The sequence below is a fragment of the Stegostoma tigrinum genome, chromosome 7 (genome assembly GCF_030684315.1).
Source record: "Stegostoma tigrinum isolate sSteTig4 chromosome 7, sSteTig4.hap1, whole genome shotgun sequence".
NCBI lineage: Eukaryota > Metazoa > Chordata > Chondrichthyes > Orectolobiformes > Stegostomatidae > Stegostoma > Stegostoma tigrinum.
In genome coordinates this window covers 100456504-100600682 of record NC_081360.1, presented here as the reverse complement: position 1 = coordinate 100600682, position 144179 = coordinate 100456504, and the positions used below count along the sequence as shown (strand labels likewise).

At 44.1% G+C, this 144179-nt stretch overlaps 1 protein-coding gene across 1 annotated transcript; it reads left to right on the top strand.

Annotated features, from left to right (window-relative positions):
- The first annotated feature begins 52925 nt into the window (after positions 1–52925).
- On the top strand, positions 52926–104101 carry mnx2b (motor neuron and pancreas homeobox 2b). Its single transcript, XM_048535059.2, has 3 exons — positions 52926–53513; positions 99633–99793; positions 102786–104101. The coding sequence occupies exons 1-3, from the start codon at positions 53051–53053 to the stop codon at positions 103056–103058; spliced, it is 897 nt and encodes a 298-aa protein (XP_048391016.1). The 5' UTR covers positions 52926–53050; the 3' UTR covers positions 103059–104101.
- The last annotated feature ends 40078 nt before the right edge of the window (positions 104102–144179 follow it).

The following is a 144179-nucleotide window of genomic DNA, read 5'->3' as shown; positions in this document are numbered from 1 at the left end:
GCCATCAGGGAAGGAATTCCAGGATTTTGACCCAGTGACAGTGAAGGAACAGCAAGTCAGAGTGGTGAGAGGCTTGGAGGGGAATTTGATACATGTGGTGCTGCCATATATATGCTGCCCGTGTCCTTCCAGATGGAAGTGATCTTGTGTTTATATGAGCTCCTGGCTGGAATAAGAATGTTGGAAAATTTATTCAGTAATCAGGAACAGTATGATTCAGTAGAGTACATCAGTACAGTCCCTTCGGCCCACGATGTTTTGCCCAATGTTTACCCTAAACCTAAGGTCTATCTAACCTCTACTGCTGCTTTATACTATCATCCATATCTCTATCTAACAGCCGTTTAAATGCCCCTAATGAGGCTGACTCCACTACCTTCTCCAGCAATGCATTCCATGCCCCGACCACTCTCTGAGTAAAGAACCTACCTCTTCTATATCTACCTCCACTCACTTTAAAACTATGCCCACTCATAATAGTTGCCTCCACCCGAGGAAAAGGTCTCTGGCTGACCACTCTATTTATACCTCTGATCATTTTGTACACCTCTATCAAGCCACCTCTCATCCTTCGTCATTTTAAAGAGAAAAGCCGGAAGCTTTTTCAACCTTTCCTTGTAAGGCCTTGCCTCTGTGCCAGACAACATCCTGCTAAATCTCCTCTGCACCTTGTCCCATGCTTCCACATCTTCCCTGTGCCTATTTCTTAAATGTATCTGTTGCTTGATTCTTCCTCCTCTGTCCTCTGAGTCAGTGAGTCCCACAGATTCACAACTCTCCGCGAGAAGTAGTTTCTCCTCATCTCACTTTTGAACCTAACTCCTCTTACTCTCCGTCTATGACTTCTTGTTCGAGACTGTCCCACAAGGGGGAGCATCTGTTCAACATCCGCCTTATCATTTAGCATTTTATATATTCCAATCAGATCCCTGTCCATTCTTCCGAACTCCAGTGAGTACAAGCCCAAGCAATTCAGCCACTGCTCGTACCTTTAATGAAGGTTTTTGTTGAGAAAATTGTGAGACGCTGTTTCCAGAAGGCAAGGTGGTTAATAACTACAGAGCACTGAAAAAAGGAGAAAAGTACTCAGGGAGAGGAGAAGGAATAGTTTGAATGCCATTGTCATGGTCTAGACCACACTGCCTGAAGAGGTGGTGCAAAATCATGGAATGCTTATAACAATGAAAGAAGCCATTCAGCCCCTTGTTTCCAGGCCATCCCTTTGTGGGAGTAACTCCCTGAGTCCTCATGGCCCTAACCAGATTCAACCATGAACAAATACTGAAAACTGGGAAAACAAAAGTGCAGGGTTGTTCAAGGATGATCTATGGAGAGAAACAAGTCAGATAATTCTTCCAGGGCGCCAGTATAGCCACAATGGGCTGAATGGCCTCATTTTAAGCGTGAGAACACTTGGAAAATGCAGGTGGTGTCCCCATTTCCCAGCCCGATGTGGAGCTGGATGAGCACAGCAGGCCAAGCAGCATCTTAGGACCAGGAGAGCTGACGTTTCGGGCCTAGACCCTTCATCAGGTTTTTGGACCCGAAACGTCAGCTTTCCTGTTTCTAAGATGCTGTTTGGCTTGCTGTGTTCATCCAGCTCCACACCTTGCTATCTCGGATCCTGCAGCATCTGCAGTTCCTATTATCTCCAGGCCTGATGGCCTACTTTTCCACATGATTGTTTTTTTTCTCTTTAAGGCAGGAAGATAAATCAAACTTTTGCAGAATGACCTTGCCATGCTAATTAATGTCAACTCTGTAATGTGATGCGGTTAAGTTATTGTCTCCGCTCTTCTCCCCCAACAACAACGTCACCCCTCCTCCCTCCAGACCCATTGCCTCTCCACTGTCAGTTTACTGACTGATGGTGTAATATTTAAACCCAAGTTGATAAAGTATGGCCTTCCCTTGGTCATGAGTGGTGGGGGATGTTCTTGGGAAAGAGGATCAGGAACACTGATGTCAAGTATGTACACAGACTGCAGAACCACTTCATAACCATTTCTAAAAACTATAGGGCGGCACAGTGTCTCAGTGGTTAGCCGTGCTGTCTCACAGTGCCAGGGACCCGGGTTCAATTCCACCCTTGGACAACTGTCCATGTGGAATTTGCACATTCTTCCCGTGTCTGCGTGGGTTTCCTCCAGGTGCTCCGGTTACCTCCCACAACCCGAGGATGTGCAGTCTAGGTGGATTAGCCAGGGGAAATGCAAGGTTATTGGGGGTCGGTCCGAATAGGATGTTCTTTGGAGGGTCAGTGTGGACTTGATGGGCTGAGTAGCCTATTCCTATACTGTAAAGGGAGTAGGACCCAGTTCACAGGAACCATTAACAGTTCCTTCTGCAAAATCCCCACTAACTCATCATGTTCTCCAGCTCCTTCCCTCAGTTACATTTATCAAAGCCCTTTAAACTGATTTATGACTTGCATGCAATCATTTCATCATTTGTCAATTTCTGTAATTATACATCATGCTTTTCCTCCCCATTCTCTTAAACCTTTTTAACTTCTCTATTTCTCTTTTGTTTTTATTATTATTGGTCCTATCTACCTTCTGATTTAATTTCATTCATTAAATGCCCAGCACATTGTGAAACTGGAAGTCGCTCCCTTTTCCTTGAAACAGAAAGAAGCTATTTGGCCTTCTGAGTCAGCTTCTCCCCCATTCAGAGGGAATGTAGCTGATCTTTGTTTTAACTCCATCTGCTGTATTTCCTTGACTCTTAATAGTCGTACCTAACAAGCTATCAGTTTTGACGTTTTCAATTGACCCCAAGTCCACCTCTTCCACTTCCAGCCTCAAAGGTTATTTTTGGGGCAAGGAAGTTTCAGATCCCCATCCTGAGAGGAAGTCATTCCTGATATGACCGTTGAATGGCCGGATCAAATTTTAATGTCTGTTGTTCAGGAACGTACCCCCACACCCCACAACCCCCACTCTCCTACCATGCAAAATCCTTTAAACATCTTAGGCACAACAAATAGATCATCACTTCATCTCCACATGTCAAAACCAGTTTATGAAGTACTAAACCTGGCCTCATTAAGCCCTGTGTCTTATGGGGCCTGATGTTCGCTGAGGCTAGTGGTTGGAAAGTCAGGACATAGGGGAGCCCTGTCATTGCTCTGGGGGGAAGGAGAGAAGGCAGGAGTACGGGAAATGGTCGGACATGGCTGAGGGCCCCTATGAGTGGCGGGGCAATTAGGAAGAGATTGTGAAGACACTTTCCTCATCAGAGGGTGGTGAACCTCTGGAATTCTCTTCTCCCGTGGGCAGTGGCAGCTCAGTCTTGGTTCAGCATGGCAGACTCCCAGCCTGGTATGGCAATCTCTCGGTCCAGTGTGGCGATTTCTTGGCATGGCATGGCGGTCTCTCGGCCTGGCATGGTGGTCTACCAGTGGTCCAGTGCAGTGGTCTCTCTGTGACCCTGGGTGGCAGTCTCTCGGCCCTGCGTGGGCTTCTGGTCTTGAGGTGGCTCCTTAAAGTGCAGCCCCACCATGGCTAAGCACTTAAGAAAGACTGTACGAGGTGGCACTTAGATACAGTTACCTAGGTGTAGAACCGTAAGAACAAGGGAGAAAGAACATTCAGCTTTATTTCTCTATTTTCTATTTAACGCTCAGAAGCTCTGCAATTTGGAACTTATAACCTTGTTTCCTACATTTTACAGTATGCTACAATCATTACAATGTTTAACTTTTAACTTTGTTTTTTCTTTCTCACTTGTTCTTACGGTTCTACACCTCGGTAATTGTATCTAAGTGCCACCTCGCGTGGCAATTTTATACACTTTTCACTGTGCTCCTGTACTTTTGTAAAATCAAAATCAAAATCAAAATAGAGGCTGATAAGTATTTGATTATCAATGGTGTAAGGGGTGATGGGGATCCATTTATGTAAAAGAGATTAAATTGTTTGATCTGCCATGATCATATTAAATACTGAAGGTAGGAGCTGAATGGCCCACTCCTGTTTCTACATTCTCATGTTGCTAAATGCTTGGTTCAGGAGAAAAAAGGACAGTTTCAGTATCACTGTGGCATCACTGGAGCTGATGTGACTGAGACAGGAGAAACTAGTTCAATGGAATGTAGCCTTGCATGAAGCAGGGTTTAGATTAGATTCTCTACAGTGTGGAAACAGGCCCTTGGGCCCAAAAAGTCCACACCGCCCCTTGCAGCTTCCCACCCAGACCCATCCCCCTCTAACCCACATACCACTGAACACCACGGGCAATTCATCATGGCCGATCCACCTATTCTGCATATCTGCATGTCTAATGTTTTGCCTCTGGTGACCCTTCCTCAGAAGAATCGTCAGAACTGTGTCTTCTGAGGAAGGGTCACCGGACCCGAAACGTTAATTCTGTTTTCTCCTTCACAGATGCTGCCAGACCTGCTGAGCTTTTCTACCAACTTACTTTTTGTTCCTGATTTAAAGCATCCGCAGTTCTTTTGGTTTCTATTAAGAATCTAACAATCATCCCTTGACAATCAATAGCATTGCCATCACTGAAAACCCCACTATAGCATGTTGGACGTTACTATTGACATGAAACTGAACTGGACTCACCATATGAACACTGTGACTACAAAAGCACATCAGAGGCTGGGAGACCCACAGCAATAAGAGACACTGAGTCATACAGCATAGAAATAGCTTCGATCCACCCATTAACACACAACTACACTAATCCCATTTACCCGCACTTGGTCGATAGCCTAGTATGCCCTGACATTTTAAATGCTCCCCTCATGACTCCCCGAAGCCTGTTCACTATCTTCAAGCCAGGAATATGATGGAATACTCCCTACTTACCTGAAGGGGTACAGTTCCAACTACACTCAAGAAGCCTGACACCATCCAGGACAAAGCAGCTCGCTTGATTGGCACCACATCCACATGCAAACGCTCCCTACACCACCGACGCTCAGTAGCAGCAGTGTGTACCATCTACAAGATGCACTGCAGAAATTCACCAAAGATCCTCAGGCAGCACCTTCCAAACACACAACCACTTCCATCTAGAAGGGCAAGAGCAGCAGATAGATAGGAACACCACCGCCTGCAAGTTCCCCTCCAAGCCTCTCACCATCCTGACTTGGAAATATGTTACTGTTCTTTCAGTGCTGCTGGGATAAAATCCTGGCAATCCCATCCTGAGGACATTGTGGGTTTAATTAAAATGACATGGACTGCAGCAGTTCAGGAAGCCAGCTCACCACCACCTTCTCAAGGGCAAGTAGGGGTGGGCAATACATTCTGACCCAGTCCATCTGGTGCAGGTACATGCATAAGTCAATTAAAAATGTTGTTAACTAGGTCAAAATGAATGAGCCAGGAATTTTACAACTGACTAACCCTGAAATAAAGTAATAAAAATGCAACATCAAACACATAATAAATTTAAAAAGAAAAAGTAGAGGCAGAAGGAATAAAGGCTACGGTGTTAGATTTTTAATCTGAGACCACAGTTGTTTAATTGTTGACATGTATATGCAGAAGTTGCAGAATCTGTAGATATCTTTGACTTCGATACAAATCGTTGTTTTCCCAATTCGCCTTTTCATTGACCATTTTCTTTGGAGGTGATGAGGAAGAACCAAGAGAGAGAGAGATTTTTTTCAGCCCATGCTCTTAACAATCTGTATGATTTCTCTGTATTCTGCAGCTCAAAAGCAGTTATTGAAATACAGTTCCGCGCATGTTCTGGAGCCCGGTTTCAAAGTCTGTCAAAGTTAGATGACTGGCAGGCAACCCTTCCATCTCCTAACATGTGAAATTAACATGCATGTAAATTAAATAGGAGATATAATTTTTTTTGACACTGACTCAGTTGCCTAGTTTTGATATCTCTAGGTAAATATGGTAATTTGAGTGCAGAGAGTTTTGTTAATTCCTCATGAAGTTAGCATTAGTTGGTGGTGAGGTAACCAGAGCAGCCATTTTGTGCCTGTGGTTTTTCCTTTCTAAAAATGTTTTAGTCCATGAAAGGTCTCAGACATATGGCTCAAAGATAGAAGTTAAAATGTGAAAGGCTTTAGTTACCACTATCGGAACAATAGCAACAAGAATTTAACACAGTCTTCATGTGTGGTCTAACAAAAAGTGCCTCTTTTTCTCATCTTGCAAGGGAGTGGAATCTCTTCTCCCTGCTAACCCTGTCAAACTTCTTTGTAAAGACCTCCATCAGGAGCCCCAGCCTACCAACAACTGCACAGCTTCCGAATATGTTCGACATTTCACACCTCCAATAAAACAGGATGGAATTTTTAAAAATCAATTTTTGGGATTAATCCCAGAAAGGGCTGCATTTATTGGTCATGTCCCTGTTGCTCCATGAACAGGTTAAGAATTGAGTGACCCCAGTAGAGTCCAAAGTGGAATGTCAGTGACCAGGTCTTTGCTAGCAAGTGCCACTCGACAGACCTGTCAATGTCACCTTCAACCATCTTAAGAATAGATTGATTTTTGGAAATTGGCTGGGTTGGATTTGTTCTGCTTTTTGTGTACGGTACATACCCGGGAAAATTTCCGCACGGTCGGGTAGATGCCAGGGTTGTAGCTGTACTTAAACAGTTTGACTAAGGGTATGGCTAGTTCTTGAAGAAATGTCTGCAGTGTCATTGCCAGAATGTTGATAGGGACCACAGCCTTTATGTATGAGTGCCTTAAGTCAAATCAATGCATTGAATTAAATTGACTGAGGACTATAGTGATGCTGGGGATGCCTGGTGTAGGCTGAGGTGGATATCCACTCGGCACATTAGACTGGATTGTTACAAAACGTTTCGCATCACCTTTTTGCACTGATGCTCTGGGCTCTTCCATCATTGAAAATGGGGATATTTGTGGAGCGTCCACTTCCAGTATATTGTTTAATTGTCCAATAGACAGTAGACAATAGGTGCTGGAGTGGGTCACCTCCATACACAACTGATGGGCAGGACTGCATAGCTTAGATATTTTTCAAAATTCTTTCATGGGATATGGGTGCCACTGGCGAGGCCAACATTTGTTGTTCATCCCTAATTGCCCTTGAACTACATGGGCTTGTTCGGTTCTATCTGTGGGCAGTTAAGAATCAACCACATTGCTGTGAAGTCAAATGTAAGCCACACCAGGAAAGGATAGCAGATTTCCATCTCTGAAGATAATTAGTGAACCGGATGGGTGTTTAGTTGTTTTCCAAATCAATCTGTTCAGAGATGTTATTATGTGCCTCGAGAGGAGATGGGAGATGAACCTAGGACTCCTAGGCTCAATGGTTGGAATACTACCACTACACCATAAGTACCTTCCGATGGGTTTTCACTATTATTGAGGCTATCTTTCGATTTGAGATTTCTATTACTTAGTTGAATTTAAATTCTAATAGCTCTGAGCTGCTTGATCACTGATCAAGTGATATCACCTCTACCCCTCCAGCTCTCCCTGGATAAAGTCTTTCTTCTAACAACAGTTTTATGCTGAATTTCAGCATTGGAATCTTATGGTAGTGTCCCTACCTCTGAGCCAGGATGCCTGGTTTCAACTCTCACCTGCTCTAGAGGTATTAGACATATATAACAAATATCTATGAACAGGTTGATTAGAAATACCCATTAGTTAAAATTCAGCATTGGGGGGTCTTATAGTGTGTGATAATGTTCCCACCTCTGACTTAGAAGGCCCAAGGACAAGTGATAGATTTAAGACAGATGTCAGAGGCAGGTTCTTTACTCAGACAGTGGTAAGGGCGAGGAACGCCCTGCCTGCCAATGTAGTTAACTCAGCCACTTTAGGGGCATTTAAACAGTCCTTGGATAAGCATATGGATGATGATGGGATTGTGTAGGGGGATGGGCTTAGATTAGTTCACAGGTCGGCACAACATCGAGGGCAGAAGGGCCTGTTCTGTGCTGAATTGTTCTATATTCTAAGTCTTACCAGGTCCACTTGTATCTCCTAACAGGGTACATTAGAAGTATCTGAGTTAAAATTTGTTGTTAATGATCAATATTGTAATCAAAAGAATAAACAATGATTTTTATGCATTTATTACCTACATTATAGGTTGTTAATATCTTCTGAATTACTCATAAGAGGTGACTCACTAACATTACTGTGACCTGCCCTAATGAAGTGCACCATACCTGATACTGTGTGCTGTTGCTAAGATTCATGGTTTACTTAAACAGTTTCAACCTTTGGCCATAAGCGTTTCATTTTGACTTTCTGTGATTGAGCATGGAGGGACAATATGGGGATAAGGCATCTTGGACATAACTACCTGATGTTTCCTCTTTATCAGGGGAAGTATCTAAGCACAGAAGATTAAGGAGCAGAAGTATTAATCACAATTAATAAAAAAAGTTTGCATTCATACAGAACCTCCCTGCGGCTCAAAATCCTTCAGAGTCAATTAAATACATTTTTGCAGTGTTGTCACTGCTGTAATCACAGATTCACAGAATTATTACGGTGGACCCCACCATCCCTTTGCCAGCTCTCTGAACGTTTTGGCTCAGTGGCATTCTCTTGTCTTTTCTCCTTCATCCTGCACATTGTTTTTATTTAAATGATCATTCAATGCCCCTCTTGAACATTTCATTTGAACTTACCTGCATCACACTTCCAGGCAGTGCATTCCTGGCCAGAAAACTCATTGTGTTGAAATGTTTTTCCTTATCTCTCATTTGTTTATTTGTGCAAAACATTTTAAATCTGTGGTCTCTGGTTTTCAATTAGTTTCTATTCACTCTGTAACAATGTCCTGTGATCTTGAAAACTCCTATAAAACTCCTCTCAGTCATTTCCTCTCCAGAGGAACTTCTCCAATCTGTGAACTGTCAACTTCTCCAATCTATCACAAGTAAAATGTCCCATTCCTGGAACCGTTCTTGCAAACCCCTTCTGCAGGCTCTCCAATTCATTCACGTCTTTTCCAAATGTGGTACTCAGAACTGAGCACAAAACTCCATCTGAGGTCTAGTGTCCTTTATAAATTCAAAATAACTTGTACTTGTAATCAATGACCCTATTAATGAAGCTGAGAATATTGTCTGGTTTCTAACAGCTCTCTCATGATTTGGGGTCTGTTCCATTAGATTGAAAGATAGCAACTATGGCCCTTTTATTCAAACCTGGAGGGAGACAGAAAGCAAGAAATTACACACTAGTTAGCTTAATATGTCATCAGGAAAATATTAGAAGTTATTATTTAAAAAGCTATAACAGGACACCTGGAAAAGGTCACAGAAATCAAGGAGAATCAACATGAGTTTGTGAAAGAGAAATCAATTTTGATAACACTTGCTGTGGATAAGGGGGAACCAGAAGGTGTATAGTACTTAGGTTTCCAGAAGGATTTTGATAAGGTGATGCATCTAATGAAAAATGAAAGCTTGTGGCATAGAGGACAGCATATTGGCATGATAGAAGATTGGTGCCGAACAAGAAGAAAGGGAGAAGTGCAAATGGGTCTTTTACAGTGTAGTGGCTAACTTTATTAATGACATAAAGATAGTAAGCTGTGAAGAAAACACAGAAAGGTGTCAAAAAGATGTTAATAAGTTGAGTGAGTGGCAATGATGTGGCAAATTCAAAATAACCAAGGGTAGTGTGAAATTACTGGTTTTGGCAGAAGGAATGAAAAAGAATCATATTATCCAAATGGTGAAAGACCTTGGAGATCTGAGAAGGAGAGGCATCTAGGTATCCTCATGAATGAATTGATTTGATTTGATTTATTATTGTCACGTGTACCGCAATACAGTATAAAATAAGGGCTGATTAGGGATAATCAGCATGGCTTTGTGCATGGGAAATCACTTCTGACAAACTTGATTGAGTTTTTTGAGGACACAACCAAAACAATTGATGAAGGCAATGTGGTAGATATTGTTACATGGGCTTTAGTAAAGCCTTTGACAAGGCTTTACATAGTAGGCTAATTAGCAAGGATAGATCGCATGGCATTCATGGAGAGCTGAGATAATGGGTACATTGATGACTGTATCGGTGCCGCCTCTTGCTCCCCTGAGGAGCTCGAACAGTTCATCCACTTCACCAACACCTTCCACCCCAACCTTCAGTTCACCTGGGCCATCTCCAGCACATCCCTCACCTTCCTGGACCTCTCAGTCTCCATCTCAGGCAACCAGCTTGTAACTGATGTCCATTTCAAGCCCACCGACTCCCACAGCTACCTAGAATACACCTCCTCCCACCCACCCTCCTGCAAAAATTCCATCCCCTATTCCCAATTCCTCCGCCTCCGCCGCATCTGCTCCCACGATAAGACATTCCACTCCCGCACATCCCAGATATCCAAGTTCTTCAAGGACCGCAACTTTCCCCCCACAGTGATCGAGAACGCCCTTGACCGCGTCTCCCGTATTTCCCGCAACACATCCCTCACACCCCGCCCCCGCCACAACCGCCCAAAGAGGATCCCCCTCGTTCTCACACCCTACCAACCTCCGGATACAACACATCATCCTCCAACACTTCCGCCATTTACAATCCGACCCCACCACCCAAGACATTTTTCCATCCCCACCGCTGTCTGCTTTCCGGAGAGACCACTCTCTCCGTGACTCCCTTGTTCGCTCCACACTGCCCTCCAACCACACCACACCCGGCACCTTCCCCTGCAACCGCAGGAAATGCTACACTTGCCCCCACACCTCCTCCCTCACCCCCATCCCAGGCCCCAAGATGACATTCCACATTAAGCAGAGGTTCACCTGCACATCTGCCGATGTGGTATACTGCATCCACTGTACCCGGTGTGGCTTCCTCTACATTGGGGAAACCACTCGGAGGCTTGGAGACCGCTTTGCAGAACACCTCCGCTCAGTTCGCAACAAACAACTGCACATCCCAGTCGCAAACCATTTCCACTCCCCCTCCCATTCTCTAGATGACATGTCCATCATGGGCCTCCTGCAGTGCCACAATGATGCCACCCGAAGGTTGCAGGAACAGCAACTCATATTCCGCCTGGGAACCCTGCAGCCTAATGGTATCAATGTGGACTTCACCAGTTTCAAAATCTTCCCTTCCCCAACTGCATCCCAAAACCAGCCCAGCTCGTCCCCCACCCACTGCAGCACACAACCAGCCCAGCTCTTCCCCCCCACCCACTGCATCCCAAAACCAGTCCAACCTGTCTCTGCCTCCCTAACCTGTTCTTCCTCTCACCCATCCCTTCCTCCCACCCCAAGCCGCACCCCCATCTACCTACTAACCTCACCCCACCTCCTTGACCTGTCCGTCTTCCCTGGACTGACCTATCCCCTCCCTACCTCCCCACCTATACGCTCTCCACCTATCTTCTTTACTCTCCATCTTCGGTCCGCCTCCCCCTCTCTCCCTATTTATTCCAGTTCCCTCTCCCCAACCCCCTCTCTGATGAAGGGTCTAGGCTCGAAACGTCAGCTTTTGTGCTCCTGAGATGCTGCTTGGCCTGCTGTGTTCATCCAGCCTCACATTTTATTATCTTGGAATTCTCCAGCATCTGCAGTTCCCATTATCTCAAATAGCAGATGAAGTTTAATTTGAATAAATGTAAGGTATAGCATTTTGGTTAAAGAAACAATGACAGGAATTACACAGTTAATGGTAGGGCCCTGTGCAGTGTTGTTGAACTGAGAGACCGAGGAGTTCAGGTACATAGTTCTTTGAAAGTTGCATCACAGGTAAATAGGGTTGTTAAAAAGATATTTAGCATACTTGCGTTCATTGCTTAGACCATTGAGTACGGGTGATGGGCTGTCTTATTGAGATTGGGGACATTTGTGTTGATGCTTATGGAGTATTGTATCAAGTGCTCATTGCCCTACTATAGAAAGAATATGATTAATTTGGAGTATGTCAAATTTTGCAGATGATGCTAAGATAAGTGGTGCAGCAAAGTGTGCAGAGGAAACTGAAAGTTCTCAGAGGGATATAGACAGGTTAAGTGAGTGACCAAGGTCTGGCAGATGGAGTACAATGTTGGTAAATGTGATGTCATCCATTTTGGTAGGAATAGCAGCAAAATGGACTGTTACTTAAATATGAAAGATTGCAGCAAGTTGTTGTGCAGAGGGATCTGGGTGTCCTTGTGCATGAATCACAAAAAGTTGGTTTGCATGTATAGAAGGTAATTAAGAAAGCAAATGGAATATTGCCCTTCCTTGCTGAAGGGATGGAGTTTAAAAGCAGAGTACATTGTGTTACAGCTGTATCGAGTGCTAATGAGGCCACGTCTGGAGTACTATGTACAGTTTCAGTCTCCTTACTTGAGAAAGGATGTACCAGCGCTGGAGGGGGTGCAGAGGAGGTTCATGAGGTTGATTCTGGAGATGAGGGGGTTGCCTGCTTAGATTCCCTACAGTGTGGAAACAGGCCCTTTGGCCCAACAAGTCTCACTGCCCCTTGAAGCATCCCAACCAGACTCATCCCCTTATAACACACACACCCCTGAACACTACAGGCAATTTAGCATGGCTGATCCACGTAGCCTGCACATCTTTGGGCTGTGGGAGGAAACCAGAGCGCCCGGAGGAAACCCGCACAGACATGGGGAAAGTGTGCAAACTCTGCACAGACAGTTGCCTAAGGCTGGAATTGAACCCAGGTCCCTGGTGCTGTGAGGCTGCAGTGCTAATCACTGAGCCACCGTGCTGCCTTATGAGGAGAGATTGAGTAGACTGGGACTATGCTCATTGGAATTTTGAAGAATGTGGGGAGATCTTATAGAAACATTTAAAAATAACAAGGAAATAAATAAGAATGGAGCAGGATGATTGTTTCCACTGGAGGATGAAACCAGAACTAGGGGACATGGCCTCAAAATAAGGGGAAGCAGATTTAATACTGAGTTGAGGAGGAACATCTTCACCCAAAGGATTGTGAATCTATGAAGCAGTGAAGGAGTTGAAGCTACCTCATTAAATGTTTTTAAGGCAAAGATAAATAGAGATTTGAATGGTAAAGGAATTAAAGGTTACAATGAGTGGGAAGGTAAGTGGAGATGAGTTGTACATGATAGATCAGCCATGGTCTTTTCGAAAGGCAGAGCAGGCTCAATAGGCCAGATAAACCATTCCTGCTCCTATTTCTTATGTTCTCTGACTTTGACTAATTTGTATAAACTAAATATTTCAAACTTTCTCGCCCATTTGATGTGTCCACTCAACAACTCCAGACCTTAGGGTTAGACAACTGAAGGTATAAGCCTTCAGTATTCAGTATTCTAACAGCCTTGGTAATTACTGTTCCATATTGACTGAACAATGTCATTGATGACCTGGTCATTATCACATTGATGTCAGTGGGAGCTTGCTATGTAATTGTGAAAGATGCCACACAAGGCGCTGTACAAATGCAAACCTTTATTTCAGGTGCTAAAAATGTGCTATTATCTTCTTAAAATTCATCTAAACATGAATTCAACCTGGTTGCTGAACGTTGAGAACTCTAAGAGGTTAAAATATCTCATATCCTTTGGTCAAATTCCGCTGACTAATAAACAGAGCCCTTATCAGTGTTACAGTCTGGGAATATCCAGCTGGCAGGTGGTAGAATAAATAAGCAAGTGACATTGAAAATGATTAGTGACAAATTAAAGTGCTTAAAAGTGACTAATTATTGAAAAAAATCTAATTAATAAGATCGGCACTGCGTCTATTATGTCTTTAATGGGCAATCATTTTTTATGTTTTCTATCTGATTCAGTTAAAAGAACACTGCACGCTTTATTAGTCCTGGATTAAGTGATAACGCGTTCTGAGTGGGGGAACTTAATGCAAGTGACGCAAGCTCGGCTTGTAAAAGAGAATGTGTGGGAAGGTTCACCATGTAATGCATTTTGCAACAGATGCCAAGGCAGAGGTGGGGGGGGATGGAACACAACTCAATATCTAATGAGTGAGGGGAGAATAGTCAGTGCAGGGTCCTTGAGGCACAGTGGTAATGTCCCTACCTCCTGGCCAGAAGGTCTGGGTTCAAGTCCCAAATCAGGAAGTGATAGCCATGGAGGCATTTTGTAAGAAATACAATCAGGTTGATTTAAAGGAAAAATAACTGGCAATGCCAATCCTCCCATCACTGGTCTGTCCCACCTCCCACAAACCGCAGCTCCTTCAGAACTCTACATAATAAAATGTGAGGCTGGATGAACACAGCAGGCCAAGCAGCATCTCAGGAGCACAAAAGCTGACGTTTCGGGCCTAGACCCTTCATCAGAGAGGGGGATGGGGGGAGGGAACTGGAATAAATAGGGAGAGAGGGGGAGGCGGACCGAAGATGGAGAGTCAATGGGAGAGAGATTCCCTGAGGTTGGTCCGGAGGGAGGAGGGTAACTTCTTCAGGTTAGGCATCCCTGGAAGAGGCTTCGCAGTGAGGTTAAAATAGTATCAGAGATAATGGGAACTGCAGATGCTGGAGATTCCAAGATAATAAAATGTGGGGCTGGATGAACACAGCAGGCCAAGCAGCATCTCAGGAGCACAAAAGCTGACGTTTCGGGCCTAGACCCTTCATCAGAAAACATTCAGAACTCTGCTATTTCGATTCTAGCACAGCCTTGATTACGCCTTGCTCCGCTCTTGCCAACTTACCCTGGCTCCTGATTTGCCAACGCCTTGATTTTAAAACGTTTTCCCACACCCGCTCTGGAAGCCCCCCCCCCCGTTACCTCTGCAACCTCCTCAGGTCCCCTTAATCCTGGCCTCCTGACTCTAACCATTCACTCATTGGTGGTTGTGGCCCGTTGGAAATTTCTCTCTAAATCCATCCACCTTTGTGTTTCGTGCAAACAAAAGTTAAAAGAAAACGTGGATGCTAAAAATCTGAAATAAGAATGGAAAGTGCTGGAGAAACTCAGGTCAGACAGCATCTGTGGGAGAAAACAGAGTTAACATTTTCAATTCTGATGGCTCTTCATCAGAATGGTAAAGGGCTGTAAAGTGGTGAGTTTTTGTGCTGTTGGTGGAGGAAAAGGAGAATGAGTGGAACAGACAGTGAGGGTGACCCGAGCAAAAGACAAAGGGAGAGCAAATGATGGTAAATGAGTGACAGAGATGCAAAATGGGTGTAATTGTTAGCTGTGGAAAGGAGAAAATTGTTGAGTTCTGCTGAGAGCAAAGCCAACAAGACACAAACAAGTCAGACAAACAGGAATCTTGAAGAACACAGCAGGCCAGGCAGCATCTGGAGGAAAGGAGGGGTCAATGTTTCCTTCTTCAGGACTCACTCTGGCCTGTTCTGTTCTTCCAGCCTCCTGCTTGTCTACCTTAGATTCTAGAATCTGCAGATTCCTTTTTGTCTCTAGCCAAGACACAAAGAAGACATGGTTGGGTGTTGTTTGTTGTAATGTAAATGGAGCACGGAGGCAGTAATCTCAAGCTGTGGAACTCAATACTAAGTCCCAGAGGTTGTTAAGTTCTGAAATGAAAAAGAAGGTGTAGTGCCTCCAGCTTGTTTTGAGTTTCATTGGAACACTATAGTAGGCCCAGAAAGTACCACTTCCCTCCCTTCCGCTGTACTCCACCACATGATGCCATGACCCAAGCTGTGTCTTGCTGACTGCGCTCTCAGTATTTTCACCCCATTTTCTCCTCCCTGCATTCACACCTGTTTTGTACCTCTATCTCCGCTTTACTTCCATTAGCATTTGCTTTTGTCATTTGCTCTGGTTACCTTCAGCATCTAATCTACTCACACCTCTATTCCTCTAACGAAAGATTTAAAAGCATCATTTTCCAGCTTCTTTCAGTTCTAAATATTGGACTCGAAACATTAACTCTGTTTTCTCTCGTCTGCTGCCAGACCTGCTGAGCTTCTCCAACATTTTCCATTTTAACTTCAAGTTCCCCACTATTCCTTTAAGATGCCCTTTAAAAGCTGTCTTGCTGAAAAAGTTTTTACACATCTTAATATCTGACACTCTGGGACATTTCATGCGTTAATGTGTGATGTAAATACAAGATGTTGGCATAGGAGGGCACCCCATGAATAATTCAGAGGGTTACCTTTGCTACCTGTTGAAGGCGGTGCCTAAATGTGAGTCTTAAGTCTATTGATTCGTTCATAGGCTGTAAACTGATTAGGGGTTTTTCTGAGGTCTTGAAAAACTTAGTGTGGGTTCAGAATAATGCCACAACTCAAATGATCAATCAGACTCAGCTTGCATTCTGAGAACATCAAAGGATGATTGAAGCAGATAGGACAAAATGATAAGACGAGTTGTGTGGGTCAATGCAGTGAAACGATTTCTTCTGGTGGGTCAGCGGATCCCAACCAGGGGACAACGGCAGGAAACGCATTTTCACGCAAAAGGGTAATGGACATCTGGAACACTGTCCTCCAATGTGCCTTGCATCATTTAAGGGCTGTAGGACACTGAAGCAGCCTTGCCATGATGTCAGGGAACTGCAGCTCACTGGGCATAAATAGCACAGTGTGGACAGATTTAAAGAAAAAAAGAGAGAAACACACTGAGAGCTAGGCATGAGCCTGAAGTCTATGTTAGTAAAGTGCAGAGAACACAAGGAGTACATCAACTAACAATATGTAATCATGTAATCCCTACAGTATGGAAACAGACTATTCAACCCAATCAAGTCCATACCAACCTTCCAAATAGCATCCTATCCTTACATTATCCTATCCTTGTAATTCTTTGACCAGCAGAAACACATGCAGACACAGGGAGAAGGTGCAAACTCCACACAGTCAGACGACATGTCCATCATAGGCCTCCTGCAGTGCCACAATGATGCCACCCGAAGGTTGCAGGAACAGCAACTCATATTCCTCTTGGGAACCCTGCAGCCCAATGGTATCAATGTGGATTGCATGGGTTATTACTTTAAATATTCTAAGAATAATGCAGGAGATAGAACCAAAGTGAATAGTGTTGATGTACATGTCAGTTATGATCTAATTGAATGGTTGCAGCAGGTTTGAGAGTATGAATGGCCTCCTCTTGTCAATTCTCTGCTCCTAACAGCCCTAAAATATTGGACATTTCTCAGGCACATTCCAGCATCAAGGCACATATATATCACCCTGATATCACAGCAGTCAATTGACATTTTGTTGATTCTGACGAACATGTATGTTGTACATTTAAAAGGCTATTTTTCCAGAAGATAGGCTTTGTCATCAGACATCTGACTGTGTTCTGTCACAGGAAAGTAAATTATTATTTTTGAGTCACGGTAGGACAATGGTTTCTGTTGAGTTAAACTATGTGCCGTGTCCTTGGCTGGTCCTGCGTCATTTTTCAATGTCTAACTGCAGGTCGATTATTTTCTTTGTGTATCCCTTGTACCTTGGGAATCAGCTGTTTAAATCTTCCCAGTTTCCCACTGGAACACTCAACTGCAAGAGAATTCAGGTACCTGTCCCCTTCAGTTACCGCTATTGGTGTTTCAAATGATTGAATCCAAGGAACAAAAGGACAAGTCCACCAGGGACTTGCAGAATAAACAAGTTAAGAAGGCATACAGTGTTTTAGCTTTTATTAATAGAGGGATCGAGTTCCGGAACCAAGAGGTTATGCTGCAGCTGTACAAAACTCTGGTGCGGCCGCAGTTGGAGTATTGCGTACAGTTCTGGTCACCGCATTATAAGAAGGATGTGGAAGCTTTGGAAAGGGTGCAAAGGAGATTTACTAGGATGTTGCCTGGTATGGAGGGAAGGTCTTACGAGGAAAGGCTGAGGGACTTGAGGCTGTTTTCATTAGAGAGAAGAAGGTTGAGAGGTGACTTAATTGAAACATATAAAATAATGAGAGGGTTAGATAGGGTGGATTGGGAGAGCCTTTTTCCAAGGATGGTGACGGCGAGCACGAGGGGGCATAGCTTTAAATTGAGGGGTGAAAGATATAGGACAGATGTCAGAGGTAGTTTCTTTACTCAGAGAGTAGTAAGGGAGTGGAACGCTTTTCCTGCAACAGTAGTAGATTTGCCAACTTTAGGTACATTTAAGTTATCATTGGACAAGCATATGGACGTACATGGAATAGTGTAGGTTAGACGGGCTTGAGATCGGTATGACAGGTCGGCACAACTTCGACGGCCGAAGGGCCTGTACTGTGCTGTAATGTTCTATGTTCTATGTTCTAAGTTATGAGTTTATTAGGTTATTAAGGGAGGAAATGACCTAGCAGTACTGTTGCTGGACTGTTAATCAGGAAACCCAGGGATTGTTCTGGCACCTGGGTTCAAATCCTGCCACAGCATATAATTTGAATTCAAGAAGGAAACATCTGGAATTAAGAGTCTAATGATGACCATAAATCCATTGCTGATTGTTTGAAAAACCCATCTGGTTCACTAATGCCCCTTAGGGAAGGAAACTACCATCCCTACCTGGTCTGGCCTACATGTGTGACTCTGGACCAACAGTAATGTGGTTGACTCTTAAGTGTCCTCAAGGCGTTTAAGGGTGGGCAATAAATGCTGGCCTAGTCAGTGATGCTGTCATCCTGCGGCTGAACAAAGGATGAGCTACCCTCAAGTCACTCGAAGCTAAGAACAAAATACATCTTTTCCTCGATATGACCTTGACTTGAGCGTGCAGCTTAATGCAATGGGTAGACAAGTAACAGATAAAATTTAATAGAGAGAAGCGTAGAGTGGCTCACTTTGGTAGGAGGAGTGAGGAGAAGCATCATAAAATAGAAGGTCTACTTTAAAGAGGATGCAGAAGCGGAGGGTCAGGAATGCCTACGTACCTAAGTCTTTGAAGATTGCAGAACAGGGTGAGAATGTTACGAACATAAAAAATAGGAGCAGATGTGGACCCTGCTAGATACTGAACATGCTGGAAATTTGAAATAAACACAGAGAACGCTGCAGAAACTCAACAGGTCTGGCAGAATCTGTGGAGAGAGAAACAGACTTAACATTTCAACCGAAGTCCTGGAGGAGAGCAACTTTGAGTTTAAATTTACGGAATGAATTTCAGTTCTAGGATAAGAAGCCACAATAATGCAACACCAACAGTATCAGCAGCACTAAATTTACTCCCCCCCAATAAACCAGGTTTTATTGAGGGAGATCATTTTTTACGAGGGTGGGGGTTTATTGAAGAGGGTTAGTTATTGAGGTAGAATATTGTTGTTGGGTAATACTGAGGAAGTGAGTGTATATTGAGGGTGATTAGTGAGATGACGCTGGGCTATGCAGACTGCTGCAGGGGGGTTGGGGGAGTGAAGGTTTGGTGTTGGGGGTGGAGGAAACTTGGGTGAAGTAAGTGGGGTGGCTGACTGAACCTTCTGGGCGTTGAAATTGAACACTGCTAGCTTTCAGTTGGCATCGCATTTCTGCAGACACTGCTGGTTGATTTTAACAACTTTGAGAGTTCAAGTCCGAGTGAGTAAATCCAACACAAAATGTAGACTGGGAGTCCCTCTGGATGATTGGTGTTTCTTTCAAGCTAGAACCACATAGCAATTCTTGCAAATGATAAGGTTTCAGACCTACAGGTTGTGGTCTTTCAGTCTAAGGCTGGGGCTGTAGGGATGACTTCAGATATTAGGTAAGCCTGCACCTCCTAAAACATCACTGCTAGGCTACACCATCTCAGGTATTAATCGACAATTGGCCTATTGTAAAGCGTGAAAGACCCCAATGTACACACATTGACGGTGATAAGCGATAAACATTGCTGTCCCAGGTGTGTGCAGGACATCTATATAATGTGCCTTATCTCTCCCACATAATCCCAGGCTCTCATTGATCTCTGACTTTTAACAGCAAGGAACCTTGACTGGTTGACCTGACTATTCACACCTGAGGGTATTTCCCAACAAAGTCACACCTTTTAAGATATGCGGTTTTCAGAGCTGGAAGTGGTCAGCTTGCCAAAGTTCGCATTATTGTCAGGGAATAAATATCAAATCAATCTGACCTTTGTGGGCTCTGATCTGGTCAGTTGACTCTATGATCTGCATTGTCGTTCTTCCATATTCTCAGGCTCATTGCAGCCTGCACACCAACACATAGCGGTCAGCCATTGTTCAATGCCAACATACTGATCTCTCAGTCGGATGGCTCTGGGAGTGTGGTCCTGCTTAGCATGGTCCTAAGTAAAGCTATGAGGAAGTGTTACCCTGTCAAGGATGCTGGTAGCAGAAGCAGGGACAGAAACCTTGGAGCTGGGTCCTGCACTCGGCCCACGACGCCAGACAAAGACTGGAGCACAGTGGTTGCACCCTCCTGGCTCATGTGCATTGGGCCTCTTGGAGCCTCCCCAGCTTAAGGACTCTGATGTCCCAGGCCCTGGCTTGCTCCCATCTCCTAGTGTTATCTCAGCATGTGGCTAATATTCATCTCCCAAAGCAATATAACATTTAATCTTGCTGGGGGATCTTGCTGTGCATGATTAGGTTGTCACTTCTCCTACATGACAACAAAGCTTCAAAATCACTTCACCATTTGAAAGGGCCTTGTGCTGTGATCATGAAGGGCACTACAGAAATGCAAGCCTTATTATAATCAGGAGAAACATTGATGGGTGACTGATTCAATTACACCTGTTTCATTTCATCGGCCTGTAGAGTTAAAATTTGATTTCAACAGAAACAGAATCCTTCACGGTGTGAAGCAGTCACCAAAAATCCAGTTTCATGTGACTGGTGAAGGCTATTTCATTCTCTATAACCTGTCCATCCACAGCCAGGAGCACAAAGCTGCCATCACATTGTGTGAATACAACTAAGCTCATTGGTGAATGGAGTGCATGGCAGGATTTGTGCAATATTTTAAACATTTGTTTCTTAAACCAGGAAACTGTAGTGTCGCAATAAAACCACTAGCAGGGCGACCCAGAAGCCCCAAACTGTTTGCTTGCAGTCGGGGGTCCAGTACCCCAGTGAAAACTAACAAAAATTCAATCCGTATGCTTGGCATTAAATCAAGTGGTCTAGCTGTTTGCCACAAAAGCTGCTCTGTGAGTGCCCTTTCAGGAAGGGAAATCTGCTGTCTTCACCTGATCTGGCTTGTCACTCCAGAGTACTCTTAACCAGGTCAGGCAAGTATTATTTGTGCTGCACAAATGCCAGGCAAGACGGAATCCAACCATCGCTGCTTGCCATTCAATAGCATTTACATTGCTGAATTCCCCACAATTGACATCCTGGGGGTAAACATGGACCGGAAACTGTATCGGACTAGTCATGTAAATATTATCGCTACAAGTGCACGTCAGGGGCTAGGAATCCTGCAATGAGTAACTCACCTCCTGACTCCCCCAATTCTGTCCACAATCTACAAGGCACGTGCCAGGAGCGTGATAGAAAAATCCCCACTTGCCTGGATGGGTGCAGCTCCAACAACACTCAAGAAGCTCAACACCATCCAGGACAAAGTAACCCCTTAATTTTCATTTCATACAGCCCCTTCAACATTCATCCCCTTCCACAATGGGCAGCAGTATGTAGCATCTGTTAGATGCATGGCTCAACTCATCAAGGCTCCTTAGAAAGCACCTTCATAATACACACTGTGCCATTTAGAAGGACAAGGACAGCAGGTACTTAGGGACACCAGCCCCTGCAAGCTCCCCTCCCTCGGGGGGAGGCAATGGCCTAGTGGATATTATTGCTGAACTGTTAATCCAGAGACCCAGAAAACATTCTGGGGACCTGGGTTTGAATCCTGCCACAGTAGATGGTGGAATTTGAATTCAATAAAATATCTGGAATTAAGAATCTAGTGATGACCATGAACCCATTGTGGATTTTCAGAAAAACACTTCTGGTTCACTCATGTCCTTTAGGGAAGGGAACTGCCACTCTTACCTGGTCTGGGCCTACATATGACTCCAGACGCACAGCAATGTGGTTGACTCTGAACTGCCCTCCAGACAATTAGAGATGGGCATTAAATGCTGCCTGGTCAGTGCTGCCCTCATCCCGTGACTCCATCCTGACTTGGAAATATATTACTGTTCCTTCAGAGTCGCTGGGTCAAAAATCCCGAAACCCTCTCCCTATCATTGTGGGTCTATCTGCAACATATGGACTCCGGTAGTTCAAGAAGGTAGCTCACCACCACCATCTTGGGGGCAATTAAGGAGGGGCAATAAATGCTGGCCCAGCCAGTAATGCCCAAATTCCATGAACAAATCATTAAAAAAACTCCATTTCCCAGGCTAGTCCAGGGCAGTATGCTGTGGTTACATTTTGATCCCTGCCCTGGATTACCTTCTGGATGAGGCTGTCTGACTGTCAACAGTCATGAAGAGTGAAGAGTGATTTCTCATGAGAGAAGAAGATGAAGCTAATCAGCTCGGAGACACCTGAACTCCTCATGCAGCTGATTAATGACCCACTGCAGTTGGAATTCATCTGCGGGCCAACATATATCATCGACTCATCCCTTACTCTCCATCTCCTTCCAATCTCCCTGTGGCTGGAGAACTTTCAGCCCCAGTTTAATCTAATCCTCCAGCTCAATCAGCCTCCTCACACTGATTAACAAGCTTGTTTCTGTCAGCACACATCCATCACGGGTGCAAAGAATCAAAGCAGATTGTGAAAATTAATATAAAATTAGTCCTCCTTTTTCAGTGACATACAAACCTGCAGAGCTGTGCACCTGAAAATGGGGCAGGGGCCATGCTCCAATCTCATTTCCAAAGCAAACGCCCAATTATTGGCAGTGTTTATTCAAATAGATTCAGATTTAGGTTTTATTGTCATGTGTGCTCAAGTACGGGCTACAAGAGCACGTGAAAAGTCTTCTCCCCCACCCATCTGCTCCTCCCACCTCACTGACCAATCTCCACCACTGCCTCCCTGCACACACCAATCACAATCTCACCCACCTTCCCCAGCCCCACACCTCCCTTCTCTATTTATTTCAGAGCTCCCTTACACCCCCACCCCCAATTCCATTTCTGAAAAAAAGGCCCCGACCCAAAATGTCAACTTTCCTGCTCCTCTGATGCTGCCTAGCCTGCTGTGTTCCTCCAGCTCCAAACTGTGTTGTCCTGTAGAATTGAGTATGTTTCAATAAGACCATGCCTCATCTATCCAAACTCTCATGGATAAAGGTTTAACCTATTCCCCTGTTCTCGATAAATCAACCCCTTCATCGCAGGAATCAGCTTCCACCCTTTTTCACTGACTTTGAAGAATAACTAGGTAGATACTGTTGCACATGAAAAACATACTTTCTATAATCTAACCAGCTAAATCATACTGGTATATCCTGGGAAATGCTCTTGGATGAACTCAAATGGCAGTACAATCTTTCTTAAGAACAAAAATGAGTAGAAAGTTCTCCAGGTACTACCTCACCAACACCCTGTGTATAGTTGTGATAGGCTTCTGTCTTTTTAAACTCCAACCCCTGAGCAAGATCACCCAAAATTCCATTCGCATTTTTTGCTGCAACAACATGCCAATGTTTTGTGTTTCGTGCACAAAAACATCCAGTTTTTTATTATTTATTCATTTGTCGGATGTGGGCGTTGCTGGCTGGGCCTGCATTTATCGCATGTCCCTAGTTGCCCTTTGAGAAGGTGGAGGTGAGCTGCCTTCTTGACCCGCTGCAGCCTGTGTGCTATAGATAGACCCACAATGCCCTTAGGGAGGGAATTCCAACATTTTGACCCAGCAACAGTGAAGGAATGGTGATATATTTTCAAGTCAGAGTGGTGTTTGACTTGGAGGAGAGCTTGCGGATAGTGGTGTTCGCAGGTACCTGCTGTCCTTGTCCTTCTAGATGGAAGTGGTCATGGGTTTGGAAGGTACTATCTGAGGATTATTGGTAAGTTCCTGCAGTGCATCTTGTAGATAGCACACACTGCTACTACTGAGTGTCGGTGGAGGAGGGAGTGGGATGTTTGTGGATGTGGTGCCAATCAAGTGGCGGCTTTGTCCTGGATTGTGTCAATCTTCTTGAGCATTGTTGGAGCTGCACCCATCCAGGCAAGTGGGGAGTATTCCATCACACTCCTGCCTTGTGAATTGTGGATGGTGGGTTGATTTTGGGTAGTCAGGAGGTGATTACTTGCTGCCTCTGAGCTGCTCTTGTTAGACCAAGACTGGATCTGCCTGCTATGAGGGATGTAACAGATCCCCATTGAAAGAAGAGCAGGGGATTTTTCATGAGATAACAAGCGTAGAGCTGGATGAACACAGCAGGCCAAGCAGCATCATAGGAGCAGGAAAGCTGACGTTTCGGGCCTAGACCCTTCTTCAGAAAATGGACCCTTCTTCAGGGTCTAAGCCCGAAACGCCAGCTTTCCTGCTCCTAAGATGCTGCTTGTCCTGCTGTGTTCATCCAGCTTCACACTTTGTTATCTCGGATTCTCCAGCATCTGCAGTTCCTATTATCTCGGAGTTTTTTCATGATGTCTTGATATGTACATATATTGACAGATACCGAGAGGAGCTACACTTGACAATTACCATTTTGGTTGGCTCGCCGAGCTGGTTCATTGTTGTTCTGCAGACGTTTCATTTCATTGTTCTTTTGTCTGTGTTATCTTGATATACTTTTGAAAGTTTGGATAACTAGAAAGTACACTCAATACCCACGAAATGACTGACATCCACACTGTGTTATCAGTCTTGCATTCACATCCTTACACACACCTGCTGATTGTATACTTCTAAACAAAATTGTAAATTGATGCAAGACACATAAAACATTTGAATTTATTGTCCAACTTTCTCCACTGATTTTGAGGGGCAATCAGTTAGATTTTGGTGTATGTGAGAAGAAAATAGTTACTATAATGTTCTCTTCTATTCAATCATAGAACATAGAACATAGAACATTACAGCACAGTACAGGCCCTTCGGCCCTCGATGTTGTGCCGACCTGTCATACCGATCTCAAGCCCATCTAACCTACACCATTCCATGTACGTCCATATGCTAATCCTTCTGTTTCCATTCCTGACATGTGCATCTCATCACCCACTTCTGTCCGGGCTGAGTCACAGGCTTGGAGATCACTGGAGCAAAGAGTCATAGAGTCATAAAGGTTTAGATCATATAAAACAGACCCTTCACTCCAACTTGTCTACACCACCCAGTTTTCAAAATTCGTCTAGTCCCATTTACCTGCATTTGGTCCATACCCGTTTCTCAGAAGGTCTTGTTTATAATTCGTTCATGGGATATGGGCATCTCTGGCTAGGGTCAGCATTTATTGCCCATCCCTAATTGCCCAGAGGGCAGTTAAGAGTCAAGTACATTGCGGTGGGTCTGGACTCACATGTAGGCCAGACCAGGTAAGGATAGCGGTTTCCTTCCCTACAGGACATTGGTGAACCAGATGGGTTTTTACAGCCATTAGTAGGTTTTGTTTCCCACTGATTTGACCACTGGACATGGTGGGATTTATACTCATGACCCCAGAACAATATGCCGCCACTTTTAAGTCCTAGTAGTAGTGACATAACCATTACACCAGCCCCATCTTCCAAATGGCTTGAAGTGGGAATCTCCTTAAATCCAGTCAATGGCCTGCCTACTGCCTACTCATCTGCCCATGCCGTCACTATAACTACACCAGGGGTGGTACCCATCAGAGGATGAATTGAGCCCCCTGGTGGTCAATGAATGCCCACTTATGGACCACATCACGTTACTGTGAGGATTTAAGTGGTAGTGGAAGAGGTCCAGGTGAAACGCCTACCCTGCAGGTTTCCCTCAGGGGACATGGGTATTGATAAGGTCATTGGGACGGGTGATTAATTAAGCCCCTTGGAGGTCACACCCCATTATGCCACTCCATCCTCCTCATGGCAGCCCATCCACCATGGCTTCTCAAGAGCCCCAGGCCCATTTCCCTCTTACCTAGGCATGCCAGCGAGATGCCCAGATACAGACGCAGTTGATTAAATTTCCTGATCCAGGAGGGCTGAGCGGAACTCCTGGCTCCTGTCTATGAGTGGCCAACTGGGGAGCCGTCGGTATTCCTGTTGAAAACCTGTCAACCAATCATTTAGCTTGAAAAAAAAGCAGAAATTGCTGGAAAAGCTCAGCAGGTCTGGCAGTTCACAAATTTCTCTCCAAAGATGCTGCAGACCTGCTGAGCTTTTCCAGCAATTTCTGGCCTTGTTTCGTTTCATCTTTTCTTTTGTTTTTTTTTGCTTTTAGTCCGTGAATTTGAAGCCATGTATAATTCAGCCCTTAGTTTCTCTGAATCTCCATCTGTTACAGTTACCATTTCAGGCAGCTCAGTCACAAAATCAGCAATTAAGACTCCAAAGGGTTCACAGCATGATAGAAGAATGACTTTCATTTATATAGCACCTTTCATGAATTCGATGTGTCCCAAAGCACTTTACAGCTTTCCTTTGAGAGGAGGTGATGGCCTAATGGTTTTGGTACCAGATTGTGGATCCAGAGACCATTTTGAATTCAGAGATAATGGGAACTGCAGATGCTGGAGATTCCAAGATAATAAAATGTGAGGCTGGACGAACACAGCAGGCCAAGCAGCATCTCAGGAGCACAAAAGCTGACGTTTCGGGCCTAGACCCTTCATCAGAGAGGCCCGAAATGTCAGCTTTTGTGCTCCTGAGATGCTGCTTGGCCTGCTGTGTTCGTCCAGCCTCACATTTTATTACCATTTTGAATTCAAAGCCTTTCCATGGCAGAGGATGAAATGTGAAGTTAACTTTTTTTTTGAAAAGCCTGGAGTTCATGATTGTCAGGGAAAAGCCCATCCGATTCACTACTGCCCTTGAGATTGTACAGGACATTGCTGAGGCCTCTTCTGGAGTACTGTGTCCAGCTCTGGTCGCTCTGTTATAGGAAGGATATTGTCAAGCTGGAGAAGGCTCAGAAGAAATTTTCCAGGATGCTGCCGGATATAGAAGGCTTGAGTATAAGGAAAAGCTGGACAGGGTGGGATTTCCTTCACTGGAGTGTCGGAGGTGACCTTATAAAAGTTTCTGAAATCATCAGGGGCTAAGGTAAGGTGAATGGCATGTGTCTTTTTCCCAGGGCAGGGATATACTAGGGGGCATATTTTTAAAGTCAGAGGAGAAAGATTTTAAAAAAGACATGAGGGGCAATACAGAGAGCGGGGAATGAACTGCTTGAGAAGGTGGTGAATGCAGATACAGTTGCAATATTTAAAAGACATTTGGATAAGTTCATGAATAGGAAAAGTTTAGTGGGATATGGGCCAAGTGTAGGCAGGTTGGACTAATTTTGTTTGGGATTATGGTCACATGGACTGGTTGAAATGAAGAGCTAATGGGAACTGCAGATGCTGGAGAATCCAAGATAACAAGGTGTGGAGCTGGATGAACACAGCAGGCCAAGCAGCATTTCAGGCCTAAACCCTTCTTCAGAAGACATTTCCAAAGAAGGGTGTAGGCCTGAAGCGTCCTAAGATGCTGCTTGATCTGCTGTGTTCATCCAGCTTCACACTTTGTTATCTTGGACTCACCAGCATCTGCAGTTCCCATTATAACTGCCAACCTTCTTTGTTCTGGTCTACATGTGACTCCAGACCCACATCAATGTGGTTGACATTATGGTTGAAAACTGCCACTGGGCAATTAGGAATGGACAATAAATGTTGGCCTACCCAGTGGTGATCAGATCCCATGAATTAATTAAAATAATACCTTTGGAAGTGTAGCCACTGTGTTTTCTGAATTGCAGCAGCTAATTTGCATACAGCCTGCTCCCACAAACGAATGTGAAAATAACCAAATAGTCTGCTTTAACAGGATTGATTGAGGTTAATTATTGGCCAGAACTTCACAAAGAACAGCTCTATTCTTCCTAAAATCGTGCCATGTGATCTTTTACAATCACCCAGAGGGTAGATGCAGCTTTAGTTTAACACCTCATCTAAACATCAGTCTATTTTTATTTATTCATTTGCAGGATGTGAGCTTCGCTGGCTAGACTAACACTTATTGCCCTTCCCTAATTGTCCTGAGGTCGGTTCAGGGTCAGCCACATTGCTGGGGTGCCATTTAGGATGGCAACTTCCTTCCCTGAAGGGCATTAGCGAACCAAACAGCTTCATTGTCATCATCAGACTCTTATATTTTTTAATTAAATTCAAATGATGCCAAATACCATGGCAGGGTTTGAACCTAGGCCTCCAAAGGATTACCTGGTGGTGGAGACCTCTGGGTTAATAATCAAACAACAACACCATGAGGCCATCACATCTTATTGGCTATGCTACATGTGAAAATGTCATATGAGCATAGAATTTAGGAGCAGGAATAGGCCACTCAGCCCCTCCAGCCTGCTCTACCATTCGGTAAAGTCATGGCTGATCCAATAAATCCTGGTCCCTGCCTGCCCTTGATAACCTTTCACCCCTTACTTATCAAGAATATATCCATCACTGCCTGAAAAATTGTCATAGAGTCACACAGCAGGAAACAGTATCTTCGGCCCAACTCATCCATACCGACCAGATGTCCTAAACTGAACACAAGTCCTGCTTGCCTGCATTTGGCCTATGTCCTCCTAAACCTTTCCTATCCATAGACCTTTTAAATGTTGTACCCACCTCTACCACTTCTTCTGGCAGCTTGTTCCATGCATGCACCACCCTCTGTGTGAAAATGTTGCCCCTCCAGGACCCTTCTAAATCTTTCCCTCTCACCTATTCAAGTGACTCTGCTTTCACACCCAATGTAAGAAAAAATATGCTCCTCATCTCCGCTTAAATGACTGAGTCCTAATTTCTTCCAGTCTATATGTCATCCTTATTTACATTTTCCAATTCTTCGTCAAATTCATAAAGTTTTCAGACTTGAAGATACCAGAGAACTAGCAACTGGGCCAAATTCATGTGGATCTAAATCCATCCACTTCAAATGATTTCAGTCTCTTACTAGAGATAATGGGAACAGCAGATGCTGGAGAATCCGAGATAACAAGGTGTGGGGCTGGATGGACACAGCAGGCCAAGCAGCATCTCAGGAGCACAAAAGCTGACGTTTCGGGCCTAGACCCCTCATCAGAAAAGGGGGATGGGGAGAGGGTTCTGAAATAAATAGGGAGAGAAGGGGAGGCAGATCGAAGGTGTATAGAAGAAAAGATAGGTGGAGAGGACACAGACAAGTTAAAGAGGTGGGGATGGAGCCTGTAGAGGTGAGTATAGGTGGGGAGGTAGGGAGGGGATAGGTTAGTTTGGGGAGGATGGATGGTCAAGGGGGCGGGATGAGGTTAGCAGGTAGGAAATGGAGGTGCGGCTTGAGGTGGGAGGAAGGGATAGGTGAGAGAAAGAGTAAGTTAGGGAGGCGGGGACGAGCTGGGCTGATTTTGGGATGCATTGGGAGGAAGGGAGATTTTGAATCTTGTAAAGTCCACATTGATACCATTGGGCTGCAGCGTTCTCAAGTAGAATATGTGTTGCTGTTCCTGCAACCTTCGGGTGGCATCATTATGGCACTGCAAGAGGCCCAAGATGGACATGTCATCTATGGAATGGGAGGGGGTGTTGAAATGGTTTGCGACTGGGAGGTGCAGTTGTTTATTGCGAACTGAGCATAGGTGTTCAGCAAAGCGGCCCCCAAGCCTCCGCTTGGTTTCCCCAATGTAGAGGAAGCCACACCGCGTACAGCGGATGCAGTATACCACATTGGCAGATGTGCAGGTGAACATCTGCTTGATGTGGAAAGTCATCTTGGGGCCTGGGATGGGGGTGAGGGAGGAGGTGTGGGGGCAAGTGTAGCACTTCCTGCAGTTGCAGGGGAAGGTGCTGGGTGTGGTGGGATTGGAGGGGAGTGTGGAGCGGACAAGGGAGCCACAGAGAGAGTCGTCCTTCCAGAAAGGCAGATACCAGTAGGGATGGGCCTATCTTCTCCTCTATCCATCTTTGATCCGCCTCCCCCTCTCTCCCCATTTATTTCAGAACCCTCTCCCCATCCCCCTTTTCTGATGAAGAGCCTAGGCCCGAAATGTCAGCTTCCCTGCTCCTCTGATGCTGCTTGGCCTGCTGTGTTCATCCAGCTTCACACCTTGTTATCTCAGCCTCTTACTATATTTTATTTAGTCATTTGGTGGTACAGAATTGGTATTGCTGAAAAAATAACTGCTGTCAATGCTTTTCATCTCGTACTCATCAGGACACAGATGCAAGAATACCAAATGTCAATCAACATCCTTTTCTCATGCAGTATCAGTTGCTGTTCCCTTGAGGTTTGCTACTCCTATGATTATGTCTCTTTGAGAGTACCAAGTCTCAAAGGAAGCAAAATTTACACTGCACAAGAATAGTATGTTGATTGTGATTCGGTATTCTTGCACTTCTGTCCTGATGATTGTGTGGTGAAAAGATCCAACAACAAACCTCTTCTCAAGCATATATTTTAATTATGTTGCAATTATACAAATGTCTACTTAGATTGCATATGGAGTTGTAGAGTCATACAATATGGAAACTAACCCTTCAGTCCATAACGCCAAACTAAACTTGTTCTACCTGCCTGGTCCTGGCCCATATCCCTCCAAACCTTTCCAATTCATACATACATCCAAATGCCTTCTAAACATTGTAATTGCACCCACATCCACCACTTCATCAGGAAGTTCATTCCACATGTGAACCACCCTTTGTGTAAAAAATTTGCATCTTACGTCTTTTTTAAACCTTTCTCCTCTCACCTTAAAAATGTGGCCCCTGGTCTTCAGTTCAGTTCTGGGTGCCACATTACAGGCAGAATTAGTTGTTTCAAAGCAGTTGAAGAGCTAAAAGAATTAAGTTATGAGATCCAGGTGCCTAGGCCTCTATTCCCATCAGAGTAGAAGATTAATGAGTAATAAATTCATGAGCTTAAGATGATCAAAGGAGTTACTAGTTTATATAAACTTAGCTCCTTTGGTTGGGGAGAGTAGAACATGGGGAATAATCTCAAAAAATAAGAGGTAAGCTATTAACATTGTAATAATAGGGGTACTCCTTCAGATAAACAACTCCCTCACCCCGAAACACATGGAGAGACTGTTTGTGGGTGTTTGGTGTAAAATCTAACTGAGATTGATTGTTTCTTCATTGGGAAGGATGTTAAGGATGTGGCAAACAGATGGAGTTCAGATGCGGATGCACCATTATCCCCTTGAGTAGCAGAATAGACTCAAAGTGTTGAATGGCACCCTGCCATCCCTAATTTGCTACCCTTTAGAGTTGGCAGTGCTTCTGAAATGAGACATCAAGGTGAGGTACAGCCTACCCTTTCATATCAATGTCAAATGTCCTACTTTAAGAAAAGCGGGGCATTCCACGAGTGAAGTAGTCAATTTTTTATCCCATTACCAACTTCACAACAACAATTCGTCCAATAATTGAGATAACAAGGTGTAGAGCTGGATGAACACAGCAGGCCGAGTAGCATCAGAGGAGCAGGAAGGGTGATGTTTCTGAAGAGGTGTCTAGGCCTGAAACGTCGGCTTTCCTGCTCCCCTGATGTTGCTCGGCCTGCTGCGTTCATCCAGCTCTACACCTTGTTATCTCAGATCCTCCAGCATCTGTAGTTCACACTATCCCTGGTCCAATAATTGAGTCCATTTTTTTAATCTCAGAGGTTGCTTAGTGCAAATTGGCTGCCAGAGATCAAGCAGTGTCTATACATTTAAGACATTCGATTGGCTATTAAGCGGTTTGGGGCATCCTTAGGTGGTTATATAAATGTGAGTCCTTTCTTATGTGTGTCATGTGAAAACAAAATAACTGTTAATTCTTCATTTATTTAAACCAAATCTTCATTTACTCTAATTTCCAATAAACCCTACTTTGCTAGTCACCTTTAAGGAGTATTGTAGCTTGTCCCTGAGCTAGTCACAGATTGATAGCCCACTTAATAATGTTTTGACAGCAATTCATTCCCGACATGAAAAATACTTCAATGCATTGGAATGAAATGAAATTGAAGTTCTCAACCAGCGGGTCTCGGCTATTTGAATAACAGAGACTGACATGTGGGTAAGTGGTTCTTTTGATTAAATTTAATTTGTGCATTTCTGTCACACTCAATGACGGATTTACCAGCGAGGCTACTTAAATTACTTTTAAATCATAAAAGCTGGAGGTAAAATTGTAAAAGCACTTGCCTTCTCCTCTCTGATTTCCCATGAGCAAATTAGCGCTATATCATACTGAGAATGGAGGCAGTTCAGGAGATGGGACAAGATCTAATCTACTTTATTGGGAGCTCCACCGTGTAACAGTCCATATCAGTCCAGGGTTGGGCTTTCTCAAAGTGCCAATTCCTCATCCTCTTCCTCGTCTACACTGTCTTCCCTTCACCCTGCAAGTTTCTCCACACACCTTCCAGTCTGATTCTCACTGGGGGACAGTTTAAAGGCTGTGGTCACTCTCTGGCTCCTGAACCTGCTGACAGTTCCTGTGTGTTTAAGCAGAGACAGAGGGGAAGCAAAGAACTGAGCCCAACCACTTCGCACCAAACATTCAAGGGCACACTCATGCTTGTATGTATATGCACCCATGCAATTTGTTTTTAATTCATTCATGAATGTGGTCATCGCTGTCTGGGTCAGCGTTAATTGTGTTCCCCTAGGTACCTTTGAGAAAATAGTGGCGAGCTGTCTTCCTGAATGCTGCAGTTTGTTTTGTGTAGGCCACCCAGAATGCTTTTTAGAGAGTGCATTCCTACCCAGCAACAATGAAGGAACAGCAAAGCATTTCCAAGTCAAGATGGTGAGTGGCTTAGAGGGGAACTTGCAGCTGGTGATACTTCCTATCCTTCTACATGGAGTGGTCACAAGTTTGGAAGGTGCTGTCTAAGGTCCCTTGGCAAATTTCTGCAGTGAATCTTTTTTGATGGTATGCTTTGCTGCTCCTGACTGTCGGCAGTAGTGGGAGTGGATGCTTGTGGTTGTGGGGTCAATCATGTGGTCTGCGTTGTCCTGTATTGTGTCAAGTTTCTTGAGTGTTGTTGGGGCTGCACTCATCCAGACAAGTGGGGAATATTCCATCACACTCTTGACGTGTTCCTTGTAGATGGTGGACAGGCTTTGGGGAGTCAGGAGGAGAGTTAATCACTGCAGTATTCCTAGACCCTGACCTACTTTTGTAACCACTGTGCTTATGTAATAAGTCCAGTTGAATTTCTGGTGAATGGTAAAGCCCAGAATATTGATATTAGGGGATTCGGGGTGGTAACGCCACTCAATGTCAAAGGGCAGTGGTTATTGAACAGGGTCAAAGCCTGGCATTTGTGTGGCATGAATGTTACTTGCCACTTGTCAGTCCAAGCCTGGGTATCATCTAGCTCTTGTTGCATTTAAAGATGGACTGCTACAGTAAATGAGGAATTATGAAAGGTCAGGAGCTTAGTGGCCCTGGTGGAACCCAAACTGGGCATCACTGAGCAGGTGCTGCTTGTTAGCAATATTGTTGACGCCTTCCATCACTTTACTGATGATCAAGAGAAGAGTGAAGGGTTGGAATTGTCCAGCTTTTGTCGGATATAATTGGGATTTTTTTTTCCCCTTTATTCATCCACAGGATGGGGGGGGGGGTCATTGGCCAGGCAACGTTTACTGCCTACCCCTAATTACCCAGAAGGCAGTTAAGAGTCAGCCATATTGCTGTGGGTCTGGGTTGACGTGTAGGCCAGATCGGACAAGGATGGCAGTTTCCTTTCCTAAAGGACAACCAGATGGATTCTTCATTCCTCCTTCCCACAATCAACAATAGATTCGTGATTATCGTTAGACTCCTTTATCCTGATATGTATTGAATTCAAGTTCCACTATTTGCAATGGTGGACTTTGAACCCAGGCCCCCAGAACATTATCTGGGTCTGGGTTAACAGTCTAGCAATAATACCCCTAGGCCATCATCTCCCACACTGGTGCCAGTGATGCAACTGTTTACTAACTACAAGATGCACTGCAGAAATTCACCAACGATCCTTAGACAGCACCTTCCAAATGCATGACCACTTACATTTCGAATGACAAGGGCAGCAAATATGTAGTAGCACCATTACCTGCAAGTTCCCCTCCAAACCATTCACCATCCTGAATGGGAAATATATCATCGCTCCTTCATTGTCACTGGGTCAAAATCCTGGAGTATCTTCCCGAAGGACATTGTGAGTTGACCTATAGCACATGGACTGATGTGGTTCAAGAAGTTAGCTCATCACCACTTTCTCAAGGAAACCAACAGACAGGCAAGTCCATGTTAGTAGATTCATGGGAACACAGTGAAATTGACAACACATAAGGAGACCACTCAGCCCATCGTGCCAATGCTAGAATTGTTGGTTTGTTTCATGTAGCTTGGTCGCCTCAGATGTGTAATGCCAAGCTATTTAAACAGAGCCTTTCAAAACCGCAGGGTGCCAAAGACACTTTATTGCAACTAAGAGGGCATCTCAAGTGTGTTAACTACTGGACATCGAAGAGACAGCACTCCACAGTGAGCTCTCATTCACAGCGATGTGGCAGCTGATACGTATCCAGGGAATGTCAGCTTGGATTTCTCTGCTCAACTCTTGGGAGTGGGATTAGAATTGGCAAGTGTCCACTATGTCTGTTGCATTATCCTAGATCATTATCATCAATGCAAAACAAAATTATCACTGATTAATCGTAATTTTTTTAATCCTTAGAGTGGAGGAGGTGATCTTGCAGACTTCTTTTATAACCGTTTTCTGCACCATTCTCAGCTGCCCACTTACTGCCAATAACAGGGTGAAGTCTTGTTCCAGGTAATTGGTTCCAATTATTTGGATGGGTCGCTGTTTCCATTCATTTACAGTGGGTTACTATTGCCTTAAGTAGACTAATTCATGTACTCCCACAAACATAGCGAGTCTGGAGAGATCAGAAATTGCTAACTGATCATAAAACTCCTCGGTGAATGTAGTCCAGCAATTGTTAATGATTTACAGTGGTCGCATAAATCAAAGCACCTGAATATGCAGCAGGAGCTGTGTGAAAGATTTGTGCACAAGCATTTATCTTTCAGGTGGGTGGCATTGAACCCTTGTCCAAATGACCTTAATACAGGTGCTGCCTGTGTCAAGCACTCAAAAGAAATGAAACATAATAATATGTAATGTAACACCATTACATTAAATTAAATAGAACTTAAGGCACAAAACAGGCCATTCGGCCCAACTGGCCCATGTTTACTTTCCTATTACCCTTGTCATCTAAGTCTATCAGCATAACCTTCCAACCCTTTCTTCCCCAAAGTCACCAAATCCTGCATTCTCACCACTCCCTGATGTTCTACTTGATTTTCTCAGTGAATTTGTCAAAAGCATAATTGGTGACTTCTTCTAAAAAAAACAGAGGCACTGTTACAAAAGACTGGAAAACTTACATGGCTAAATAAACGTGTCATTTTGGAGCAGTGGGTAGGGGAGAGGTCATTGTCTATCTTATATTTATGGTCTGTACCTTTGGGCTCCTCCTGAAATGGGCGCATTTATCTATGTCCCCTCTGTGTCCAAGGCAATTAAGAATTATTTTTAAAGACCACAACTAGTTGATCCCATCAGACTTTTCTTTTTGAAACAAAATAGCTCCTACCTGTTTAGTCTTTCCCAGTGGAGCCATTGAAAGGTTACAGACAGAAGGAGGTTATTCAGCCCATTATGTCTGTGCTGGCTGAATAAATTAGCTGCCCATGTTAATCCTGGCTGCCAGTGAGCTCAGTTGGCTAGTTTGTGATATAGGGAGATATTAACAGCATGGGTTCAATTCCTGTACTGGCTGAGGTCCCTTGACTTCTCAACCTCCCTAGTAGCCTGAGGTGTGCTGACCCTCAGGTTAGGCCACCATCAGTCCTGTATGTGCCTCTCTCTAATGAGGGAGCAGGGTCTGGTAAGAATATGACAACTTGCTTACTTATTCTAATCCCACTTAAGAGCACTTTGATGGATACACCGCTTCAAGTCAAGATTCTAGTCCCTTGAAATGAGGTAAGGGTGTCTGATTGAACCTTTAAACTTGGTACCCATCACTTTCTGGGATGAAAAAGATTTAAAATGTTCACATCTTTCAACCTTTCTCCCTCACCATAATGACATTCCACCTAATTGTGTTGTGATCACTCTTTCCAAAATGGTGGTATACAGCTACTTCTTCCACCTGCCCACCTCAATTTCCTACAAATAACCAGGCAGTTCTGGCAATACTCCTTGAGGTAGCCCATAGTGCAGAGCTTCTCAAAGTTGGGGGTTGTGACCCTAAGTTAGGTTGTGATCTGAAATGTTGGAATCGCGATTCATGAGGCAGAAATGACTGTTGTAGCCTTCTAATGTCCCCTCATCCCACATTAACAGGCCTTCACTCCTTTACCACTGCTATCATAGATCCTCTCTTTCAGCACCACCACCAGCACCCCAAAACCTCTCAGTTCTCACCAAAGAATTGTAACAATTTACAAGTGTTGAAATGTAGTTAACATGGGAAAATGTTTAGGAAGCACTGTCTTAATGATTAGGTGAAATGGGGAGATGTTATCATGGTTGTATTGTTGCTGACCAGTAATTTAGAGATTATCAAACTTGCTGATAAAGGAGGTACTGTTTTCCTCTGGCCTGCCAACTTCTAGCTTGCAGGAACTGTACACCGACTCTCAGACCCTTCCTCCTATCTCCCCCAGATCATGTCCCCACCAATGAACTGCAAGCTACTATTTCCAGGACTGCCTCTGGCCATTGATCTCAGCCCCCACAGCTTCTCACATTATTGGCCCCTATCCCACACAGCCTGCTCCAACACTTTCCCAAAATCCATAAATACGACACATCCATTGTTTCAATCTGTCCCGTCAAACTGAACCTCTTCCCTCCTATCTTGATTCTAATTTTCGCCCTTTCTTTAGTCACTTCTCATTTATATTTCCGGTTCTTCTAAAGCTTGACATAGATTCCACAACTTCCACTTTTTTGGACCTAATTACCTCATCCTCACCACAAATGTACGATCCCCCCACACGTCCATCCCCCATAAGCATGGTCTAAAGGCTCTCTGTTTCTTGGAGACAGTTATGACTGCAGATGCTAGAAGCTAGAACCAATAGATGTGGAGCTTGAAAAGCACAGCAGGTCAGACAGCATCGAAGGAGCAGGAAAGCCAATGTTTCAGTCCGAAACCCTTCAACGGGGCTGGCTTAGTAATAAATAGAGGGACCTTCCAGTTGCCAAGCACTTTAACTCACCCCCCTCCACTCCCCTGGTGATATGTACGTCTATGGCCTCCTCTAATGTCAGAGTGAGGCCAAACATAAACTGGGGGATCAACACCTGGCATTTTGCCTGAGGAGCTTACAGCCCAATGGCCTCAATATTAACTTCACCAACTTCAAAATCTCTCCACCCCCAACCTGTCCATCTTCCGACTCACCCAACCGCTCCACCCTTCTCACTGACCAACCACAATAACCCCTCCTCAGTCCTGATGAAGGGTTTCAACCTGGAATATTGACCTCCCTGCTCCTCGATGCTGTCTGGCTGTCTTGGATCACAGAGTATACCCAAAGGTTCTTTTCAGATTCAGTTAAACGTAGTTAAGAGAAGGCTCAACAACAGCAATTTGCTTAAATATGAATGTTTGGTAAGTAATAATAAAAGCCAAAAAGGAAGGGAGCATTTATTAAGTAAATAAAAGGAATGACAAAAAGAGGAATAAGGAATAAGCCTCACGCCCTTCTGCTTGTCATTACACTGATATGGTGAGATTAGTTCAGTTTCTGGTCAATGATAACCCCAAGAATATTAATAGTGGAGTTTTAGTAATGAAATATGAAGGGTGATGGAGATGGTCATTGCCTGGCATTTGTATGGCATAAATGTTACTTGCTTCTTGCTAGCCCAAGCCCGGATATTGTTAATATTTTGTTGCATTTGAACATGGACTGCTTCAGTAACTGAGGAGTTGCGAATGGTGCCGAACATTGTGTAATCATCAACAAACATCCTCACTTCTGACCTTATGATGGAGGGAATGTCATTGATGAAGCAGCTGAAGGTGGTTGGACCTAGGGCACTACCCTGAGGAATTCCTGCAGAGATATTCTGGAGCTGAGATGATGGGCCTCATAGGAGCGACCCTAAATTTATTATAATGTGTCAGGTCAGGGTCACTCCTATGGACAGAGCAGAGGTGATCTACAAAGTGATTACCTTGACATCTGTGTAAAGTAGACCTCATTGTGAGTAGTGAATATAGTAAACTAAGTGAGTGAAGTATAAGTGAAAAGTTGCGTCACCTGGAAGGTGTGTTTGGGGACGTACACAGTGAGGAGGTGAATGGGCAAGTGTTAGGAGTGAGGGAGGAATGTTTTAGGGTGTCACGGAGGCAATGGCTCATGTGGAATACTGATAGGGAGGGGAGGGGAAGCTGTGTTTTGTGGTGGTATCCTGCTGGAGGTGGCAGACATTGACGAGGATGATCCTTTGAATGTAACAACTTGTGCAATGAAAAGTAAGGACAAGGGAAACCCTATCGTTATTCTGGGATGGATGGGACAGGATGAGGGCAGAAGTGTGGGAGATGGATCAGACACAGGTGAGGGCCTGCTCCACCACAATGTGGTGAATGTTTCAGTTGAGGAAAAAGAAGACTATGTTAGAATCACCCTATGGAACGTGGCATCAGAGGAAGAGATGTGATGGAGATGGAGAAACTGGGAGAATGCAGATGAGTCCTTACAGGAAGTAGGGTGTGAAGTTGTACAGATAAGGTCACTATAGGAGTCAGTATGTTAGTAATGGATATTGGTGGACAGCCTATCCCCAAAAATGGAAACAGAGAAGTCAACAACGGGAAGAGAAGAGCCAGAGATAGAACAGTTGAAGGTGAGAGATGAATGGACATTGGAAGCAAAACTGATTAATTTTTCTCACTCTGCACAAGAGCATGAAGCTGTACTGAAGATGTCATCAATCTACTAGAGAAAGAGTTGTAGGTGGGGACAGAGTAGGAACAAACAACGATTTGCATACCCCAGCCAAGGTTGGAGAAAGTGAGACAAGTTAAAGGACACATTCTTCAAAGTGAGAAATGAGCTCAGCCTGGCAGTGAAGGTGGTGAATGGGGAAGAATGAGGAAAAAACAGAGAGCCAATAAATGTGGAATGCTGGAGAAGAACAGCAGGTCAGTGTATAGGAGGGGCTGAAGGGCTAAAAGGTAGCAATGATACTTGACAGCTGCATGAGAAAATAGATCGGGAAAGTTTACAATGATACTCAACAAGCTGCATGACCTTGGTCGAGTTGTGGGCAGTGTGGAGGGCTGTTCTAGTTTACTAAGGGACATTGACAGGATGCAGAGCTGGGCTGAGAAGTGGCAGATGGAGTTTAACCCTGAAAAGGTGAATCATTTTGGAAGGACAAACCTCAAAGCACCATACAAGTTTAACGGAAAAATTCTTGGCAGTGTGAAGGAACAGAGGGATCTTGGGGTTCATGTCCACAGCTCCCTGAAAGCTGCCACCCAGCTGGATACAGTTGTTAAGAAGGAGCTAAGTTGTTCAGAAGTTAATGTTAGCTTTCATTAACAGAGGGATTAAGTTCAAGAGCTGTGAAGTTATGGTCCAGCTATATAAAAGCCTGGTTCGGCCACATCTGGAGTATTGTGTCCAGTTCTGGTCACATCATTACAGGAAATATGTGGAAGCATTGGAAAAGGTGCAGAGGAGATTTACCAGGATTTTGCATGGAACGGAGGGAAGGTCTTACGAGGAAAGGTTGAGAGAGCTAGGGCTTTTCTCTTTAGAACAATGAAGGATAAGGGGTGACTTGATAGAGTTGTACAAAATGATCAGAAGTATAGGTAGAGTGGATAGCCAGAGACTTTTTCCTAGGGTGGAGGTAGCTATTATGAGGGGGCACAGTTTTAAAGTGAGTGGAGGTAGATACAGGGGAGACATCAGAGACAGGTTCTTTACTCAGAGAGTGGTCAGGGCGTGTGATGCATTGCCGGAGAGGGTAGTGGAGTCAGCCTCCTTTTCTGAGTAAAAAACGTCAGCTTTTGTGCTCCTGAGATGGTGCTTGGCCTGCTGTGTTCATCCAGCTCTACACTTTGTTATCTTACATTATAATAAACCACCCTGTTCTCATACTAATATTTCTGTCCTGGGCTTGCAGCAATATTCTAACCAAGTTCAGCACAAGCTGGAGGACTATTTTGTTTTCACTCAGATACTTTACAGTGTCTAAGAATCAACACTTCAGAACATGACCTCTGTCCTGCTGTCTTCCTTATTTCTTCTAACATTCCCACCACCCACAACCATTGAGCACAGCTGTATCTTGGTTGTATCCAGTTGGCTATGTTGTCAGCAGGGACATCATTTTCTCCTTTGCACACCTTCATTTACACACATTTTACATCTCTACCACTGTTTTATCAGTATTAGCACTGCCTTTGTCTTTTGTTCTGGTCACCGGCTTCTACTTGCTCCTCCTCCCCCTCTGTCAACGGCGTAAAGACCATTACTTTTCAGCCTCTTTTGTTTCTGGAGAAGTCACATCAGACTGAAAATGTTAACTCTCTTGCTCTCTCCATAGATGCTGCCAGATCTATTGAGTCTCTCCAGCACTTTAAGTGTTATCAGTAAGCCAGTGACACAGACAATGTTCTAGGTAACGAAGTGTGGAGCTGGATGAACACAGCAGGCCAAGCAGCATCTCATGAGCACAAAAGCTGACGCTTTGGGCCTAGAGCCTTCATCAGAAAAGGGGGAGGGGGAGAGGATTCTTAAATAAATAGGGAGAAAAGGGGAGGCGGACCGAAGATGGATAGAGGAGAAGATAGATGGAGAGGAGAGTATAGGTGGGGAGGTGGGGAGGGGATAGATCAGTCTAGGGAGGACGGACAGATCAAGGGGGCGGGATGAGGTTGGTAGGTAGGAAATGGAGGTGTTGCTTGAGGTGGGAGGAGGGGATAGGTTAGAGGAAGAACAGGTTGGGGAGGCGGGGACGAACTGGGCCTCCCCAGCCATGCTCTCCTCCCCGCCTATCTTCTCTTCTATCCATCTTCGGTCCACCTCCCCCTCTCCCCCCCATTTATTTCAGAATCCTCTCCCCATCCCCCTTTTCTGATGAAGGGTCTAGGCCCGAAACATCAGCTTTTGTGCTCCTAAGATGCTGCTTGGCCTGCTGTGTTCATCCAGATCCACACTTTGTTATCAATGTTCTGGGGCTGGGGTTTGAATCCCAACACTGCAGATGATGAAATTTAAATTGGATAAAAACCTGTATGAGGACCACATCAAGCTGACCATTGTCATGACCATTATCAAATATATAAAAACCCATTTGGTTCACCAATGGCCTTGAGAGAAGGAATTCTGCCATCCTTACCTAGCTGATGTTGTTGGAGGCCCATCATCTCAGCTCCAGAACATCTCTGCAGGAATTCCTCGGGGTAGTGCCCTAGGTCCAACCACCTTCAGTCCTGCTTCATCAATGACATTCCCTCCATCATAAGGTCAGAAGTGAGGATGTTTGTTGATGATTACACAATGTTCGGCACCATTCGCAACTCCTCAGTTACTGAAGCAGTCCATGTCCAAATGCAACAAAATATTAACAATATCCGGGCTTGGGCTAGCAAGAAGCAAGTAACATTTATGCCATACAAATGCCAGGCAATGACCATCTCCATCACCCTTCATATTTCATTACTAAAACTCCACTATTAATATCCTTGGGGTTATCATTGATGAGAAACTGAACTAATCTCACCATATCAATATAATGGCTACAAGACCAGGTCAGAGTTAGGAATACTGTAATGTATAACTCATCTTCTGACTCCCCAGATATGTTCACCATCCACAAGGCACAAGTCAGGATTGTGATAGAATACTCCCCAATTGCCTGAGTGAAAGCAGCTCCAACAACACTTGAAGATTGACATTATCCAGGACCAAGCAGCCTGGTTGATTGATACCATATCCACAAGCAACCATTCCCTCCAGTCCTGAAACTTAGAGCAGCAGTGTATACTATCTGTAAGATGAACTGCAGAAATTCACTATGGCTCCTCAGATATTACCTTCCAAATGCATAACAGCTACCATCCAGAAAGACAAAGGCAGTAGAAGCATAGGAACACCACCACCTTCAAGTTCCCCTCCAAGCCACTCACCATCCTGAATTGGAAATATATTGCTGTTCCTTCACTGCCGCTGGGTAAAATTCCTGGAACTCCCTCCATTCATTATGGGTTACCTGATAGCACATGGATTGCAGTGGTTCAAGAAGGCAGTTCACCACCATCTTCTCAAGGGGCGACTAGACGTGGGTAAGAGTGAGTGAAGGAAGGTGGTGCAATCAACAATGAGAAGGGTAGAACTTAGTCCTTGGTGAGGGATGGATGTAGTAACAGAGAGATAGTGACTGCCAGGTAGCAGAATGAAACAAAGACCGAAGAAGTGTGAGTTGGCGTAGAGATCAGAACCCCAGCTGTACAAGTAAGAGAAGTGAAGTGCTCTGTAAGGGAGAGCTCTGGTGCAGACTGTGCATTTGGTAAGTGAGGGGAGTTTGGTGAAAAAAGGAGGGAGCGTTCCTTTCCCTCGCCCTCTTCCTGTAATCACAAGGATACTCAAAGCTAAGACACCGCAGGAGAGAGGTGAGTTTTATGTAGAAGTGAGGCATCACAAGGAGAGCATAGGTTAATCAAATGGGGGGCCAGAGCTATCTTTCAGCCAAGTGACATAAGACCAAGTGTGGGATCTCTGTGTAGAAACACAAAAGGGGAGTGTGCAGGTGCAGCAAGTAATTAAGAACAGAAATGGAGCTTTGGCCTTTATTGATGGGATGTTAGAGTTTAAAAATAGGGAAATCTTTGTTTCAACGGGGCAGTTCTGGAGAACTGTTGACAGTATTGATCCCTGCATTTAAGAAAGGATTTACTGATACTGAAGTTATCTCAAAAGAGATTCACCAGCTAATTCCTGGGATGGAGTTAAATTATTAAGCATGGCTAAACAGATCAGGGCTTTATTCATTAGAATTTAGAAGAACGAGGGATGATTATATTGAAGCATACAAGATTCTGAAGGGGCTTGACTGGGTAGGTGTTGAGAAGATGTTTCCACTAGCTGGTGGAATATTTGCGGACACAGTTACAGAATTAGGGGACACTCATTTAAACAAATGTGAAGGAATTTTTTCGTTCAAAGGGTAGTGAATATATGGAATTGTCTGCCACAGAGAGGTTGGAGGCTAGATCACCGAAAGGAAAGGAGGTAGATAGATATTTGAAATATTGCAGTTGAGGGCTAAGAGGAGATGGCACAAAATTAAGGCCTGGAATCAAGTAAACAAGATCTTATTGAACGCAGGGCAGATTTGAGGGGCTGAATGGCCTACTCCTGCTCCTATTTCTTAAGTTCTTATATTAGTCCCATTTTCCAGTCTACAAAATATAAATTGCTCTCCAGTTTAGGTTAAATGTGTTTAAGGTATAAGGAATAAGTTTAGATCCCTGGTATATATTTAATATTCTTTAAACTAGAGGTAGTAAATGGAAAGAGTAATTTGAGGTTAAGTTATGGCAGGCAGCTTGGTCAGGGGGAATGATCCTCCGACACAATGTGGGAAGTCAGGAGCATTTCCAGTATCCAGGTTGGCCAGTTGTGTAGGATGTGTGTCTATCTGTAGAAATCAGCTTTCGTATCCGGAGAAACACCACGGAGTATCCAAAAAGATGAGATCTTCATGAAGAACAGGTACAGGTTCTGAAGAAGGGTCACTGGACCTGAAACTGCTTTCTCTCCACAGATGCTGCTAGACCTGCTGAGTTTTTCCAGCAATTTCTGATTTCCAGCAGCCTCAGTTCTTTGGTGTTTTTTGTTTTGGTTACAATGCAGGTAAAGAGTGTGCAGGTACAAAGGGGGACCACCAGACGGAGTTAAAGTACCAGGCAGATAGTGCAAGACTATCCAGGGTCATCTGTGTGTCTCTGTTTAACAAACTTTCTGTTTTGGACACTGCTGAAAGAGTTGATAAGGTGTTCTATTGTAAGGGGAATACACGGGCATTTCTGCAGCTACAGATATGATACCAGGATTGGAAGTTCCCCACAACACACTCCATCCCCTCAGCTATTATTTAGGGAGGCAATGGCCTAGTGGTGTTTTTGCTGGACTGTTAATCCGGAGACCCAGGCAATGTTCTGGGGAGCCAGATTCAAATCTTTCTCCGGCAAACGGTGGAATTTGAATTCAATAAAGAATCTGGGCTTAAAGATCTAATGATGACCATCATGAAACTATTGTTGGAAAAGCCCATCTAGTTCACTAATGTCCTTTAGGAAAGGAAACTGCCTTCCTTACCTGGCCTGGCCTATGCGTGACTCCAGACCCACAGCAATGCGGTTGACTCCTAATGGTCCTCTGGACTATTAGGTTTGGTCAATAAATGTTGGCCCAGACAGCAATGACTATAAGCTGTGAGTGAATAAAAACAATGGTCAAGGGTGGGGTCTAGTGGTATTATCTCTGGACCATTAATTGTAACCACCTCCACCACTTCCTCTGGTAGCCCATTCCATACATGCACCAACATCTGCATGAAAAAGTTACTCTTCAGGTCATTTTAAAATCTTTCCCTCTCACCTTCTATCTGTGTCCTCTAGCTTTGGACTCTCCTGTCCCATGGCTATTCACCCTATTCACTCCCTGGATGATTTCATAAGCCTCTGTAACATCACCTCTTAACCTCCGACACTCCAGGGAGAAAAATCCCAGCCTATCCAGCCTCTCCCTCTAACACAAACTCTCCAGTTCCGGCAACATCCTTGTAGATCTTTTCTGCACCTTCTCAAGTTTAACAATATCCTTCTTATGGAAGGGAAACCAGAATTGTACACTGTGTTCTAAAAATGGTCTCAACAAAGCCCTGTACAGCCGCAACATGATGTCCCAACTCTTATACTCCATGCACTGACCAATGAAGGCAATTAACTCCTTCTGCCATCCCCTTGACCCCTTGGCCCATCATAGTACTTTGTGGTAATCTTTTCTATTTTTCACTATCGCCACCTATTTTGGTCTCATCTGCAAATTTACTAACCATACCTCCCATATTGATATCCGAATCATTTATATAAATGCCAAAAACCAGTGGAACGAGCACCAATCCTTGTGGCACACGACTGGTCACAGGCCTCCAGTCCAAAAAACAACACTCTACTTCCACCCTCTATCGCCTACCTTCAAGCCAATTTTGTATCCAATTGGCTGGCTCCCCCTGGATCCCATGTCATCTAAGCTTCCTAACCAGTCTACCATGTGGAAACTTGTTGAATGCTTTGCTGAAGCCCATACGGACAATATCTGCCACTGTGCCTTCATCAATCTTCTTTGTCACTTTTTCAAAAAAAAATTCATCTGGATGGGTATATGGATGGGAAGGGTTTAGACGGATGTGGGCCAAATACTGGCAAATGGCACTAGATCAGGTTGAAATGACTGTCAGTGTGGGCAAGTTGGACGAAGGGTCTGCTTCTGTGCCGTGTGACTCAATGCCTCTAAATGTGTAGAATTACCAACAGTCCAATGCCCCTCTCTGTTTCTGATCAATTGATATTTTCTCCCAGAGTCAGCTCATCAGAATATCTTGCTGGGGTGCAAATGAAGGGTCTAATCAACTGAGAAAGGCAGACTTCATTCCCAGCCCTCTGGAGCAGGTGAGGTACTGGGGGGATTGTAGAGGGAGGGGAGAGCATAAAATCAGGAGGAAAGGGAGTGAGTAGCTACCTACTGCTTCCCAGACTCCTGCTAATTCATTCAAGTGTGGACGATGTTGATGATGAACTTCTTACCAGAGATTAATTGAAGCTCTTATATGACCAATTTTGCCACAAGCTGCGGTGAGCGTGGGGGGAATAATGCCATGTTGGGAGGCTGCCCAGTTGAAGTTCTTGGCTTCCATTAGACTTTAAGACAACCCAGAAAGGCAGTTGTAGAGCCATCACCTTGGCTATTAAATGCAGTGATCAGGGCAGCCTGCAGTGAAAAAAAAACTACCTCAGCCTCCCAAACAAACTTACAGCACATACTGACAGGTCCTCCACCAGCACTGACTGTCTCTTGCAGTACCAACAGTGGCCACTGTTGTAGAGGTGCAAATGGAAACAGAAACATAGTAACACAGAAAATAGGAGCAGGAGTAGGCCATTCGGCCTTTTGAGCCTGCACCACCATTCAGTACGATCATGGCTGATCATGCAATCTCAGTGCCCTATTTCCGCCCTGCCCCTGTACCCCTTGAAACCTTTAGCCAAAAGGGCCACATCCAGCTCCCTCTTGAATACCTCTTTAATGAACTGGCCCCAACAGCTTCCTGTGGGAGAGAATTCCACAGGTTCACATCTCTCTTAGTGAAGAAATTCTTCTTCATCTCTGTCCTGAATGGCTTACTCCTTATTCTTAGACTATGACCCCAAGTTCTGGACTTCCCCAACATCTGTAACATTCTTCCTGCATCTAGCCTGTGCAGTCCCATCAAGATTTTATATGCATTTATGAGATCTAGCCCCCTCAATCTTCTAAATTCCAACAAATACAAGCCCAGTTGATCCAATCTTCCCTCATATGTCAGTCCTGCCATCCAAGGAATCAGTCTGGTGAGCCTCTGCTGGACTCCCTCAATAGCAAGAATGTCCTTCCTCAGACTACGAGATCAAAACTGCACACAATAACTCAGGATGTGGCCTCACCAAGGCCCAGTATAACTGCAGCAAGGCATCCTTACTCTGTTACTCAAATCATTGCTATGAAGGCCAGCATGCCATTGGCTTTCCTCACCATCTGCTGCATCTGTTCATGTGATTGTTTCACCATGACCCCCAGGTCCTGATGCACCTCACCTTTTCCTAAACTGCCACCATTCAAATAATAATCTGCCTTCCTGTTATTTTGTGACCAAAGTGGAATGAAGTGCTGTTTGCTCTTGGAGGTGAAGCCTCTGCTCTGAAAGGGGTGAAAGCCCTATCAGCACGCAGATCCTGCCAGGTTGCCATTGAATTCTACTGACAATCCAAAAACCTGTTGTGGAATCATTGCCTTGGCCATTGAAATCAGTTTATGTAGTGCTTTGCAAGTTCAGACGCAAAATATTGCATTTCACTTGCGTTCAGTAACTATTTAGTCCACGCACAAATCATCCCTCATGCACCTTAGCTTGGTAACCTTGACTTTACGCTTCTCTAACCAATCCCACCTTTCACTGAAATCTATACTAAGTTTGTTTCAAAATGTTCCAACTGTCTTCTTAACTCACCTCTGTCCTGGGCTATATACTAACATTATTCACAGTTCACTTTCCATTTCCCACCCAGCACCAGAGCTTCCATCTACTGCAACCATTGAAGATCTAATCTCTTCTCCAATCTCGTTAATATTTTCCCTCTTTCAGGGGGCATCTTAAGAAAGCAATGGATTTCCATGCAAATCCTTCACTTTCTTTTTCAATATTTTTATTTGGTTTTTCTCACTTTCTGTTCTGACCATCAACGTCAAGAGTGGAAAATAATACTTACTGACCTCTTTCAAATACAACATGGGTTGCGGAAAATATTTTAAACTTGCAGATCTGAAATTTGCTGAGGGTACAAATGTCAAGGCAACATGATGTCAGGGTCTGTGTTCATAGGGGTGGTTGGGAAAAGGTGTAACAGTTTGTGTTTGTGGGGATATATTGGGGTAGCCACTGAATTCCTCTGAGACAGTAGGAACTGCCGATGCTGGAGAATCTGAGATAACAAGTTATAGAGCTGGATGAACACTGTGGGCCAGGCAACATCAGAGGAGCAGGAATGCTGACGTTTCGGGTCTGGACCCTTGAAGGGATCTGGTTTCTTTGCGTGTCAACAAAAGCCTATACATTCCAGAAAGATATTGTTTCATTCTAAGCTGCAGATATCAGCCACATCCAAAACACAGTACAAAGATGTCCATTCTACCAGGCAACTATTTGTTTTGTTTTTAAATTTTGGAATACATTCAAGGTTTTGTAAAGAAATATAGAAGAGAAAGAATTATGGGTGTTATAATTGCAGGGACCTTTCTTATTTCAAAGTTACTTCTTTTTAAATGTCTGAAAATTCATCGTCCTACCAGTTTCTGACATTGGTTGAAGTCAATTTATAGTAAGGGTTAAAAACCTCTGTCAGCGCTCAGTGTGAATTAAAAAAACTTTTTGGAGATCAATAGATTACTGGTTATTACAGAGGAATGGGGACCACACAATTAATGTCATATAAATCATTGACTTTCAATAGTATTTCCATCACTGAAGCCACTACTAATACCAGTCTGGGGGCTACCATTGGCTAGGACCTGAACTGGACTGTTTGTATAAGCACAAAGGCTACAACTGTAATTCGCCATGAATTCTGCGGTAAGTAACTCACCTCCTGATTCCTGATGTTCTGTCCACCATTTACAGTTTTGATCTAGATCATAAAGGGAAGGAGGTCATGTTGGAACTGTGTGAAACTGTGGTTAGGCCGCAGCTGGAGTCCTGCTCACCATGCTGTAGGAGGAATGTGATTGCACCGGAGTGGGTGCAGAGGAGATTCACCAGGGTGCTTCCTGGAGTGGAACAGTTCAGTGATGAAGATGGGTTAGATAAGCTCGGGTTGTTTACTGTGGAGCAGAGAGGGCTGACAGAGGTATTTGAGATTATGAGGGACATGGACAGGGTGTACAGGAAACAAGGGTCAGTAACAAGGCGGCATTATTTTAAAGGGAGAGGCAGAGGTTCGGAGGGGATTTGAAGAAAACATTTTTTACCTAGAGGGTGGTGGGAGACTGAAATGCACTGCCCGGGAGGGTAGTTGAGGCAGGAAACTTCACAAGCTTTAAAAAGTACTTAGATAAGTGCTTTAAGTGTCATATTCAAGGCTATGGGCCTAATGCAGGCAAGTGGCATGAGTGTCGGTAGTAGCATGTGTTAGGCCGTACAGATTCAATGTGCTGAAGGGCCTGTTTTGCACTGTATGATTCTGTAAGATAAGGCTCTATCCTATTGTTTACTCCCAACCCCACCCACCTCCCTATTTTCTGCATATAAGCTAACCTTCCCCAGCCACCACCAGTTCTGAGGAAGGGTGATTGGACCCAAAACGTTAACACTGTTATCTCCTTCACAGATGCTGCCAGACCTGCTGAGCTTTTCCAGCAACTTTGTTTTTGTTCTAGGTCAGATTGAGTTGTGTGGTTGACGTGGACAAGTTGGACCGAAGGGTCTGTTTCTGTGACGTGGGTGACTCTATGACCCTATAACAGCTAGACCTAAGCAATAGGTAGCGGCACCGCCAATGAAACCCACATCCTGTGAGTGAATAAAATTAAAGTAGCCGATCAGTCATGATCTAGAATAGCAGAGCAGGCTGGAACGGCTGAACGGCCTCTTCCTATTCCAATATTCCTGGATTTCGATGCAGTTAGCCCCAATCAGACTTGTGAGTTTCTTGATGTTGCTGAGTGAGAGTGAATGGTAGTTTTAAAATTACACAGATGTCTTGATATTAGGTGGGAAAGGGTTGCGAGACTGTTTGGAACAAAACTGATTCCATGGGGAATTTGTTGCCCTATACACACTGCACACGGCGGGACGGAGGGTGGGATGTGAAACGGGGTGGAGGGGGATCAGACCTCTCTTAACTAGATGGAGAGGAGAGAGCGAAGGCTGTACTGAGTCCAGCTCGCACACAAACATTGCTAAACCTACAGGCAAAACTCAGAATAAACCGAACCCTCCGATCAGAAGAGATTAAAAGAGAGGTAAACTGAACGAGTTAGTGAGCGAGCTTGGTGTTTGTTTGTTTTTTCAAGGAAAATGATTTAGATTCCACGAAATGAGGATGGAATGAAACGAGACGATCTTTCTATTCGTTAGAGATAGCAAGATCTGCAGATGCTGGAGTCAGAGATAACGCAGTGTGGAGCTGCAGGAACACAGCAGGAAGATGGGTCCCGACCCGAAAAGTCTACTTTCCTGTTCCTCTGATGCTTTCTGTTCGTTGAACTGACTGGTATTAGGCTATAGGCTGTTCCAAGATTCGTTACAATATTTTCGACAACGAAAAAAACCCGAAGTTGCTGCAAAAGCTCAGCAGATTTGGCAGAGAAATCAGAGTTTACGTTTCACGCCTGGTGGCCCTTCCTCAGAACTCAGAATATATTTTCGTCTCGTTTCAACCTGCATACCCTCTCTATTTTTCCCCCCTCAGGTTGCTTTGTGATGTGAGTTTTGTTCATGGGTTTAGTTACTTCAGTCAGTTGACCAGCAGGTTTGTGATACAGTGATGCTGATAACATGGGTTCCATTTCCACATTGGCTGAGGTGTGGCGGCCCTTAAGCCGACATCAGCCACCTCGCTCTAAACGAAATAAAAAGGCCCGCGGATACTAAAACAAAACTAGAAACTACCAGAGATAATGGGAACTGCAGATGCTGGAGAATCCAAGATAATAAAATGTGAGGCTGGATGAACATAGCAGGCCATGCAGCATCTCAGGAGAACGTCAGCTTTTGTGCTCCTGAGATGCTGCTTGGCCTGCTGTGTTCATCCAGCCTCACATTTTGTTGTCTTAGAAACTGCCAGGCCTGCTGAGCCTTTCCAGCAATTTCTGTCGTTGTTTCTAGAAATCAGAAATTGCTTCGAAAACTCTGCTTTCTCGCCACAGATGCTGCCAGACCTGCAGGGTTTTCCCCAGCAGCTTCTGTTTCTGCCTCTCTTTAATGGTCTGCTTGGCGACTTCTGTACGTTGGTTTCCTGTCTGAGTGAGGTAGGGGGTTAGCTCAGCGGGTGGACATTTCCAGATGTGACACCGATGACTGTCTCATCTTCGTTCAGTCTGTTCGCCCAGAAGTCATTGATATTTCAGCTCAAAATTAACTGCAGATTTCGTTCAAATGCAAAGCATGGTGGTGAATACATAATGTAGCCCCTGGTTTGGTGGCGTTGTTTTAATGTGAATCTCGCATGGCTGCGTTTCAAATGTTTTCAGACTAACTTTCAGTCTGGAGTGTGAGAACTCCTGAGATCGGAGGGGCCTTAAACTCTGTCACTTGTGAGCTATACTTTCGGACTACCCTTTTCTTCTCCTTTCCAATAGACGCCATTCTACCCATCGTGTTGGCGCCGGCCTTTTGCAAATTCAGTCTGTATTTCGGAAGATAAACTGCCCCCCCTTCAAATATTTATATCAATCCGCTTTTAGGAAATATCCTTCCACCATCCTTTCTAGCAAACCGTCTTGAGTACAGATCAGTAGGTTCAAAATTGATCTTTTTTTTCCTCCTTGGTCACTGGTCAATTTCCTGAGATCTGTGGAGGTCTGTCTGCTGTTGGTCCCCCTTTTTTTATAAATGGAATCCATTTCCCAGCATTTATGCGATCCACCCCTGAGAAAGATGTTCACATCTCCGGAGAATGTACAGTCGAGCCCAATGATTCTTCCTTTGAGAAGGGTCTGTCTCGTCTCATTCGGATTTCCAGAAACGCCCTGCTCCCTGTGCCCCTCACCAGTCTTGGGTGTGTGTCTGATTCTCTGAGTTGACGGAAAATTCGCAGCTGGGAAACCAAACAAGAGCCAGGGATTTTAAAAGTGATCTAATCTAATGCACTCTCCGACGCCTAAACACTAGAATATTTTTTCCTGATGTTCGATTGATTTTAATACTATAAAACATAAATAAACGAAAAATATGACCTCTGTATGGAGCAAGGCAGGAAATATTCTCAAACTTGGAAATGTCATTTTAATCTAACTCATTTTAAACATCTGTAAGAGAATCGCTTAGAAGCAAGTTCAAAAACACAAGTTACTGGAAATGTTCTGAGGAAGGGTCACCGGACCCGAAACATTAACTGATTTTTTCCTTCACAGATGCTGCCAGACCTGCTGAGCTTTTCCAGCAACTTCTGTTTTTGTTCCTGATTTACAGCATCCGCGGTTCTTTCGGTTTTCATATAGAAGCAACTTCAGTTTAATTGATACCTCGCGGGTCTGGAGCAGGTGCGGCTAAATATTTCAGTCTTTCCCCGTTTCAGAGAACATGAGGGGTTTTGGGGGGTTTGGAGGATGATCATGTAATACCCCTGGGGGCTGAAGAGTGGCTAACATTTTCACAGAGACTCTCAAAGGGAACGCGTAGATTCACTGCCACACCTAGAAAGACCGGAGACAGGACAGCGAGAGACAGCGAAGTGAGAGAATCCACAATTTAGGGAAGTCCCGGAAAAAGCTATTTTCCCTTGTTCAGTCAAAAAAGGGGATGATTTTTATAAAAAGCAAAATAAAAGCCCTACAAACTCTCAGAAGTAAAAATAAGGAATTTGGGGGTGAAAGATTTTAAAGAGCGAGAGGGGCACTTAAAAGAGGGAGAGAGAGACAGAAGAGAGATGCACACTAACAGAGAGGAGCACATAGATAGGGACACAGAAGAGACACAGACTGAGTGAGAGGGTAAGGCGCGCACACACACACACACACACACACACACACACACATATACCGAAAGTGAGGGAGAGTGAGGGATAGACAGACACACAGACCGAAGGTGAAGGAGAGAGACATACAGAGACACACATTCAGAAAGTGAGCGAGAGACAGACACACACACACAGGCAGAGACAATCAGAAGCAGGGAGACACAGGAAAGTGGGCGACAGTGAAGGGAGAATGACACACTGGGAGGCAGAGAAACGGGGACAGATTGCCAGAGAGCGAAAGAGACAAAGTGACACCCAGAGCGGCTGTGCACACAGACAAGCTGGCAATATAAGAGAGACTGGAAGACACAAGGTGCCATCCGATGAGAAACCAACTGTAGAACAAACAGCCCAATTTTAGACTGGCCCCGTGAGGTTTATCAGCAGCTGGGAGAGAGAGAGAGAGGCTCATGTTTAGAGAGTACCAGTGGGTGGGATAGAGAGAGAGAGAGAGGGCCAGTCCCTGCTGACAGTGAGAGAGATCCAGGTAGCTGTGGTTAAGAGAGGGTCACAGGTTGTTAGTGTGTGTGTGAGAGAGAGAGAGGCTCCAACTTCACGTTACTACCCACATTCCCCCCAGAATCTCCCTCCTGCTTGCTTTCACGACATGGAAAAGTCGAAAAACTTCCGGATCGACGCTTTGCTCGCTGAGGAGCCTCCCCGGGCCATGCCGAGCTCCTCTCCCCCGGTGCTGAGCCCCAGCTCGGTGCCTGAGAGTTCAGCGGGGAGCCCTGGCTCCTGTATCCGCACCGAGACGCCTTCTCCCCGGGAAAAGGGGACCGGCTTACCGCTGGCCAGTAGCAGCAGTATCATTCCCAAACCGGGTTTGCTAAACCTGCAACCGCCGGGCCTTGGCTCCCTGTCCCACCCAGCTATGTACGGCCACCCGGTGTACACTTATCCGGGATTGGGAGCCCAGCACCCGGCGCTGACCTACAGCGCCTTCCCTCAGTTTCCACAGCCGCACCCCGAGCAACTGAAAGCGGCGGCGGCGGCATCGTTTCAGTTAGACCATTGGCTCCGGGCTCAAGCTGCTGGGATGATGATACCGAGACTGCCTGACTATAGCAGTGAGTACCAAGTCAGATAAAGCCACCGACTCTGTGCAAAAGTTAACAAGCCCCATCAATATGTATTCTCAACTGCAGCGCGTCTCCTAACATTTATAAAGGGTCCGACTCCTGTGAGGTTCGATCGAGCGGCCGAGGGCCCGATTTTAACTCAATGTAGATTTTACACCGAGTTAAAATCACGCAGCTTAAAGACAAATGAACCAACGGAGATTCAAAACAAGGATTTGTAACATGAGATGCTGAGAAGTAGCATTGCACGCGAGCAAATTCGAGTAACTTGCAAATAGAATTGATAAAGGCTTAAGTAAGAAAACAAGGAGCAAATTTGCGAGGTTACGGACAAGGAATTGTAAATTCATTGCATTGCAGGAAGCCAGCAGCGGGTGGGTGGGCCGAAGACGCTATGCTCTGTGGATATCGAGTTAGGGGATTGTTTGTTGCAAAGATCAACAATTAATTTTCTGCTCGATTTGCCTGTTTTCAGTTTGTTTTCTTTTGATAGTTTTTTTAAAAAATTGCGTTCGGTTTTGCCGCTAGACATGGCATCCCGTTGTCCCCTGCGTTAATGGTGAAATTTCCGGACATCGTTACGTTATTAACGCCCTGCTTCTCACAAATAAACACAGGCAAACAGAAATGGTTTTGAGGTGGAGGCTGCTCAGATCCATCGTTTTACAGGATTTCTGTTGAAGTCGAAATTCTCTGAGAAATACTCTTTGAAGACTTGGAGAGCAAACAAATTAATTTGGCCAGACACATTATGGAAATAAACGTGACTGTTCCGTGTACAATATCTGAAGGGCTGGACTGGGTAGATAGAGAGAGGTCGTTTTCCCCTTGTTGGAGAATCTACTGCGGTACAGACTTTTGACAGCTCAGAGTTGATAGGCCGAATGGGCTTCTTCTTTACTATATATTTCTATGATTCTAGGACCAGAAGGCACCAGACACGAGGAGAAATTTGTTCTCTCAGAGGGTATCAGCAAGATTCTTTATCACAGAGATCATTAAATATATTCAAGGCTGAGGTAGACAGGCATTTTTTAAACTTTTCTTTGAAAACTGGACCCTAAATGTTACCTCTGATTTCCCCCACAGATGCTGCCAGACCTGTTCAGTTTTTCTGACAATTTCTGTTTGTTTCTTTTTAAAATTTAATTTATTATTGTCGCACGCTTCTATGTAGAGTAAAACGTTGTGTTTTGCCATAGGCAGATCATACGAAACAAAATGTATTAAGGTAATAGAATAGAGCGAGGAATCCAATGTTAGGACTGCAGGGAAGGCTCACAGAGAGCGTGATCAACATTACATTTAAAATTTGAGAAGTGTTATCTGAAGGTTGTTGGGAAAAGGCAGGAAAATGAAGTTGAGGATTATCAGATCAGACATTGAAAGATGGGCTGAATGGCCTATTTCTGCTCCTATCCCTTATAGTTTTTGTACTTGTCCGTGCGGTCAATCCAGACGTTTCTCACAAAGTGAGATTTCTTGTGGCAGGTCCTGTGGCTGAATCTGTTGTGTTTTTGAGCGGGGCCACTTGGGAGAGAGTTCCGCGTCGGAATGTTTCAGACTGAGTGAGAAGAAAGCGCCGGCTCAGAACTCTCTCTTTCCCCTCAGGCAGCGCTGACATTGAAGTGGGATTAAACTTCTCAATTCCACCTGCGTCCAAAGTAATGGGACAGGGGACCGATTTGACCGGAATTTCACTCAGTCCGAAAATTTCAAATTCATTTACGGACATTTGGAAAGAGAGAGATGTTTAGTCTCGTTGTCTACATATGGTTAATCTGTGCGTGTACATCCAGGCATAGAGAGTGTGGCACGGTATGGAGCACCTTTAATCATATTGTAACGAAACAGTTTTCACGCCAATTAAACGGGAAATAGGGATCCCAAAGCGCAAGAGAGAAAACCGACTCGAAATTTGTTGATGGATATTTTGTGAGAAATTAACCTTAATTCAATTCCCAAAATCGTAGCAAAACATTGTGGGATGTGGGGTTCCTGAAACTGACATAGGGAATGTTGGAGAAACTCGGCAGGTCTGGCAGCCTCAGGGTTCCGATGAGCGGTGACTCCGCACTTGAAACGTTAATTCTGTTTCCCTCTCTCTCCACACAGACGCTGTTCAGACCTGCTGAGTTTCTCCAGCAATTTCGGTTTTTGTTGTATTCCCTCATCATCGATTCTTGCGGAACAGCCGGAGGTGCTGAATGGACAACTGTTCCGATGTAGAAAGAGTTCATACGGCCCATCGTTATCTGCAGTAGCTCTTTCACAATCGTTTTAGAAAGTGGTTTTATATTTTAAAAAAATCATTCGTGGGTTGCTGATTGGGCCAGCATTGTATTGCCAGTTACCCGGGGGCAGATAAGAGTCAACCCGTCCTCCCTCAAAGATATTAGTGAACGAGCTGGGTTTAGGTGACAATGGTCACTATGAGACTTGTGCTCCTTTTTATTATAGGTGAATTCAAATTCCACCATCTGCCGTGGCAGGACTTGAACTCGCGCCTCCGGAACATTACACGGATCTTTTCATGAATAGACTAACAACAATGCTACTAAACTGTCACCTCCCCAACACCAGACAATTAGGTGTTTTTGAGTCCAGTCACTGTTGTGTACATGCCTGTCAGATTTAAATAGATGGTACTAAAATCTTCAGAAATAATCCTTGCCCTTGTATGGTATAGAACGTTTGTAATACTGCCCCATGCCCGTCTGGTGAGGCAGTGGCTGGTGTGTGTGAGAGAGAGGTGTGTGTGTGTGAGGAGTGTGTGTGTGGTGTGAGGAGTGTGTGTGTGGTGTGTGTGTGTGAAGAGGCCAGTCTTGTAAAAGGAAGTTGTCTTTGTCAGTTTAATTGCTCTTTGGAAAAATTAGTTCAAACTGCAGCTGAAAACAGGTTGTTTCACGGCCCATTAGCTGAACTGAAGAGATCGGTGTGTATGTGTGTGTAGATAATACGATTGGAAAGATGCTGCGGAACACACTTTGAGGGCTGTGCGTGTGTGAGGTGGGCTGTGGGAAGAATGGAAGGCAATAATAGAGGTAGAGAAGGAAGGAAAGAATAAACGGTGAAAAAAGGGGTAAAGTTAACACCTAAACGGGGGAAACGACCAAAAAAGTGAGGGATAGACTGAGAGAAAGATAGAGTGAAATAAAATAAGGAACAGCGGATACTGGAGATCTGTAACAACAACTGAAAATACTGGAGAAACTCGGCAGGCCTGGCAGCACGGAGAGAGAGTTAATGTTTTAAATACAATACGAATTGGAACACGCGCGAAGCAGATGGGAGATTTAAAAACATATCTACATAGGGCTGAAGTAAATCTGCTTTCCTATGAAGAGAACTTCATATGTTAACACTGCCCTGACCCATTCCCAGCATTTCCATATTTATTGCCCCTGGTGTGATTGCGGTGAGACAGAAACAGAGGCAAATTTCACAGCAACAGCGTCTGTATGGTTCAGGAAAATGAAACAGATTTGAGCGTGTGAGAGATAATGGGGACTGCAGATGCTGGAGAATCCAAGACAACAAAATGTGAGGCTGGATGAACACAGCAGGCCCAGCAGCATCTCAGGAGCACAAAAGCTGACGTTTCGGGCGTAGACCCTTCATCAGAGAGGGGGATGGGGTGAGGGTTCTGGAATAAATAGGGGGGGGGGGGGGGAGGCGGACCGAAGATGGAGAGAAAAGAAGATAGGTGGAGAGAGTGTAGGTGGGGAGGTAGGGAGGGGATAGGTCAGTCCAGGGAAGACGGACAGGTCAAGGAGGTGGGATGAGGTTAGTAAGTAGATGGGGGTGCGGCTTGGGGTGGGAGGAAGGGATGGGTGAGAGGAAGAACAGGTTAGGGAGGCAGAGACAGGTTTCCCCTTCCCCAACTGCATCCCTAAACCAGCCCAGTTCGTCCCCTCCCCCCACTGCACCACACAACCAGCCCAGCTCTTCCCCCCAACCCACTGCATCCCAAAACCAGTCCAGCCTGTCTCTGCCTCCCTAACCTGTTCTTCCTCTCACCCATCCCCTCCTCCCACCCCAAGCCGCACCTCCATCTCCTACTAACCTCATCCCACCTCCTTGACCTGTCCGTCTTCCCTGGACTGACCTATCCCCTCCCTACCTCCCCACCTATGCTCTCCTCTCCACCTATCTTCTTTTCTCTCCATCTTCGGTCCGCCTCCCCCTCTCTCCCTATTTATTCCAGATTTGAGCGTGTGATGTTTTGCCTGTGAACGCCTGTGTTTATTGTGTGGGCCCAGGAGGAGATAGAAGCAGCTGTGGTCTGATTTCAGGGTAAACAATCGAATCTGCTTCACACACGGGAATCGGCAAAAAAAGGAACAAAAAAAAACTGGAAGCAATATTTAATTGAAAAAGCAGAGGAAGGTGAAATGGGAGCAGTTCCGGCTCCGGGTACTCTGTTTTGGAACTGTGTTTACATCCCACATTGGGAGCGATGGGTCGAATGGCAGATATAACGCTCGGGTGTATTTATATATCCTCCTGGTGCTTGATACCAAATCCACACTGAGGTTCATTTGATTTAAAAGCGGGCTGATCTCGTTTCTCTAGATTCCTACCTAAATCTGAAATGGGTTTTTTTGGGGGGGGAAATTGAAGATTGATGTCCCAGGGCCCTGCCGTTTTCACTGATGCGCCAGTTATGATGAGATTCACCTCCGACTGGTTAAAATTGTTGTGTGGCCCAGCTGATTTGCTGCGGCCGGCGCCACTTGAAGTTTGCGGTGAGATTTCGCAGCATTCCGCTGCAATTTCCACCAGTGAAAAGGGATCTGGGATCTAGCAGCTTCATCGTTGGACTGGGACGAATAAGTGAGACTGAATGTATTTTACAGGACTTCAGGAGGAGCGCCCTGGGAATAAAGGCAGGAGGCCACTGAGTCCCCCAATTCTCTAGTCAATAGCCAATCACCCACATCGTAGATAGCCTACTATTTAGCAACAACTTATAAAGGATCTTGGAGGGCTCTGGTGGAAGTGTTTCTACCTCTGGGATCAAGCCCCACTCACTCCAGCAGTGTTTATTAAGAGGTTGTTTAGGCAAATGTAATTATAGTTTTAAAAAGGGGGAAATATTAAGTGATAACAAGGAGTAAAGCTGGAGGAACACAGCAGGTCAGACAGCATCAGAGGAGCAGAAAGGGTCTGCACCCTTCTTCAGAAAACTTCAGAAATATAAAGAGATAATAGGAACTGCAGACGCTGGAGAATCTGAGATGACAAGGTGTAGAGCTGGATGAACACAGCAGGCCAAGCAACATCTGAGGAGCAGGAAAGCTGATGTTTCAGGTCTAGACCCTTTGCAGGAAAGCTGATGTTTCAGGTCTAGGCCCGAAACGTCAGCTTTCCTGCTCCTAAGATGCTGCTTGGCCTGCTGTGTTCATCCAGCTCTACACCTTGTTATCTCAGAAATATAAAGGTTGGCTATACCTGTGATGTAGTTGGTATTTCCTCATTCAGAACCAGGCAGAAACATTGGCATAAAGAAGTTCTGGTGCTGCAGAGGTAGTGTCTCCACCTCTGGGGCAGAAAGCCAGAGGTTTTAAGTAGCCCCTGCTCCAGAGGCATGCGGTAACATGTCTGAATAGTTTGATTAAAAATATCTGGAAAGGATCTTGTGGTACATTAGTCCCTTTAGGCGAGAAGGTCAAAGTTCATGATCCACCTGCTCCGCATGTGTGCCATAAAATGGCCAAACATTTAATTTCTAAACAAAGCTTAGGTCAACATAAAATGAGTCTAGGTGCCTCACAAAAACATTATAGGTCAAGGAATGACTTGGTCAAACAGGTAGGTTTTAAGTGATAATAGTGTGTTGCTGGAGGAACACAGCAGGGCAGGCAGCATCAGAGGAGCAAGAAAGTTAACGTTTCGGGTCAGGACCATTCTTCAGAAACTAATTCTGAAGAAGGGTTCCGACCCGAAGTGTCAACTTTCCTGCTCTTCTGGTGCTGCCTGGCCTGCTGAGTTCCTCCAGCAACACACTGTGTTATCTCTGACTCAGCATCTACAGTTATTACGATCTCTAGGTTTTAAGAGGTATCTTGAAGTAAGAAAGTGAAGCAGAGAGATGTAGAGAAAGAAATGCAGAGATCAGGGCTAAGGTGGCTTCACTATAATCGAAGGTGGTCTAGAGGCCAGAATGCAGTGACCTTGGAGCATTGTGGGACAGGAGGATTATAAAGAAATAGGGGAGAGGGTGAGGGCATGGGGGGATTTGAAAACAAGATTGAGAACACAATTGCCAAGAACTTGCTGGAAGGTGAGCCAATTTAGGTCAGAGGACACAAGGGTGGTCAGTAAGTGGGTCTTGCTGTCGACAGAGAAGCAGAGTTTTGAATGTTTCATGTTTACAAAGAGTACAATGTGAGCTACAGCCAGATTGCATTGGAATAGTCCATTATGTAGGTAATGAATGATGGATGAGGGTTCAGCAGCCGACGAACTAAATCCCAAGTTTGCTCTGTACCTCTTATAATCTTTCCCAAAGCTTGTGTGTTGTAATGCTGTCTGGCTTATTGCTGCACATCCCATTGTGAATGTGATGCTCTGCACAAATATTCAGGTAAATGTTACAGCCAAGCTCATATGTAGAACTAATAACATCTTGTGAAGGCAGTTCCAAACTTTTTCCTGTTGGTAAGGAGAGCAGGGTTGCTGTGGGTTTCAATCTGCAGTTCAACAGCTTTACATCTCAAAGATGCCAGGTTTCGCAGTCAACGGGGCAGAGGCTCCCAACAGAAGTCTATTTTTGTGAGGGACACACCTTAATCTCTTATTTTGGGAGGAATCTTGTTCTATCTTCTGGTTGCTAGAGGTAAATAGAATCAAAAAGTAATATAAACACAGGTGCGGGCAGCATGGTGCAGTGTCCTTCAACAAAACAGCGGATGGGAGGATTGGATCAACCTGGATCGTCTCTGTAGCAACTTAAAGTGATTTATGACAGGGAATTATATTTAGGACCAGAGCTTCGCGAAGATGAAGGAAGAGCTAGAGTTTCTGGTTCTTTTGTTTAATTCAGTTTCTACCTATTACCCATCCCAGCTGCCCAAATTAAGAGTCAACCACATTGCAGTGGGTCTGGAGTCACATGTAGGCCAGTGCAGGGAAGGGCAGCAGTTTATTTCCCTAAATGGTGTTTGTGAACCAAATGGGTTTTTCAAACAATTAAAAAGATTATTTGACTCTTCATTCCAAACTTTTCTTTTAAAGTTGATTTCAAGTTTCACCATCTGTAGCCAACATTTGAACCTGGGTCCCCAGAACATTACTTGGGTCTCTGAATTAATAGTCTAGTGGTAATAACCCTAGGCCATAACCTCCTCATTGGCTAAAGTTTATAAGCAATGTGCCTATCCTTTCATAGGCTGAGATAACAAAGTGTGGAGCTGGAAGAACACAGCAGGCCTCATCCAGCACCATACTTTGTTATCTTGGAATCTCCAGCATCTGCAGTTCCCATTATCACTTTCATAGGCTGATCCTTGTTTGGAACCCTACAGTTCCTTGACCAGTCCCTCGGACAAAGAATTTGAGAGGGAGCACCGAAGATATACTGCCCCTTTACTGTCAGAGGTAGCCTCAAGTGTTATTGTGGCTTGGTTTGGTGATCAAAGTACAAAAAAACAGGGAGAAATAAAAACAATGAGTTGTGAGATTGACACAGCTAAGTGTATACAGAGTGGAGGCTCTGCACTGAAATGATCCCCTCTACATCCCCACTGTCTCACAATTTTATCCCCATGTTCCCCCCAATGTGACTACCATAGTGTTGAGAGAAACAGCTTCCATTCTATTTGAGAACATTAAGCTTTTTATAAGTTAATTTCCACGTGGGATGCTGTTACTTATTTTTTAATAACAAAGTCAGTAGTAACAGTGATAATGGGAACTGCAGATGCTGGAGAATCCAAGATAACAAAGTGTGGAGCTGGAAAAACACAGCAGGCCAAGCAGCATCTTAGGAGAAGTCAGAAGTAACATTTGGTTTCCACGATGAATATGGAGTCGGCAAGAACACGTGGGGTTCCTTCACTGAAAAAAGCAACGCACTGTGGAAATCTGAAACAGACACAGCTGGAGAAACTCAATAAGTGTGTGGACAGAGAAACAGAGTTAATCCAGTCTTCAGAACAGATCACAGAGCGGAACAAGAACCCTCAATGAGGATGGGGCTGCTGGTGGTAACCCTTCCAAAGCCAAACTTGGGACAGTTGAGCAAAACAGTCAACAAGCCTTTGCACAGAAATGGAAAAGTCACACAGTACAGCTGACCCATTAGACAAAGTGGTTTATCCTAAGTGTCACCACATCTCAGGTGCGACTAAGAAAAATAACCTTTTACAGAAATCAATGCCAGCACAGGTAACTGAATCTGTATTACAAACCAACTGTCTCTACCAGCTGAGCTAACCTGTCTTTAGCACAGTGCGCCTCTGTTTCTGGTTACAGAGACGGATCTGCTGGATTAAAGAGGTTTATGATTTTTGGTTCCCTCAGTTACTAACTCACTTGCCACTCCTGAGGCAACAAATGTTCAAAGTGTCAAAAGACCCTCAGGACTGAGAGGGTTAATTGTTACCTGCTGATCTGTGTCTAAATTAAAATTTGTTGTATTGAGGGGATTTTAACCAGGTATAGTGTTTGACTGAAAAGTACTTAAAAAATAGCAGGCTTAGCATTGTGGTAGATTTTTTTAAAAATGTTTTAAATACCCAACAAAACTGATGTTAAACTAGGTTTTGTTTTCCGAGGAAGGGTGACCAGACCCGGAATGTTAACTCTGTTTTCTCCTTCAGTGATGCTGCCAGACCTGCTGAGCTTTTCCAGCAATTTCTGTTTTTGTTCTTGATTGACAGCATCCACAGTTCTTTCGGTTTTTATTTAGATTTAGTGTCTATTCAGTATAGCATTTTTTCGAAAAGCATATCTAGTGTTTTATTCATGCTTTAGATTGATGCAGTTTTATTTTATATTCCTGGATGTCGCTCCTGCCCTACTGCCAAATCCAAACTGGCAAATCACTTTTAATGTGGGATTTGTTTTCAATTAAGACGTAGGAGCTGAGGTAGGCCAATCAGCCCAATAATTCAAACAGTGGGTTTAAGGTAGCTGCATGCAGCGATAGGGTAAATGTAAAGATCCACGCACTGCAGCATTAACCATTTTCAATAGCAATAATGCCATGACCTCTTTGAGTGAGACGACTAATCTGTGCCATAGGTTCCCACTGGGTAGATACTGGACAGTGGCTGTCCAAGACCAAAAGGACTCTAATGGATGGAGAAGACCTACATCCTGTCAGTCTGGGTTGCATTTGATTCAACTGTGGCACTTGGTGACCCAAAAGAACATCAGAATAGGTGTAGACCATCTGCCCTTCTTGTCTGCTCTACCATTCAATAACACCCAGCTAAATGTTTTTCCTCACCTTCATTTCCTTGATCAATCCCTATATCCTTGATTACCTTGGAGATTTTAATTTCTGCTCTTCAGGACTGACTTTAACAATTGTCCTTTTTTGTGGTGAAAGCTGTTTTAAAACAGCACTCTAATGGGGAACTTCGTAATCTGAATTCAGGCTTCCTGTCAACATATTAAAGGGTTATGATGAAATATTAATCTATCATTTTTCTCTGTCCATCAATGTCTGTTTATTTCCGTTTAAACAGATGGTGTTGAAACTATGATGCAAACCTTGGCAAAGTTTCCGAATCATATCTAAAACTCTGTCATGAACCCTACATGTAACTGGCAACAAGGCCAGTTAGTTTAACGTGATAGTTTCCTCTGATGTGTAGCAAGGAACATTAGGATGGTTGTATATTTTCCTTCATGTAATGTTCCTGTGTGATGGAAAAGCGGTGAAAATAGGGAATGCGTTTAGAACCATTCCATCACATAGAGGGTAAACTTCAATGTGAATTGTGTGTATGTGTGTATGAGCTTGTGTCTGCCTGTATATATCTCTGTGTGTATGCTTGTGTGTGTGGCTGAATGTGTATATGTGACCATGTGTCTGCATCTGTATATGTCTATGTGTATGTATGTCTGCATGTATGTGTCTATATGTGTGAATGACTGATTGTGTATCTGCATGTGTCTGTGTGTAAGTGCAATTGTGTGTGGTATGTGTGTGGTATGTTATATACATGACAAAGACAGGCAGTAAATACCTCATCCCACCTCCTTGACCTGTCCGTTTTCCCTGGACTGACCTATCCCCTCCCTACTTCCCCACCTATACTCTCCTCTCCACCTATCTTCTTTTCTCTCCATCTTTGGTCTGCCTCCCCCCCCCTTCCTATTTATTCCAGAACCCTCACCTCATCCCCCTCTCTGATGAAGGGTCTAGGCCCGAAACGTCAGCTTTTGTGCTCCTGTGATGCTGCTGCGCCTGCTGTGTTCATCCAGCCTCACATTTCATTATCTTGGATTCTCCAGCATCTGCAGTTCCCATTATTGCAGTAAATGACCATCTGGTTCATCAAACCCATCCCACACTCATGAATCCTGGAGTATCCTGACTCTATACTTCATTCATTCATAATGGGTTATAGTGATGATGTCACTAGATTAGTAATACTAAGGCCAAGGTTAATGTTGTAAGAACATCATTTCAAACCCTAACTCTGCAGCTGGTAGAATTTAAGTTTAATTATAAATTTGGAATTGAAAGCTGGTATCAGTGATTGTTACAATGACAGATATTGATTGTTGTTAAAAACCCATCTGGTTCACTTCTTTCGGGAAGGGAACCTGCCAAACTTACTTGGTGTAGCCTACATGTGACTCCAGGTCCACAGCAATGTGGGTGATTCTTAACCACCCTCTGCAAGCCACTCAGTTGAATAACAATTTGGGATAGACAGTGGATGCTGGCCATGTAAGAGCATTAATAGAAAATGAAAAATTTCACCTCTTTCAGAGAAATCTTATTCCATTTGGATACTCTACTGACCAATGGCTGGCTTTCCCTGTCATTCGAAGCCTCCGAGGTATGTGGGCAGATAAACTACTGCCACCCTCTTACCTAATTGACAGGTATAGTGTTCTGCCCACCATTTCTGTGCGTCTGGAGCCACGTTTAGGCCAGACTCAATATAGATGCACATGGCAGAACTGCTTCCCTAAAGGACATTGGTGAAATGGATGGATTCTTACAATCCAGTGGATTCATCGTCATTGTGATGGAGAGCAGCTTTATTTCCAGATTCATTTTTAATTAAATAACCAGAATTAACTTTCCCAGTTGTCATGTTGGGGTCTCCCGTCTTTGGATCATTACATGTTAATAAATTATGAGTTCAGCCAATCACCATGTGAAACTGAACTTGATACATCTAGTCATTTGTCAACTTGCACCAGAAGAATAACTGACTGCAGAGCTGTCAGATGATTGTAAAAACATCATTTTCGTGAATGTTCTTCAAGGATGGGAATCCAGTCTGGCCTACATTTCACTCCTGTTGTCATTGACTTTCAATATCCTCCGAAATGAAATGCCCTGAAATCAAAAAGTTGTTGAAGATCAACAATTCTGCAAACCAAGCAAAAGTTCCACTGTCACCATCTTCTCACAACAAGTACGGAGGGACAGTCAACGTCTTTGGAACTGCCTTCCTCAAAAGGTGGTGGAAGCGAATTGTTGATTATTTTAATAGCAGAGGTAGAAAGATTCTTGATAGGTAAGGGGGCAAGAGATTATAGTGAGTAGGCAGGACTGTAGAGTAATCAGATCAGCAATGATCTTAGTCAGTGGTGAAGTATACTCAAGGGACTGTGCAGCCTACTGCTAATTCTATGTGCACGTGTATATATGGGGACATGCCAACATTACTCATATTCTAAGAACTAACATGACAAAAATTGACTGTTGTGTGTTGAGACAGAGAGAATAGAACTCCATAGAACTTCTGAGCCTTGCTTTATTCACTCTCAGGATTTGAGCATTACTGGTAAGTCTGCCACTGTTAAGATGGTGCTGGATCTCCTACAGCGTTGAGTAATTCAATACAACTGAATGGCTTGATGGATCACTTCTGCACATGAACATGAGTCAACCACATTGCTGTGGGATTAGAGCCACATGTAGGCCAGACAGGGTGAGGATAGCAGATTACTTTCTTTCATGGGACTCAGTGAAACAGTTGGGTTTGGTTGTGGCTTTCCAACAACTTTACAGTCACTTTTGCCGGTCCAAACCTTTTAGTCAAAAAACTAAATTCAAAATCTCAAACTAGTGGGATTGAGGGCCCATATTATCCTGGAGTATGAGTCCATGGTTCTTGATTATGAACTCCGTATCATAGTCATTGCACAAGGCACCCATTGAATATCCTGAGACTGGGTAAATTTTTCAATTAGCGCAGCGAATGCACACTGGCGTTGTATTTCTTTGAGCCTTGTTTTTAGACAGCCACTATTATCCAGTCAATTTTGACTCTCACACAAATATATCACAGGAACCTATTGTCTGTATGTGACAAAGACAATTGTAAGTGTACAAGCAGATACTCTTAGTCTGAGAATTGCCCCTCAATGACGCAGAAGTGGACATAGAAATAAAATCAAAATCACTGCAGATCTGAGGTAGAAACCGGAAGTGCTGGAGAAACTCAGCAGGTCTGGCAGCATCTGTGGAGAAGAGTCAAAAGTAGTCATATAAAGTAAGCTCAGTTTCTGTCTCCACAGGCACTAGCACCTGTGCCAAATATTTCCAGAACTTTACCACAGCAAAGTCTACAATCACTGAGTTATTCCATTCTTCAACAGGTCAACAGCAATTAATTCAAGTTGCCATAGTCTTACCAGACCATTGACCTGCTCTCTCATTTGAGAGAGGGATGACTGGTGGTGATTTAACCTGAAGGCCACCATGCCTCAGGCAAGGGGAATGGTTGAGAAAGAGAGTCCTTCATGGTAACTTCAGCTGGTGATGGGAATTGAAGCCCATTAGTAAACTACAGAAACAACAAAACAAAGTAATATGTCAAATCAAAATTTCTTGTAACTATTTCACGTCTTTAAAAAGGCCATAATCCTGGGACCTCGTAATGGTAGGTGTTCACTGCATCCCAGTGGGTAGCTTCTAAGTTGGAAGATCTTGGGTTGAATTTGAAGACAGAAGTCAAGGCTGACACTCCAATGTATGGCTGAGGGAATGTTGCTCTGTCTTTTGGACCAGATATTAAACTAAGTGCTGTTACAGTAACACCAGAATGGCAACTTGTCACAGAAGCAGTCAGTCTTAGCTGTGCACTATAGGCACTGTGGTTGCAGAAACAGGTAGCAAGTTGAGGCCGTTCAGCCCCCTTGAGCCTGTTCTATTGTTCATGGAGATCATGAGTGATGTGCATTTTAGCTGCACCTACCCATTTTGTTGCTGGAACCCTTAATGCTATGACTTAATAATTTTCAAATTGACCCCTCAGGCTGACCAGTTTCTGTATGAGAGAATTCCAGATTTCCACTGCCCTTTGTTCTGAAGAAGTGTATCCTGACATCGTCCCTAAATGGTTTAGCTTAAGAATTATGGTAAAATCCCCTTATCCTGAACTTATGGAATGTGAGAAGGCTTTCTGGAGTGTTCAAATAGGTCTTAAAATCTTCTGGCACTGTTTCTAAGTCACTTGGCTGTTAAGAAGATTACCCTACAGAGCGGGACGCCCAGTAGTAATTGCAAAATAAAGAAATCAAAGCTGGCTTTATGAGCTAGTTAGGCATTTGACACACAAGGCAAAAGGGCACATCACTTTAGGCCATTCATTCAAGTGGACTAGAAGAAAATGACGGTAGTAAGAGGAGCATAGCTCACGCTTCACACAACAATTCAATGACAAAGGAGTGAATGGAGAAAACACTTCTCCACAAAGCAAGGGCTTGTCAGAGATAACAAGGTGTAGAGCTGGATGAACACAGCAGGCCAAGCAGCATCAGAGGAGCAGGAAAGCTGACGTTTTGAGCCTAGACCTTTCTTCAGGAATGGGGAAAGGGAAGGGGGCTCTGAAATAAATAGGGAGAGAGGGGGAGGCGGATGTGGAGAGGAGACAGACAGGTCAAAGAGGCGGGGATGAAGTCAGTAAAGGTAAGTGTAGGTGGGGAGGTAGGGAGGGGATAGGTCAGTCCGGGGAGGATGGACAGGTCAAAGGTGTGGGATGGGGTTAGTAGGTAGGAAATGGGGGTGCGGCTTGAGGTGGAAGGGGGCATAGGTGGGAGGAAGGACAAGTGAGGGAGGCGGGGGCGCACTGCGCTGGTTTTGGGATGTGGTAGGGGGACGGGAGATTTTGAAGCTTGTGAAATCCAGATTGATACCATTGGGCTAATAAAATGTGAGGCTGGATGAACACAGCAGGCCCAGCAGCATCACAGGAGTTCCTGAGATGCTGCTGGGCCTGCTGTGTTCATCCAGCCTCACATTTTATTATCTTGGATTCTCCAGCATCTGCAGTTCCCATTATCACTGATACCATTGGGCTGCAGGGTTCCCAAGCGGAATATGACTTGCTGTTCCTGCAACCTTCAGGTAGCATCATTGTGGCCCTGCAGGAGGCCCAGGATGGACATGTCATCCATGGAATAGGAGGGGGAGTTGGAATGGTTCATGACTGGGAGGTGCAGTTGTTTAGTGCAAACTGAGTGTAGGTATTCTGCAAAGCGACCCCCAAGATTCCACTTGGTTTCCCCAATGTAGAAACTTGTCAGATGTGCACTCCAGTAAATGTGATTGCTAATAGCGTTTAGCTGGCCAGTCTTCACTTTCTCTTGCTCGGTCCGACACTGAGAATTAGTTAGAGCAAAATTTATGGCCAAAAGAGAGAGATAGATTCCAAATCTATTTGAACAAAGGATGGGGGAGGGAGATGTACTCCTTCTGTAGCAGGAGCAGGATCCCCTGAATCTCTCTGGCCACGCCAATCAGAAGTGTTGAGAAGCGGCTTAACTAGCCAAAATTCTACCCCACCCAGAGCAGACACCCTTCAAATCATCTACTTTAAAGGTCAGTAATGCATGACTAGTTTGTACTGATGGGCATAATCCATGGTGAAAGGAAAATCATTGCTTGCTGGTTGTTGTAATGGCACCCCGTGTGAACTGATTGTGTTTTCACATTTAAAGTTAACAATTTATTTACCCTCTCGTGGCAGATGTCAAGAACTTCCAGCCAGAGTAGTGTTTTCTCTTGTAGGCATGATTGGTGTTGGTTCTATTGAAAGAGGTTTATAATAGTCATGGCATCCTCATGGGGTGGGGGGAAAGAAGAGAGGAAGAGAGAGAGAGAGAGAGAGAGAGAGAGAAAGAAAGAGAGCAATATTTTATTTAAAGCAACTTTGGATATCCCAAAGCACTTTGCAGACAATGAAGTACAGTTGAAGTGTGGTCACTTAGAAATACAGCAATCTCCCACAAACGGAAGTGATATTGATTAGATCGTCTGCCTGTGGTGTTGACTGAGGCGTAAATATTGATCAGAGCACCAGTGAAAATTCAAATAATGTCATGGATCTTTCATATCCCACCTGAAAGGTGAGTATAATGTTTTATCTAAAAGACAATCTCTCTGACAGTACAGCACTCCCCCCTGGCTACAATGGATTAAGTGCTTATATCTTTGAAGTGGAGTCTGAACATAAAACTTTTGGTTCTGCATTAACAGTGTAACCATTTGAGGTGCACAAGAATGTGAGGTGATATCAATGATTTGCACAAAATTCTCATGGGGTGCCACAGGCTATAGACAGAGTAATTATCCACAGGATGGATAGAGGTAGTTTGTTAACTCTAGGCTGGAGACTATAGAACCAAGGGTCATAATCTCAGGATAAGGGGTTGTTTTCCACAGAGCAGAGATGGATAAAATGATGAATGGCATTGATAAGGTTGACAGGAAGGAAGCTTTCCCCTTGGTGGATGGATGAATGACTCGGGGCATTGATTTAAGGTAAGAGGAGGAAGGTTTTGTGGAGATGTGAAGAAAAAGTTTTCAACCAGAAGTTTGCAGTAGGAATCTGAAACTAACTGCCTGTAAAGGTGGTAGAAGCAGAACCCCTCATAACATTTAAGGAGCATTTAGATGTGCACTTGTGATGCCAAAGCATACAAGGCAACGAGGCTATTTTCCCTGCATCATCGGAGGCTGTGAGGTGACCTTATAGAGATTTCTAGGATCATAAAGGGCAGGGATAGGGTAAATAATCAAGATCTTTTCCCTGGATGGACAGTGCAACATTAGAGGACATTGGTTTAAGGTGAGGAGGGGTGGAATTTAAAAGGGACCTAAGGGGCAACTATTTTACACAGAGGATGGTGTGTGTGAATGGAATGAGCTGCCAGAAGAAGTGTTGGACCCTAGTACAATTACAACAGTTAAAGGCACTTGGACGGGTGTATGAGTAGGAAGGGCCATATGCTGGCAAATGTGACTAGATTTATTTAGGGTATCTGGTCGGCATGGACAAATTGGACTGAAGGGTCTGTTTCCATGCTGTGCAACCTTATGACTCCGTAACTTGCTTCATTACGACTGTGTGGGCCCATACAATCTTAGCAACTCGGGTGCCAGCCTGGACATATCTAAGTGGACCCTAGAGTTGCTAATTGATGATGGGTACTAGAAGAAAATAACATTTACAAGTGCCAGTTATTGAACAATGGGGGTCTTTTCAAATGAAAGGTTTTAAATTTGTGAAGAGATATTGATAAGTTGGGCTTAGACATCTTTCCACTTGTAAAGGGATGCAAAACAAAGTTAAACCTCTCTAACCAGAGAGCAGTGAGGTTCTGGATGTGAGTTTGCTCGCTGAGCTGGAAGGTTAGTTTTCAGACGTTTCGTCACCATACTAGGTAACATCATCAGTGAGCATCCGATGAAGCGCTGGTGTTATGTCCCGCTTTCTATTTATCTGTTTAGGTTTCCTTGGGTTGGTGATGTCATTTCCTGCGTTGGTGATGTCATTTCCTGTTCTTTTTCTCAGGGGATGGTAGATTGGCTCCAAATCAATGTGTTTGTTGATGGAGTTCCGGTTGGAATGCCTTGCTTCCAGCAATTCTCATGCGTGTCTCTGTTTGGCTTGTCCTAGGATGGATGTGTTGTCCCAATCAAAGTGGTGTCCTTCCTCATCTGTATGTAAGGATACGAGTGATAGTGGGTCATGTCGTTTTGTGGCTAGTTGATGTTCATGTATCCTGGTGGCTAGCTTTCTGCCAGTTTGTCCAATGTAGTGTTTGTCACAGTTCTTGCAAGGTATTTTGTAGATGACATTCGTTTTGCTTGTTGTCTGTATAGGGTCTTTTAAGTTCATTAGCTGCTGTTTTAGTGTGTTGGTGGGTTTGTGGGCTACCCTGATGCCAAGGGGTCCGAGTAGTCTGGCAGTCATTTCGAAAATGTCTTTGATGTAGGGGAGAGTGGTTATGGTTTCTGGGCCCATTTTGTCTGTTTGTTTGGGTTTGTTGCTGAGGAATCGGTGGACTGTGTTCATAGGGTACCCATTCTTTTTGAATATGCTGTATAGGTGATTTTCTTCTGCTCTTCGTAGTTCCTCTGTGCTGCAGTGTGTGGTGGCTCGTTGGAATAATGTTCTAATATAGAATATTATTCCAACGAGCCAGTGAGAATGGCTAGCATTGAGAATGCTAACACAGGGAGCGGTTAAAGTGAATATCAGAAGCACGTTTGAGAGGAAACTAGGTAGATACAGGGGGGAGAAAGAAACAGAAGGATCTGTTGAAGGGGTGAAATAGTTGTGGGAGGCAACTTTCCTGGAAGCATAAATAGAGAGACAGAACTAATGGGCCAAGTGGGTTGTAAAATTTTTGTAAACACATTTTTGTAACATTAACTGATAATCCCATCCTCAGGATAAGTATCCATTACCGAGATATAGGATCTGAGTGAATCATTTTAATCCCCTCATTTCCCAAAACTCTCCATCAGGGTCTGTCGTAAACTAATTCACAGAGATTGATTGGCTCCGTTGATCAACAACTTGATTGCCCTTTTAAAGATGGCTTCAGGAAACAAAATTGATAAACCTTGTTTTTTTCTCTCTAGCAAGATGTCCGTTAGCGCGGGTGTGCTGATTGGTGGACACTGGGTGTGGGGAAGTCGCCAGTTTTAATCCATATCCTCCTCTCAGTGAATATTTAGTGTTTGCTTGGATCAGTTGCTGTGCAGACGTGTGTCAAAGCATGTAGGAAGAGAACTGAACAACTGTGCGTCAGAAAGAAAGACATTGGCCTATCACTCCTGTATCTACTGCTGTCCAATTAAAGAAATGCTTGCAATTAAATATGTCTTTTCACAAACCAAGAAGGTCCAGTATTACCCAGTAAGCACTTTTGAAGTACATTCGCTGGACAACAGAAAGCACATCAGCCGCTTTCAGCGCAGCCGTCATGTTCGTTTCTCTTAATGTAATGCGTTTGTGTCCTTTTGAAAAACATGTTGGTGTATCTCTTTGTAGGAGATTATAGAACCTGGGAGCAGTGGGAAGTGAGGGCCCAGTGGCATAACCAGTAGATTTATTAATCCAGAGACCCATACAACATTCTGGGGTTCAAATCGCATCATGGCAAATGGTGGAATTTGAATTCAATGCAAAACCTGGAAGTAAGAGTCTAACGAAGAAGAACTCATGGCAATTGCTGAGGGTGCGAGAACCCATCTAGTTCACTGGGGAAGAAAATTTGCTGTCCTTACCTGGTTGTCTACACATGACTCCAGATCCACAAAAATGTGGTTGACTCTTAAGTGCCCTCTGGGCAATTAATGGATAATAAATGCTGGGTGATGCCCACATCCTGTGAATGTTGTTTTGAAAAAAGCTTGCTTGTTTTATGTAGTAATAGGTGTGTAGATATGGATGTAATTGCAAGTATCCACAAGGATATGCACAGCTGATATGTGTTTTCAGAGCATTTCATGTGATGTCAGTGTGTGGCTCGAGTGTTTATCATTCGCCTGACATGGGGAAGATTTTTCCCCTTTGAAATCAGACAGAAACAGAATGAAAATCCTCGTTCATTAAATGTGGGCAAATTGGAACCATTCACTTTTATTGCTTGTGTGTGTGTGTGTTTGCGGTGTGTGTATATGTGCGCGGTGTGTGTATGTGAGTGTGCGAGTGTGAGCATGAGTCTGTGTGTGTTTATGAGTTTGTGTGCATGTGTGTGTATGAGCGTGTGTATGTGCGCGCATGTGTGAGTGTGAGCATGAGTCTGTGTGTATGTGTGTACGAGTTTGTGTGCATGTGTGTATGTGAGTATGTGCATGCGTGTATGCGTGGGTGTGCATGCGTGCGTATGCATGTGTGCGTGTGTATGTGTGTATATGTGTGTGTGTATGTGGAGATGCGTGTGTATATGTTTGTATGTATATGTGAGTATGTATGTGTGTATATGTGAGTGTGTATGTATATGGGTGTATATGCGTGTGTGTGTATGTGAGTGTGTATATGAATATGCGAGTGTCTATGTGAGTGTGTGTGCAGCTCCCTATCTAACATCCTGCCAGGCCAAAACAAGCAGAGATTGCTGTAGGAACTCAGCAGTTCTGAGAGGATAGAAACAGAGTTAACGTCTCGAGTCCAGTACGACCCATCTTCCGGACTGTTTAGAAGTTTGTCCAGCACCAATTTCTGTTTTTATTTCGGGTTTTCAGCCTCCGCAGTTCTTTAATTCAAATTATTCTGTTTGACGTTGCCATTCGAAGTGCAATATTTAGAGAAGGTTGTAAAGATTGTTCGGTGACCATAAAAGTTTTCAGGCAGTAGGATGCTTTTATATATTTATACATAAATAGATGAAACCCTCTCCGCGCTGTTGAGAAATCGCCGCGGATTTGTGGCCCGCGATGTCCCTCCCAGTGAGCGGGACGGAGCTGTTGTCCCTGTAACTCACGCTAACAGCTGGTTATCCAGCACTTTCTCACAGCAAACGTGCAGAACATTGGAGCCAGCTCCAGCCGATTCGGAGATTGGCACTTCGAAAATAAAAAAAAGTGGTTAAATTACTAGGAGCAAACAGGCGGAAAGTTTTGCTTCGCTCTTTGATGTTCTTGTCTTTTCGAGGAAGATTGCCAAGTACTCTTTGAGACTGGGTTTGGGAAGCGGGTTCGCTGGGAGTAAATGCAAAATCACGTTTTACAAGGGGACAGCCAGACCAGGAGTAGAGACCCCACTTACAATTTGCTCCCGGCGAATTTCGCTCTAGAAAAAAAATACTTCATTCGCGCTTTTGGGACGCCCAGGGTCGTGCAAGGCGCTACATAGATGAAATTGACCAGCTCTGCCTTCAAAGAACGGGCAAAGATCGAAAGGTGATCTAACAGGGGGACCCTTCCAGGGGTTCTGGGTAAACTTTAGTACCTACTGCGCAGAGGGGCTGAACGGCCGCACAGTCCTCTGAACTGTGGCGAAAATAGTACAAAGATCTCATAAACACCTTTCAAATTTGGCTGCGGGTGTTGTCTCTGAATTCAGAGGGACCCCAGGCCGGTTGTTTGATCTGAAATCAGGAATTCTGAAATGGCCAGGGTTTGGAGTGAGACCCGCCCCTCGCTGTAATGCAGCTTTGTGCCGGCTGTTCTTAGTTTGAGAGAGGGTCAGAAGTCACACGACACCAGGTTATAGTCCAACAGAGATAACACGGTGTGGAGCTGTTTGAACACAGCAGGCCAAGCAGCTTCAGAGGAGCAGAAAAGCTGACGTTTCGGGCCTAGACGCTAATATCCGATGAAAGTCTGAGGCTTCAAAAACTTGTTCATTCAAATAAACCTGTTGGACTGTAACCTGGTGCCGTAAGGTTTCTAACCTTGTTCACTCCAGTCCAAGATAATAAAGTGTGAGGCTGGATGAACACAGCAGGCCAAGCAGCATCTCAGGAGCACAAAAGCTGACGTTTCGGGCTCTGATGAAGGGTCTCGGACCGAAACGTCAGCTTCTGTGCTCCTGAGATGCTGCTTGGCCTGCTGTGTTCATCCAGCTCCACACCTTGTTATCTCGGATTCTCCAGCATCTGCAGTTCCCATTATCACTCCAGTCCAACACCGGCACCTCCATATCACAGTTTGAGAGAGAAAGAGACCGTAAATCCTCAGCGTGATCTTTGGAATTACATAAAGAGGCCGTGACAATGGGACCTCTCGATTTTGGGGGAGAGATGGTCAAAACTGGGCTAACTCACGGGACAAAATGAATGATTAGGAAGCTTTGCTTTAATTTAAAAACAACATAAAATAGCAGCAATAGCGGAGGGGGAAGCGTGAGCCTGCTCATGCCTGTGTTTTAATAAGGAATTTCCTCAAACAACGCAGTACAGCACAAGTCCCGACCCGAAACGTCAACTTTCCTGCTCCCCGACGCTGCCTGGCCGGCTATGTTCCTCTAACTCCACACTGCGTTATCTCAGACTCCAACATCTGCAGTTCTTGCTGTCTCCTTAAATATACACTTTGTGTGATCTCTCATCGGTCGGTTTGCCCTGTATTTGTACATATTAATGGCTGTACGTTTATTTGTGAGGAGGTGTTCGTTTTTGGGGATGTTAAAATGTGTTCTCTCTAAGAGAATGGATCTGTTGTGGGCGCATGTAATGCAGTGGGAATATTAGGGCGGGTCTGTAGCTGTGCGCCGAAGTAAATTTGATTTGTAAATATCTCTCTCTCCCTGGAAGAGATCTTACTATTCCTACTTCGTTGAGAATTTAATTGTCTGGTTATTTAAATATACATATACGCATTTAAATCGATGCTGTACGTGTATAGAATATTTAAACTGCAATTTGCTAACATACAAACGGCAGCATTATAGGGAGCGGTTTTGGCGAAACCGGGGATTTAATTCTCCTGGTGGTTTCAGCGAACGGGATAATTAGTATGAACGGGAAGGGGAAAGAAGGAGGTATTCGCTGAATTTCGCTGGGATTTGGTCACATTCTCCCTTTCGGGTTCCCGTGTGAATCTCCCAGGAATCTCGCTCCGTAACATCAGCGCCGTTACTAAATGACATTTCACAGCCGTAGCTAACAGCTGAACACTGATAAAACCAAATTATTTCACTCTTTTAAACATCAAAAGACGGACCTTCTTTTGAAATTTTGCACAAAACAAAGCCAGAGGTTTGTTGTATATTTAGCGGAATTTTCAACCTAATCTAGTTTCTTTAAAAATTAAAAATAGCAGGATGAGTGATCCCCGGATTTGAAAGGCATTAAACAAGCTCCTATAGCGAGACCTCAGTTCGATCCCCTGCAGACTCCAGCGTGTGTTTTCGGGAACATTTTAAACGACTTCTTTTTTAAAAGAAAAATTTGGACACTGGTTTTATTGAAATCGCTTTAATTTTGTTTTTTTTTTGCGAAGCGTAGGTTTAATTTATCAACTTCCAATGGTTCATTATGCTCGACGTGTTTTTATTTTAAATATATGTATGTTGTAATTGGGTTTTCCACGGGTTAAGGGGATATGCTGGTTCTCTCAGTGTGTCTCTCTTTCTCATCCCGAGGGGAAAAGGGGAGCGTAGGGAATCAAGGGGTAATAAAGAGACCGAGGGAACAGAAGAAAATTGTACAAAATATACAGTCATATGCGGATCATTTGAACACGTTGTGACAACGTACAAAACTCAAGTTTACCACACGAGTGACATTTGGAGCTCCCAAGCACGTCTAAGGTGTGTTTGTAGCCGGTGCTAAGGAGCTCTTGGGGCGCAGTGTTCCTACCCGACTGTCTGGGTTCAACCCCCACACAGCCCAGCCGTGTGCCTGAATATTTATAGTTGGTAACAAATACATTGATTGATGTGAAAATATCCAGCACTCTCCGGCGTACACTTCAGAGAAGGGACTGTTTAACGGGGAATCAGAGACCAGGGCAAACGGGCGCTTTGGTACAAACAATGAAACAAACACAAGAATTGAAGGGGACGCTCAGTGGGTCTGTGGAAAAAGAAAGAGTTCACATTTCGAGCACAATCGGGATTTTTTTTTCGGAACTTGCAGCTATCCAGCTCCTGCGGAAATTTCTGTTTCGGATTTCCAACATGTACACTTCTTGTTTTTAATTTTAAAAACGAGCTCTTTACAAACAACAACAGCCCCCTCAAATAAATATGTTCACACACTCTCAACTCACACGGGCAGGTTTAGAGCAAAACCCGAGCCACTGGCATATATCCCGGGAGATTCAGCGGCAATAAATGACTAGAATTCCTTATGGAATCAGTATTTATTGTCCGTGCGCCCAACCATCCCACAGAATGGGGGGTCTTATTTTGCCGGTAAAATTTTTACTTTTATTTTTATACAAAAAAACACATCTTGACTCGCTAATCTCCAAACCTCACAGCCTTCATGTCTCTCCGTGGCCTCGGCGCAATAAATAAAACCCATAAGCGAAACGTACTAGCTGCTCACTGTCGCTACAATCTGCAGTTTCTCTCAATGGGTAATTCTCTGATGTCCCGGTGCCGGTGTTGGACTCGCTGGACAAGGTCAGAAGTCACACGGCACCAGGTCATAGTCCCACAGGTTTATTTGAAATCACAAGCTTGTGACTTCTGACCTGGGTAATTCTACGTCTATCTAGATTAAACATAGACTGCAGGAAAAAAAGGCTAGAAATTTAATTTGGCCCAAGAATATTCTTCATATCAATATAAACAGGAGTGTGCATTGCATTTATCTTTAAATCCGGATCTCAGCGTCTGAACGGGATTCTAATTTTCAGCATCCGTAGTCCTTCTGTTTCGTTTGAATCTTGTGTAGGTTTCCTTGTGTGAACATTGCACATTTTAATAAAAATGAGGCTTAATGTTGTGATGACGATTACAACATACGAATCCAGTTTTGTTTTTAAATGTAAATGATTGAGGAAACTTTAATTTCTTTCCTAACACCAATTGTGTAAGTATTATTGACTGCCCACGCCGATCATGGGGCACTGTTATAACTCTGATCAGGACGATAATTGTTAGGGATTCGATGGAAATATCTTATTCACCTTCTGGCTGCATTAGTTAGGTAACTTCGCCAGAGCAGATAAATATTTTAGCTTCAAATATGTTTTACCTTTTTAAAATAAAATTTATCCACGGCGTGTATGTATGACTGGGTCGGCATTTATTGCCTATCCGTAACTGCTCCGAGGGCAGTTAAGAGTCGACCACATGAGGGCCAGACCGGGTAAGGATAGCAGTTTCCTTCTCTGCAAGGCATAGTGAACCAGATGGGTTTTTGCAATAATCGATCATGGCCATCATTAAATTCTTAATTCCGGATTGTTGTTAAATTCAAATTCCATCACCTGCAGTAAACGGGATGCAGACCGGCGCCCCCAGAACATTACCTGAGTCTCCGGATTAACAATTCAGTGATAATACCACTGGGCCATCACCTCCCTCCATGAGCGTGGCTAAACCAGCATTTATTGCCGCTCTGCGGAAGGGTCACCGGATCCGAAACTTTAACTCTGATTTCTCTCCACAGATGCTGCCAGACCTGCCGAGCTTTCCCAGCAATTTCCGTGTTTCTTTCCTGCCCATTCCTAATTAAGGGTTATTCATATTGCTGTGAGTCTGGACTCACACGTGGGCCCGACTCGGATAAGGATTGTAGGTTCATGCGTCTATTGTGTTTTCAAGTAAAAATCGATATCATTAACAGATGAGACACGGTAATGTAACCGATCAGTAACTCAGCAGGTCTGGCAGCATCTTTGGGCACAGAATTAATGTTTCTTCAATCACAATTCCAGTTGCTTTTTTTTATTTAACTCAAGCCGTCTACCACCGACACAATTCGATCTCACCCTCCCCCACGAGGTAAACAGCCTAGTGACAAAAAACAGTAGGCCATCTCCTCCCTTCTACCTACTGACCACTTTATTAAACGACTCTCACTAGCTCAGGATTAAAACTATAATTTTAACACTGTTTGGGGACATTAACAAAGTAACAAAAGCTTCATCAATCATTTTCGACCTTACGTGTTAAAAAATAAACTCGATTCGTTTTATGGCAATTTAATCGCTGTCACAAAATCAAAGATCACTTTTTAATTTGAGATAATTGGCCATTCACTCCCTGCTTCATTTATTGCAATCACGGAATCAATTCACTCTACACAAACTAACCAGAAAGCGAGGCCCACTGACTAGCTGCTCCCCTCTTCTCAAGCCACCCTGGAAATAGAAAAAAAAAACTTTTCATTTTCATTCACGCAGTAAGGCTTCGAAGAAATTTAAGAGTATGCCTTACGAAGCCTACATAACAAACCTAGAAATTACACCAAGACATCTAACTGTTAGGAAGTGGGCCTGGACTTCTCTTCAACTGGTACATACTGAATGGGCAGAGTGGTCTCATCAACACCATGATTCTGGGACCCAGAAACTTCTACCAGGATAGCAAAATAGAGGAGGTTGTTGAAATTCCATTAAGGGGTGTAGGCATGGCTAACTAATTCTTGTTTAAAATTCACCAGTGGGAGGTGAGAGTTGCTGGCTGGGTCTGCATTAATTATTGCCCCTTCCCTAGGTGCCCCTTGAGAAGGTGGTGGTGAGCTGCTTTCTTGAACCGCTGCAGTCCATGTGATGTAGGGAGACCCATAATGTCCTTAGGCACGGAATTCCAGGATTTTGATTGAGTGACAGTGAAGGAACACAATATATCTCCAAGCCAGGATGGTGAGTGGATTTTTTGCCCCCCTTTATTTATTCACTGGATGAAGGGCATCGCTGGCAGGGCAGCATTTGCTGCAGTGTGTCTGGAGTGACAGGTAGGCCACACCCAGAAAAGGATGGCAGTTTCCTCCAGGGTGTTACTGAACCAGATGAGTTTTTTCCAACAATTGACAATGGATTCATGGTCATTGTTAGAATCTTAATTGTACATATTTATTGATTTCAAATTCCACCATCTGGCACAGCAGGATTCGAACTCAGGTCCCCAGAACACTATCTGGGTCTCTGGATCAACAGTCCAGCAATGATACCACTAGGCTGTGGCCTACCTCCACTAAATTGGGTGGGGATGTGTATCTGCTGCACTTGTAGTGAATAATTTGCAGATACAGTGAGCAATTCGGCCCCGGGCCAGTGTTCAATGCTCGTCAGGCCATAACTCAGTTTGAGTTATAAGGAGATGCTGGAAAGGCTAGGGCATTTCCCTGGAGTACAGGAGGTTTAGACATCACCTTCTAGAGGTTTACAAAATAAGAAGGTGTATAGATAAGGTGAATGACAGGTGTCTTTCCCCTAGGGTGGGGGAATTTCAAGACTGGGGGGCACATTTTTAAGGTGAGAGGAGAAAGGTTTTAAAAAAAGACATGAGGGACAACTTTATTTTGTACAGAGGGTGGCCTGTGTGTGGAATGAACTTCCAGAGGAAGTGGTTGGTACCAGTGCAGTTACAACATTTACAAGACATTTAGGTCAGTACATGAACAATAAAGGTTTGCAGGGATATGGGCCAAGCACAGGCAGGTGGGACTAGTTTAGTTTGGGATTATGGTCAGCATGGGCTGGTTGGGCCAAAGGGTCTGTTTCTGTGCTGTATGCTTCTTTAACTCTATAACTCTTCTGATTAAACATCACTGATCTGAAAATTATCTCACTTTTTCTCTCTGTTGATACTGCCTGACCAACAGTGTTTTCCAACATGTTCTGTTTTTATTTCTAGTTTACAATAATCTGCAAGTAACTCCTTGCACTCTGAATGCATATTGAACTTAGTATTTAATAAACACTGCAATCAGTCCAGCTGGTCTATGTCAGTCCATGCCTTATATTTCATCTCCGCCTCCTTTTCCTTTTATAGAGTTGATAGCCAGAGACTATTTCCCAGGGCAGAAATGGCTAGCACGAGGGGTCATAGTTTTAAGCTGGTTGGTGGAAAGTATAGAGGGGATGTCAGAGGCAGGTTCTTTACGCAGAGAGTTGTGAGAGCATGGAATGCGTTGCCAGCAGCAGTTGTGGAAGCAAGGTCATTGGGGTCATTTAAGAGACTGCTGGACATGTATATGGTCACAGAAATTTGAGGGTGCATACATGAGGATCAATGGTCGGCACAACATTGTGGGCTGAAGGGCCTGTTCTGTGCTGTACTGTTCTATGTTCTATGTTCTATGTTTTCCCTAGGGGGAACGGTGGGGGATTTCAAGACTAGGGGCATATTTTTAAGGTGAGGGGAGAGAGATTTTAAAAAGCCACGAAGAGCAACTTTTTCCACACTGAGTGGTGCGGGCGTCGCTGATTGGCCAGTATTTATTGCCCATTCCTCTTTACCCTTAAAAAGGCAGTGATGAGCTTCGCTCTTGAATTGCTGCCGTCATTGGGCTCTAGGGAAACCCATAATGATATCACAGAGGGCTTTCCAGAATTGTGACCCAGTGACACTCAAGGAAGTGTGATTATATTTCAGGGTGGGGGCCGTGGCTTGGAGGGAAACCGCAGTCGTGATGTTCCCATGTATCTTTTAGTCGATAGTTTGACATTCTGGGTGTTTTTAATCAACCTATTCGGAGACGTTATGACACACGTCTGGACTTGAACCCAGGCGTCCTGGCTCAGAGGTAGGGGAACTACGACTGAAGAAGTGCCTTCTCAGTCCGCACAAAGGGACTCAGGATACATGAACATTTAATTTTCATAGAACATAGTGTAAGTAGTTCAGCACAGTACAGGCCATTCGGCCCACAATGTTGTGCCGACCTTTTAAACTACTCTAAGTCCAAACTAACCTGCATACCCTTCACCTTACTGTTATCCATGTGCCTATCCGAGAGTTGTTTAAATGTCCCGAATGTATCTGACCGGCAGTAGATTCCACACACCCACCGCTCTCTGTAGATTTTCGCATGAAGTAAATGGACATTGCTTGAACTGCAGGGCATTTGTTTAAGGTACGAGGGCAAAGATTTAAAGGGACTTAAGGGGCAGCTTTTTCACACAGAGCGTGGTGCGTATATTCAATGAGCTGCCGCCGGAGGTGGTGGACGCTGGTACTATTATAATATTTAAAAGGCGTCTGGGCGGGTATATGAATAGGAAGGGTTAAGAGGGATACGGGCCAAATCATGGCAAATGGGATTGGATTAATTAATAAATAATAAATAAATAAATAACTGGATATCTAAGTTAATTTAGGCATGGATGAATTGGACCGAAGGGTCTGTTTCTGTGCTGTATTTCTCTACGTCTATGATGCTAAGACAGCGTTGTTATTAACCTTGAAACTGATATGACTCAAATGGATATTGGCTATTGCATTCACTCAGTAGGAGTGATTTCCCCTTTTAACATGGGTATTTTAATTGGTGGGGACCACTTTGTGTCCGCACACTGTGAGGCGAAAGTGGTGTCATTGTGGTGCGTAAACTATACCGAAACTGATCCGTTGTACAACCGGTGGAAATATTGCATGTGTTCTATGTCAAAGGATTGTGGTCAAAATCATGTATCATCCTGGAGGGGCTAAAAGGACTCTTGTCCTGATAATATTTTGGTGGTTTTGGAAGCACTAAGAGGCCGTGCGATCTGCAGAGAATGATGATGCAGTCGGCGAGACGTTTTCACAAAATCTATTGGTTAATGTCGTGGCAGATGATCTGACAGCTGAACAATTTCCTCATTCACTGCGTGTTTTCTGGTTACAGTCTGAAAATCCTGCACTTGAGGAAAAAGCCGAGTGAACAGTTGCTGTAGAATGAGTCCGAGCAGCAATTTATCAGCTGCTGCAGAGTATCACTTGCTCCAGATTTCGAGTCTAGTGCGACACAATTTCCTTTGATTTCTTCTTGCAAGAAATTTGGTTTGGAAGGTGCAAGAGAGGCTACACGTACAGGCTTGACTTAATCCTTTCCTCATTGCTGGCCCTTATAGGTTACAATGGCACAATAAGAGAAACTCCTGTTTAAATTTAACCAACAGCGCCCCCCCCCCCCAAAAAACACCTACGTACTTTACCATTTCCGGTCTCTTGTGTGTTAATAGTGTCTTTTCTTACATCAGTCTGTTCACAGATCCAATTATACACCTCCAGAGCAAGTGAGACTCGAACCCAGGCCTCCTGGGTCAGATATAGGGACACTACCACTACCCCTCAAGAGTCACCTTGTCTGTTAAGAATTGATTGGCGTTGTTAAGAGTTAGGCATTAATATATCGTCATGAATAATTATTGTGTGTAGTGTTCGGGCCTCTCAGGAAGGATGTACTGGCCCTGGAGCGGTTCAGAGGAGGTTCATGAGAATGGTCCCAGGAGTGGAAAGTTTAACATATGAGGAACATTTGAGGACTCTGGGACTATACTCATGGGAGTTTAGAAGGATGGGGGGTGGATCAAATTGAATACTGAATGGCCTGGACAGAGTGGACGTTGGGAAGAAGTTTGCATTGGTCGGAGGGTCTAGGACCTGAGGGCACAGCCTTAGAGTAAAGGGAAGACCTTTTAGGACAGAGATAAGGAGAAACTTCTTCAGCCAGAGGGTAGTGAATCTAGGGAATTCACTGCCACAGAAGGCTGTGGATGCCAGGCCATTGAGTACATTTAAGACTGGGATAGACAGGTTCTTGATTATCAAGGAGATTGAGGGTTATGGGGAGAAAGCGGGAGAATGGTGTTGAAGAATTTATGAGCCATGATTGAATGGTGGAGAAGACTCAATGGGCCGAATGGCCTAATTTCTGCTCCTATGTCTTCTGGTCTTAAATGTCTTATAAATAGTTAGAATTTGACATTAAAAAAGACAACAACAAATTCAGAATTACTGCAGGGGATGAGTGCCTTATCTCCCCTTCCAACTCCATTTTGATTTGGCCCTGTCCCTCTCACATTTAATGGTGTGTATTGACAAGCTTCGCATGTTACTTGCTAAATTGGAAATGTGTGATTTAGTCATGGTGAAATAGGGGAAAAGTATCACAGGTGATTTGATATTGGGAGAAAGCCAGCATTGGTTGTATGTGATGACACTTCCAGATATAAGCAAAGAAAGAAAAGGTAAATAACTAGAATTAAATGGATAAATGAGTGACTTGGGGACAGGTTCATGAAAAAAACAATATTTTGTGGCCCAGTAGTGGTCTCTCACGCGAGAAGGTCTAGGAGTGAGAGTCAGAGTCGTACTGCACAGAAATCGACCCTTTGTTCCACCTCATCCATGCCTACGTTAATTCAGATATCCTGAATTAATCTCGTCCCGTTTGCCAGCATTGGGCCCCTATCCCTCTAAACCTTTCATATTCACATACCCATCCAGATGCATTTTAAATGTTGCAATTGTACCAGCCTCCACTGCTTCCTCTGGCAGTCCATTCCATACACGCACCAGCCTCTGCATGAAAGAGTTGCCCCCAGGTCCTTTTTAAATCTTTCCCCACTCAACTTAAACCCATACTCTCTGGTTTTGAACTCCCCAATGCTGCAAAAATGTCCTTGTCTATTTATCCTATCTATGCCCTTCAAAATTTTATAAACCTCTGTAAGGTCGCCTCTCGACCTCTGTAGCAAAAATAACCCCAGCCTATTTGCCCTCTCCCTATAGCTCAGGCATTATATCAGAATAAGGGATTGCCTAGTTGGGACAATTTTGATCGGGGTTTATTCTGTCAGAAGGTAGTGGGGAGAAGCAGAAGAGATAGACCATTCAGCCCATTAAGTCTGCTCTGCCATTTGATGAGATTGTGCATGATCTGATATTCCTCACCTCCACTTTTTCTGCCTTTCCCCATAATCATTGATACCCTTACAGATTAAAAAAAATCTTTATATTTCAGCCTTGAATATATGTAATTTTCCAGCTTTAACAGCTCTCAGTGGTAAAGATTCTGACAGATTCACTGTCCTCTGAGAGAAGGAACAAAGCTGTCCTAACTGGATGACTCCTTGCTCTGAGATAATGCTCTCTGATCCTAGACTCTCCCACAAGGGGAAACAATCTTTGCATTTCCCTGTGAAGTCCCTGAAGAATCTTAAACAAAAATTGAAAGAGCTGTGAAGGCTGTAAATCAGAAACAAAAACAGAAATTGCTGTAAAAGCTCAGCAGGTCTGGCAGCATGCATTGAGAGAAATCAGTTAATGTTTTGGGTCAAGTTTTTCTTGCTCACAATCCTTCCTGAAGAATCTTGTATGTTTCATATCACCTGTCTTATCAATCTTATATGTCACCTCTTCTTCGTCTAAAGTCCTAACTAACTCAACCTCTCATAAGACAATCCCACCATACCTGGGATTAGCTGAGGAAACCTTCTCTGGCCTGCCTCTGATGCCAGTCTAACTTTCTTCATATAAAGAGCTCAAAACTGTTCACAGCATTCCAGTTTTAGCAAGATTTCCATAATGCTCCATTCCCTTTGAAATAATTGCCAAGTTTCCAATTACCATCCCTGAGTGGGGCATCAAGGAGCTTAAGAAAAACTGGAGTCAATGGAAACAGGGGAAAGCTGTTCACTTGCAACCTGGTTTGGAGTCACTCCTGGTACCAGAGGAAATGATTGGGGTGGTTGGAGGCCAGTCATCTCAGCTCCAGGACATATCTGCAGGAACTCTTCAGGATAGTGTCCTCAGCCCAACCACCTTCAGCAGTTTCAGCAATGACCTTCCCTCCATCACAAGGTCAGAGGTGAGGGTGTTCACTGATAATTGTACATGGTACAGAACCATTTGGACCTGCAATCACTCAAGCAGCCTGTGTCCAAATACAGCAAAGCATAGACAACACACAGGCTTGAGATGATAGGTAGCAGTATCATTTATGCCATGCAAGTGCCACATAATGACCATTTCCACCAAGACAGAATATAACCAGCTTGCCCTGATATTCAGTGACATTACCACTGTTGACTCTCTTACTATGAACATTCGGGGTCTTATCATTGATCAGAAAATGAACTGGTCTCACCATCTAAATAATGTGGCCTCAGAGTAGGTCAGGAATTCTGTGGCAAGTAAAACAACGCCTAACTCGTCAGAGCTTTTCCGCCACCAACAAACTGCAAATCAGAGGTATGTTGCAATACGGTACACTACATACCTCCTTGATTTGGAACAATATTATCTTCACCGTCACTAGGTCAATATCCTCAAGCTCCCTCCCTAATAGAAATGTGGTTGCCCCTGCATTACATAGACTACAGAGACTCAAGAGGACACCATCTTGACAAATGCAATTAGAGATGGCCAATAAATATTGGTCCAGCCACTGATGTTTATATCCTGTGAATGAATAAAAAAAAGGAATTTTGAAAAATGCAAGATTTTGAAATGGTCCAAATACTATAGATGGAGGTCAGGTTGTTTGGGTAGTACTTGCTTCCTTAGGCATTCATGCAGGAAGTACAGCTGTTCGCGGTGGCACTCTGTCGGATGGCACTGGTTTCCCATCTTCGGGCCAGTTTTAGCGTATTGCGCCCATAGGTGCGAGCGAGTTTTGATCTTTTCAAAACTCGCTAACTATAGATGGAAGCCTTAATGCATCAAATAGCTAAATAATGGCGGAATGAAGCTGGAAGCATCTTTAGAAAATCTGACTATTGTCGCAGAGAACAGAATTGCAAAAGTAATAACTGGGAAGTGAATCCTAAGAATATCCAAGGCACCAGATGAAAGGTGCCTCAGGTGTGACTCCAAGTATCAGTCTCTGGTGAACTATCCAATGTGAGAGGCATGGTTCTCACAATAACAAATTATGAATTATGAGGGAGAAGATACAGAGAATGAGGCATCTGAACAAATGTTACAGGACATAAGGAGTTTCAGTCCTGCAATGTGTTCATTCATTGTAGACTCCATTTATTGTGCAGTGCTAGATAGTGCTTGCTGTTCAACGATACCTGGAACAGATTGGTGACAATGTTATCATGATTTACTAAGTAATGAGGACCAGTGCAAGGTCAAGTGGATATAAAAACACTACTTGCTCTGGGGTTGGTGATGACAACATTTTAAGGTCATGAAAGACAGTTGTAATTCCTTGTAAACTAGCTGGAGTAAACCATTTTATTAATACCGCTTTGTTCTCCAGTGAACTATCTGTGTTATTGAGCAAAACATAGATGAATAAAGGCAGAAATGAAACTTGAAATAGTGCATAATTGAGGAATTATTTTTGGAAAATCAATTGAATTTGCATTTTACCCAGTTGGGATATTATTCCAACCTCTTAAATCCTAGTATTTCTCTAGTCTTGCTATTTCGCTTCAGAGTGTTTGCTAAGTGTTAATGGTATGAAGTGATAGGAGTCAGTGAGAATAGAAACAAATTTTCTTTAAGTTACATGGGGAATTTTCTTACTGGGCTTGAGTTAGAATGAAAGTCCTACTAAAACATGCAGGTCTGTTATGTAATTGACATGGATCTAAAAGTATGGGACAAAGACAGAAATAATTTCATTCGGCAGTTTGTAAATCTGATAATTATATCTAGTGTTTCTCCAGTTCATAGCAAAACAAAAGAGTTATGGCAGAAAAAGTTACAAGAAACATGGTCAGGGGCTAGAGACTTGGAATGCTTGTGATGTTTCTGTCTGAGAATGAAGAGGAATTTGCCAATGCTAAATTCAGAGACATGAAAACATGAGGATCATGGTCGTGAAAATCTCAGCTGAAATTCCTCCCAATAATGGGTTCTTTGAAAGTAGTCATGCAGTGATTGTTGAAATGCTGCATAAAATTGTAGCTTATCAACCAGGTTGCAAGTTAACAATATGGATTCTTCATGCAAAGTATTCATTTCAGATTGTTGAAAACTCCTATGGAATATTTCTGAGGCAAAATCCCAAATTGATTTCTGTGCTATGCACTAGTCCTCCTGCTCTTGAAGATACTGCAATTAGGCCACCTTTTCTTGTACACTTTTCATGTCGGAAAATGTGTTAAAATCCTGGAGAGAATTGAGAGAGCACTGAGTCATTGCATAAAATGACATTAGACTGAATTTAATCAGGAGATTGGGTGTATTAAAGACAGAGGTTTATAGAGAAACCCCTCGTAAGGTAATGGGTTATAAAGTCAATCCTTATTCAACATGGCATTCAAGCTAATAAAGTTCCTTCCTCATGATTAATCAGAATTAAAAAGTTTGGACCCTAAGCATCTGATAGAAATAAAAAAGACACACAGAGTTACAGGGTTATAGATATTTACAGCATGGAAACAGGTCCTTTAGCCGTGTTGCCCAGTTTTCACAATTAATCTAGTCCTGTTTTCTTGAGTTTCGTACATATCTCTCCATACCTCTCCCACCCATGTACCTGTCCAAATGCTTCTTAAATATGGGATAAAGGGTGAAACATCCAGGAAAAATAAATTAAAATTTGGCTACAAGTTCAGGAAGATGGCAAGAAGTGTGGTGCAGAAACTAGCTAAAAAGAATGAAACAATGGAGAATAAGCAATGGGTATGCAAATTCTGATAAAGCACTTCATAGTGACTCTTGTTTCAAGAAGTAATCAATGACCAGAAAGAAAATTTCTGATACAGAAATATCACAATGGTTGCACCAAGAGACAAAGAAGTGAGAGTGCAGGCCATTGCTCGAAGAGATTAGACAACAAAATAAAGGTCACAAAATAGTATCAAAACAAAACTAGAAATGAGAAGTCCTCAGAATTGTGAAATTTTGGCACTTTCTTGAAGAGAAACTAATAAGAGAGGAAAAACAAAAGGGAGTTTGGTACTTAGAGAGCATTTGGAGTTTATGCTGAACTACCAGATAAAGCAGAAACAAAAACGCAAATTGCTTGAAAAGCTCAGCAGGCCCGGCAGTGTCTGTGGAGAGGAATCAGAGTTAACGTTTCAGGTCGAGTGACCTTCTTCAGAAGCGTTCTTTGTCACAGAGGTAGATTTGTACTGAAAAAGTCTTTACAATTGAAACTAAGGAATCATGGGCTATGGGGACAGTGCAGGGAAGTGGAGTTGAAATGCCCATCAGCCATGATTTAAATGGTGGAGTGGACGCGAGGGGCCGAATGGCCTTACATCCACTCCTATGTCTTATGGTCTTATGGTAATAACCTAAATAAAGAAAGACGGGCTGTGAAGCAATTTGAAGAATGACTGTGTGACACAGAAATTAGAATGGGCCGAACTAGAGCAGGAACAGTAATTAAGCTCATTTGCTGATTTATTCATGGGAGTGTAGATCAATTAACATAAAATATGCATGTCTGCAGGGTGAAACATTTCAGAGAGAAATGGTTCAGAAACTGCCCAAAGAGGCAACAGATGCAGGAGGGGATTAATGAAAACTATACCGGGTTCGATTCCATCCTCGAGTGACTGTCTGTGTGGAGTTTGCATATTCTCCCTGTGTCTGTGTGGATTTCCTCTGGGTGCTCTGGTTTTCTCCCACAGTCCAGAGATGTGCAGGTTAGATGGATTGGCCATGCTAAATTACCCGTAGTGTACAGGGGTGTGTAGATTAGGTGGGTTATAGGGGGGATGGGTCTGGGTGGGATGCTCTGAGGTTCGGTGTGGACTTGATGGGCCGAAGGGCCTGTTTCCACTCTGTAAGGATTCTGTGATTCCAAACAAATGCATCAATAGTCTGAAAGATATTTGTAAGGTGTGGGTGTTTTTGATGAAATCGGTTTTGCTGAAAATCAGATGCATCATGACAGAACCTGAGATGTTTCATTGGTATGAGAGGGGAAACTTTCAGGCACTTTCATGATGCTTGTTTCTTATGGAGAAGCATTGCAGAATTTGAGAAATGTGTAATTGGTAAGTTTAGAGTAGAATTCAAAACCAGGTAGGAAGGCTTGTGGGTCTTTTAACTATATTGGTTTAGCTATTAAATAGGGTAGGTCTGAAATAACTGGGTACAATAATCCTATTTACAGAGTGTTGTTCCCATTCTGTTTAATACTATGATGGTCTTCATAGATAAATGCTGTTCTATCAAAAGAAAAGACAGAAGAGATTTCTGTCGTCATGGCAGAAGTGAAGATGATAAATTAGTTCAAAATGAACTTTGATGAACACATGAGTGATTTAAACTTACAGGGTTATGGGAAGAGAACAGGAAATGGAGACTCCAAGATAATAAAATGTGAGGCTGGATGAACACAGCAGGCCAAGCAGCATCCCAGGAGCACAAAAGCTGACGTTTCGGGCCTAGACCCTTCATCAGAGAGGGGGATGGGGGGAGGGAACTGGAATAAATAGGGAGAGAGGGGGAGGCGGACCGAAGATGGAGAGTAAAGAAGATAGGTGGAGAGAGTGTAGGTGGGGAGGTAGGGAGGGGATAGGTCAGTCCAGGGAAGACGGACAGGTCAAGGAGGTGGGATGAGGTTAGTAGGTAGCTGGGGGTGCGGCTTGGGGTGGGAGGAAGGGATGGGTGAGAGGAAGAACCGGTTAGGGAGGCAGAGACAGGTTGGACTGGTTGTGTGGTGCAGTGGGGGGAGGGGATGAACTGGGCTGGTTTAGGGATGCAGTAGGGGAAGGGGAGATTTTGAAACTGGTGAAGTCCACATTGATACCATATGGCTGCAGGGTTCCCAGGCGGAATATGAGTTGCTGTTCCTGCAACCTTCGGGTGGCATCATTGTGGCAGTGCAGGAGGCCCATGATGGACATGTCATCAAGAGAATGGGAGGGGGAGTGGAAATGGTTTGCGACTGGGAGGTGCAGTTGTTTGTTGCGAACTGAGCGGAGGTGTTCTGCAAAGCGGTCCCCAAGCCTCCGCTTAGTTTCCCCAATGTAGAGGAAGCCGCACCGGGTACAGTGGATGCAGTATACCACATTGGCAGATGTGCAGGTGAACCTCTGCTTGATGTGGAATGTCATCTTGGGGCCTGGGATGGGGGTGAGGGAGGTGAGCTGGCATGGATTTGATGGGCTGAATGATCTGCTTTTTCTTTGCTGTAATGACTCTATGGCTCAATCAAAAAGCTTGATTGATCAGTTGGGCGGTTAGACCAGAACAGATTCCAATTTTTGTTACACAGGAGTTGAGAACTACGATGAAGCAATGTCAAGTAGAGAATGTTTTAAGGTCAAATAAAACATTTTTTAAAAAAAGTCAGTCTGGAGAAATGTGTATTTCAGTTCCCACCCGGAGTTGACCCAAACATCATTCAATAAGTCATTTTCAGCGATGCCTCAGTTGTTAATCTTTCAGATAGATATTTGAGTGCTGATGGCTTTGTAATATTTCCTACAGGTGAATATAGAAAATGTTGTCCTTTCGATTGTGAAGCCAAGAAAATTGAAGGAATTGTGAAACACATCTTAGCTGCTTAAATGCTAGTTTCTGCAGAGTAAGTGAATATAGGATTCTACTTGGCAAAGATTTTAAGGCCATCATGTGACAATGAATATGCTGAAGATAGCATGCCCTAGTGAAAATAATTGTTCACCGTGAGATAAGGAACACTTGTTTAAAATTATGAGAATTGCTGAAGAAAGACACATTTTGTCAAAATTAGAAGTCTTGCCCTCATCAGAACAATTCACAAGAATGCTAGTTTAAGGGAGACACCAACAGCTAGGCTCTATAATAACTAATCAGAGTCTGTAATTTTTCCTATAGTGGAGGTAGCTATTACAAGGGGGCATAGTTTTAAAGTGAGTGGAGGTAGATGTAGGGGAGACATCAGAGGTAGGTTCTTTACTCCGAGAGTGGTAGGGGCATGTGATGCGTTGCCAGAGAGGGTAATGGAGTCGGCTTCATTAGGGGCATTTAAGTGTCTATTAGATAGGCATATGGATGATCGCATAAGGTAGGGGTGGAGGTTAAACAGACCTAAGGTTTAGAGTAAAAGTTTCTGGATAACATCATGGGCTTAGGGGCCTGTACTGTTCTACGTTCTATGATTAGCAATCTCCTTTTATAGAGTACATATGTAGATATTCCCCTTAAATTGGTGTTATTTTTGGGAACTGTCCTGATGAGTGTAGGATGAAAAGCTTTGGCAAAATGTGCCTTTTTTACAGCTATACAGAAGTATGTAGGAAAAATTCACAGACTGACCTTGCTGGTTTGGAAAAGATGCTAGAGAGAAACAAAATCTGAAAAGTTAATACGGACCATCAACTATTTGATTTTTTTGCACAAAGTTATGCAAACATAATTAAGTTTTTAAGGTCCAGGAGGAGATGCTTCTACAATATAAGATGTACAGAATGAAGAGCTCTTTTAGAAGCCCTACAGTGCGGAAGTAGGCCATTTGATCCATCGTGTCCACACTTACCCTCCAAAGAGCATCCCACGCAATGCCTGTAACCCTGCATTTCCAATGGCTAACTCACCAAGCCTGCACATCCCTGAACACTACGGGCAATTTAGCATGGCCAATTCACCTAACCTGCACATCTCTGGACTGTGGGAGGAAACCGGAGCACCCGGAGGAAACTCACACAGACACAGGGACAACGTGCAAACTCCACACAGACAGTCGCCTGACGGTCGAATCAAACCTGGGTCCCTGGTACTGTGGGGCAGCAGTGTTAACTACTGAGCCACCGTGCTGTCCCTATTTAGTTAGTTTTTAGAAATCGGGTCACACGTAAAACCTGCAATTCTTATTTAAAAAGAGAGAAACTTAGAGAGAAACCACCATTTTGTGAATTAAAAGTATTCAGTGAAACAAAACACTAGCATCAGTACTGGTGGCCCCTGAAGGGGATGGATTATTGTATAAACCCATCTGGCTCACTAATGTCCACCAGGGAATGAAATTTGCTGTCCTTTGTGGTCTGGCCTATATATGACACCTGGTCACCTGAATTGTGAACTAGCCTAATGAAGCATGAAGACAGGTCATCCACAATTCTAGAAAGCAATTCAAGACTGACAGTAGCAAGGTCCACATCCCATGAACGAGGCACAATAACTTAGTCTGATTTTTCTGAAGGCCTTAAGGACACATTGATCTGTCCCTTGCATGTCCATTGAGCATAGATCTGCACTATAGAGAGTAATTTCAGCACATGGTATATTTTACCACAAGACCATGAGATATAGGAGCACAAGGAGGCCATTCGACCCATCAAGCCTGCTTTACCTTTCAATGAGATCATGGCTGATATAATAAACCTCAACTCCATCTTCCTGCCTTTTCATCACTTCACCTTTTCAACTCTTGATTCCCTTCCTGATTAAAAATCATGATAAACTCACAACACAGCTTCTGCAGACTTCTACGGAAATGAATTCCGCAGATTCATTATTGTCTGAGAGGAGAAACGCCATACAAATGCCAGATGCTATATTTCAAATGATTACATATAAAATCGTTTAAGCAGAAGGTGCTTGAAGGTTAACTTCACTGTTCAGTACACATAAAGGGTTTCCTATAGCTCTGCATGTTATATAAGATTTGCTGTATCAGCCATTTGGTCACCTTTCAAATGTGACACAGAAATGGAACAGATCAAAACTATCCTGATCAAATTATTGTTTACAGTAAATGAACCAAAAGCTGTTATGTTTGGACTTGAGAAGGGCCAAATCTACCTCAAATTAACTGAAAGCTAAGGATACTCAAAAATCTGAGTAATTGGTTAAGCAAGCATTCAAACTGCTATTACAAGGTGCAAACCCCTGTGAGTCTTTCAACTCACTGGGTGTTACCATCTGCCTATTACACAACTGAGCCACAGTGTTTCTCAATTTCAGCACTGCAGCAGTCCCAGGTGTGTACAATTGGCTGATTGAATCAAAGAGCATGCTGCTTTGTTTATTGGTAACAGGCGGATTTCAGACCATCCTCAACCAGCCTATGCTTGCAAAAGTCAAAGCAAAATGCCTACTGTAGATGTGATTCGGTGATTGGGCAGCACTTGCTGAATAATCTGAACTGTGCTAATAGCCTCACTAAGAATTAATTCAAGATAAGCACTCAAGCTTGTCATCTGGCTCATTTACATCTGCCAGAAGTGGCATATTATCATACACAGTGACCCATTCTCTGCAAACAAAAATAATATGCTAAAATCTTGGGGGTCTTTCCAATAATGGAGTCATTGAATCATACAGTATGGAAAAGACCCTTCAGTCCAAACAGTCTGTGCTGACCATAATTCCAAATTAAACTAGTCCCAGCTGCCTGCATTTGGCCCATATCCCTCCAAACATTTCTTACTCATGTACTTACCCAAATGCCTTTTAAATGTTGTAACTGTACCAACATCCACCACTTCCTCTGGAAGCTCATTCCACACACAAATCACTCTGTGTAATAAAATTGTCCCTCATGTCTTTTCTAAATCTTTCTCCTCTCACCTAAAAAGTATGCCCCCTAGTCTTGAAATCTCCCACCATGGGGAAAAGACACCTGTCATTCGCCTTGTCTATATCCCTTATTATTTTACAAACTTCTACAAAGTCATGTCTCAACCTCCTACGATCCAGTGAAAAATGTCCCAATCTAACCAGCCCTCTCCTTATAACTCAAACCCTCCATTCCCGCAACATCCTGGTAAATCTCTTCTGAACCCTCTCCAGTTTAATACCATCCTTCCTGGAACAGGGAGACCAGAATTGAACAGGACTCCAGAAAGGGCCTCATCAACGTCCTGTACAACCTCAACACAATGTCTGGGGAGCATATAGTGCCCCAGTACCTTTTGCATGGTAAAGCCACAGCCAATCAGAGTTGACTGACCAACAAATCAGCCCCCTTCTCCTGTGGAATAAATTTTTATGACCATTTGAAATCTGACAGTCTTGCATTTGACCTGATGAGTGTATGACGAAAACCTTCAGTTTTGTGCAATCTGTATATTTATAAAATATAGATTTCCTACAATCTCTCTATGATTTGGTCACTGTCTATTCTCTGTTACCACGTAATTGCCAACATATATTAATTGATGTTCCCAAGAGAATTGTTGGCATCTCTGCTGCCCTTGGTAATGTTTACAATGGTAACAAGCGTATGCCAATTCAATAAGTGTCAATCACAAATTGATGATTTATAAGCTCTGGTTATTTTGGGCAAATTTGAGCAGTTGTTTGATCAGCTCATCCCATCTTGTTAAAATGCGATGTGGCTATTTATATTTGTTCCTCACACAGACGATGCTCTTTGTAATATCTGAGGCTGTCAATGCATTCTGTTCGCAATCGAAGTCGACAATTTCAGGATAAATATGCCCAGGGCTTTTGTTTTGCAGTGTAGCCTTCCTATCCATGGGAGATAGAATATCTCCTATATCCATGAGAGACTGGATAGGCTGGGTTTGTTTTCCCGGGAGCAGAGGAAGCTGAGAGGGATATCTGATTGAAGTGTCCAAAATTATGAGAGGCACAGACAGAGGAGATCATGAGAATCTTTTCCCCATGGCTTACATATCTACGACCAGAGTGGATAAGTTTAAGGTGAGGAGTAAGTTTTGAGGACATCTGAAAAAAAAAGTTTTTACCCAGTAGAAATATGGAAACTGTTATCTTAGAGAGTGGTAGAGGCAGGTACTGTTGCAACATTTAATAATCACAAAGGTATCATCCACATATCCAACTCATAGTTTAGGCTGGATCTCGGGTTAGAAACACATCAGAACTGACTACAAGGCTCCTACGACCTCTTGGAGTAAGGATAGCATACAAACCAACGGCCACACTTTGCTAGTTACTCTCAAAGACAAAAGACCCCATACCCAGAATGAGCAGGACAAATGTGGTATATAAAAGACCATGCAGCAACTGTGAGAAACACTACATAGGACAGACGGGCTGGAAACTCACCACCAAAATACATGAACACCAACTGACAGCAAAATGTCACAATCGACTCTGCTTCGTTTCAATACACTCTAACATAGAAGGATATCAATATGACTGGGATAAAGTTACAGTACTAGGACAAACAAGACAAAGACAAGCACGAGAATTCCTGGAGGCCTGGTTTTCAACCACCGATTAACAAACATTGAACTAGACCCCATCAACATACCACTACGGAGGCTACACAGCATTGATGATGTTGCATAGAAGGGAAATGAAACTTGGCATGAAAACCAGTTGGCTTGGCGAATCTACCAACAACTCCAACTGCAACAAGGATACAGATCTTTGAGAAAACATTAAACATCGGAGCAGTACCACCAACACTGCCCCCACGAGATCCCACGAATCCACCGGGAATAATGATGCACCAACACCAGCATCCTCGGCCAGGCCAACATCCTCAGCACTGAGTCACTGACCACCTCGTTTGGCTGCAAGGGGCTGGACATGTTGTCTGTATGTCCTACACAGGGCTGCCAGCTCTGAAACAGCAGGAGAGCCCCAGGTGGGAAACGCCAGAGGACATGCTTCAGTGACACGCTCGAAGCCTCACCGGCAAAGTGCAGCATTCCAATTGATACCTGGGAATCACCAGCCCAAAGTCGAGGAGGAGCATCCGGGAAGGCATCGAGAACCTCAAGACTTGGAGTCGGGAAAAAGCGGAAGCGAAAGGAGCGCTCTGCCGCGTCAACATCACAGCCAGCGTTTCCCAGGGCCACCTTCTGTCCCAAGTGTAACAGAGCCTGTGGAAACTGCATGGATCTGCGCAGCCAGCTACAGGCTCACCCAAGAGAATGGGAGAGAATCACCCTCCTCTGTGAGGGACCACCAATAATGATGGCACAATGCCCCAGGCGAGGTCCAACAAGTGTCACGTGCACAGCAAGCAGCAAAGAGATGAGCAAAGAAATTAACATCATAACAGCAGGTTTTCTGGCCAGTTTCATATTATTGATTTCAGGAGCTTACTGTGGGAAAATTGGTTGCCAGCCTCCTAAGTTACAACAGTGTTAACGCTTCACTGATGTTTCAGCATTTTGGGCTGTCCCCAGGTCAAAAAAGATGCTAAATAAATCTAATCTCTCTGTGAGATTTTTTAAAAAGATATTTATTCCTCTCCTAGCAGTGTACACCTCAACAAATGTTTAAACTGGCTGCTCCCACTTTTAACTGTGAAGGTTTTCACCTGGACACCCTTTAACTCTCACTGACCATTGATGATCAATTGGTGTTATTTTGTGGGGTCAATCAGAAATTATCCAAGATAACAAAATGTGAGGCTGGATGAACACAGCAGGCCAAGCAGCATCTCAGGAGCACAAAAGCTGACGTTTCGGGCCTAGACCCTTCATCAGAGAGCACTCTGATGAAGGGTCTAGGCCCGAAACGTCAGCTTTTGTGCTCCTGAGATGCTGCTTGGCCTGCTGTGTTCATCCAGCCTCACATTTTATAATCTTGGAATTCTCCAGCATCTGCAGTTCCCATTATCTCAGAAATTATCCCTCTGGTTTTGCTTAGGTTTTATAGACAGGGAACAGGAAGGATTGATATAAAGGAATGTTTCATTATGTAAATAAATCAAAGAACTGTGGCTGCTGGAGATATAACGCAAACACAAACGGGAATTGCTGGAGAAACTCAGCAGGTCTGACAGCATCTGTGGAGGGAAAGCAGAGTTAAGATTTTAGTGACTCTCATTCAGAACTGATAGCAAACAGGAAAAAGCGATTTTGTGCTGATGATGGAGGGTGATGGGAGCAAGTGTGGAAGAGGGAGCCCAGAAAGAGAGAGAGAGGTGTTAAGGGTAGGCAAAGGGATTGCATTCATTTCTACACCCATTGTGTACTCAGAGCACCACCTAGTGTTCAAATGATTAATATCTCTTTCACTTAATATTTGTGCGATGTCCTTTTCTGTGGATGTCATTCCATGTCTCCCACAATATTAATCCTTTCTGCCTCCCAACTCTCAAGGATTCATTTTTCACTCTCGCCTTGTTTAAACTTATGGTAAATTGCAGGATGCTGAACAGGCCTCACTCGTGCACTCAAGACTGAGCTGCTCTGTGTGCAGTGACACCAACAGTTTGAGGTTGGGAGAGTTTGCTGTCATTGTCTCCTTTTTCTGGCTGACTCCTACGGCCGACTTTGTCTGCAGCGGTACAGGAAAACCCCGAGTCAGTCTTTGCTCTGCCCAAAACTTGATGGCCTTCCAGAGCAAAGAGTTAACCTCAACCAACTGTTGCAGGCTGGTACGTTCCTAGGTGCAAGACTACGTTCTGAGGAGCTCACTAAAGCTTGGGGCAGCTGCCACCAAGGCACAGTGGGGAAAGACCACTGACTGAGGTCGTCCTGCTGAAAGTAAATGGGTGCCTCAAATCCATACAATACGGAAACAGGCCACTCAACACAGCAAATCCACATTGACCCACCAAAGAGCATCCCAGCCAGACACACCTCCCTACCCTTCCCTGTAACCTGGCATTTCCCACAGCTAATGCGTCTAACCTAGACACCCCTGAACGCTATAGCAACTTAGCATGGCCAATCCACCTTAACTGCCCCTCTTTGGGGCTGTGGGAGGAAACCAGAGCACCTAGCAGAAACCTGAATGCAGGCACGGGGAAATCATCCAAAGGTAGATCTGAACCCATGATCCTGGCATTGTGAGGCAGCAGTGCTAACCGCTGAGCCACTGTGCCACAGGTAAATATGGTCTGGTACAAATAAGAGATGCCTTTGGTTTGTTTGGATTGAATCAAACTCCAGTGTTTGTTTAAGATAACAAGGTGTGGAGCTGGATGAACACAGCGGGCCAAGCAGCATCAGAGGGGCAGGAAAGCTGAGGTTTCGGGTCTGGACCCTTCTTGGCCTGCTGTGTTCCTCCAGCTCTACACCTTGTTATCTCAGATTCTCCAGCGTCGGCAGTTCCTACTATCTCCAGTGTTTGTTTGTTTCCTTGATGTGTCACTGTACAGAATCGAACTGTATTTGTGAATATGTACATACATTAAAAAGTATTTTTTATCAATATTTTGAAATAAGAAAAGTCTTCACAGGAAGTGCTCTTAAACAAGATTAAAACTTACAAAATTCTGAGGCAACGTGACAGGGTAGTTGTGGAAAAATTGTTTCACCTCGTGGGAGAGTTTAGAACCAGAGAGCATAATCTCAGAGTAGGGGGTCATACTTTTGGGACAGAGATGAGGAGGAATTTGTATTGTCTGAGGGAGTGAATCTGTGGAACTCTTTACCACAGAGGCCTGTCAATGCTGGGTCATTCGGTATATTCAAGGCTGAGGTAGACAGATATTTAATCCGTAAGGGAACTGAGGATCACAAGGAAAAGAAAACGCAGGCCATTCAGCCCATCAAGGCTGCTCTGGCAGATCTGATAATCCTCAATTCCACTTTCTTGCCTTTTCCCCATAATTCTAGATTCCTTCCTGATTAAAAATCCATCTACCTCAGTTTTGCACAAAGCAGTTATGAGTCAAATGCATTGCTGTGCGTCTGAAGTCACATGTCGCCAATCTGGCAGATTCCCTAAAGGACATTAATAAACCCGATGGGTTTTTCACAACAATTGATACTTTCTTGGTCAGCATCACTAAGACAACCTTTCACTTTCATGTTTATGAATTGAATTCAACACCCGCTAGTTTCTACAATGAGATTTGAAGCCATGTTCTTTAGCCAGATTATAACCCAGTGACTTTACTGCGATGCTATGGATTGGGCTGTAATTAAAGAGTTCTTGCATAAAAATACACCAGGGACTGAAACACCATACCACGGGGAGACTCAACAATCCTAAACCCAGCTTGCTGTACTCATATTGGCTGCAGCTTCCTACAATTGTGACCGTACGTCACTGGTTGCAAAATGCTTTGGGATGCCATGAAGAATATGCTTCCCCTTACAATGGGATAATGCTATATCGCGAAGACGCTGTTTTAAAATTAGAGGCTACTTTTGTATGCGAGAGAATTTCTTCTCTCAAAGGATTATGGGATTGGAAACTCTCTGCCTCAGAATTCTGGGGACTATTGAATTATTTTAAAGGTGAAGGTTCTTGTTAGGTTGGGTAATCAAAGATAATTGGGAAGTGAGAGCATGGAATTCAAAGCACAAAACAGGTTGTCCATAACCTCATTGAATTGTGAAGCAGCCTTGAAGTATCCCCAGGCCTGAAACGTCAGCTTTTGTGCTCCTGAGATGCTGCTTGGCCTGCTGTGTCCATCCAGCCCCACACCTTGTTATCTCGGATTCTCCAGCATCTGCAGTTCCCATTATCTCTGCTTGTATGTATGGTTGAAGCTGATTGGTCACTTTGATCATCTTTGTCTGCTTCACAGCTCAACCTCAGTCAGGACTGATGGGGAAATGCCGTCGGCCGCGGACTGCGTTCACCAGTCAACAGCTTCTGGAGTTGGAGAACCAGTTCAAGCTCAACAAGTATCTGTCCAGGCCAAAACGCTTTGAGGTGGCCACATCCCTTATGCTGACTGAAACCCAGGTAAGGACGCAACCGTAGGACTGTGTCATTCAGCCCGTTGTACCAATGCTTCTGCTTTGAAAGAGCTTTCCAATCAGATTCCAGCTCTTTCGACATTGCCATGCAAATTATACACCTCTTGAGTATTTATCCAATTCCTTCTTTTAAAGTTGCTGTTAGAACATAACAAATTAGGAGCAGGATTAGGCCATCTTGAGCCTGCTCTGCCATTTATTAAGATCATGGCTGATCTTTTCGTGAACTGAGCTCCACTCACCTGCCCGCCCAACATAAACCTTAGTTCCTTCACTGTTCAAAAACCTCTCTATTTTTGCCTTAAAAACATTCAATGAGGTAGCCTCTACTGCTTCAATGGGTCGGGAATTCCACAGACTGAATTTGCTAAATTCAACGTTTCAGACCGAATTTTCCGGATCACACTCACGCGCTAATTTTTTAAAAAAAATCCTTATCTACCTCACCAGTTCTTTGTCTATTTTGTTAAATTTCTATGCCCTGGTCACTGAGATGAAAACAAAAATTGCTGGAGAAACTCAGCAGGTCTGGCAGCATCTGTGGAGGGACAAAGAGAGCTAACATTTCGAGTCCAAAATGACTCTTCTTCATAACTGCGCTAGTCTGACTCAAAACATTAACTCTATTTCTCTCTTCAGATGCTGCCAGACCTGCTGAGTTTCTCTAGCATTCCGTGTTTGATTCAGCTTTCCAGCATCTGCAGAATTTTGCTCTTATCCTTCTGATTACTGTCTTCCTGCCAACAGTAGCAGTTTTTCCATCTTTACTACATCAAAACACTTCATAATTAGTATAATTAACTAATGTCCATTAATTCTACAAGATGTACTGGAGAAATTCACCAAAGGTCCAGCACTTTCTAATGCAAGTTCCCCTCCAAGCCATTCACCATCCTGACATGGAAACATATCGCTGTTCTTTCTGTGTCATTGGGTCAAAATCTTGGAACTTCCTCCCTCCCAATATTCAGGGTTTACCTACTCCTGCTCCTAGTTCTTATGTTCTCCCTTCTTACCTTTCTTATTTTTGTAGTTGTCGCACTGTCCTCAGTGGGCAGCACTTGTCAATTGTTCATTTAATTGGGTGATTGGTGATGTGTGTTAAAATACAAATGATAGCCACAAAGTTATCATTGGTTATTGTAAACATCCATCAGGGTCAGTAATGTCCTTCAGCAAATCCCACTGGCCTTTCCCTGTCAGGCCTGGACATGACTCCAGGCTCACAGCAAGATGGTTGACTCTTAATTACCTTCTGAAATGGCATTCAGTTCAAGGGTAATTCAGGATGCCAAATGGTCAGCCTTGCCCGTGCCCCACGAATGAATGACAAATTAACTGCTGTGGACTTTTGTATCTTCGAATCCGAAAAAGATTGTAGCACTGAAAGAGGCCACTTGGCCCATCGTGTCTGTACTGGCCGATCAAGGAACTACCCATTCTAATTCCCCTTTGCAGCATTTGCGTGATAGCCTTGCAAATAGCTGCACTCAGGTTGCACTCAGGTCCATAAGATGCCTTTTTTGTGAAGTTTATTGCCCAAACAGGGATGTGCAACAAATGCTGGTCCTGTCTTGGACGGCCCCATCTCCCAAAGGAACAAGCAAAAAATAATTACATTGAAAATGCAACATAAACACAGTGAATAGTTGGGGTCTGGAATGCACTGCCTGGGAATGTGGCACAGGCAGGTTTAGGTTCAAAAGGGAATTGAGTGATTCTTCCGATAGAAATAATGTGTGGAGAAAAAGCAAGAGATTGGCTTGGGGTAATAGTTGTTTCAATAGCTGGTACAAGCTTGATGGGCTGAACAGCCTCCTTCCATGTTGGACCCATTCTGTGATCTTGTAAATGGCAGGTTAGGCTAAACATAGAAAATTGGAGCAGGAGTGGGCCATTTGAACCAGCTCCACCATTCAATCTGATCACAGGTGCTCATCCAACTCCCCTGTTTCCATCTACTCTCAATACCCTTTGATCCCTTTAAGCCTAAGATTGACACCTAACTCCTTCTGGAAAACATTCAATCTTTTGGCCTCAACCACTTTTTGTGGCAGAGAATTCCACAGGCTCACCACTGTAATTATATGATCCTAATATCAGTCCTAAACGACCTATCCCGTACTCTTAAACTTGACCCCCTGGATCTGGACTCCCCGGTCATTGGGAACAGCTACCTCTACATTGGGGAAACCAAACGGAGGCTTGGGGACCGCTTTGCAGAACACCTCCGCTCGGTTCGCAATAAACAACTGCACCTCCCAGTCGCAAACCACTTTAACTCCCCCTCCCATTCCTTAGACGACATATCCATCCTGGGCCTCCTGCACTGCCACAATGATGCCACCCGAAGGTTGCAGGAACAGCAACTCATATTCCACTTGGGAACCCTGCAGCCTAATGGTATCAATGTGGACTTCACAAGCTTCAAAATCTCCCCTCCCCCCACTGCATCACAAAACCAGCCCAGCTCGTCCCTGCCTCCCTAACCTGTTCTTCCTCTCACCCATCCCCTCCTCCCACCTCAAGCCGCACTCCATTTCCCACCTACCAACCTCATCCCGCCTCCTTGACCTGTCCGTCTTCCCCGGACTGACCTATCCCCTCCTCACCTCCCTACCTATACTCTCCTCTCCACCTATCTTCTCCTCTATCCATCTTCGGTCCGCCTCCCCCTCTCTCCCTATTTATTCCAGAACCCCCACCCCATCCTCCTTTTCTGATGAAGGGTCTAGGCCTGAAACGTCAGCTTTTGTGCTCCTGAGATGCTGCTTGGCCTGCTGTGTTCATCCAGCCCCACACCTTGTCATCCTGTGTTTACCCTGTCTAGTCCTGTGAGAATTTTATAAGTTTCGATGATTCCCTCCCTTATTCTTCTAAACTCCAGTGAAAATAATCCTTACCGATCCAGTCTTTAAGGAGGGTCCAACTTGTAAGACCATTGATTTATTCTCGCTCTCTCTTTAAATGTCACTCAGGTAAAAATTTGGTTCCAGAACCGAAGGATGAAGTGGAAAAGGAGTCGGAAAGCCAAGGAGCAGGCAGCGCAGGAGGCGGAGAAGCAGCGAGCTGGGAAATACTCAGACAAGGCAGCAGGGGGTGAGAGCCGGTCGGAGTCAGAGAGTGTGGATTTCAACAGCCACAGCACAAAATTGCTGCAGTGCAGCACAGAATTAGGCTACACCTCCAACAGTTCCTGCTCGGAAGACGAAGTATCTCGGAAGGAGGTACAAATCGCGTCAACTTTGTGAACCGAGTTGGATGCAGACTTCGTGCAACTTCCTAAACTTGTTCTTTTTCCCTGGTCTCAAAGAAAAGTTGCACTCCTCTGCAACACTGGGCCTTAGTGCCTGCCCTGTTCATCTCTGTCAATATCTCTCTTTCCCCGTCTCCTGGTCCTGCAAACATACTGAAATTAGTTTTTAATTTAGTAAATGGGAAGAGACCAAAGACTTCTTCAAATGCAAAGAAACTGAACAAACAAACAAAACATTGGAGAGGCAGCACCTGATTTGCCAGGCACTTGAAGATTATATTGTACTGAAACAGTTAATTTAATTTATTTTTTATTTTTGTCATATTTAATGTGAATTATTCTTTATATTATATTTTGGAAAGAAACCTCCAGCTCCACAAAAGTTGCTTCTTTGAAGATTTGAAGGGACAAAAACCAGGATTGTTTTAAAAAATGAAAAATAGGACAGTTTGAAAGCAGTGGAGTATCTCAAAAAGGGCGCGGGAAAGGACAATTTCAAAGACATTGTCATGTGTTTTTTCTTAATTTATTCAAATACTGTGAACTTTAAATGTTAATTGGCCCAGTACATTTCTCTACTTCTGTTTTACATTATCCTGCATCCAGAAAAAAAACAAAAGTGCTGGCAGATATTATAGAATATAAAATGTGTGAGTGTGTGTATGTGTGTGTGTGTGTGTACTCTTGCATGCAGGAGTGTAGACTGTGTATGTGTGAGTGTGTGGATCTGTGTGTCTCTTTCAGCAGCTGCACTAAGGGTAAGGGTATCAGCAATTTGGAGCTCTTAACAGTAAATCAGACGCCTCCTTTATGATTTGAACTGAACCAGCCACATTCCCTCGATGGAATGGCAAAAATACAGTGTTTTTCTGTCTGTCTGTCTGTCTGTTTCAGGGCTTCCCGTCTTTGTCTTTGGATTCTTGTCTGTGATGTCCTGATCTTTGTACAAAACAAATGCTTGCCGCGCTTTAAATGTGAATATTAAACAGTATCATGTTCTGTACAACAAGGTAATGTGACTTCAAAAGCAGCATCACTTCCCAGGTATCTAGTCATGTCTGACACACTGTGCATAGAAACATGAATAAATCATTCTGCCCCTTGAGTCTGTTCTGCTTATAGATCACATGTCCTGACCCCATCACTCATTTTACCGTCACAGAAATCTAGCCATTTCAGTCTTTGAAACTTTGATCCTCAGCATTCAAAAAGCCTTTTGATTTCCAATGCACACCACATGCCTATTTTTCGACTGAATTCCTCAGCAGCTTTGCTTTAATTTTAAAATTGTACTCCCTTGATCTGGATATACCCACCAAAGGAAATCATTTCTCTGTACTCAGACTATGGAGGAAGTGGAGCAAGTCCATTTTTAACCACAATTAATAACAAGCAGCCAAAGAGCCTAGGAGACTAATGGGAGGATCTTATGGAAGTGTATCAGATCATGAGAGGCATGGGTAGGATGAATGTACTAAGTCTTTTTCCCAGGGTTGGGGACTAGAGGGCATCAGTTTGAGCTAAGAGGGGAAAGAATACATGGGAACCTGAGGGGCACTGTTTGCACACTGGGAGTGGTATGCAACTGTCAGCGGAAGTCGCTGAGGCAGGTACGTTGAAAACATTTAAAAGGCATTTGGACGAATACATGGATAGGAAAGGCTTAGGAGGATATGGGCCATGTGCGGGGAAATGGGATTAGCGTGGATGAACATATTGGTCATCACGGACCCATTTGGGCCAAAGGGGCTGACTCAGTGCTGCAGGACTCTATGACACTATGACTCTAGATGATGAAGGGCCAATTGGTGCAGCAAAGCTGATACTTCTAATGTGGAGCTACTGCTGCCTGGGATCTCCTATGATCTCAGCTGATGCCAATACTGGAACAGTCATATCCGAGAATGAAACAAAATAATACTTCCACACAGAGAAAAAAAACAAACAGTACCTTTAAGAGATATTTCATGTTGTGTTATAACTTTTTCTTATCACTATTTTTGTTTTACTAATACAGATTTCACTTTGACAGGAAATATATATGTACATTGAATACACAAGAACTTTTCATAACAATCATATTCCATTTGAGTCCACCCTGATTACATTTATTTTCCTCCAAATTTGTTCTTGACAAAGCATGCACTGTGATTTTGTCTCTTCTTGCTCTATGAGTGATTGTCAAGCTATATGATGTAATATTAAACTCCACCAAAACAAAGCTCAAATGCTTTCCACGAAACCTTTCTAAGAGAGTTAATGAATTAGAATAAGTCTTTGTACATTGAATGTACAGACATCAAGAAGTTGAAGAGTTAACACCAAATTCTCTTTTCCCACGGTTGAATTTTTTTTCTGGCAAGAACTTAGTTTGTGACAAAAATAACGAACTTGTCATTCAATCCCCATTTTATCCTTCTGTAACAACACTGCACCAATACTAACACTACTAGCATTGAGATCCCAGACTAAAATCTGGCTTGATAGATCATATTTAGTTCTTTTTTTATGTGAAGCAGCATTTGTTCACTGGAACAAGAGCATACAATGTTACAGATTTGGGTTTAACAAGGAAACAGCTGCTTATTACATGAAAGAAATGAAGATGGACTGGAATAAACCAAGCTATTTACATAAAACACAATTTGAAAGGTCTCAAAACAGTAAAAATACAATTTCATCTATTCCCAACACCATCAATTTACTTAAATACCAGAGAGTTCAAGATATTTCAAACTAAACATTCACATAGAGGTAACCTATTGTCTAACTAACTCCTTTCTCCAGGAGAAATTCTCTTGTGTCAAAATTCAGCCAGGTTTTTGGTAAGCTGAAACTGAAACCTTTCCAACTTCTGGGTTCTACCTTTAAGCAAAACAAACATAATTGCTGATTGCACTAAACTGAAAACTAGCTATTTCCATGTTTATTTTATGGGGAGCTGATGGCCTAGTAGCTTTATTGCTGGGCAGTTAAACTAGAGACCCAGATAATGTTCTGGGGAGAGAGAGATAATGGAAACTGCAGCTGCTGGAGAATCCGAAATGCGGATCCACGTTTAAATCCTACAACTTCAATAAATATTTGGAATTAAGAGTCTAGTGATAACTGTGAATCCACTGCTGATTGTTAGGGGTGAAAAACCCCATCTGGTTCACTAATTCTCCTTAGGGAAGGAAACTGACATCTTTACCTGGCCTGGCCTACATGTAACTCTGGGCCTGTAGCAATGTGATTGACTCATAATTGCCCTCTGGGCAACTAGAGATGGGGCAATAAATGCTGCCTAACCAGTGATGCTTTCGTCCCATGAATGAATGAAAAGAACTCTCATAATGCAAATGCAGTCCCATTATCACTAAGCTTTTTGCAGTCGATCAAGCAATTCTATCAAATGGTGCACTTATAGGCAGGGTAGTTAAGAAAGCACTTAGCACGCTTTCCTTCATTTCTCAGTCCTTTGAGTATAGGAGTTGTGAAGTCATATTGAGGTTGTGCGGGACATTGGAGAGGCCTCATTTGGAATATTGCGCCCAGTTCTAGTCGCCCAGTTACAGGAAGGACATTACTAAGCTGGAGAGATTTCAGAAGAGATTTACCAGGGTGTTGCTGGGTATGGCAGATTTGAGTTATAAAGAAAGGATGGATAGGTCAAATTTTTTTTACTGGAGCATAGGAGGTTGAGAGGCGACCTTATAGAAGTTTACAAAATAATGAGGGGTACAGATCGAGTTAATGATAGTTGTCTTTTCCCTAGGATGGGGGATTTCAAGATTAGGGGGCACATTTTAAAGGTGAGAGGAGAGAGATTTTAAAAAAAGACATGCAAAGCAAATTGTTTACACAGAGGTTGGTTCGCACATGAAATTAACTTCCTAAGGAGTTGATAGATGTGGGTACAATTGCAATTTTTAAAAGACGTTTGGATAAGTATAAGAATAGAAAAGGTTTGAAGGGATGTGGGCTAGGAGCAGGCAGATGGGACTATTTCAGTTTGGGAATATGTTTTGTATGGACTGGTTGGACCGAAGGGTCTGCACTGTGCTATACGACTCTATGACTCTATAACTGTTATGAAGTGGTTAAAAACAATCAAATCATCACCACAAACCATACAGTTACATAGTCCTTCAATGTCTTTATTGGTTCATCATTGAAATGTAACTGTTGCATTTTTCTTTTCAAACAACATAAGTTAACATTGTGATCAGAGATAATGGGAACTGCAGATGCTGGAGAATCCGAGATAACGAAGTGTGGAGCTGGATGAACACAGCAGGCCAAGCAGCATCTCAGGAGCACAAAAGCTGATGTTTTGGGCCTAGACCCTTCATCAGAAAAGGGGATGGAGAGAGGATTCTGAAATAAACAGGGAGAGAGGGGGAGGCGGACTGAAGATGGATAGAGGAGAAGATAGTTGGACAGGAGAGTATAGGTGGGGAGGTAGGGAGGGGATAGCTCAGTCCAGGGAGGAAATATAGGTCAAGGGGTGGCTGGATGAGGTTAGTAGGTAGAAAATGGAATGCGGCTTGAGGTGGGAGGAGGGGATAGGTGTGAGGAAGAACAGGTTAGGGAGGCGGGAACGAGCTGCGCTGGTTTTGTGATGCAGTGCGGGGGAGGGGAGATTTTGAAGCTGTTGAAATCCACATTGATACCATCGGGCTGCAGGGTTCCCACATGGAATATGAGTTGCTCTTCCTGCAACCTATGCATGGCTTCATTATGGCACTGCACCTCCCAGTCGCGAACCATTTTAACTCCCCCTCCCATTCCTCAGATGACATGTACATCCTGGGCCTTCTGCAGTGCCATAATGATGCCGCCTGAAGTTTGCAGGAACAGCAACTCATATTCCACTTGAGAGCCCTGAAGCCCGATGGTATCAATGTGGATTTCACCAGCTTCAAAATCTCTCCTCCCCCCACTGCATCCCAAAACCAGCCCAGCTCATCCCCACCTCCCTAACTTGTTCTTCTTCACACCTATCCCCTCCTCCCACCTCAAGCCGCACCTCCATTTCCTACCTACTAACTTCATCCCGCCCCCTTGACCTGTCCGTCCTCCCCGGACTGACCTATCCCCTCCCTACCTCCCCACCTATACTCTCCTCTCCACCTATCTTCTCCTCTATCCATCTTCAATCCGCCTCCCCCTCGCTCCCTGTTTATTTCAGAATCCTCTCCTCATCCCCCTCTCTGATGAAGGGTCTAGGCCCGAAACATCAGCTTGTGTGCTCCTAAGATGCTGCTTGGCCTGTTGTGTTCATCCAGCTCCACCCTTTGTTATCGTGAGTTAACATTGATAGAGTTCATCCAGTGTTATAAAGGCCAATATATCTTTGGCCTTATCACTCAAAGAACAAAGAACAACGCAGCACAGGAACAGGCCCTTTGGCTCTCCTAGCCTGCGCTGACCCATTTTTCCCTTCCATACTAAAACTGTCTTCACTTACAGGATCCATATCCCACTGTTCCCTTCCTTTTCATGTATTCGTCCAGGTGCTTCTTGAAAGTTGCTATTGTATCAGCTTCCACCATCTCCTCTGGCAGCATATTCCAGGCACTCTTGTAACTTTGTGTGAAAAACGTGCCTTGCACATCTGTTTTAAACTTAAACTAAAAGGAACTTAATCTGGAAATTTCAATTCCTTTTAGTAAGTCAGTTTTTGTTATGAATCATGTGCCAATTTATTCGATGCAGCCTTCCAATTTTGAAATAGGAAATGAGTCCCCTTTGTTACTACATTGTCTTTGACATAATCAATGTAGTATCTTTGTAATTCATTTAGTTTCGGTGGTATCACAATAAGTGACCTCCAGCTACTAAAACTTTGTTCAATGACGTTATTTTCCATCATGAATTTAATCTCTTCCCTCACTTGGGCTTCTCTTTGGATTGAGTCTGAAAAGATGTTGTTTTATAGGTCACACAGCTCCACATTAACATGATGAACAGTCAAAATCAGTTTTTGGTCTATTCTGGAATGCTTAAAAAGTCACTTTGATAATTTTTTGGAAGATAGAACATGATGCTATTAAACTTCATCTATCTCTGTATTATCCAGTGTGAATACTGTAGGGCCAATGTTTGAATTTTGAATTTTTGTTCATTTTCCACTTTCTCAACTTTAAGTATAATTTTTCCTTCATATTGTGTCTCTTCACCATGTTAATATAACATCCTCTCTTGCTAATTTTTTTCCTGTCAGGTATACACTCTACCTAATTTACATAATTGAGTTTCTGTTGATTTGACAAGGTCTCTCGATCTTGCAATTAATGTTGCCCCAGAGATAAGTAACAACTCAATTCCCTTGTCTGCAATAAAATATGAACTTTAGTTTTTATTGTCTGCTCTAGTTTTCATTGTTTCTTGAGCACTCTTAAAATGTTCTTTTTAGCCAATGCCAAATGCTTTAGTCAATTTCTCTCTGAAACTGGAAACATAGACTGTAAGTGTAGCCTCAGAGCTTTGATTTATTAATTTTCCTTCAATCAATATTTAATCTTTTCACCTCATGTCCATATATTAGTTCAGAAGAATTGAATTTTGTGGCCTCATTAGGACCATTCTTTATCCCAAACAATATATTACTGACAAGTTTAATCATTGTTTTCAAAGTTTTAATGCCACCTTTCCAATGCACCTTGAGATTGTGAGTGATAAGCAGAAGATATAAATAATTTTGTTCTCAAGCAAGTAACAGTTTCCTTGAATAGTTGTGACATAAAATTTTAATCTTGATCTGATTGTATTTCTTTGGATAATTCATATCTTGTGAATCAAACTGAACTGGTTTTAACATGACCACCTTTTCAATAATTTTTCCTAAAGGCTCTGCTTCAGGAAATATTGTGGGAACACCTATATTTGTTAAAAAAATACAAGTTCCCATTCCAGCTTTTAGGCAGGAATTGTATTTTCTTTTATTCTTTAATGGGGTGAAGGCATCACTGGCCGGGCAGCATTTATTGTCCATCCCTAATTGCCCAGAAGGCAGTTAAGAGTCAACCACATTGTTGTGGACTGGAGTCACATGTAGAGCAGACAAGGTAAAGATGGCAGTATACTTCCCCAAAGGGAATTAGCGAACCAGCTGAGTTTTTCCCAACAATTCACAACAGATTCACAATCATCATTAAGCTTTTAATTCCAGATATTTATTGAATTCAAATTCCACCATCTGCCGTGGCGGGATTCAAACCTGGGTCTCCAGAACATTGCGATCAGAGATAATGGGAACTGCAGATGCTGGAGAATCCAAGATAACAAAATGTGGAGCTGGCTGAACACAGCAGGCCAAGCAGCATCTTAGGAGCACAAAAGCTGACGTTTCGGGCCTAGACCCTTCATCATTCTAGGCCCGAAACGTCAACTTTTGTGCTCCTAAGATGCTGCTTGGCCTGTTGTGTTCATCCAGCTCCACACTTTGTTTCTCCAGAACATTGTCTCGTTCTCAGGATTAATAGTCCAGCAATAATACCACTAAGCCATTGCCTTCCCATAATCTATTAAGACTCTACTGAACAGTTCTTCAAACTTTGGTATCAGAATTAACCTTTAATTGATGTTTGATGTTTTTCCACTACTTGACTGGTAAAATTTCATTAAATGTCTGGTAAAGTATGATCACATTTTTATGTAAAAAGTTTAAAGCCACCATAGTTTTACCAGACTGTAGAGTTGCTCTCTTATTGCAGAGAGACAGCTAGGGACGGTTTAACCTGAGGGTCACCATACCTCAGGTGGGGTGAGTGGAGGGGTTGTTTGAAGAAGAAGAGCTGCTCCTAAGATGCTGCTTGGCCTGTTCATCCAGCTCCACACTTTGTTGTCTCTTCATGGTAACCTCAGCTGATGCAGGGACTGAACCCACCCATCACAAACCAGCCAATCAAGCTAATCAACCTCCTAACACTGTAATCCTGGCCAATAAAAATGCTTTAATTTTTTTTCCAGTATTTTCCCAATACCTAAGTGACCTACCATTGGAATCTCATGAGGGATTTGTAAAATTTCATTATGATATTCAGATGGAACTACCTCTATCATAGATCACTGCTCATGTTTCGGTATTTGAGGTGGCCTCCACTTCCTCATTAATGTTTTGTCTTTTAAGCAATAACACTCAGGTATTATTTCTAGTTCAATTTCAGAGCACGCTCTCCAGTATAACTCTTTCAATTCCAAATCCATCTGTTGCATTTCTATAAAAGTTGTTCAGCTAAAGATATCAGCCTCATTCTCTTTACCTTCATCTTCTTTTGTTAAAATTTTGAAACCTGTGTCCAACAACTGAATTTCAAAATTATCCCCCAGTTTCATACTCTCTTCTACTTTGTAATTCCATTGGCCTGAGATCTAGTCACAACACAGTCAGGAAACTAATCAGCATCTTCTTACTGTAACATTGGTGTTGCCTTGGTGAAGTCAATATTCTTGAATCTGCCAGATTATTTCACAAAGTAAAATCAATTCCTTCTAGGAATTTATGACACCACTCCCACTACAACTGCTCTATGTATAAAGTTACTCCTAAATCCAAGACACTCTGTAACAAAGCTGTTTTATAACCTTCATGCATACATCCAATTAATATTATTTCCTTCATTAACCCTTTGTAAAACAAACATTGCCATGAGCCAGCATCAGTGACTTACTTACTCCTGTGTCTCTTAATATCTTTATTAGTTTTCTTCCCCGATTTAAAGTTTAAGGAAGTACATCTCCTTTTGAGATATAATATCCAGATCTTCAATTTCAAATCCATCTGTTGGATTGTTCGATATTATCATTCTTCTCGTCAATACTTGATTTGATTTATTATTGTCATGTATACCTAAGCACAGTGGAAAATCTTGTTTTGCGTGCAGTACAGGAAGATCATTACCATACAAAGATCACAGGGTGACTGAACAGAACAAGGAATACAAAGTTACAGCTGCAAAGAAGGTGCATGAAAAGCAAGATCAACATTAGATATGAAATTTGAGAGGTCCATTCAGAAGTCTAATAACAGCTGGGAAGAAGCTATTTTTGAATCTGTTGGTACGTGTGTCTAAGCTTTTATATCTTCTGCCGAATAGAAGAGGTTGGAAGAGATTATAGCTGGAGAGGGGGGGCGTGGTTTGATGATATTGGCAGCCTTTCTGAGGCAGCGAGAGTTGTAGATGCAGTCAATGGATGGAAGGGCAGCTTGAGTGATGGTCTGGGCTATGTTCACAAGTTTCTGTACTTTCATACCGTCCTGGACAGAGAAGTTGTAGTACCAAGCTGTGATGCTTCCAGAGAGAAAGCTTTCCATAGTGAATCGGTAAATGTTGGTGAGGGTCTTTATGGACATGTCGAATCTCCTTAGCCTCCTGACGAAGAAGAGGCATTGTTGTGCCTTCTTGACCGTCATATCAATGTGGGGACAGATTGGTTATTGTCACTGCTAGGAAGTTGACACTCTCAACCCTCTCCACCTCAGGTCCATTGATGTAGGCAGAGGAATGTCATCCTCCTGAAGCTGATGGTCAGCTCTTTAGCTTTTCTGACGTTGAGGGTGACATTGTTATCTTTACACCATGCCACCAAGTACTTTATTTCTTTCCGGTATTCTGTCTTTTCATTGTTTTACTTCCAGCCTACAACAGTGGTGTTGTTAACAAACTTGTAGGTGGAGCTTGGATGTAATTTGGCCACACAGTTATCAGTGCACAGGGAGTGCAGTAAGGGGGTGAATGCACATCCTTGTGGGGCACCGGTGTTCAGGGTTGGCGTGGAGGAAGTACTGTTGCTTGACTCCACTGATTACGGTCTGTGGGTCAGGAATTTGAGGATTCAGTTGCAGAGAGCTGAGCAGAGACCTAGGTCTCGGAGTTTGGAAATTAGTTTGGTTGGAATTAGTGTTGAAGATGGAGCTGTAGGCAATAAGTAGAGGCCTGATGTAGGTATCCTTATTATCCAGATGTTTCAGGGATGAGTCTTGGGCTGGGAAGATCGAGTCTGCCATGGAGCAATTCGTTGGTGAATTGTAAGGGATTGAGGCAGACTGGGAGGCTAGAGCTGAACGACTGAACCCACAGCATATTTTCCCTTGCAAATTCTTAGGGTCATTGAGTCATACAGCATGGAAACAAACCCTTCAGTCGAACTAGTTCACATCAACCATGTTCCCAAACTAAATGAATCCCATCTGCCTGCATTCAGTCCATACCCCTCCAAACCTTTATTATTCATGTACTTATCCAAATGTCTTTTACATGTTGTAACTGCACCTGCATCCACCCCTTCCTCTGGCAGCTTGTTCCATACACTGTGTGAAAAGTTGCTCCTCATGTTCTTTTTAAATCTTCCTCCTCTCACCTTAAAATTATGCTCCCTAATTTAGGGAAAAAACTTTTGCTATTCAACTTTTCTATGCCCCTCACGATTTTATAAACTTCCATAAAGTAACCCCTCAATTTCCTACACTCCAGTGCAAAAATGTCCCAGAGGTGATGAGGTGATCAATATTTTGGCTGTTTGTAAGTAGCCGGGTGAAAACATTCTTATATATGATGCCAGCCAGGTCTTCTGTGAACTGCCTCATTTTATTTTTGAGTAAAGCTCAATCATTGATTCTTCTAAACAAAAAGAAGCTAATCCCTCAGTTCTGAAGAAGGGTCACTGGAGCTGAAACATGAACTCTGCCTTCTCTCCATAGATGCTACCAGACCTGCTGAGATTTTCCAACAACTTCTGATTTTGTTTTTAATCATATTCAATTCTGCCTCCATCTTATCAGGTACTATTCCAAAAAAACAAACTCACACTCAGTGGACATCCCAGAACTCACTGGTATTCCCTGCATCTGTGTCATTTTTAAAATGCCATATTTCACCTGAGCTAGCACTGTCAGTCCAGACCTGACCGTCATGGTAACTGGCATTTTTCCTGGGCATTGGCAGACAAGGGGAAATTGGTCCCCGTTTTACAGGCAGGGACCTGCTGCTACTCAGGGTGGAGCTGTGACAAGACTTTTATCTTCGCCCAGGACCAGCAATAGAAGCCATGACATCAGGCCATGCCAGACTGGTCTGACGTTGCCACCACAAAAAAACAGTTTTAGCTGTTTGCAAGATGTTCAACACTGTGGGAAGAAGATCAATGATCTTACCCACTCCTCCAACACTTCACCTCGATTACTATACAGGTCAAGCCTCATGTCCTACCACTCTAATTACTGCCCGCCAGAATGCCCTTACTCTCTGTCACCCATGGCAACCTCTGACAACACTAACCCTGCATGGCCTCCATGTACCTCGTCACTCACTTGGGACACCTCTCCACCAGTATCAACAATAACAGCCATACCCCTCACTTCATCTCCTTCAATACCTGCCTCTTTCTCATTTCTCACTCAGGAAAACAGCCCCCTCATAAACCAAGGAGGGGAGACAATAGCCTGTTGATATTATAGCTGGACTGTTAATCCAGAGACCCAGATAATTTTCTGGGGGCCTGGCTTCGAATCCCGCCAGAGCAGATGGTAGAATTTGAATTCAATAAAATATCTGGAATTAAGAAGCTAATGATGACCATGAACCCAATGTCGATTGGTGGGAAAAACTCATCTGGTTCACTAATGTCCTTTAGGGAAGGAAACTGCCATCCTCACCTGGTCTGGCCTACATGTGACTCCAGACCCACAGCAATGTGGCTGGCTCTGAACTGCCCTTTGGGTAATTAGGGATGGGCAGTAAATGCTGCCTAACCAGCGATGGCCTCATCCCATTAATGAATAAGGAGAAAAAAGGCTTAACATTCAGCTCCTCACCCCTTATATAGAGAACATCCTGTTTCTGACTGCCCCTTGTGGCTGAATGACCCTTTTCAAATACCTGGACTGGAGGTTGCCATTGACTTGCTGGAATTCCTTGACCTGAATATGGTGTACTGACACTTGGGATAAGTTTTCTACCTTTGTCCTGCTCTAAGTGACAAGGCAAGATGGCAGTAGCATGAGCCTTGCATCTCTGGCTAAGAGGGCAAAGTGCAAAAAGGCAAGGTGTGCACAAATGCTAAGAATGTCCAGGTAGGCTCAGTACCATGACAGTGAGTGAGGAGCCTGGAGATACAGCCTGACCCAATCCATGAGCTAGGTATGTATTCTTGAGTGCACAACGTCCTTGCCACAACATGACAATGATAGTTGTTGCTGTAGACCGTGCGCATGCAAGTGGATTGGAGAATGCCAAGAAGGTTAAGCCAATATCCATGGATGTGGAGGGTGTGTGTGCATGTGCACGTGTGTATGTGTGCATGTGAGTGTGTGTGTGTGAGTGTGTATTGTGTGTGCAGATGTGTGTGTGTGTGTCTGTGTGTGTCTGTGTGTGTGTGTGTGTGTGTGTGTGTGTGTGTGGCTGGTGCCCATGGACCATGCACTGAGTTGGTGCCCATTATCCAAGACAGAGATGTCTTGGGGCAAGCAATGAACCAAATTTGCTAGGTAGGAAGCTGGATAGTAACGAAGCAACTTGACCTGTTAACAAGCCTTTTATCGAGGAATAATCCCCCTACATTAGCAATGCATTGCCTAATGAGAAAGTCGGTAAAGTGCTTGTGAAACGTATAAAAGATGGAACAGGATGCTTCTGATGTCAAGGTGGGCCTCACCGGAATTTTCATCTAATTCTTCCATAAAAGCCACGTGAGGAATAATGTTTTTACAATGAGTGTTGTCTGGATCTGGAATGTACCGACTGAGTGTGTGGTGGAAATAGTTTTATTATGACTTCCAAAAGAGAATTGGATAAAGGCAAGGCAGTGTGACCAACTGAGTTGGTCTTGGATTGTTGCTGGCATGGACATAAACACTCAAACGGCCTCCCTCTGCATATTGCATGATTCTATGTAGCAAATTATAGAGTCATAGAGTTATAGAGTATGGAAATGGACCCTTCAGTCCAATTTGTCTGCGTTGAGCAGATATCCTGAACTAGCTTAGTCCCATTTGCCAGCATTTATCCCATATTCCTTCAAACATCCCTCCGATAGGTAGCATGGAGGCTCAGTGGTTAGCACTGCTACTTCACAGTGCCAGGGACCTGGCTTCAATTCCAGCTATGGGCAACTGTGTATGTGTGGAATTTGCACATTCCCTCTGTGTCTGTATGGGTTTCCTCTGGGTGTTCTAGTTTCATCCTGCAGTCCAAAGATGTGCAGGTTAGATGAATTGACTGTGCTAAATTACCCATAGTGTCCAGGGATAGGTGGGTTAGCCATGGTAAATACAGGGTTATAGGGTAGGGGTTGTGAGTCTGAGTGGGATGTTCTTCAGAGAGTTGGTGTGGACTTACTGGGCCGAATGGCCTGTTTCCACACAGTACAGATTCTGTACGTAAACCCTTCCTAATCATGTACACATCAGGGCACCTTTTAAATGTTGTAATTGTACCAATTATATTCCATACACACACCATACTCTGTGTGAAAAAGTTACCCCTCAGGTCTCATTTAAATCTTTCCCCTCTCACCTAAAGCCTATGCCCTCTAGTTTTGGACTCCAGTCCCCTTGGAAAAAGACCTTGGCTATTCACCTTATCTATACCCCTCATGATTTTATAAACCTCTATAAGGTCACCCCTCAGCCTCCAATGCTCCAGGGAAAATAGTCCCAGCCTATTCATCCTATCCCTACGGCTCAAACTCTCCAATCCTTGTTAATTTTTTCTGAACCCTTTCAAGTTTCAAAACATCTTTCCTATTGCAGGGAAGCCAGAATTGAATGCAATATTCTGAAAGTAGCCTCACCAATGTCCAGTATGCTGCAACATGATCTCCAAACACCTATGTACTGACCAATGAGGGGAAGTGCACCAAAGGTCTTTTTCACCACCCTGTCTACCTGCGGCTCTATCTTCACGGAAATCGGAGCACCCAAAGGAAACCCACGCAGACAAGGGGGGAATGTGCAAATTCCGCACAGGCAGTCAACGAGGGTAGAATCAAACCCACGTCCCTGGCGCTGTGAGGCAGAAGTGCTAACCACTGAGCCACTGTGCCGCTCCTTGGCCCGCTGGCCCAACTGATCAAGGTTCCATTGTATTCTGAGATAACCTTCTTCACAGTCCAATACCCCACCTATTTTGGTAATAATCTGTAAATTTACTAACAATGCCTCCTTTATTCACACCCAAATAATTTATATAAACGACAGAAAGTAGTGGACCCAGACGCATTCCTCGCAGCATACCACTGGTCACAGGATTCCAGTCTGAAAAACAACTCTCTGCCACCATACTCAATCTCTTACCTTCAAGTCAATTTTGTATCCAATCAGCTAGCTTCCCCTGGATTCCATGTGACCCTTACCTTGCTAACTTGTCCACTTTGCAGAACCTTGTCAAATGCCTTGCTGAAGTCCACACAGACAATGTCAACTGGTCTGCCTTCATCAATCTTCTTTGTCACCTCTTCAAAAATCTCAATCAAGTTGGTGAGACACAATTTCCCACACACAAAGACATGTTGGCCATTCCTAAGGATGGGTCTGAGGAAGGACCCTTCTGAGGAAGCTTCACCAGACCCGAAACGCTAACTCTGTTTTCTCCTTCACAGATGCGGCCAGACCTGCTGAGCTTTTCCAGCAGCTTTGTTTTTGTTCTTGGCTATTCCTAATCAGTCCAAGACTTTCAAAATGCATGGAAGTCCTGTGCCTCAGAATACCCCTCAACAACTTACCCACCACTCACTCACATCTGACTCATTGGTCTATAGATCTCTGGCTTTTCTTTACTGCTTTACTTAAATAATGACACTACATTAGCAACCCTTCAGACTTAAATAATGGTGCCTCACCTGTGATTGTCAATGATACAAATATCTCAGCAAGGTGCCCAGCACTCTCCTCCCTAACTTCCGACAAAGTTCTGGGATAGACCTAATCAGGTCCCAAGGATTTATCTAGCTTTATGTATTTTAAGACCTCCTCTTCTGTAATATGGGCACTTTTCAAGACATCACTATTTATTTTCCCAAGTTCCCTAACATTCTTGTCCTCCTCCACAGTAAATTCTGAAGTAAAATAGCAGTTTAGTACCTCACCCATCTTTTGTGGTGATAGAATTGTCCCAAGGTAATTTGTAAGTTTGTGACTGAACTCAGACAAAGCCACATAAAGAAATATTGGGATAGTTGAGTTAAAGGTTTAAAGAGTTAGGTTCTAAGGAGGAACACAGCAGGCCAGGCAGCATCAGAGGAGCAGGAAAATTAACTGATCCAACCCAAATGTCAATTTTCCTGCTCCTCTGATGCTGCTTGGCCTGCTGTGTTCCTATAGCTTCACACTGTGTTATCTCTGACTCCAGCATTGGCAGTTCCTACTATCTCTAGGTTCTAAGGAGGATCTTCAAGGTGGAGAGAGAAACTAGGAGGTTAACCTTGTATGTTTGTGTGTGGATGAGGAATAATGGTATGGTTGCAATGTCCTTCTTTAAATTCTGTGGCTGGATAAGTCCAGCTTTAAAAAGCTATAGACAGTAATATGTCCAAGAAATGATTTTCAGGGTTATAATGAAAAGGAAGATTGGTGGCATTGATTGTCTTGCTTTTGTAGAGAGCTGGCAAGGAGGTGATGGACCAAAAGTCCTCCTTCAATGTTGTATTCATGATGTGAACAAATCATTTCACTAATTGCTGTCATTCATTTTTAAACAAGCGAGCAGATTAACAAGCATTTGTTTTACATCAGGCTTTGATTGTTAAGTGGTAAGTAATATTCATGTCACATAAGTGTTAGACAATGATGAGTTCCAACATGATCTCCCTCAATGATAATGGGAACTGCAGATGCTGGAGAATCCAAGATAACAAAGTGTGTAGCTGGATGAACACAGCAGGCCAAGCAGCATCTCAGGAGCACAAAAGCTGACGTTTCGGGCCTGGACCCTACATCAGAAAAGGGGGATGAGGAGAGGGTTCTGGAATAAATAGGGAGAGAGGGGGAGGCAGACCGAAGATGGAGAGAAAAGAAGATAGGTGGAGAGGAGAGTATAGGTGGGGAGGTGGGGAGGGGATAGGTCAGTCCAGGGAAGATGGACCGGTCGAGGAGGCGGGATGAAGTAGTAGGTAGGAAATGGAGGTGCGGCTTGAGGTGGGAGGAAGGGATGGGTGAGAGGAAGAACAGGTTAGGGAAGGGGAGACAGGCTGGGCTGGTTTCAGGATGCAGTGGGGGGAGGGGACGAGCTGGGCTGGTTTTGTGATGCAGTGGGGGGAGGGGAAGAACTGGGCTGGTTTTGGGATGCAGTGGGGCAAGGGGGGATTTTGAAGCTTGTGAAGTCCACATTGATACCAGTTGCTGTTCTTGCAACCTTCGGGTGGCATCATTGTGGCATTGCAGGAGGCCCATGATGGACATGTTGTCTGAGGAATGGGAGGGGGAGTTAATATGGTTCGCGACTGGGAGGTGCAGTTGTTTATTGCGATACAAGCGGAGGAACACCAGGCACCATTCAAGTCAAAGCAGCCCATTTGATTGGTACCACATCTACAATCATTCACTCCATCCACCAATGATGTTCAGTAGCAGCAGAGTGTACTATCTACAAGATGCACTGCAGACATTCACTGAAGCTCTTTTGACAGCACCTTCCAAACCCATGACCACGACTGTCTCGAAGGTCAAGTGCAATCTGAAATGAATAAAACTATCTGTCACTTCCAACATTCACTTTCTTCCCCACTGATTCACAGTGGAAGCAATGTGTACCATTCATTACTTCAGCTGAGCTGTGGCGTTCCTGCAAACAACCTTCAGGAGAGATGTTAGGATGATCTTCTCAACACAGAGTGATAGAGGTGAGAAACTCTCTTCCATAAATGGTAATTGGTGTTAGATCAGTTGTTAGTTTAAAACTGCGATAAATGTTTTTTAAACAAATACATTAAGGGAAACGGGCCAAAAGCAGGTATATGGAATTTAGCCACAGATCAGCTATGATCTAATTAAAGGCAGAACAGACACGAGGGACTGAATGGCCTTTCCTGTTCCTATCATGAATTTGCGATTGCAACATTTTTAATATTGTTGTGATCATCTATTCCCATACACATTGCAAAGTCTATGTTTTAAAAGTCAATGTATTAATTTTTAATCATTTTTAAGCTCAGTGTCACACACATCTCATTTATTTAAAAGTGTCCACCTTTACAGAATTTTGCTCTTGGTCCTGTAATCCATCATTCTCCAATGTTATCAACATCACTGAGGGACTTTTTAAGAGCACAATTTAAACCAGTTGTGTTTTACTGTTGTCTGTTGACTAGGAACAGAAGCTTATTGATATTCTTACTTCTCATCTCTTTATTGCGGAACACTTACAAAATCATACTCCAAATGAAAACTGTGATAAATCAACTATAAATATTGTTTAATTCCTTGTATAATACAGGCAGGCAATTTTTTATAAATAAAATTCATTACCAATTCACATGAGTAACACAATGAAACGTAATGATATGAATGGCTCAGAGCCCACTGGTTACACTTTCCATTCAGTTGAGCAGATGGCATATTATTTGCTCCTTTGGGTGTTCTACTCCTTGAAGAGAATATTACCATTCTGCAAAGTGCTATTAAACTGAAAGAGAAATCAATCCTCTGAGAAGATCTCCTCTCCATATTTGAGATAGCTCACAAATCAGACACTTGTTTAAAGGAATGCAACAATTATTCAGAGATAGTAGGAACTGCCGATGCTGGAGAATCTGAGATAACAAGGTGTCGAACTGGATGAACTCAGCAGGCCAAGCAGCATCAGAGGAGCAGGAAAGCTGATGTTTCAGGTCTGGACCCTTCGTCAGAAATTTTGCATTTGCTAGAGAGTACAGATGGTAACTTGGTGCGATACCCCATCCGAGAAGGGTCACTTCCATCATTGCACTCCCTCAGCACTGCGATTTCTGAAGAAGGGTCTAGACCCGAAATGTCAGGTTTCCTGCTCCTCTGATGCTGCTTGGCCTGCTGTGTTCATCCAGCTCTACACCTTGTTATGCCACAATTACTCAGTTCTGTTGCAGGAAGTTGTGAGTTGAAGTCCTCCTCCAGGACCTGAATACAAAATACAGATGGGTACCCTACAGCAATGCTGAGGGAGTGCAATGATGGAAGTGACGCTTCTCGGATGGGGTATCAGACCAAGTTACCATTTGCTCTCTCTAGCAAATGCAAAATTTCTGAAGCACCATTTCAAAGATGTGCCAGACAGCTCTCCCTCGTGTACGGTATTTACCCATCAATCAACATCACTAAGAAAGAGATTGTCAGATATTATCACATTGCTGTTGGTAGGAGCTTGCTGTATGGAAATTAGCTGTTCTGCTTTATATATCATACTACAGAAGTACTTTACTGAGTTTTGGGGAACCCTGAATTCATAATAGTTGCTGTGCCATTTTCCCAAATGACAATTCCTGGTGCCTTACAGTATTTGCTACATCTATCAGTTTGGAGCATTATGCACTTTTGCGACTGTATTACATAGACAGGAAGTAATGTATGGAGAGTATGCCTATGAGATCTCACAGTAGAAAATAGGATGACATGGATATTTCTTCAAATTGGATTCAGGGACAGAGAATTAATATGGCGCTGGAGCTTGCTTTGCCATTGATTAAGATTATTCCTGATCTTCTACCTCAAATCCAGACATCCTACTGACTCTAACATAAAGTGCTGAAAAAATGCAGATTTGTAAGCATCTACAGAGAGTGAAGAAAAAAAACCCCAAAGAACTATAGATGTTGTAAAGCAGAAAGAAAATCAGAAACTTCTGGAAAACCTCAGCAGGTCAGGCAACATCTATGGGAAGAAAACAGAGTTAACATTTTGGGTGCAGTGACCTATCATCTGAACAATTCTGAGGAAGGGCCTCCGAACTCGTAACACTGACTTTGTTTTCTCTCCACAGATGCTGCCATATCTGCTGAGTTTTTCCAGCAACTTCTGATTTTATTTCAATAGAGAATGAAACAGAATTAAGTTTCAAGTCCAATATGACTCTTAATTTGGAAATAAAGGGGGGGAAATAAAGGGAAAAGTGATGATTTTAAATTTTTTAAAATCAACCTGTCCAGAGATGTTATTATACACCTCTGAGGCATGTGAGGCTTAAACTTCTAGAGCAGAGTTAGGGACACTATCACTATACCATTGTGGCTCTATATAAAAAGAGGAGAGGAAAGTAGATGAAATGACAAGGGAGCCAGACCAAAAGGAAAAAAGAAGTACAAATGCTAATTCATGTTAAAATACAGAATTGCCAATGACCATGGTAATAGAGGAAAGATATAGCTAAAGAGTAGGTGTTAATGGCAGGAACCAATAGATGCAAGGTGTGTTGGGCTGGGAACCCACTGCTCATGCACTCTTGCCTTAACTTTGACCTCTCTGAATATTGCTTCAGCTTTAGGAGTAATGCATTGTGGCACAGAGCAAAAGTCAAACAATTACCCAGTCAACTGGACAAAATCTTTCAATCAAATAATTTCGGATTTGGAGCGATCCTTGACAACCATGGCTTCCACACATTCATGCAAACCAAATCATTGACAAGCAGCCATTTTCAGGTACAAATCTTTGATGAGGTTATAATTATGGTTTATTAACTGTTTAACAGGCTCAAGTGCAGAAGTTCACTTAAAGCTGAGTAATAGCACATTAAGATGTCAATAAAGTATCTGGAAAGTTTATCATCACTTTTGACCTTGTGTGTGTACTATCGATATCATTGTGTTATCTATCTTCCTTTGAAAGACACTTCAATGCTGCACTGTTGACATTTACAGCCAATGGATAGAGGGCTTTCTTTTCTTTCATAATAGCTGATCTTTGCATTCTCTCCTGCTGTCCTTCCCTTCAGTCCCTTCATATTCTTCCAGGAAAGATGCCATCTGTTTGTTTGTGCTTGTCTCTTAACTACTTTTAACTCTGAGTAGTCAGGAATTTGCAATTAATACAGGTTTAGAAAACCAAAAGTCACATGTCATAAGCAAATGATAAAACACCAGGCACTTTAGACAAATGGCCCTACGGATGGTTGCTCTTCCTCTGTCTTCGAGTGATGAAGGCAGTGTCTTGCTTGGAAGCCTCTCTCTATTGCTCTGCGTTCCCTTCCTCATGGCTATCAACTTGCTTGGACGCTGAAGAAAATGCCAGTTGAAGCCCATTTCATGTCACAACAGATGACGGGACTTGTCCGAACCCAGGCCTTTGTTGCCTTCATATTCTCAAATGTATCCCTAATTTTGCCAACGTTTGGGCATGTTTTTTTAAGTATAGTCTTCCTGAAGGTTCAGATTTCTCAGAGGATGTATTGAGTACAAATGGAAGAGAACAGTCTCTTGCAGAGTACCACACTGCTGATTTGCAGTCTGGTGTGGTGCTGTTTGGACTAACGTCAGACCACAGGCATAAGGTTAATTTTCTAGTGGTATTGCACAGTTGGACCTTCCCTTTTGGGGCAGGTGTGACAATAGGTTTATATTTGACCAATAGAGAAAAATAGGTCTGACACAGATTGAAACAGCAGGGATACAGGGTTAAACAGACAGTTTACAGAGAACTAAATGGATGTAAAAATTGATAGCTAAATATATGAACAGATAGAGGGAAATGAATAGGTGGCCAGAATCATACACACATGGGTAGAGAGACATAGAGTAGTACAAAAAGATGAAGACAATAGGCCATAGATATTACCATCAAACAGTGACTTTTCGGTAAAATGGCAGGGTGAAGTTTAAAAACTGCACCTATTAAAGTGATGAATTTTGCAGCTAATTTCTCTTACTTGTTTTAGGGTCCATGTAGCTGTAAAAGACAACCATCCTGTATGTTTATTTATTGTCCACCGCTCCCAGGGCTGGGCAGTTTCCCAGATCTCCTAATTCAAGGTCTGATTTACGACTGTTTAGAGGAATGAGTCATGCTGTAAACAGTGGCAAATGCCATCAAACACAGATTTATCCCACTTTGTACCCTTCTCCCACCCACCTTAAATCTTTGGGACACTGGTAAAGAGCTGACACAATGCCGCAGATACAATTAGAGCCAATACAACAGATTCAGATCATTTACAGAAAACAGTTCCTTTCATTATTTACCTTCATTGCTGTTCTGTCAGTCCTGTCCCATTTAATTATACATATTGAATGTTAATGGGGTAATTGAATATTTGGTGTGTGAATTACGCTATCAGATAATGATAGCAGGCTCTTTTAGAGTTTATTGATTATAAGTGAGCAGATTTAAAATCACCATTAGTTAAATGTGTTTAATTACCTTCCTGGGAGGTGAAATAAAGGACAACAGACCAAGTGAGTTAAATAACAGTCCAAGATGGAGCTGCTGAGGGCCAGAGAAATAGGACCTTGCAACTTGCAATAAAGAATTATCATAAACACACACAAAATCAAACACAAAAGCAGGGGAGTCATTAACAATAAAACATTGGGGTCTTATTTTTCATTAAAACAAAGGAGAATTCTGCAAATCAGTCTCTTTTAGTGAACACTGAAATTTATTCTAAGTACTGGGATGTCAAAAATCCTGCACAATTATTGTGGCCCCAAACAAGCCTCAGTTTTGCTCCTTTGCTGAGGTTCCTTATTTTCAATTTTCACAGATTCTCTCCATTACCAGTACCCACTGTGTTACTGACATGGACGTAGGAAGAGGAGGAGGCCATTCAGCCTCTCAAACCTGTTTTGCCATTCAATTAGATCATGGCTGATCTGTATCTTAACCCTAACCACACACCTTGCTTCCATAACCCTTACTACGTTTCTCTGACAAAAGGTTATTACTTTCAACTTTGAAATTTTAGATTGATCTTCAGCCTCAAATGTGATTTGGGGGAGAGTTCTAGATTTCCATGTGCCCTTGTGTAAAGATGTGCTTCTTGGCACCTTCCTCAAACAGCATTGCTTTAATTGTGAGCTAGTGTTGTCTCGGTCTCAACTCATCCACAAAAGGAAATAATTTTTCTCTCAGCATCCTGTCATAAAATCCTTCTCCAAGGCACCATGAGTTTAATCCGCCCCTTCCTTGGCCTGCACTGAGTTTGCTAATCTTGGCTGACATAGCAGTGAGGGTGTCCAAATTGACTGGAATGTCCCATGCGCCCACGCACTTTGGGTGAATGCAGGATCACACTGCTTAAATTGCCAAATTATAATCATAGGATCTCTACATCGGGTCCACACTGACCTCCAAACAGCACCCAGCCAAGATCTCCTCCCCCTGTATCTCTGTAAACTTGCATTTCCATTGCTAACCCACCCAGCCTGCACATCCCTGAACACTGGTTAACTTCGCATGGCCAATCTCCTTAACCTTCACATCTTTGGACTGCGGGAAGAAACTGGAGCAACCAGAGGAAACCCATGCGAACCCAAAGAGAATGTGAAAACTCCACACAGACAGTCATCTGAGGGTCAAATCAATCCTGGGTCCCTGGTGCTTTGAAGCAGCAGTGCTAATCACAGAGCCACTATGCCATTGTGGTTGTTGGAAGTCAGTCATCTCAGCTCCAGGGCATTTCTGCAGGAGTTCCTAGGCCAACCACGTTCAGTTCCTTCATCAATGACTTCCTCCTTCATAAGATCAGAAGTGGGGTTGCTTGCTGATGATTGCACAATGTTCAGCACCATTCACGACTCCCCTGATACTGAAGCAGTCCATGTTCAAATGCAACAATATCTGGACAATATCCAGGCTTGGGCTGACAAGTGGCAAGTAACATTCACACCAGAAAAATGCTAGGCAATGACCATCTCCAATAAGAGAAAGATAATCTAATCACCAGCCCTTGAGATTCAATGGAGTAACCATCACTGAATCCACCACTATCAACATCTTTGGAGCTACTATTGACCAGAAATTCAACTGGACTGGCCACATTCACACAGAGGCTACAGGAGCAGGTCAGAGGCTAGGAATCCTGCAGTGAGTGACTCACCTCCTGACTCCCCAAAGCCAGTCCGCCATCTAAAAGGTACAAATCAGGAGTGTGGTGGAATGCTCCCCTCTTTCCTGATGGGTGCTGCTCCAGCAACATTCAAGAAGGCTGACACCATCAGGATAAAGCAATCCGCTTGATTGGCACCGCATCCATTCCCTTCATCACAGATGTTCAGTAACCACAATGTGTACCATTTACAAGATGTGCTGTAGAAATTCACCAAAGGTCCTCAGATAGTACCTTCCAAACCCATCTAGAGGGACGAGGGCAACAGATACACGGGAACACCACTACCTGTAAGCTTCCCTCCAAGCCACTTACCATCCTGATTTGGAAATATATCACCATTCCCGCAGTGTTGCTGGGCCAAGATCCTTGAATTCCCTCTCTGAGGGCTCTACCGACAGCACATGGACTGCAGCAGTTCAAGAAGGCAGCTCACCACAACCTTCTCAAGGGCAACGAAGTACGGGCATTAAATGTTGGCCCAGCCAATGATGTGAATAAAGAAATTGATTAAGGCTTAAATATTGGTTGAGACCCCGGGGGGTAACTCCTCTGGTCTTCCTAAAATAGTGTCCTGGGATCTTTTACATCTAGTTGAGTGAAGAGGCGCGGTTTATTGACTCATCTGAAAGACAGACAACCCCATTTTCAACTATTTTAACTTTCTCACAATGTTGTGCTTGGCTGTAATAAAATCCTGTACACTTACCAGGAGGGACAAAGAAGAACCAGTGATCCTAGTAACTACTGCCAAGAATACTTCTTTGCATTCTCAAAGTGGCCGTGCAACTGTCGATTTAAATTTCATCGCTTTGCTGTGATCATTCAATTTTTCACTGAAATCTTCTTGAGTGCCTTGAAATTTTTTAGGCGAGGGATTCAAAGGTTATTAGGAACAAAAGGGTTAATACATAGCACAATGATATCAGGCAAAATCAGCAAATGGGAAAACTCTGACCCACAAGGAAAGGGAATGAAAGGTTATCAGGAGTGGAATATGAAACACATACAAATCAGCCTTGATGCTTTTGAATGGTATAGCAGGCCCTGAGGAGTTGAATAACCTGCTCCTGCTCGTAACTTGGATGCTTGTAAGAGTTGTTCCACACACCATTCACCACCCAAGTGAAGCAAAACTTCTGCACATCCAACCTCGCTCCTTGCATCCTCAAGCAAAGCAGTTGTAGTCCATTTTCTGGTTCTAATTGATGGCCATCTTCCCAAACACATTGATCTGTTTGTATCAAACTGAGGACTTTAACAAGTTCAAAAATGCAATCACATCCCCTCTATGACTATTTCTCCATGATGAATCCAAATTCAAGCCACAAAGTCTACCTGCAGAACTGGAGATGACTGGTTGAGTAGATGCTGATTCAAAAGTCTATCTGCAGAACTGGAGATGACTGTATGAGAGTTGAACTTGACTGTAAGACACTGGAGCAGAAATAGGCCATTCAGCCCATCGTTTCTGCACTGCCATTCAATAAGATCATGGCTGATCTGATAATCCACAACTCACTTTTCTGCCTTTTCCCCATAACCATTGATTCCCTCACTAATTAAATACCTGCCCATCAAGCCTTGATAACCTTTTGTGGTAAAGAATTCTACAGATACACCACCCTCTTGAGAGTCAAAATTTCTCATCTCTGCTTTATTTGGGTGACTCCTTATTCTGAAATAATGCCATGTCCTACATTGTCCCATCGGAGGAAACAACTTTTCTGCCTCTAGCAGGCTTGTTGATGATTAGGATGGGGAGAGCCTTGTATAGAAGATAAGCAACTCTGTAATGTCATTCAAGGTCAGTCTCTTGGATGATATTTGTTCTCTTAAATAAAACAGTCAGAAGTAATGGTTCAACAATGCTGGGAACTCTGTTGCGCTGACTATAATGTCATACGCTATCTGAGAATTACAGCAAGACCATTCAGAACAGAAGAAGCACTTCTGCGTACAAACAGTGGTAGATGTTTGGAATTCACTTCCAGAAATGACAGTGGATGCTGGATCAGTTGTTAGAACCCCTACAGAGTGGAAGCAGGCCATTTGGCCTATTGAGTCCACACTGATCCTCTGAACAACATCCCACCCAGACCCACTCCCCTAGCCTATCCCTGTAACCACACATTTCCACATCCCTGGACACCATGGACAATTTAACACGGCTGATCCACAAAACCAGCACATCTTTGGACTGTGGGAGGAAACCGGAGAACCTGGAGAGAATGTCCAAACTTCATTCAGACAGTTGCCTGAGGCTGGAGTCGAACCTGGGTCCCTGGTGCTGCAAGGCTGCAGTGCTAGCCACCGAGTCCCAGTACCGCCCCTGAGATGAATCTGAGATAGATTCTTTTTCTTTTAAGGAAAGGTATTAAGGGAAAAGGGCCAAAGGAAAATGTTAGGCCACTGAGCAGCCATGATCTCATTGAATGGTAGAACAGGCTTGAGGGGCTGAATGGGTCACTCCTGTTCCTATGCTTCTTTGTTCCACATTGTGAATAAATCCATTGAAGCGAAAAGTCAAAGCACTGCCAACTGATTGAGGCATTACACAGCCTTTGGAATTGCTGCCCTGCAGAAGTCAATTATTCCACGAGAGGGAATGAAACAGAAAAAATGAAACAAAATAAATAAAAAGTGGAACATGCAGAGGTTCTATTGCAGTAATATTGAAAATGGATAGCTATATCAGGAGCAGAGGCAATCATGGTAATGTGCATTATAAAGAAATGGGTTTAAAACAAATCGACAAAACATCAGCAACAAGCAATGGTTTCCTCCTTGAATTATGAAAAGCAATTTATTAATAATTCTCACAAACAATACACTTTTGTGATATAAAGAAACAACCATTTTCAACTGTTAATTAATCAAGGAAGGAATTGGAAATTAAAAGCGGAACATTCCAATCCTAAATCAGTGTTTTACATTTTTATAAATTGCTAATTTAAAAGGTGTGAACACAGCGGGCCAGGCAGCATCAGAGGAGCAAAAAAGTTGACGTTTCTTCAGAAAGGGGGAGGGTGAAGGGAGCTCTGAAATAGCTAGGGAGAGGAGGGCTTGGGCTGAGGAAGGTAGGTGGGATGGTGATAGGTGAGTAAGTGTAGGTAGGTAGTGGTTGGGATTGGTCAGTGAGGCGGGATGAGCGGATAGGTGGGAGAGAAGACGGACGGTTTGTGTCAGGTCAAGGAAGCGGGGATGAGAGGGAGGGTTGGTCTTGGGTTGAGGCCGGAGGTGGAGAAAGTTTGAAACTAGTAAAGCCCTCAATGAGACCATTCGGTTGTAGGCTCCCAAGGCGGAATATGAGGTGCTGCTCCTCCAGTTTCCAGGTGGCATCATTGTTACACTGAAGTGGATGGTGTTGTGATGTAAACAGTCGTGAACCACTTCAACTCCCCCTTCCGGTCCCTGGATGACATGTCCATCCTGGGCCTCTTCCAATGTCAGAATGACACCACCCAAAAACTGGAGGAGCCGCACCTCATAATTTGCCTTGGGAGCCTACAACCCAATGGTCTCAATGTGGACTTTACTAGTTTCAAAATCTCTCCACACCCATCCTCACCCCATGACGAACCCTGCCTCTCATCCCCACCTCCTTAACCTGACACAACCTGTCTGTATTCTCTCCCATCTATCTGCTCCTCCACCTCACTGACCAATCCCCACTACTGCCTACCTGCACTCACCTATCGCCATCTGACCTACCATCCCCAGCCCCAACCCTCCTCTCTCTATTTATTTTTCAACTCCCTTTCCCCTCTCCCATTTCAGAGGAAGGGTCCTGACCTGAAATGTCAGCTTTCCTGCTCCTTTGATACAGCCTGGCCTGCTGTGTTCCTCGATCTTCATACTGTGTTATCTCTGACTCCAGCATTGGCAGTAGTTACTATCTCTTCATTTAAAGAGTATTTCTTTCTGTTAACCCATGGAGTCACACAAAGTGGCATTTCACATGCTGTACATGATCTTTGCCAACCAAGAGTCATAGAGAGGTACAGCATGTGAAGAAACCCTTCATTCCAACTCGTCCATGCAACCAGATATCCTTAATTAATCTAGTCCCATTTGTCAGTATTTGGCCAATATCCCTGTAAACCCTTTCTAATTCATATACACATCCAGATGCCTTTTAAATGTCGTAACTGTATTAGCAATCACCACTTCCTCTGGCAGCTCAGTCCATACACACACCACCCTTTGTGTGAAAAAGTTGCCCCTTAGGTTCCTTTTAAATCCTTTCCCTCTCACCCTAAACCTATGCCCTCTGATTTTGGACTCCCTCACCCCAGGGAAAAGTCCTTGACTATTCACCCTATCCATGTCCCTCATGATTTTTTATAAACCTCTATAAGGACTGTCATCCTTCAACCTCCAACACACCAGGGAAAATGCCCTCAGTCTATTCAGCTTCTTCCTATGCCTCAAACCCTCCAAACCTGGCGACATCCTTTCAAATGTTTTCTGACCCCTTTCAAGTTTCAAAGCATCCTTCCTATCGCAGGGAGATCAGAATTGCACACAGTATTCTAAACGTGGCCGAACCAATATCCTGTACAGCTACAACATGAACTCCCAAATCCTATACTCAGTGCACTGACCAATAAAGGCAAGTGTGCCAAATGACCTCTTCTCCAACAAAAACAAAATTGCTGGATAAGCTCAGCAGGTCTGGCACCATCTGACTTGATGGGCCAAATGGCCTTACTTCCACTCCTATGTCTTATGGTCTTAAATAACTTCCCTGGATATATTCTCAGGAATATCCTCCCTAAGTACAGCAGTGGTGTTATCCCTAACCAAAAACACCACTCCCCCTCCTCTCTTGCCCCCTTTTCTATCTTTCCCATAGCACTTATATACTGGGACATTAAGCTGTCAGCCCTGTCCATCCCTGAGCCACATCTCTGTAATTGCTCTGATATCCCAGCCCCATTTTGCCAACCATACCCTGAATTCATCTGCCTGTTAGGCCTTTTGCAGTTAAATAAATGCAGTTTAATTTGTCAGTCCTACCTCGTTCTCTGCTTTGTTCCTGCCCGCCCAGTTAAATGGCGGAGTGGACTTGATGGGCCAAACAGTCATACTGTTTGACTTGCTCCTTTTCCCAACTATACTAGGCTCAGACTGATCTCTTTCCTCACTACCACCCTGGGTCCCAGCCCCCACAAGTTTAAATCCTCCTGAGTGGCTCTATCAAATCTCCTCACCAATATATTAGTTCCCTTCCAATTCAGGTGCAATCCGTCCTCCTTACATAAGTCATGTCTACTCCAGAAGAGATTCCAATGATACAAAAATGTGAATCCTTCTCCCCTGCACCAGGTCCTGAGCCACACATTCATCTGCTCTATCTTTCTAGTCCTACCCTCATTAGCTCATGGCACGAAGAGTAATCTAGCTATTACTATCCTCGTGGACCCACTTTTTAAATTCTTGCCTAACTTCCTATGTTGTCTTTTCAGAATTGCATCCGTTTCTCTTCCTTTGTTGTTACATCCAATGTGTACAATGATCTCCTGCTGGTCCCACTCCCCTTTGGGAATATTTTGCACCCTCTCCAAGTTATCCTTAATCCTGGCACCAAGTAGGCAACACGGTATTCTAACGTCTCACTGACAGCTGCAGAAACGTCTGCCTGTACTTCTGACCAGAGATTTCCCTATCAGAACAGATTGCTTGGAATCTGATGCATCTCTCATTATATTAGAGCCAGTGTCAGTACTAGAAACCTGGCTGTCAGTGCTACATTCCCCTGAAAGTCATTCAGCCCTACATTTTCCAAAACAGCATAATTGTTTGAGATGCGGATAGCTTCAGGAGAGTCGTGCACTACCTGCCTTCCTCTCTTGACTTTCCTAGATATAATCCATCTATCTGACTGTATCTGCATTTTTTTTTACCCTTCCTACAACTGCCATCCATCACACCACTTAACTCCTGTGAATTCCACATTGCCTCTAACTGCTGCTCCAACCAATCCAGTGATCCGACAGGATTCGCAACCGAACACACTTTCTGTAGACATATTCATCAGTATCATGGAGGCTCTCCCTAATCTCCCACATCCGACAGGAAGAACGTATCACTCTACTAAAGGGCTGTTTTACACTTTAATAACATACAGTCCCAGAAAATAACCCAGTCTTACTGCTCTAAAAAAGAACCAAAAGAGCTGCGGGTGCTGTAAATTGGGAACAAAAACAAAGTTGCTGGAAAAGTTCAGCAGGTCTGGCGGCATCTGTGGAGGAGAAAACAGAGTTAACATTTCAGGTCTGGTGACCCTTCCTCGGACCCTTCCTCAGTTCTGAGGAAGGGTCACCGGATCCGAAATGTTAACTCTGTTTTCTCCTCCACAGATGCCGCCAGACCTGCTGAGCTTTTCCAGTAACTTTGCTTTTGTTCCTGCTCTAAAAACACTGCTCCAGGCAAACTTTGTGCCTATGTTTTATATTTTTAAAGATTAATCAAGAGAGGTATCTTAATAAAAACGTATAATCAAAACAAAAACCACGCTACTCATTAATGTGGGTTTACAAATAAACAACAACATTAAGATTTCATTTAAAACTAGCCACTTAGCTGTTCCCCTGCTGTGAGCATCCTCACACAGTTTTCTACAAGCACAGCTGGGAATTCTGCTGTTCATTTATTTTTCTTAGTTGAACTCCATATGTCAAGACATACTTGAAACTCACAGCAGAAGCAGTCAACTGTGCAGGTTCACTGCTGGGCCAGGCTTATTTCTTTGATAGTAGGAACAGCTGATGCTTGAGAATCTGAGATAACAAGGTGTAGAGCTGGATGAACACAGCAGGCCAAGCAGCATCAGAGGAGCAGGAAAGCTGACGTTTCTGGACCCTTCTTCAGAAATGGGGGAGGGGATGGGGGTTCTTAAATAAATAGAGGGAGAGGGGGAGGTAGATGCAAGATGGATAAAGGAGTAGATAGGTGGAGAGGAAACGGACAGGTCAAGAAAGTGGGGATAGAGCCAGTAAAGGTGAGTTGTAGGTGGGGAGTTAGGGTGGGGGTTGGTCAGTCAAGGGAAGACAGAAGGGTCAAAGAGGTGGGAATGAGGCTGGTACGTAGGAGGTGGGGTTGGGGGTTGAGGTGGGAGGAGTGGATAGGTGGAAGAAAGGGCGGACAGGTTAGGGAGGCAGTGATGATCTGGGCTGGCTTTGGGATGCGTTCAGGGAGGGGAGGGGGTAGATTTTGAAGCTTGTGCAATCCACATTGATACCATTGGACTGCAAGGTTCCCAAGCAAAATAAGACCATAAGACATAGGAGTGGAAGTAAGGCCATTCGGCTTGTGAAATATGAGGCTTGTGGCAGTGAAGGAACCCCTGGATGACATGTCGTCCAAGGTGTTGGAGGGGGTGTTGAAGTGGTTCGCAACTGGGAGGTGCAGTCGTTTGTCACGAACCGAGCTTAGGTTTCCACAAAGCTGTCTCCAAGATTCTGTTTGGTTTCCCAAATGGAGAGGACGCCACTTCGGGAACAGCAGATACAGTGTACCACATTAGCAGATGTGCAGGTAAACATCTGTTTGATGTGTGGGTTTCCTTGGGGCCTGGAATGGGGGTGAGATGTAGGGGCAGGTGTAGCACTTCTTGCAGTTGCAAGGAAAAGTGCCGGGGGTGGTGGGGCTGGTGGGGAGTGTGGATCGGACAAGGGAGTCATGGATAGAGTGGTCCCCCTGGAAGGCAGATAAGGGTGGGGAGGGAAAAATGTCTTTGGTGGTGGGTTCGGATTGCAGGTGGCGGAAGTGGCGGAGGATGATGTGTTGGATCCAGAGGTTGGTGGAGTGGTACGTGAGGAAGAGGAGGATTCTGTTTTTGTTGTGGGGAGGGGGTGTGAGGGATGAGTTGCGGGAAACGCAAGAGATGCGGTTGAAGGTGTTTTCAACCACTGTGAGGGGGATGTTGGGGTCCTTGAAAAATGAGGACATCTAGGATGTCCAGGAGTGGAATGCCTCATCTCGGGAGCAGATGCAGCGGAGGCAAAGGAATTGGGAACAGGGCATGGCATTTTAGCAGGAGGGTGGCTTCTAGGTAACTGTGGGAGTCAGTGGGCTTGAAATGGATCTCAGTTTCTAGGTGGTTGCCAGAGTTGGAAACAGAAAGGTCCAGGAAGGAGAGAGAGGTATCAGAGATGGTCCACATGAACTTTAGGTTGGGTTGGAAGGTATTGATGAAATGGATGAACTGTTCAAATTCCTTGTGGGAGCATGAGGCAGCACTGATACAGTCATTAATATAATGGAGGAAGAGGTGGGGGATAGGGTCAGTGTAGCTTCAAAAGAGGGATTGTTCCATGTATCCTACATAGAGGCAAGGCATAGTTTGGGCCCATGCGAGTGCCCATGGCCACCCCCTTTGTCTGTAGGAAGTAGGTGGATTGAAGGAGAAGTTGTTAAGGGTGAGGACGAGTTCAGCTAAGCGGGCAAGGGTGTCAGTGGACAGGGACTGGTCTGGCCTGAGGGACAGGAAGAAGCGGAGGGCCTTCAGGCCATCTGCATGGGGGATGCAAGTATATAGGGACTAGACGTCCATGGTGAAGATAAGGTGTTAGGGACCAGGGATTCAGGCCATCTGCATGGGGAATGCAAGTATATAGGGACTAGACGTCCATGGTGAAGATAAGGTGTTAGGGACCAGGGATTTGGACGTTTTGGAGGAAGTGGAGAGCATGGGTGCTGTCACGGATGTAGGTTGGGAGTTCCTGGTCCAGGGAGGAGAAAATGGAGTTGGGATAAGTGGAGATAGGTTTGGTAGGGCAGGAGCAGGCAGAGACAATGGGTCGACCAGAGGAGTCAGGTTTATGGATTTTGGGACAGAGGTAGAAACGGGTGGTGGGAGGGTTGTGGAATGATGAGGTTGGAGACTGTGGGTGGGAGGTCAACTGACGTGATGAGGTTGTGGATGATCTGGGAGATGATGTTTTGTCGTTGGGGATGGCGTCATAATCAATGGGGTGGTAGGAGGTGGTGCTAGAGAGCTGGGTGACTGGTGGTGTCATGAACGTAGGTGGGGAGTTCCTGGGCCAGGCGCCAGCTCTCTGACACCTCCTCCTACCACGCCCTTGATTATGACGCCATCCCTGACCACCAAAACATCATCTCCCAGACCATCCACAACCTCATCGCCTCAGGTGAACTTCCACCTGTTTCGATTTCCTTCCCAAAATCCACAAACCTAACTGTCCTGGTCGAACCATTGTCTCTGCGTGCTCCTGCCCCAGCGACCTTATCTCCACTTATCACAACTCAATTTTCTCCCCCCCCCAGTCCAGGAACCCCCCACCTGCGGCTGGGACACCACCCATGCCCTCCACCTCTTCCAAAATATCCGAATTTTCACCATGGACGTCCAGTCTCTATATACTTGCATTCCCCACGCAGATGGCCTGAAGGCCCTCCACTTCTTCCTGTCCCGCAGGCCGGACCAGTCCCCCTCCACTGACACCCTCGCTCGCTTAGCTGAACTCGACCTCACCCTTAACAGCTTCACCTTTAATTACTCCCACTTCCTACAGACAAAGGAGGTGGCCACGGGTACCCGCATGGGCCAAAGCTATGCCTGCCTCTTTGTAGGATATGTGGAACAATCCTACTTCTGTACCTACACTGGCCCGATCGCCCACCTCTTCCTCCAATACATTGATGACTGTATCGGTGCCGCCTCATGCTCTCACGAGGAGCTTGAGCAGTTCATCCACTTCACTAACACGTTCCACCCTAACCCGAAGTTCACCTGGGCCATCTCCGACACCTCTCTCTCCTTCCTGGACATCTCTGTTTCCAACTCTGGCAACGACCTAGAAACCAACATCCATTTCAACCTACCAACTCCCTCAGCTACTGAGAATACACCTCCTCTCACCCATCCTCCTGCAAAAATGCCACCCCTATTCCCAACTCCTTTGCCTCCGTCGCATCTGCTCCCGAGATGAGGCATTCCACTCCTGGGCATCACAGATATCCTCGTTTTTCAAAGACCACAACTTCCCCTCCACAGTGGTCGACAACACCCTCAACCGTGTCTCTCACATTTCCTGCGCCTCATCCCTCACACCCCGTCCCTGCAATAACAACACAAACAGAATCATCCTCATCCTCAAGTAGCACCCCACTAACCTCCGGATCCAACGCATTATCGTCCGACACTTCCGCCATCTGCAATCTGACCCGATTATCAAAGACATTTTTCCCTCCCCATCCTTATCTGCCTTCCGGAGGGTCCACTCTCTTTATGACTCCCTTGTCCACTCCACACTCCCCACCAGCTCCACCACCCCTGGCACTTTCCCCTGCAACTGCAGGAATTGTTACACCTGCTCCAACACCTCCCCTCTTACCCCCATCCTAGACCCCACGAAAACCGTCCACATTAAACAGATGTTCCCCTGCACATCTGCTAATGTGGTACACTGTATCCGCTGTTCCCGGTGTGGCCTCCTCTACATCGGGGAAACCAAGCAGAGGCTTGGAGACAGCTTTGTGGAAACCTATGCTCGGTTCACGACAAATGACTGCACCTCCCAGCTGCAAAACACTTCAACTCACCCTCCCACTCCTTGGACAACATGCCCATCCTGGGCCTCCTCCAGTGCCACAACGATGCCACCCGAAGGTTGCAGGAACAGCATCTCATATTTTGCTTGGAACCACGTAGCACAATAGTATCAATTTGTGAATGTCACAAGCTTCAAAATGTCCCCACCCCGACTGCGCCCCAAAACCAGTCCAGCTTGTACCTGCCTCCCTAAACTGTCCGTCCTTTCTCCCACCTATTCACATCTCCCACCTCAACCCCCACCCCCACCTCCTACCTACCAGCCTCATCCCCACATCCTTGATTTATCAGTCTTCCCTTGACTGACCAACCCTCGCCCTAACTCCCCACCTACAACTCACCTTTACTGGTTCCATCCCCTCCTCCTTGACCTATCTGTCTCCTCTCCACCTATCTGCTCTTCTATCCACCTCCCCACCTCTCTATTTATTTCAGAATCCCCTTCCCCGCACCCATTTCTGAAGAGGGTCCAGACTCAAAACGTCAGCCTTCCTGCTCCTCTGATGCTGCTTGGCCTGCTGTGTTCATCCAGCTCTACACCTTGTTATCTCAGGTTTATTTCTTTGTTTGTTTCACTTTCCACATGGTCACTACCTTTATCTCTCTTCCTCCTTTTGAAAGTGCAGTTGTTTTGATCTTTTTTTCCCAAAATTCCAAAACAATGCAACAGCTTATAAAACAGTAATTACTACTCCAAGACTTCAAGGAAATCAGCTCCAACACTGAAAATACCTCAAAAAAGGAGTAGCTCTTACAGCCAGAATTTTTCCATCCTCTATTTTGGATTGCCCAACAATGTTTACTGGGATGGGGCTGATGATGACCTCGAGGTATTATTGCTGGACTGTTAATCCAGAGATCCTCCCAGTCTCTGTAACCTTTTCCAGCTCAAAAAACCTCCACGGTTTCTGTGTCCCTCCAACTCTGGCAAACGTCAGTCTTTTGAGTAGTCACAACAATTATTTGTGAGATAATGGGATGAGCACATGCTGGAGAATCCGAGGTAACGATGTGTGAAGCTGGATGAACACAGCAGGCCAAGCAGCGTCTTAGGAGCACAAAAGCTGACATTTCGGGCCGAGACCCTTCATCAGAAAAGGGAGAGGGGGAGAGGGTTCGGAAATAAATAGGGAGAGAGGGGGAGTGGGATCGAAGACGGATAGAGGAGAAGATAGGTGGAGAGGAGACAGACAAGTGAAAGAGGTGGGGATGGAGCCAGGAGAGGTGAGTGTAGGTGGGGTGATAGGGAGGGGATAGGTCAGTCTGGGGAGGACAGACAAGTCAAGGGGGCGGGATGAGGTTAGTAGAAGGAGATGGGGGTGCGGCTTGAGGTGGGAGGAGGGGATAGGTCAGAGGAAGAGCAGGTAAGGGAGGCGGGGACAAGCTGGGGTAATAAAATGTGAGGCTGGATGAACACAGCAGGCCAAGCAGCATCTCAGGAGCACAAAAGCTGACGTTTCGGGCCTAGACCCTTCATCAGAGAGGGGGATGGGGGGAGGGAACTTGAATAAATAGGGAGAGAGGGGGAGGCGGACCGAAGATGGAGAGTAAAGAAGATAGGTGGAGAGGGTGTAGGTGGGGAGGTAGGGAGGGGATAGGTCAGTCCAGGGAAGACGGACAGGTCAAGGAGGTGGGATGAGGTTAGTAGGTAGCTGGGGGTGCGGCTTGGGGTGGGAGGAAGGGATGGGTGGGAGGAAGAACCGGTTAGGGAGGCAGAGACAGGTTGGGCTGGTTTTGGGATGCAGTGGGTGGGGGGGAAGAGCTGGGCTGGTTGTGTGGTGCAGTGGGGGGAGGGGATGAACTGGGCTGGTTTAGGGATGCAGTGGGGGAAGGGGAGATTTTGAAACTGGTGAAGTCCACATTGATACCATATGGCTGCAGGGTTCCCAGGCGGAATATGAGTTGCTGTTCCTGCAACCTTCGGGTGGCATCATTGTGGCAGTGCAGGAGGCCCATGATGGACATGTCATCAAGAGAATGGGAGGGGGAGTGGAAATGGTTTGCGACTGGGAGGTGCAGTTGTTTGTTGCGAACTGAGCGGAGGTGTTCTGCAAAGCGGTCCCCAAGCCTCCGCTTGGTTTCCCCAATGTAGAGGAAGCCGCACCGGGTACAGTGGATGCAGTATACCACATTGGCAGATGTGCAGGTGAACCTCTGCTTAATGTGGAATGTCATCTTGGGGCCTGGGATGGGGGTGAGGGAGGAGGTGTCTTGGGGCCTGGGATGGGGGTGAGGGAGGAAATCAGTTTCAAAATCTCCCCTTCCCCTACTGCATCCCTAAACCAGCCCAGTTCGTCCCCTCCCCCCACTGCACCACACAACCAGCCCAGCTCTCCCCCCCCCCCCCCCCCCCCCACCCACTGCATCCCAATACCAGTCCAACCTGTCTCTGCCTCCCTAACCGGTTCTTCCTCTCACCCATCCCTTCCTCCCACCCCAAGCCGCACCCCCAGCTACCTACTAACCTCATCCCACCTCCTTGACCTGTCCGTCTTCCCTGGACTGATCTATCCCCTCCCTACCTCCCCACCTACGCTCTCTCCACCTATCTTCTTTACTCTCCATCTTCGGTCCGCTTCCCCCTCTCTCCCTATTTATTCCAGTTCCCTCTCCCCATCCCCCTCTCTGATGAAGGGTCTAGTCCCGAAATGTCAGCTTTTGTGCTCCTGAGATGCTGCTTGGGCTGCTGTGTTCATCCAGCCTCACATTTTATTATCTTGGAATTCTCCAGCATCTGCAGTTCCCATTATCTCTTATCTACCTACCCTACTGACTTCAGGGATTGCTATCTATATATACACCAAGATCCCACTGATCTTGAAGACTTCCCAAGGTCCTACTATTCACAGTGTAAACACTTAGCATAGAAAAATAGAAGATAGGATCAGGATGAGGCCATTCAGCCCTTCAAGCCTGCTCCACCATTCTTCATGATCATCGCTGATCGTCCAATTCAATAGCCTAATCCTGCTTTCTCCCCATAACCTTTGATTCCATTCGTCCCAAGTGCTTTATTGATCCGCCCCTTGAACACATTCAATGTTTTGGCATCAAGTACTTCCTGTGATAATGAATTCCACAGTCACACCACTCTTTGGGTGAAGAAATGTCTCCTCATCTCCGTCCTAAATGGTCTACCCCAAATCCTCAGACTGTGACCCTTGGTTCTGGACACCCCCACCATCAGGAACATCCTCTCTGTATCTACCCTGTCCAGTCCCATTAGAATTTTGTAACTCTCTATGAGATCCCCCCTCATTCGTCAGAACTCCAGCGAAAACAATCCTAACCTAGTCAATCTCTCCTCATACGTCAGACTTGCCATCCCCGGAGCCAGCCTGGTAAACTTTCACTACACTCCATTGAGAGAAGAGCATCCATCCTCTGAAAAGGAGACCAAAACTGCACATAATATTCTAGGTGTGGTCTCACAAAGGCCCTGCATAACTGCAACAATACATCCCTGCTCCTGTACTTGAAACTCCTTGCAATGAAGGCCAACATTCTGCTTTGTTAGCCTTGCCCATGTGCATTACCATGCACTTTTTAAAGTTGAATTCCCTTTGTCACTGCTCTGCTGAGCTGACAAGCCCATTGATATTCTTCCTGCAGAATTGTACAATATTCAGTGATAATGGGAAATGCAGATGCTGGAGAATCCAAGATAACAAAGTGTGGAGCTGGATGAACACAGCAGGCCAAGCAGCATCTCAGGAACACAAAAGCTGACGTTTCGGGCTGAGACCCTTCATCCATGGAGGGCCTCGGCCCGAAACATCAGCTTTTGTGCTCCTGAGATGCTGCTTGGCCTGCTGTGTTCATCCAGCTCCACACTTTGTTATCTTGTACAATATTCAGCACTGTTTGCAACTTCTCAGATGCTGGAGCAGTCCAGGTCTAAATGCAGCAAGATCTGCACAATATCAAGGTTTGGGCTGACAGTGGCAAGTAACTTTTGTGCCACACAAGTGTTAGTCAATGAGCAACTTCAATCGGACAGATTCTAACCATTGCCCCATGTCTTTCAATGTCATTATCATTCCTGAATTCCCACTAACAACATTCTGGGAGTTGCCGTTAACCAAAAGCTGATCTGCACTGACCATAAAAGTACAGGAACTACAAAATCAGGTGAGGACACCGACAACAAATAATTCACTTCTTACCTTCTCAAAGCCTGTTTAGCATCTACAAGACACAAATCGAAGTGTGATAAAATGCTTCTGACCTACCTTAGGGGCAGCACGGTGGCTCAGTGCTTAGCACTGCTGCCTCACAGCACCAGGGCCCCGGGTTCAATTCCACCCTCAGGCGACTGTCTGTGTGGAGTTTGCACATTCTCCCTGTGTCTGCGCAGGTTTCCTCCCACAGTCCAAAGATAGAACATAGAACATAGAACGTAGAACAGTACAGCACAGAACAGGCCCTTCAGCCCACAATGTTGTGCCGACCATTGATCCTCATGTATGCACCCTCAAATTTCTGTGACCATATACATGTCCAGCAGTCTCTTAAATGACCCCAATGACCTTGCTTCCACAACTGCTGCTGGCAACGCATTCCATGCTCTCACAACTCTCTGCGTAAAGAACCTGCCTCTGACATCCCCTCTATACTTTCCTCCAACCAGCTTAAAACTATGACCCCTCGTGCTAGCCATTTCTGCCCTGGGAAATAGTCTCTGGCTATCAACTCTATCTATGTCTCTTATTATCCTGTATACCTCAATTAGGTCCCCTCTCCTCCTTTTCTCCAATGAAAAGAGACCGAGCTCAGTCAACCTCTCTTCATAAGATAAGCCCTCCAGTCCAGGCAGCAACCTGGTAAACCTCCTCTGAACCCTCTCCAAAGCATCCACATCTTTCCTATAATAGGGCGCCCAGAACTGGACGCAGTATTCCAAGTGCGGTCTAACCAAAGTTTTATAGAGCTGCAACAAGATCTCACGACTCTTAAACTCAATCCCCCTGTTAATGAAAGCCAAAACACCATATGCTTTCTTAACAACCCTGTCCACTTGGGTGGCCATTTTAAGGGATCTATGTATCTGCACACCAAGATCCCTCTGTTCCTCCACGCTGCCAAGAATCCTATCCTTAATCCTGTACTCAGCTTTCAAATTCGACCTTCCAAAATGCATCACCTCGCATTTATCCAGGTTGAACTCCATCTGCCACCTCTCAGCCCATCTCTGCATCCTGTCAATGTCCCGCTGCAGCCTACAACAGCCCTCTACACTGTCAACGACACCTCCGACCTTTGTGTCGTCTGCAAACTTGCTGACCCATCCTTCAATTCCCTCGTCCAAGTCATTAATAAAAATTACAAACAGTAGAGGCCCAAGGACAGAGCCCTGTGGAACCCCACTCACCACTGACTTACAGGCAGAATATTTTCCTTCTACTACCACTCGCTGTCTTCTGTTGGCCAGCCAATTCTGTATCCAAGCAGCTAAGTTCCCCTGTATCCCATTCCTCCTGACCTTTTGAATGAGCCTACCATGGGAAACCTTATCAAATGCCTTACTGAAGTCCATATACACCACATCCACAGCTCGACCCTCATCAACCTTTCTAGTCACATCCTCATAAAACTCGATAAGGTTTGTAAGGCATGACCTACCCCTCACAAAGCCGTGTTGACTGTATTTGATCAAGCCATGCTCTTCCAGATGGTCATAAATCTTATCCCTCAGAATCCTTTCTAACACCTTGCAGACGACAGACGTGAGACTTACCGGTCTATAATTGCCGGGGATTTCCCTATTTCCTTTTTTGAAGAGAGGAATTACATTTGCCTCTCTCCAGTCCTCAGGTACGACTCCAGTGGAGAGCGAGGATGCAAAGATCTTCGCAAGTGGCGAAGCAATTGCATTTCTCGCCTCCCAAAGCAACCGAGGACAAATCTGATCCGGGCCTGGCGACTTGTCAATCTTAATGTTTGACAAAATTTTCAGCACATCAGCTTCCTCTATCTCTATCCATTCCAGCATGCACACCTGCTCTTCAAAGGTTTCATTCACTACAAAGTTCGTTTCTTTCGTAAAGACAGAAGCAAAAAACTCATTTAGGGCTTCCCCTACCTCCTCAGGCTCCACACACAAGTTCCCTATGCTATCCCTGATCGGCCCTACTCTTTCTTTGACTATTCTCTTATTCCTCACGTAAGTGTAAAATGCCTTTGTGTTTTCCCGGATTCCTTCTGCCAAGCCTTTCTCGTGCCCCCTCCTGGCTCTCCTCAGACCATTTTTGAGCTCCTTCCTTGCCTGCATGTAATCCTCTCTAGCTGAACTTGACCCTAGCTTCCTCCACCTTATGTAAGCTACCTTCTTCCTTTTCACTAGAAGCTCCACCGCTCTCGTCATCCAAGGTTCCTTAATCTTACCCCTTCTTGCCTGTCTCAGAGGGACATATTTACTCATCACTCCCAACAACTGTTCCTTAAACCGTCTCCACATGTCTATAGTTCCCTTACCATGGAACAACTGCTCCCAGTCCATGCTTCCTAACTCATGTCTAATCGCATCATAGTTTCCTCTTCCCCAATTAAATATCCTCCCATTTTGCCTAATCCTCTCCTTCTCCATAGCTATGTAGAATGTGAGGCAGTTATGGTCACTATCACCAAAATGCTTTCCCACCACAAGATCTGATACCTGCCCCGGCTCGTTTCCGAGCAACAAGTCTAGAATGGCCTCTCCCTTCGTCGGCCTGTCAACGTACTGCGTTAGGAAACCCTCCTGAACACACCTTACAAAAACAGCTCCATTCAAATCTTCTGCTCGAAGGAGGTTCCAATCAATATTAGGAAAGTTAAAGTCATCCATTACAACAACCCTACTGCGTGCACACTTTTCCAAAATCTGTCGACCTATGCTTTCTTCAATCTCCCTGCTGCTATTGGGGGGCCTGTAGTAAACCCTTAACGAGGTGACTACTCCCTTGCTGTTCCTAATTTCCACCCGCACTGACTCAGTAGGCAGATCTTCCTCGACAATGGAAGCTTCTGTAGCTGTGATACCCTCTCTGATTAGTAGTGCTACACCCCCTCCTCTTTTTCCCCCCTCCCTATTCTTTTTAAATGTTCTAAACCCTGGAACATCCAGCAACCATTCCTGCCCATGAGAAACCCATGTCTCTGTTATGGCCACAACATCATAGCACCAGGTACTGATGTGCAGGTTAGGTGGATTGGCATTGATAAATTACCTGTAGTGTTCAGGGATGTGTAGCTTAGGTGGGTTATAGGGGGATGGGTCTGGGTGGGATGCTCCAAGGGTCAGTGTGGGCTTGTTGGGCCGAAGGGCCCATTTCCACACTGTAGGGATTCTATAAAAAAAACCAGTTGCACTGAAAAGTACCTAATTTAATACAAAATAGGGTGGTTGAGGTTGGTTGGCACACTGAGCCGGTTTCTTGTTTCGCAGATGTTTCGTTAGCATGCTGGGTAACATCCTCAGTGCAGCCTCTGATGAAGTGTTGGTGTGTTTACCCGCCTGGTTTTTTAAAATGTGGGATCTGTTGAGATGGATTGCCTCACTTCC

What these genes read in the sequence shown, in the direction of transcription:
- mnx2b (XM_048535059.2), top strand. Translation starts at nt 53,051, where the DNA reads ATGGAAAAGTCGAAAAACTTCCGGATCGACGCTTTGCTCGCTGAGGAG. An exon ending in GAGACTGCCTGACTATAGCA is followed by an intron (nt 53,514 to 99,632) that starts GTGAGTACCAAG and finishes TCTGCTTCACAG; the next exon opens with CTCAACCTCAGTCAGGACTG. An exon ending in TTATGCTGACTGAAACCCAG is followed by an intron (nt 99,794 to 102,785) that starts GTAAGGACGCAA and finishes AATGTCACTCAG; the next exon opens with GTAAAAATTTGGTTCCAGAA.